The 144179-nt window shown below is 43.7% G+C and overlaps 1 non-coding gene and 1 pseudogene across 1 annotated transcript; one reads left to right on the top strand and one right to left on the bottom strand.

Moving 5' to 3' along the window:
• Positions 1 to 129653: 129653 nt before the first annotated feature.
• LOC114221260 (U6 spliceosomal RNA) lies at positions 129654 to 129750 on the top strand (annotated as a pseudogene).
• A 2258-nt stretch (positions 129751 to 132008) lies between these two features.
• Positions 132009 to 132111, bottom strand: LOC114221255 (U6 spliceosomal RNA). The gene has a single exon (XR_003611714.1). It is a non-coding gene; the product is annotated as a U6 spliceosomal RNA (small nuclear RNA).
• Between the last annotated feature and the right edge of the window lie 12068 nt (positions 132112 to 144179).

The following is a 144179-nucleotide window of genomic DNA, read 5'->3' as shown; positions in this document are numbered from 1 at the left end:
TGGGAGATTCTGATGGAATCAGCTCAAGGACCAGCATTTAGGAACTGCTCTATCAGTGATAATCACGCCTCCCCCCATCACACACTCTTGCTCCCCAGCAGATAATAAATCCCTCCATAGGATTAGAAGCTCAGGGCCTCCCTTTTCCAAAGGAGACAGCCCTCAAAAAGATTTTGAATGATAAGAAGCCAAGCCTGGTCAAATTCCCAGGGATGGAATTTAACAGTGACTGATTACTCATCATCTGCTAGTTGAGTATCATAATAAAGATGAATGGGAACTTGGGAAAGATCGCTCCATAACTCACCTCTAGCAGTCAGGGCACTGGGACCACAGGCCAGGCTGCTGGGCCCTGAGAAGGGCAGTTATTGGTTAATAGGTACACACTGAGCTTATAAAATGTTTTATTAAACGACAAAATCCTAAACATTATACAGAGTTCTATTTTGTGGTCCGTATGCTGACTAAATCCCCAGATGACTTTAATGAGCAAATGGCAGCCCATTAAAATTGCAGTAGTTTTGCAAAGAAAATAGCTCTCCGGAGGAGGAGAAGAAAACCACCAGGCTGCTACTGTGTTGATAGTTGTCCCGAGAGCTCCTTTCTCTTGCCCAAAGCTCGCTGCTGGAAGAAAGTTGGCCGCTCTGAAAAATGTTCCCTCCCTCCTGTCCTGTGCCTGGAAGACAGCGCTTTGCTCTAGCTCATCAGTTCCCAGCCTGGCTGACCTTGAAGCAATAGAGAAAACAACACCTTGTGTGCATTTTGTTTAATAAAGAAAACATGATTAACCACTGGGAAAGAAGGTATTTGTTTTTCCATCTTGGTATAGAAACTTCAGCTTTCTTACAATAATGTCTTCTACTCGGTTATCAAACTGGAACCTCTTGTTGATGTTAGAGGTCACTAGAGTTTTTGCGTTGTTTCATGCTCAGACACTGTTCCATGCAGAACAAAGGGACAGTTTCCGGCTTCCTCTCTTTTTTTTCTCCTGTATTTTTCTGAGTGCCCATGTAATGTCCAGGCAAGCTTGGGACACGGCTCTCACTGTCTTAGGGCTGGCTCTTCGGAGATGGCATCTTGGGTATTTCTTTTCTGTGTATATCGCCGTGCAAACGTCCTTCATACTGAGATGTGGAAAGAGTTGTTAATAATGCCTGAGATGATAAGCCTTCTGTCTCATCTCCCGTATGTGATATATGCTACATGCGACATTCTAGAACCCTTGTCATCACTGGTCCTTGTTGGTCCAACTGACCAACAGTTGCAACTCCTAGATAAACGACAAATTCTCCAAGGCAACAGGACAAAAAAGATATTCACTATATTAAATAATGTTATAGTATACTGGATGTACTGTAGTATGTGGTAGTGGTAGTGCCATCCAACAGAGATTTCTGTGATGATGGGAATGTTTCACATCTGTTCTATCTGATAGGTAGCCCCCCAGGGTTATTTAGCCCTTGGAATGTGGCTAGCGTGACTGAGAAACTGAATCTTTAATTAATTTTTTGAAGAATTTACTTCTTCTTAGAGCAGTTTTAGGTTCACAGCAAAATTGAGAGGGAGGCTCAGAGAGTTCTCATATCCCCTTGCCCTGACTCATGCACAGCCTCCTCCATTAGCAACGTCCTCCATCACAGTAGAACACTTCGTACAGCTGATGAACCTACGCTAACACATCATTATCAGCAAAAGTCCAAGGTTTATATTAGGGTTCACTCTTTTTTCTAAATAAGAAGTAGGCTCCACCCCAACGTGGGGCTTACTTGAACTCACGACCCTGAGATCAAGAGTGGCGTGCTTTACCGACTGAGCCAGCCAGGCTCCCCGGGGTTCACTCTTGGTGTTGCACATTCTATGAGTTTGGACAAATGTATAATGACAAATATATCCATCACTATAGTATCATCCAGAGTATTTTCACTGCCTTAAAAATCCTCTGTGCTCTGTCTATTCATCTCACCTCCTACCCCCACCCCTACCCCCAACTTCTGGAAGCCACTGACCTCTTTGCTGTCTCCACAGTTTTGCCTTTTCTAGAATGTCATATAGTTGGGAACATACAGTATGTAACATTTTAGATTGGCTTCGTTCATTTTGGAATATCCATTTAAGTTTCTTATATGTTTTTCCATGTCTTGGTAGTTCACTTCTTTGTAGCACTGAATAATATTCCACTGTCTGGATGTACCACGGTTTATTTATCCATGCATCTATTGAAGGACATTTTGGTTGCTTTCAAGTTTTAGCCATTATATGAGTAACTCTGCTATAAACATCCATGTGCAGGTTTTTGTGTAGACATACATTTTCTAATACTAAGGAGCAGGATTGCTGGATCATAGGGTAGCTTAATTTAATTTTAATGGATTAAAATTAAAATAACCAGATGTGGCTGGTGGCTACTGTATCAGGTGGCCAAGTATATAAATAAATATATATATGTTATTATATATATATATATAATCACTATATATATATATATATATATATATATATATATAAGCTTTTTCCAGAAAGAATTTGAAGCAAAGTAGGACATATAGTAAAACATTAAAAAGAGGAATAAAAAGGATGAAGAAAAGCAGGGGCAATGTGGAGCCAAAAATAAAGGTTCAAAATATATACCAGAGTAATCTACCTCTTTCATGGACTAGGACTGACCTGAACTCTACGTTTTCTAACAGAGAATATATAAAAAAATATATAAAAAATTTTATATATTTTTTATATAGAAAAAATATATAAAAAAATCAATTACCCAAATGAGGATGTCCAAGAGCCCAAAACAAACCAATCATTTAGGAGAATTACAGTGTAGTTCTAAGATTAAACAGGAATTCTTCCTAAACATTCTGGGCTATTTTTCTGCTTAAAACCCTCCAGTGGTTTCCTACTGTCCTTAGAATAAAATTCAAAGTTCTGACTATGTTGTGTCGGTCCGAGTTCTTGGTTGCAAGAAAAGGAATTGAACTGTGGATAATTCCAGCAGCAAAGAAAGTTATTGAAAGGATACGGGAGTGGGAAGCCTAGAACACCTAGGGAGGCTGCTGGAGAGGCTCAGAAAGCAGTCAGGAGCAAGGAAGGACAAGTGGAGTCAGGACCACAGCCCACATCTCCGCACCAGGCATTTAGTGAGACCACTGCTCCCGCCGCGGTTGAACATTCCAGGCCACTGTGTGATGGCCACTCCTCCTCCTATGAGATGCTGGGCTCTACTCTGAAACTGTGGCCTTGGTCGCCCCTGGAAACCTTCTTGGATATGATGCTGCATCACCTGAACTCCAGGTGGATTCTCTAGGATTCATGCTTCTTTGTATCACTAGCTTCCGGTTTAAAGACTGGGCCTTGTGCATCCGATTGGCTGAATGTAGATCATGCACCGGCACCCAGCAGCAAGGGAAGCTGGGAGAGCAAGTCTTTCCTGTTTTCAAGTTTATAGCAAGATGCAGTGTGCCTCCCATAAAGACTAGAAGCTGAGAAATTTCAAAAGTTCCTAAAACATAAGAAAGGGGTTCAGCCACTGGGTAGACAGCCAAGAAAGAAAGGAAAGAAGGGAGGGAGGAAGGAGGGAGGGAGGACCTACCAAACGTGCCACAGGGTCCTGCGTGATCTGGCCCCTACCTGACTCTACGCTCTCTCCTTTGGCCACTATTCTCCAGCCATACTGACTCTCTTTTTGTTTCCCTAACACACTTCTGCCTCTGCACTCATCATTCCTTCTGCAGCAAAGCTCTGACTCTAAATCTTGTCATGCCTGACTCTTCACCATGTAAGTCTCTTTTACAGTGTCTACCCCCGCCCCCCCCCGCCTCAGTGAAGCGTTCTCTGACCAACAGTTGCAACTCCTAGCTGTCCGCGCTTGTCACTCTCCGTCCTCTTCATCTCCTCATCTTTACTGTAGCATCCTGTCTTGTCTTCACTCTAACAGTTGCCACTAGGTGATACCACTGTATTCATTTATGGACTTGTTTCTCTTTGTCTCTCCCATCCCTGACCGTGGAATGGAGGCACCTTAAGAGCTGCGGGACCGCCTACAATCTTGTTCACCACTGCATCCCCAGCGCTTAGAACAGTACTTAGCTCAGGGTAAAAGAAGACGAGGTTTGTTGGGTGAGTAATCAAGAGAAATCCTTCACAACATCACATTTGATGTACAGTATGTTTCATTTAACCAGTTACAACAACTTGAGTACTATTACTATTCGAATCCGTTATATTGGAAGAATGTTTTATGGTTTTATAGTTCCTCTTCATTATTTTATTTATTCCTTACAAAAACCCAGTGATAGGGGCGCCTGGGTGGCTCAGTCGTTAAGTGTCTGCCTTCAGCTCAGGTCATGATCCCAGGGTCTTGGGATCGAGTCCCACATCGGGCTGCCTGCTTGGCGGGAAGCTTGCTTCTCCCTCTCCCACTCCCCCTGCTTGTGTTCCTCCTCTCGCTGTGTCTCTCTCTGTCAAATAAATAAATAAATAAATAAATAAAAATCTTAAAAAACAACAACAACAACCCAGTGATAGATATATCAGCATATGTGTAGCCCAGAGCATGGAGGCAAGCACACCTGTGGCCTGCTACCCATCAGCTGATCCTCAAGGCCATAGACCTGTGGTATCTTGTACTGTTAAATTATGCTGATTGTCATAACATTTTGATTGCTAAGATGTTAATGATCTTAATGCTAAGAATTTAAAAAATCCAATTCAGTAGGTCCCATATAAAAAAACACTTGGTAGGACTTAAAAAAGGAAGGGGTTTCCTACCCCTTGCTACCTGCTCTGATCTGCCTGCTCCAAAGTGGAGCTAACTTTTAAGTCCTTGAGCTTCTCAATCTCCATCCCAGTCTGCTAAGTGGAAGACTTCCCACAAGTTTCATTTTTGGCATTCTCCTGCCTTATAGTTGATATTCTACTTTTTGAGTGATGGAAATGGTCTCCCACTAAATTTCCTTCTTGAACATTTGGTGCCATATTTTTTTCAGGTTAAGGAACCTCTGCCAATAGCTTTGGAACATTATTTCTATTTGGGGACTTGTTGTCCTCTAATCGGGAGGTTGCATCATTGAGACTAACTATGATGAAAGATATTGGTCAAGTTAAGTATCAAACTGTGGGGCAGGGGAGGAAGTCACTTTTTCTTTAATCCCACATCACTGTCCGTTTTGAGATTCCCAGAAAGGAAGTTCTGTTGTCCGGGGTGCTGGCTAGTTGGAAGCAGAAACCTGCACTGGGGGCAGGTGGTTGTGGGGACCTTACCACTGAGCCCTGTTGAAGGATCTTGAGGATCAACAGGGAAACTAGATTAGGTGAGCCATCTGTGGGTTCTAAGTCTCACACTGCCTCTAATCTATAACACATGTATAGATACTGGAGTGAAGGGTGACGTTCCAGGACAGAAAGCCCACCCTGGGGGTTCCTTGGAGGCTATAGGAGATGCCTGGCCCTTGAAATCAGCCCTATAGCCTAGAGAGTTTAGGAAGATGGTGTATGTGACAGATGTGCAGAGTCACACTTGTTCTTGACCTTGCAGAGCTTAGCCATTGTCCCAGATGTAAACTCTGGCCAAATTAACTTTACTGTAGAATCCCAGAGATGGACAAGTTCTTGAACCCTTTCCTACCATAGTAGAAGCACATCTAGGAGAAGGCACATCAATTTCCCCGGTAGCTGTGATATCACAAGGTAATAGACCACATTTGGCATGCGGCCATGTGTGCACTTCATTCTACAAGCCACAAATGAAACCTGGTTTTGTTACTGTGTAGTTACACCATACCAAGAACATGATTGTTATTTCCTCTATATCTTGGAATTGGTTATGGTGTTTTAAAGGGAACACTTGTACATGGAGGTATAAGGTTTTGATCAGAAGAAGGCTGGGCAGGGACGAGAAAGCTGGGCCTTCCTTGATCCTTGGCCATTCTGGTCCTTTTTTTGGTTCATGTGCAATGTTGCTTCTGCCTGAGGAATGCCTTCAGGTTCTTGATGTCAATGTGTTCTTTGCTCCTAGGACCATTATCTTCACTCACCATCAATTTGGGTGACTGTAGATCTTGAGACAGACTGGGGAGAGTGACACCAGGAACTGAAAATCTGGTCTTCTCATTTTATGAGTGAAATCAACTTTTTAAAGAGTGAGTGGAGGAAAATGATTTTTTTTCCTCTGAGTCAATTTAACACAAAATGGAAGGGGGATATGAGAACCAGTATAAATTCAGTGTTAATATTGCTCCCAATTATTATTAGGTGCCATCATGGGCAGGACGCGGTAATGTGTTGGGGATACAACATGAATAAAGTAGGCATGCCAGGAGCTCATAGGCCAGTAGAGAATTATAAGTAATTAAAACAAAGGTCTCCATAAATTTCTTCTAGAATTTAGAGGAGGGGCATCTGGCTTAACCTAGAAAGTATGAGTGAACCTGAGAAATGATATCAGGCAAGGGGAGGTAGGACACTAGATTCAAATCTTTAAAAAGAATTAAGAGTAAGACACAGGTCAAAGGAGAAGGATTCTAGACAGGGAGAAGAGCACCTGAACGTGAATGAAATTGGAGCAGTTGCAAGGGACTGGCCCAGCAAACGCAGAGCTAGAGAGGGTGGAAAGGAAGGTGATGTCATCTGAACCACCAAACTTTCAGAGAAACAAACATGGCAGCATCGTGTGAGGTCTGGGTCTGGCTGGAGATCTGTAAAACAATTATGCTGACAATAAGCTCACTTACAAGGGTTGAAAACAAGATGCATGTCACGTACATCAAGCTCATTTAGACATGTGTTGGGGGAAACTGAGAGACTTAAGTCCAAGCAATATTGTTAATATTCTCCATCAAAGGTTGGGCCCAAGCCAGAGAGAGTTTTCTCTAATTTTTTTTTTTTTCTTTGGGCTTTAGCCTGTGTGATGTATAAAGCTTAGGGCTGTCTGTTGAGACACATTCTTTAAACTAGAAACAACTAACATTTCGGTCTTGTAGAAGCTGGGTATGTATGGCTCCAATCTGAAAAGGATGGAAATATTTTTATTCAGCAGAGCATCTTTGTTGGAGAGTTTATAAAGCCCACTACAAGCATTCATTCATTGAGCCTTCCTCTTTGCATGGAAAAATGTGCTCCGTTGGCCCATGTATGCATCAATTTTCTTGCCTGAAATGGCAAAGAGGCAGTGATGGGGAATTGAACTTAATCGGTCTGGAGACGCACACCAGTCATACACCAGGTGCTTTTCTAAAGACTGGCCTAGCAAGTGCCATCTTCTTAAACACACCACCAACCAGCCTGTAGCAGTCATTCAGGAATTCAGTAAGTATTTGGGGAGTGCCTCCATGTGCCAGGCTCAGCACCAGACTGTGGGTGGCCAACAGGACTGAAATAGGCCCTTACTCCCACAAAGCTTGAGTTCTGGTTGAGGGACTTAATCATAACAAAATCATAAACAGGAGAATACCAGGTAGTGTTTCAGCATGAGGACAATCTAATAGGATGCTGGGAGAGAGAATGAGTGGCTGGAAATGGTCAGGGAAGGCCTCCCTGAGGAAGTGATACTGGGCAGAGGTTTGAATGATAAGGAGGCAGCTATGCAAAGATCCAGGGGGAGGGAAGAGTAAAGTCCTAGAAGAAGGAATGGGTTGACAAATTCACAAGTGTTATGGGGTGGTTCAGGCTGAGGGTTCTGAGACCAGCCGGTCCCGGTTCGATCTCAGCTCTCTATACATAAAACTGTATACTTAACTTCTGCAAACTTTACTTTATTACTCTGTAAAATGGGAAATATTAGAGTAGCTACCACAGACACTTTTACGAGATAAAGCAAGGGGAATGTCTGACAAAGAGTGTGCGTAAGTCAGCGTCACTCTTCTTTCTCAATTATTAGTACAACACATTTTTATTGATCATCTACTATAGTCCAGGAATTATCCTGCAAATGCATTGCTGGGTGCCTTCTGCTGCTGTCTGATAGTCCTAAAGTTTGGGGAAACATTTCCCTCTTTAGGCCATGACCTTAAAATTGATAGAAGGCATATATGTAGGGGAGAAGCTATTTACTACAAATCACACATAGTACTTATGAGGTAACCAGGTTATTGTACCTCAAAACACTTATTTCCCCAATACTTACTGTGTGCTTGCTTTGTTAAGCAATATTTTAGGTACTGGAGACAAATAGTGAATAAGTTAAAGTATTTGAGCTCATGGATTTTATAGTTGAAAACTCTTAGAAAAGACTTTTCAATGACTAATTTGATGAGAGGTTTCAACAAATAATCCTAAAAAGGTATGAGATGCTCACACACACACACACACACACACACACACACACAAACACACGAGTAGTTCCCTTTCTGACCACCAGCAAAATAGCAGTTATGATTTGGGCTCATGGTTGATCATAATGATAGAAACTCTGTTGAGGCTAGATTTGAGGCATCATTTGGGGAACTATCATTTCAGGTGCCCATCACCTGCTGACCTGAGATACAGTTTTTGTTTTTTTTTTAAGATTAATTCATTTATTTGAGAGAGAGAGCACATGCGTGTGGGAGGGGGAGGGCAGAGGGAGCGGCAAAGAGAATCTTAAGCAGACTCCCCGCTGATCGTGGAGCCTGACAACGCGGGGCTGGATCTCATGACCCTGAGATCATGACCTGAGCCGAAATCAAGAGTCAAACACATCATCGACTGAGGCACCCAGGCGCCCCCTGAGATGCAGTTTTCTCATTAAAGAAAGGGAGAGTGATGGCTGCTGATGGCAGTCACATGGGCTGGTTGTGCAGAGGAAACAGAGGGTGCCACACAGTGGTGCAGAATATTAGGCTCATGGCATGAAGTTCCCAGACTAAATTGTCATCGTGGATGGTCTTGGGAAGGAACCACACTCGTGGGCTGAAAGCCCTCTTGTTCTAAGTTTGAGGCTGAGAACAGGCAGTGCAGACTTAACCTCATTTGCTCTTGGCCAATGGCAGCGTGCTGTCTCCTGAGATAGAAGTGATTAAAGTATTGCTTTGGACGTTGGACAAACATGTTGGATAAGTATGATGAACCAGAAACTCTTGGGGCGAGTTTTCCTGTAGGACACAAATGGGTAGAAAGTCAAAGAGGATGAGACTATTGAAGAAAAATTCACATTTTGTTTTTCTAAACAGAACAATGTTGAAAATTTGAGCAGTATGAGACTTGAAAAACATTCCAAGCATATAACAAGCTTTAGAGAGATACATATTCATCCAACAAATATTTATTAACACACACTATATTCAGGCCATATTTTCTGATTTTTCTATTCTAGGATCCTAGATCTCAAATTCATTGTGTATCTGGTGTACACATCCCAAGCTTATTCTGAAAGTATAGCTAAAACTCACCCAACTTCCAAACAAGTCAGCATATTAATAGGGAACATGTGAGTTTTCTTTTGACTAAACTTTGAAATTTAATTAGTAAGTCTCAGGAGAGTACAGATGACATTATTGTCAATACTATGCAGTAGCTGATCCAACAGGATCTTGGCCAAATTTGTTCTAACTGTAGAACAGGGAGAAGAAGTCTACAGACTTGTCAGAGTCAGCCATCCCCAAGTCTGTTCTGCTCCAGGAAAGGACAGAATTTGGTTTACACATCAATTTTGTATAGATAGAGACATAGATACAATTTCTCCACCATTGACTTCTCCAGCTTTATATCCTACACTTACTAGTACCCAAACCAGAGATATTAGAAGAAAAGGAAACCACAGACTAATATCTCTCATGAATGTAGATACAAAAATCGTCAGCAAAATATTAGCAAATTGCATGCAACAAAATATAGAAAGGGTAATACATCAGGGCCAAGTGAGGTTCATTACAGGAATGCAAGGCTGGTTGAACACTCAAAATCAATGATATATTTTACAATATTAACAGACTAAAGAAGAAAAGCTGTTTGATCATTTCGGTAGACAGAGAAGAAGCATTTGACAAATTCAGCAATCACCCAAGATAAAAACTCTCAGCCGATTAAGAATAAAAGGACATTCTCCAACCTGATAAAGGACATCTATGAAAAATCTATAGCTAGCAATAAAAATAATAATGATAACAATAACCTATAGCTATCATGCTTAGTGGTGAGAGACTCAAAGCTTTTCCCCAAAGATTGGGAACAAGGCAATGTTCTGCCTTTTTACCAATCTTATTTCATGTAATTGAGAAGCAAAAGAAAGAAAAGGTATACATTTTGGAAAAGAAGAAATAAATCTATCTCTGTTCTTAAACAACATGATTGTCTATGTAGAAAAGTTTAAACAATCTATAAGAATGCTCCTTGAATTATAAAGTGAGTTTAGCAAGGTTGTAGGACACGAGATCAATGTAGAAAGTCAAATATATTCCTATGTACCAGCAGTGAACAATAGATAAAGAGAGCTCGGTTTTCACTGTGGATGGAGTTACAGAGAAGCAAGGGGGTAATGGTAGAATGAACCCAGTGGTGCTGGATAGGAATCAGAATAATCAACATAAAGCCGCATTTGTTTTCTCATGTATACCATCGAATAGACACAGAATTAAATATATACAGGTATATACACCTGGGTCAGTATACATCCATGTGTGTCCTAGCTCTGTCCACCAAAAGCAGGGACACCCCTCAGCAACGAACACATCTGATAAAGTTAATTCCTCCAAATGTTAATCTCCAGATTAACTGTTAACACTATTAATTAATCTCTAAATTTCTTTGTTGTTCCATGAACGTTCTTCACTCTTCATTTTATCCCAGATCTCATCTACAATCTCACATTGCATTTGCTATTTCTTCTTCTCTTCTTACTCTCTTCTGATTTGTGATACTTCCTTAGTCTTTCATGATCTTTGAAGAGTACTGGCTGGTTATTTTGCAGACCATTCCTGAATTTGTGTTTTTCCAAATTTGGGTTTGTCCAGTGTTTTATACTTTTCTGATCACATCACTCTTGATTTAAATAAAAATATATAATTCAAAAAACATTTTTCTTTTTTTTTAAGATTTTATTCATTTATTTGAGAGAGAGAGAGAGAGAGAGAGTTGGGGGGAGAGAGAGAGCACTAGCGGGGAGGAGGGGCAGAGGGTAAGGGAGAAGCAGACCCCCCCACTGAGCAGGGAGCCTGATGTGGGGCTCGATCCCAGGACCCTGGGATCATGACCTGAGCCAAAGGCAGCCACTTAACCCACTGAGCCACCCAGGCACACCCACCCCCCAGTTTTTTTTTCTTTAATGGACATTACCTGGGCAATCTTTTCTGACGTCAAATATATCCCTCTGTCAGGAATTAATTTGTATATATAAAGCCTTTTCTAAGACTCTAAATGTGGACTTTGTTTTTTCTCTGGTTCCATCTTTGGTGGAGGTGAAGAACAATCCTAATTTCTAGCCCCCTCCTCAAGATTCAAGCTGACAGCAAAGGAATAGGTGTGCTTTTCCTCGGGTCTGGGAGGACACCAACCACAGAGGCAGGACCCCGTTTTGGCCCTTGCAGAGGTGTCTCAGGGTTTGTTGAAATGAGGGCAAGCCTCCTTAACCAAAGGTTCTGTCCCCCCGCCCGCCAAAACAGGCACTTCTCCCCTCTGTTGCTGAGCACTTAGTTGCCCACCTCTGCAGGTCTCTGCCCATCAAACACTTGCTTTTGGCTCAGTCTTAGCCTCTCACTCTCTTTAAACAAAGGGAGCGGAGCCCCCTCGGTGTCTCCAAATGCACTCTCTGCCTTTTGAAGCTTTGAGAGACTCTTTGCCCTGGCATAAATCAAAGGAGAGTGAACTTATTCATTTAGCTCATCAGAAAAATCCCACTGTCATCATGTTACATACAAGAGTTTATTCTTTTAATAGCTTTATTCCTTTCCCATTATGGAAGGAATTGTTCCAGGCCTTCATTCCATACTGTATATTAGCCATTTCATTTTTCACAGAGGGAAAAAAGTACCTTTCCACACATGATTAATACAATACCAGAAGAGCCAACCATGTGCTGGCTTTGGGCCATCCATCAGCAGTTTAACATCTGTAATCTAGCCAGTGAGTCACCGCTAACATCATGAACAAATCATGGCTGCTCCGTGGTCAGAGCAGTTTATGGACCTGGTGTGAGCCGAACGTGCATTCTACCCCTGGGATCTGAAAAGGAGGATGGTCTAAAGTAAGGAAAGCCACAGATGAGAAGAGGACCCACAGATTTTTGTCTTTAAAACATTCCTGTTATATTCTTTGCCAATGAGAGTTCAAAGCCCTGCTCTTTTCCCCTTCAAGGAGATCAGGAAGACGAGAGGAAGCCTCCTGTTTTAGAGACAAGGGGACAAGCCCGGTCTGAATGGGGCTGTTTGCAGAATCAGAAAAGAAGAAATAAATCTATCTGGATTTTTTTTTCTCCCTGGGTCTAAACGGTGAATTCACAGAATTCTCATCACACTTCTCAGTGTAAACACTCTCCATCAGGTGCTCAGACCTGATGGAACTAGCCTGATGTGTCTTAGAATGAGTGGACTGGGTTCGAGTCCCAGTTTACAACTTAGCATTTGTCTCTGCATGGGCTGCTTAACTTCTCCGACCTCCCCTTGTCTCTGGCAACAGTACCCAGTGCCCCGGCCCACGTGAGGCTCTGGGAGCCATGCTAACAGATGGGCCTGCGCCTGACACGTAGTAGGTATTCAAAGAACATATGTTTCTGCTCTCGCCTTTCTCTGTCCTCTCCAAAGAGAACAAGGTGTTTTGGCTAGGATTAACCTATCAAGACAACTTTTCTGGAAGTTAGTTGAAGGGCAGATCCTTTAGGGGAACATGAATAGCTTTATAAATTGCTTTCAAAAGTCGCATCAAATCCTTTAGTCAGTTTTAAAGGAACTGTTTACCACTGCATATGGCAGTCATTATTTGGAATAATAAACCCTCTGAGAATCTGAACATTCATGGGCCAACAGATGGGTCAACCTGCTTCGCAATTTAACAAAGTAATTTATTTCAATCACCGGGACAGGGCATGTGAAGATTACTAATTCAGTTCACAAGCAAAAGGAGCAAACACCAATACGTGGCTGAATTGTGCAGCCATTATGGAAATGCACACCTGTTCAGTTGGTGTTGAGACAGACTTCATTTCGATTAGTCTTTCCTTTTCTTCGAAGGTGTGTATTAAATTGCCATGGATTCTTCTGCTGAAACTCATGGGCTAATTGGTGTCAGGACAAGATAAAGATCTCAGGGAAAATTTATACCAGAGCGTAGGTTAAATTAAGGTCATCAAAGTCAGCTTTGGGAAGTAAAACATGTGTATCAGAAGTATATTCTTATAATAATTGGGCAATGTGTTGTTCTTTCTTCTTAAAGCAGTCTACCCTGGGTTTAATAGGGAAAGAAAAAGCCAGGATCTTTCATCCTTCATCTTCAAACCTGCTGAAATTTTCCACATCTTGATCTCATCTCTCTCTCTCTCTCTCTCCATCCATGCTCACTCAAGAGCCAACGGGAAAAAGGAATAGAAAAGGTGGTCAGAGAGTTATGTGCTCAGAAATGGAATTCAAGTTGTTAAAAAGAACTGGAGTGAAATTTCCCTGATCTTCCTATCTCTTCACCCCACACCCTCATCCCAAGTTGGACAGAACTTCCATGATACTGTTAGGAAGCTTCCTACAAAAATGGCGCCTGGCTCGCATTTAAGATCTGCTATATGTTAGATAAGATTACTAACGCTACAAGATGGTTTTGTTGCTCTTTTTGAAAGGAAGATACTTTTCTTTCTTCTATACAATCTTCCACTTTGAGGTCCATAGTTATTAATTCAAAATAAATGACTTCTCCCTTCCTCATCATCCCTCTCCAAATATTTGTTTATTGAGTTGCCTACTCTCTCCCAGAGGCCAAGCGGGCTACTGGGGTTCTAACCCCACACCATCCTTCAGGCCGTGGGGAGATGGGGAGGGACACAGCAATTATAGTTCAGGGGAGAGATTGCTATAGTTGGAGGTAAAGGCAGGTTGTAAGGGGATGCCTCACCACAGCTATTAAAAGACACTTCTATTTTTTTAAAGTCTCTGTGTGTATTAGGACAGTGAATAAACATCCCAGTAGGGTTGCAAAATTGTGGTGCAGTTTGCAAGTTTATACTTACCAAATTTCCAACACCCACACACATTCAGGGACTGTATATATAAACTCATTTAAAGGCAATGTCAAGTCTCAGTTGGAAAATTTCATGAATCCAAGGTGTGGGCCAAGTGGCCCCCCCTTCCCACCTGGCCCACCTGGCCCTCACTGTTCTGCATTGCCAGCTTCCCCTTAGCTCCGTTTTGGTGTCCTACCTGCCCAAATTCCTGCTCTGCCTCCCCCAAGCACTTCAAGCTCAAAATGTTTCAAACCTATTCTTCCACCTTCCCGTCAATCACTAAATCAGTATTTCCCCCTCGAGTTCCTCTTGAGGCAGCACCATACTGTCATCCCCCTTGCACTCCTGCCTTTTCATCGTTCCTTAGAACCTGGCCTCTATTCGAGAGCTGGGCTTTTCCTCTGCCTGTGCCTCAAACTCCGTCTGCCCCATCCCTCGTGTCGATTGCTTCAGCTGGTGCTGTTGACCTGTAGTTTACGGCAAGAGGCGTCTGCTTCTCCAGCCTCTCATCCACACACTCCATCCCTTGCCCACTTGGCGGATGGAATCCCCCCCAGTACCCAGAACTCCCCCTGCTCGCTCTTGCCCACACAATGAAACTTGCCAGCCTGAGAATCACAGTCTTTTCTAGAACAGTCACATTGCATTCCCATCTCTCATCCTTCCCTTCACACACTTTAAGTGCATGAGAAACAGGAATATGAGCTGTTCCTCCAACTTGTCTTTGCTTTTCCGCCTCTGAGCATTGACATATGCCATTCCTCTGTTTGCAGTGCCATTGCTGAAATATTGCTTGGTGAAACTCTACCCTGCCTTTAAAGTCCGCTTCAAACGGTCCCCCACTCCCTGCCCCCCTTCAGCCAGATGCATGGTTCTCTCTTTTGAACACCAGTAGCCCTTTGATTCTTTTACTGTCTTATGGAACCCATCTTTTTCTAACTTACATTCAACTCGATCCCATTTCATGCACGTTTAGCAAGCACCTATTAGGAGCCAGAGACCGTGGTATGTGCTGGGGATAAGCAAGATACAGAAGGTCCCTTTCTTTTTTTTTTTTTAATTTAATTTTATTATGTTATGTTAATCACCATATATTACATCATTAGTTTTTGATGTAGTGTTCCATGATTCATTGTTTGCATATAACACCCAGTGCTCCATGCAATACGTGCCCTCTTTAATACCCGTCACCGGGCTAACCATCCCCCCACCCCCCTCCCCTCTAGAACCCTCAGTTTGTTTCTCAGAGTCCATAGTCTCTCATGGTTCATCTCCCCCTCTAATTCCCCCCTTCATTTTTCCCTTCCTACTGTCTTCTTTTTTTTAACATATTAATGTATTAATTGTTTCAGAGGTACAGGTCTGTGATTCAACAGTCTTGCACAATTCACAGCGCTCACCATAGCACATACCCTCCCCAATGTCTATCACCCAGCACCCCCATCCCTCCCACCCCCCACCACTCCAGCAACCCTCAGTTTGTTTCCTGAGATTAAGAATTCCTCATATCAGTGAGGTCATACGATACATGTCTTTTCTCTGATTGACTTATTTCGCTCAGCATAATACCCTCCAGTTCCATCCACGTCGTTGCAAATGGCAACATCTCATTCCTTTTGATGGCTGCATCATATTCCATTGCATATATATATACCACATCTTCTTTATCCATTCATCTGTCGATGGACATCTTGGCTCTTTCCACAGTTTGGCTATTGTGGACATTGCTGCTATAAACATCGGGGTGCACGTACCCCTTCGGATCCCTACATTTATATCTTTGCAGTAAATACCCAGTAGTGCAGTTGCTGGGTCATAGGGTAGCTCTATTTTCAACTGTTTGAGGAACCTCCATACTGTTTTCCAGAGTGGCCGCACCAGCTTGCATTCCCACCAACAGTGTAGGAGGGTTGCCCTTTCTCCGCATCCCCGAGAAGGTCCCTTTCTTCATGGAGTTTATAGCGTAATGGCAGAGGCTGGCATATAAATATTCAATTACAATAAGATGATCAAGTATCCAATGGTAGCACAGAGAAGAGCTGCTCACATAGACTGCGGAGGAGAAGGAGGTACAGAGTGGACAAGGAAGAATCTAGAACAACTTTCAGTTATTTATATTTTATCTTTTCTAGGGGGACACGTTTATGAGGGAACCTGGCTCATATGACCACATCCTCTTTAGGTCTGAGTGTTGTGCCCGCGCATTGGCAAGTATAAACAATCGTGGAAACTTTTTTTTGTAAATAGCACTTAAGTCCTAAATTTGCAGGAAGTATCCTTGTGGAGAAATAAGAGTCTTGGGAAAAAAGTAAAATAGAAGAAAATGCAAAGAGGATTGTTGACACTAAAGCTTGTACTTATTTCCAGAGCTTGACTGGTCAATGTGCTGTCCTTTTCTCCATCATTAGTCCCAATTCACTGCTTTCACAAATAAAGGTAGAGGCTTTGTAGCTGAGATCAGGAAAAAGCATCTGGAGTCCAGTGGCTTTGCTGCCCCATTTGTCACCTCGGGAAACTGCCAGGACTGTTAGCAGAGTGAGTTACATGGAGCCCACGACAAGGGTTGGGTAAGCGGATACTGAGCACCAAACTTGTTAGAATTGGGGAGAAATTTTTTAAATTTTGTAACATGCTGACTGCGATCTAGAGACTCTAGCTTTGGCCAAACCCTTTTCTTTCCTTCCTGGCACTGGAAGCGCAGTTCCCACCTCACTTGTGGTTAGCTTGGTCCCACGACTGAGTTCTAGCCCGCGGAATGAGAGCAGGTCTAACAGGCACCACTCCCGTCTCCATGCTCTGTGTCTTTGCTGCAAGGCTCCCTCTGGAAGGCACAGAGTCAGCGATGGAAACAGTTAGGGTCTCTGCATTTCCATGTGAAAGCTGCCAGCCTGCCGGGAACACAAGGTTGGACCGTTGGGTGAGCAAGAACCCTTGCACCACGACAACCCCCTGAGATTGTGGTTTATTTGTTAGAGTAGCTGGTGTCGCCCGCCACCCTAACGAATACAATCCACTTTACACTGTGTTCGGGAAAGTGAGGACAAAGAAGCAAAACATCCTTACTGGGCTTGCTGGGAAACCAAATTTGCCTTGCGGTCGGTTTGTTGCTTTGTCTCTGACTGCCCTCGGTGGGCCTCTAGAAGCTCTTGCTTGTAGATTTGTTCAATAGTAAGCTTGAAGTTGTTCTGCATTAAATTAAAAAATCAGTAGGTTTGAATGTGGATGCAAATTCCTAATAGCTTTAGCAACTGAAGAAAAATTTCCAGATGTTTCACAAAGCACTAAAATACTGTATATTGTTTTCTTTTTCAATGGGAAATTATTCACAGGGCAATAAAAAGTTGTTTTTTCAGTAAACAGATTATGTTTCAGTCTGCGGTGTGAACACTTAAGTGGAACGATGCAATATGCCACTTTTTAAAAGAGGCTTTTAAACATGTCAGTACAAACCTTTCAGTCCTCTGTCCCATAAATTCAACTTTTTAAAATGAAATCAACCTGCGCCTTGTGAAAGCTCGCACCACTATATCAAAACCAGTGAAATCTGCCTGTTTATTGCTACTGATGGAATGTGGCAAGGAAACATTGTTTTCACATGGGACAATTTCTTCACCTTTACACCAAGTGAAATTTAATTGCTTTCGCTTCCTGGAGTCATTAGGCATTAGTCCTGCTGGAGGCGGAGCCAAATGGAGAAGGTGAAAAGTAAGTCTGTGTTTAATACGTTTCACCTTGGAATTTTATCCTCCTTCCCTCTCTTATTGGTTATGCAGCAGGTTCCAGCCTGGGAAGCCACTTTAGAAAAATTTAAGGAGGAGGGAAACTGTAAAGGCAAAGAAGCAACAGGTGCCCCATTGGGACGAGTACCCCTCACAGAGGCACCTTGGCGTTCAAAGCAATTACTCATGATGCCTCAATGGTTGCTCTCAGTCCAACAATTGGAATTTCTGATTCTTTCAAGTTCATTTTTGGTGTGGTTTTTGTCTTTACACACTTCACAAAAAAAGTGGTAAGTGCGGGAGCAGGTGAGCAAAGCGAAGTGCGGACAAGCCTTGCTAAGGCGTCTGGTTGGATTCCACGTGGGACGGTCAGGATTGGGCAAAACGAGGACCTTGCAAGGCTTGCATTCAGGTTGCAACAGGTCATTCCACTTTTCAGAGGGATCCACGGATCCTTAACTTATATTTAGTTATAAACCATCTATGAAAGTTCTTTATGGAGGATTTGAATGAATATCACGGTGACTACTTGACAGAAAGGAGGACAAAGGGGAAACTGAAAGGCTTATTAAGAGTCACTGTCCGAAAGGAAGGTGAACAATCTCTTCACAGACAATGGAAGACAGAGGGAAGTGGGAGCTATCGGGAACTTGGTGCTCTCAGATCACGTTGCTTTGTAAAACAAGGTCTCCCCGTGTTACATGCTGTAACTGTCCTTCTTCACTTTTTAGAACCCTCATCCCATGATAGTCTGCAAAACATGCATTGTAATCATAAGGTGGGACATAGGGGAAAGATAGGAAAGGGAAAAAACAATGAAGCGAGAAGAGCAATTTCTTTATAGAGAGGAATTTCCTTTGTACACATGTTGGTTTCACAGTTCAATAGAATTGGAACCAGAGCATCCTGGAAATCAGTTGTTTTGTCTTGTTTTGTTTTGTTTCAAAACAATGGGCACCATTCTTTCCTAATGGATAACTGTAAACTCTGTGTGTGTTGTGTGTATTTAGACAATAAAGAAAATAATTATTTCTTACTAAAGTGTTTTAAAATGTGGGTGATTTGGGTGCAGAAAACCCGACTTGATTAAAGTCTCTATATTGCACTATGTTTGAATACTCAGACTTCCAGTTTACTTTGAAGGTGTGTTTTTCAAGATAGGAGGATAGGAGGTATTTCGTTTGACTGTTCATTAGCCATGGATTTCAAGCTTATAAATATTTAGATGGGTGGTTCGGGGGCCTCCATCTGTCCTGCTGAACCAGGCCACACAACTGTTAGTGGAGGGACCAACCTAAAAATCCTCAGCCTCTTCCCATTCTCTCCCATACCTCCAGCAGATTGTAAAGACTTTCCCCTCAGAAGCCCCCTTGAATTCACATCACTGGTTTTCACCCCAAGGTAAAGTTTGGTTTAGGGGAAATTTCTTCTTACTAAGAACTTTGTCCCACAAGGAAGGAATGCTTTCTGAGGGCATATATGTATATTTTCTCTTGTGGGCTTTGGGGAGGTCATACTAGCCAAACAGACCCAGTCTCTGCATTTAGGAGGCTTAGTGGGGAGACAGACATGTAAAAACAGACCACCTCAACAGCTGCTTATCTACTGTGTGGTCAGTGTGAGGAGGACTGCAGAGGAAGGCTACAGAGCCTGTGGGTGTGCATGAGGCAGAACTTGGCAAAATTTCTTTACTGACTCTTTTGCCGAGACTATCTGATGGTTGATTAGGATTAGATTGGGAAAAACAGACACGAAGACAATTTGGGGGAGAGCCTTAGTTCAGGGAGGCTAGGGATGGGCAGTCGTTGGGAGAGGAGGCTGGGACAAGTGATGGGGTGGGCGATAAAGAGGCTAGTCGTGAAGGTAGGGAGAGCAGAGTGGTGGGAAGTCAGTACCCACTACTAGGGCAAGTAGTCTGGGATGGGCCTTGCCTAACTAGAGGTTGCCTGCAAAGACTTTAACCTGTTCATCCTCGTTGGAGGGTTCCCAAAACACTTTTTCATTTTCTACCTGGGCCGAATCTCCTTTGATGGGGCTGCAAGCAGAACATTGTGGGCCATGGTGGGACTTTATAGAGCGATCTGGGAGGAATGGGAAGCCACCGGAGGGTTTTAAATAGAAGAGAGTCTTAGATGTATCAAGGGCTACCAACTAAACAGTTGTCTCGACCCAACAGAGTTAGTAGCTCTCAAGGTTGAGATTTGAAGGTTTTGCAAAGAACATTATAATGTGTGTGTTTTCTGTGTGTTTATGACAAGTCATGACAATTAATTTTTAGAAATTGTTTAAAGGGGGATGAGGCTAGTTAAACATGAAGACACTTGAGCATAACTACAATAAAAGAGAATTAAACTCAGTATTAGCATCTGACTTATAAACTTATAACTGTTTGGGACCAACAGATTTTTGCAGTAATCTCACTCCTAAAAAAATTGTATTCTTAAAAGAAATTCATGGTGAGAGGAGCAGAAGCTAATGCTGACATATCAGTCTTTGATATGGAGGTACAGTAGGCAGACATGAATTTTCCCAGATTAAAAACAAATGTGTAATGGAAGTTGAAATATAAAGAATTTCTCCATTTATCTTCTTGACTAAAAGGAGAAAAAAAGCATCATACACATTGTAGATCATTTGAGTTTTAGGCTGATGATTTGAAACATTTTTATAATAATTCAGTGGCTCTTTTTGAATATCCAGATGTTAATAATGGTTCCCTGCTATGTGATTAGGAATGAATCTGCCAAGGAAAAATGAAGCCTATTCTCTTGGGGAAAGTTGAGTTACTTCTGTTATTTTCCCAGGCTTCCTGGGGAAGTCTATCAACATATGAATAAATGATGGGAATGGGAGTCTGGCTGGTCACCATGGAATTATCAGCCTTGTTTTTTGAGTTAGACCTTTATTATTTACACACTCAGCTTGAAATACGACAAATGTAGTAAGCTTCCAATGATTTTATTCCTTGAAATCTAGCAGTCCGTATAGGTTTTAAGGTTGAAAAATCTGTTTTAAGAAGTTTCTGTTGTCATTGCTTGTGAAAGCCATGACTGTTGTGCAAATTAAGAAATAATATGATTAACAATGGGGGGGAGGGGTTCCCTCCTTTAGGTTATTTTTTTTTTTTGGAAGAAAAATATCTTTTTTTTTTAAGAGAAAAGAAATATTTAGAAACCATAAACCTCTCTTAGAGATGTCTCTCAGAGTAACCAGCTTGGATAATTTTTGTTTTATTGCTCTATGCCTAATATAGCACCTGCTTGAATTTTCTCTTTAGTATTGAAGGTACCATGCTAGGGTGTATTAGTCCTAGAACCCCTTTCAGAAAAAAATCAATCATTAAAATACTTCTTTTGGTCTTTATTTATTTTTACAATCTTCATTTATTCTTAGGAGCTGGAGCATTTCTGGTATAATACCTAAAAATAAAGATTAAAAAAAAAAAGAACTCTAGTAGATCAGAGGCTTTCAAGGCATGGTCCATAGGCTGCTTCCTGGGAATCCATGAGATCAAAGGGTTTTCATACTAATAGTAAGATGTTACTTGCCTTTTTCACTGTGCTGGCGTTTACATGGAAGGTGCAAAAGCAATGGTCGGTAAGCCTTCTGGCTCCTTAGCATAAGTCAAGGCCAGGCATCAAATCGTACTAGTGGTGTGTTCTTCACCACCATGTACTTATTTCAGAGAGGAAAGAAAGCCAATTTTACTTAGGAACACCCTTGATGAAGAGGTAAAAATTATTCATTTTATTAACACTTGACCCTTAAGTATGTATCTTTTTAGTATTCTGTGTGACAAAATGGGACAGGAGCATAAAGCCCTTCTCTTACACACTGAAGTACAATTGTCCTGAGGAAAAGCTCTGGTGAGATACTTTGAGCTGGGAGCTGAACAGTCACTTCCTTCACGGAGTCCCATTTTTACCTGCAAGAATAACACACACCATGTGGATATTTAGACTCGGCAGAGTCAGTAGATCTTTTTATGAGACTAAACAAAATGCACTTATTATGGCAAGGAAGTCACTGATAGTATGTATGGCAAATAAATAACAAATTTAAGCTTTCAAGAGAAAATTGGAATTATGGAAAACTTGTATTCACCACCATGAGCTTGATAAATTCAGTACACTTAAAGACTTTTCTGATGGCATGCAATTTTTTAGATATTATAAAATCAAACACGATAACATTTGGAAGAGAGAACCAACGTTTCCCCAACAACCAGTAGTTGTTGTGAAGAAATCATGCATGGGTCAAGGAGTTATGTAAGGTGCAAGGTAGAAAATGGATTTTAATGTAACAAAGTATCAAAAGTTAATTTGTATAGTTTCAGATTCCACATTATAACTAACCTTTAAGAAACTACCACTTGTTGAATTCTGGTGTAGTATCAAAGGAGATCCATGATTACCTGATAAAATTATCATGGTAAAATACACATAACATGAAATTTACCATCATAACCATGTTTAAGTGTATAGTTCACTGGTGTTAAGTGCATTCCCACTGTTGTGCAATCAGTTGGTAACCAACTCTTCATCCTGCATAACTAACACTCTGTATCCATTAAACAACGCCTTCATTTGCCCCCTTTCTGTCTCTGTGAATGTGGCTATTCTACAGCCTTCATGTAAGGGGAATCACACAGTATTTGTTCTGGTGTGACCGGCTTATTTCACTTAGTACACTTTTTTGTTTGTTTTGGGAGATAATAAAAATGCTATTTATGTTAGTGTGCGCTTATCATTGTTATAAAAGCTTTAAAATTCTCAGCTTTAAATTCTAATACAATCAAGACTGATAGATACAAATCATCAGCTCTTTGGGCTGCTCAGTACTTTTTCAGAGCCTATAGGGTCCCTGAGACCAAAAACTTTGAGAACCACTGTTTTAGATCCGTTGTATCATTGACGGGTTATCACTCCGTATGGTTTAGACAGCCGGAGTAATTTCTGAACATTCTATACAGCTAACAAGCCCCTGAGCTCAGACACCGCCTCTTCCAGGAAGCTGCCCTAGCAGAGTTGAGTGCTTTCCCTGGCAGAATTGAGCGCTTTCCCTTGCAGAATTGAGCGCTTTCCCTTGCAGAATTGAGCGCTTTCCCTTGCAGAATTGAGCGCTTTCCCTTCGGCTTTCCTCTTGCCTTATCCCCATCTCTATTGTGCCAGCAGCAACCTTGTTGTAATTTTAATTCTGCTGTTTGTCTTCCCGCCCTATGATGACTATCATGGCCGGCACTGGGTGCTATTCGTTTTGTGTCTCGATTTATTTTGTATCTACATTAATGGAAAACTTCATAAGGGGATGAATGATGAAACCGGGATGGCAGCCAACAAACTTTGAAAGTGACAGATCAACTCTTTGTCCAAGCACATAATGTAGCATTTTATTGAATATTTTTAATGGTTACAATATAGCTCGATGTGTTTGAGAAGAAATAACTTACATATTGAACTTGTCATTTCACAGATTTCCTTGTTTAGCGTGAAGTTAAAGTTAAGTGTTAAGTAAATAATACTAGAGTGAGTGCAATGGAATGGCACAAAATCGTGAAGGTGGGACTCTAATGTGGAAATTTGGGAGGCTTTATGTTAGTCGCAAATTGTATTTCCTCTGATGAATACATCTTCTTGCTATCCTCCTTTTGTACATCTGCTGATCAGAAGAAATCTGTTGGTTGAGACTCCTTGGAATTTTTATAATATGTGCAAATATGAATTAATACAGCATATAAGAATTCCATAATATGGGATTTGAAAGCCAGTGCTAATATACGCTAATACCTCCTTTTTTTTTTCCATCTTTTCTTGACAATGACTTTATTTCTTAGTTGTTGAAAACATGCTTTAAAGTCTTTCTCTTGGTGGTTGTTCTGTTTCTCTAAAGACATGGAGCCCTTGAAGACATTTTTTGAACTTGATTCAAAATCGTCTGCGTTAAAGATTAAAAACTCATGGAATGACACATTAGACCCTCACACTCTTCGTATTTTATTAGTGATAAATACAGTTAATACCTATAGATGCTGCCATAATACGGAGATTTTCAATGCTGTAAACATTGTTTTCTGATTTACTATGATTTGCGTATTTATTGATCTAGGACTATTTCCAGCCTGAAATTACTAGGGTTTGGGTTCTAAACTAGGCAAGATATCAGAAGGCCTTACATTCCACAAGGAAGAGTGTCTGGGAAATGTGCGTTTTGTTGGTCTCCGTGGAGCAAAGCTTTTGATCTTCTGCATACTTGGTTTTGATTTACCTCCAAAGCCACGTAGACCACTTTGGTGTGCATGGCTAAGGCAGAGTCTTTTAACTAGAGCGACAGGACAGGCTTCGTTCCCGTTGCATTCAGACCAGATGCAGGTCTTATCTCCCTCTCCCCACTTGAAGAGTGTGGGGAGGATGCATTATGAATAATGTCTTCCTCCTGGGGGACCTGGTCCAGGGATTAGGAATTTTTGGAAGTGAGTTGGCCCGCTCTTTTATCTAACCCTGTTTAGTTCTAAAAATCACAGATTGTCGGAATTGAAAGCGAATCAAAGACAAAGCTATTCAACACGCTTCTTTCATGATGGAAGAAACTGGGAGCTAGAGAGACTAAGTAATTTGCCCAAGTCAGTCATGAATTGGTGACAGAGCTGGGGCTGAAACTCAGGTCTCTCAGTAGAAGCTCAGTTTTATTTCAGCTACCAGTTAATGGAGAATGTTCGTGGGCTTCTGGGAATGCAGTCCTGGACTGTATAGTGAAGTGGGGTCAGACCCACCCCAACTCTCTCTCTCTCTCTCTCTCTCTCTCTCTCTCTCTCTCTCACACACACACACACACACACACACACACACACACAGTATTCCAGTCTCAGCTCCAACACTCAGCATCTGTGTGACTTTGCTCGGGTCACTTAAGGAAATTAAGGCTCAGGGGGGGAATTGGTTCCACAGAGATGCTAATTCCTGAGCTGGCTGTGGCCTGGGTTGCCCGACTATGTGTGTGGAAGCCCTTGGTGAGCTGTAAAACACCCGGGAGTGTAACGGAGCACTACTAACAGAAGGACAAGCTCTGAACTGCTTTAGTTTGTGCAGTTTTGTGCACGGGTACAAGAAATCTCGTGAGCTGGTGAATCCCGCCGTCCGTTCTCCTTTGCATAATTCACACACCAAATAGCTAGGACTTTCCCTTTCTCTCCTCAACCCTGGCAGCCTCTTAAGCCGAATTTTCAATTTCAGACCTTGCAGGAGGTTCCCCTTGGACCTTCGGTTTGTTATTTCAAAGCTATGATAAAAAGAGTTTCAAGGCATGGACATGTTTAAGAAAAATATACTTATTGCTTTGGGCCTTTTCTTTCATTCTGTGATACTTGGCAAGCCTGGTATTCTTGCTGGAGCTGGGGGCTGGGGGGCCGGCTGGGTTTTGACCCCTGCTCTTCTCCGTGTCCCTCGGGTCTGTGTAGAAGGAGGCCAGCTCAGAGGACCACTTCGGGCCCTGTCTTCGCCAGCTCAGGCTGCCCTAACCACAAACCGTGGACTGTGTGGCTTAAACAACAGGAGTTCTGGAAGCTCCAGTCTGAGGCTGGGCGCCAGCACGGCCAGGTTCTGGTCAGAACTCTCTTTCTGGCTTGCAGAAGGCTGCCGTCTCTCTGTGTCCACACATAGCAGAGAGAGAGAGAGAGAGACAGCAGTTTGAAGAGAGAGTTTTGTTTCTGTTGTTGTTTGGTTTTGTAACTCTGTTTTTTATTTCCTCCACGAGTTAAGAGACAAATGTATACAAAATAAAGATAAATACTTATGTTATGGGGCACACAATATATAAAGAGGTAATTTGTGACATCAGTAACATAAAAGGCGAACAGAGCTTTATAGGAGTAGAGATTTTGTATGCTACCGAAGTTAAGTTGATATCAATTCAAACTAGATTGTTCACGGATTTAGGTTGCTAAATGTAACCCCTGATAACTACAAAGAAAGCATTTAACAAACACACGCAGAAAGAAATGAGAAGGGAATCAGGTTTACTACCAAATATCAACTTAACACACAAGACAAGCAGTAATGGAGAAAATGAGACAGAGAAGGTAGAAAACATAGAGAAAATAAATAACGAAATGGCAGAAGTTCGTCCTTATACTAATTACCTTAAATGCAAAAGGCTGAAATTCTCCAAACAAAAGACAAAACTTGGCCGGATGGATAACAAACAAGCAAACAAAAAACTGTCTCTTTTCTTGTAAGGGCGCTCATCCAGTCACGAGAACCCTGTTCTCACCATCTCATCTGAACATAATTATTTCCCCAAAGCCTCACCTCCAAAATACCATCACACTGGGGGGTAGGGCTTCAACATATGAATTTTTGTGGGGGGGGGGGCGGAGATGCAATTCAGTCTCTAACAGGCCTCTTCTAATCTAAATGCTGCAAGTCACTATTACATGTGAAATGTAATGCTAAATACTGAGAGATACCAGAAAATTCTTGGTACAGAAAATCCAAAAAACCGCTGACTCCTGAGGAGAACACAGCCCGTTTGGAAAGCAACTGCTGTACAAAGCCACATGAGAAAAATCCCACAAGGAACAGAGACAATAGGGCCTGCAGGAGTTCAGAAGAAAGAGAGAGCACTTAAGGCTGGGAGAATCCGGTCTTCCTGGAGGAGGGAGTCTGGAGGAGTTGGATTTTGAAAGATGGCAAGATGTCAATAAATGACGATGGGAGTGGGGTGGGTGCCAGGCAACCAGCACAAAGATGGAAACGAGTTTTTTTTTTTTTCTTGGAGAACAAATGAGTCAACCTGCTCCCCTTGAGTTTAGCTGGAGATAGTCCTGGAGATACTGCTTCCATTCAGACAATTCTACAAGCCAAGCTAAGAATTTTGGAGCCTATATGATGCCTGGAGAACCACTTTATTTTATTAACAATCAAAGTGGGCTCTTGGGAAAAGTAACCCTGTGGCCTGCCTGGGGCAGAGAAGAGATGAACAGAGAGACCAGTTTGGAGGCTGGAGAAGTGGTCTTGAGTCACTCCTCACTTCCCCGTAAACATCTAGGTTGTCTCGTTGCAAAAGAACAGCCTTGGACTTATTCACCACTGGAACCTGCAACCGCCCTTCTGGTTTTGGCTTCTGCTTTGGATAATCAGATGGATTTCCCCTTGTCAAGCATCATATTCTGTTGGCAGAGTAGCCAGGGGCTCTGGGTACATCCTGATTGGGATCTGCAGCCAAGACCAGAAAATGTTTTTAGGAGAACCTGACACAGGGCAAGGCTGGCATTTCACTGGTCCCCGCAAACCTCCTCTTTGGCCAGACTGGACTTGTGGGGAAGGAAAGCAGGAAGACCCACAGGCTCCGCGGGACACCTCGGGAGCCATCCGCTTGAAGGAGAAACGACTGCTGGTCTGGTTCTCAGTACCCCTGACTCCTACAAGTCGAGGCCGGCAATCTGTTTGCCTCTGTAACCCGAAATTCCGTAGGCTTCTTCCTCTGGTGAACCTGTGTTTTAGGCCGCGTGGCAGGGGCACCTGTGCCCTCCTGTCCAAGTGTCCTGATTTTATTTACGGGCATTTTCCCATGGGTTCACACATAGCTCTCGGGGCCTGTTTTGGTGTCTGTTTCCTGCAAAGGCACTTGAGAATGCTGGTTCCTGCGGAACCTAACCTCTACCCCTCAGACTGTTCTGGACACTGATTACTGGAGCTTCCACAGATCTTAGAAGCTAGCAGGACTCCTTGAGCTCTCGCCCTGCTGGAGCCACTTTGTGCTCAGGGAGACATGGGGAGACGTGGTGCATGGTCTCCCCTCGGGGTCTTCTTTGGAGCCTCCAGTTGGAGCCTAGAGCATGAAGCTTCTTCCTTGCAGGCTATCTTCCTCCTGCCAACAAAAACCCAACCTCACTGCTTCAGGAGATTTGCAGCTGCGGCCCGACTCGGAATCCCAGAGCCCGAGGACTCTCACGGCCCATACCAGCCCGCACCAGCCCGCACCGGGTTTGCTTCTACTGGGCCTTGTTTCTGTAAGCTTGAAGGTGGCTGGACAGTGCATCAGGTGCCGGGACACCGACGGCAGCCGCTCACGGGGCATGGGGGGCTCTCTGGTGGGCACAAGGGTGACAGAGAGCCACGTGTAGATCTGAAGTATCTGGACATTTCATTTTCACAAACACCGCCAGACGGACTGGCTTTTCATGGACTCAGGACCGAGCTGGGGTTCTTAGAGGATGAGCTTTGTGAACTAGCCCGGGGTCGCCGAGCGCGCTCGTTTCCTGGGCGGAGTCAGGGGAGGACGAGGGACAGCGCTGTGGGTCGGCTGTCCTGATACCCCTGCTCCAGACGCCTGCTCGCTCTCCCCACGCCTCGTCCGGCCCACCTAGACTATGTCTGCCTCCCATTCCATCTGAGCTCATGCGGCACTTCCTCAGTCATATGGCTTTTTATTATTCCCTTATGGATATACACTTGACACCTCCCCTGGCGGCATTTAGGTTGCTTTTAATCTTGCGCTGTTTTAACCGTGGCGCTGTACGCGTATCTAACCTACCTCATTTCACATACGAGCGAAGCACTTGTAAAGGGCGCTACCTTTCTGGAAGTGGACTTGCTGGATCAACCTGTATATCCATTTTTTAAAAAAGATTTTATTTATTTAAGAGAGAGAATGAGATAGAGAGAGAGAGCAGGAGGGGGGGGTCAGAGGGAGAAGCAGACTCCCTGCTGAGCAGGGAGCCCAGTGCGAGACTCGATCCCGGGACTCCAGGATCGTGACCTGAGCGGAAGGCAGTCGCTTAACCAACTGAGCCACCCAGGCGCCCCAACCTGTATATCCATTTAAACATAAGGTATATATTACCAAGTTGTTTTCTCCAAAGGCCACCCCTCTCTCTACTGGCACCAGAGACCTATGAGAGTTTCCACTACCTCACACTCTCATTGCTGCCTTCTATTTTTAAACTTCTCAGTCTTGCCAAACTGATTGGTGCAAAAATGTTTTCCTGGAATAGTTACAATTTGTTTCCTATTATCTTGGAAGAGGTTGTACACCTTAAGAGAGCGCCTTTAAAAGTCATGTACCTCCAGGCCTTTGTTGAGTGGGCAGAGGACAGAAGGGAACAATAATTCGGAAACGAAGGTCTCCGGCAGCCGAGAGATCATTGTAATACTTTCCTTGAGGACAAGCACGTGCCTCTTTCCGTTTCATCTTTGCTGGCTTGCACAGCTCACCATAAATGCGTGTCAGGTTGAATTTGTGTCACTGTGGGGTGAGAGGGGGGAGTCTTTTTCATATCTGCCCTTCAAACTTTGATGTTTCCCTTTCAAGAGTTTCGAAGTGCTTTCCTGAAAACTTCAGTTCAAAGAGTTCAAGCTTCATTTCTGGTTAGCGTATTACCTCCTGAAGGGCCCCTTAAACAATAATACCATTATTTCCATGACTTTGTTGTTGTCTTTCCAAAATCCTGGTGTATCTGGGAGGAAGGTGTCGGAACCACACTGATCTCAGAGTGTGGGGGAGAAAACACCGCAAACCGCCTGGCTTCCAAAGCTTGAAGAAAAGTTTCTCAACAGCCTGCACCTGCCACCAAAGTCTTCATCCTGCAGAAATGTCAGCGACTTACAGCTCTTTGGTGCATTCACCTGAACTCTAGGACGTTTACCAAGGGAGTTCTGATGGCTGGATCCCAAGGGAAACATTAGTATTATAACCTATATTACAGCCAGTATTGAAAACTTTGTGAGAGTGCAGCATGATCTATCAAGATCTCTAAAAAAAATTGAACCGTTTTTGCAATTTGTCTTTGCAACCATTAAAACTTTCTATTAAACATAGATCTATGCATCCAATAAAGAGCATACAACATGAAACTTTTGCACACTCAAATATTTCAAAATTTAGGGTAACACTGCTCGTGTCAATAAAGTTGATATCAGTGTTCCTTGTTCTGCTCCCCTGAGGAGTGGAGAACTATCTGGTTTTAGCCACTAAGTTCCATCCTAGGAACCATGTAAAGAAAGATTACGGATTTGATCTTCTTCCCTCTCTTCCTCCCTCCCTTCCTGCTTGCCTTCTTCCCCTTCCTCATCTGTGAAGCGGCTGCCACAGGCCGGTCACTGGGATAGAGCCCAAAGCGTATGTCATTGTGCTTACCCATTGTTCGCAGTCTTTGTACAAGCAAATTATTTTTCATTGAATTACTTTTCATTGGCAACAAACTCTAAGAAAGTAGTTGATTCCACAGCCCAGAATTAGCGGTGAAACATCACTTCCTTGTGCCAAAATCTGCCCTTCACATAAGTGTCAGAGTGCCTGAAATTCTGCCATTAGGGTTTTTCCCATTTGGTTTGAAGTATCACCTACGAAGTCCCTGTTTAAACACAAACATCTCACTTGGAATGAATAATAAACTGATACGTACTGATATGATAGTGGGGATTTTATTTTTTTATGTTTTATTATTTATTTGTTTATTTATTTTTGATATCGGGGATTTTAAAAAATTAGAGAGTGAACCATCATCTAGCACAGAATGGACTCCCGAGGAAGCAGAGACACCAGGTGGGAGATGTTTGATGAGGGAGAGGATGGGCGATGTGTGGAGTAGTGCTGGTGACGCAGAGGATGAAGAAGACAAGGGCCCTTATGATCTGGGTGGGTGAACACAACTGCTCCATCGTCCCCAGAGGCTAGGAAACCTGGTTGCTGCTGGTGTCAAAGGCCCTTCTCTGAGTATCTTGGCTCCTCTCTTTTGGGTGGTGATACATTTGTCGAGGGAGCTCCTAGCTGTTTGCGGCCTAAGGACTAAACTTCCTGGCTGGCCCGTGTTCCATTTCCAACTCCAACTCCCACCCTGGGCTTTGTTCCTCCACCATCCCTCAGCCAGGGAGAACTGTTGGTTGTCTTCCCCGCAAACCAGCCTGACGCACTTCTCCCCATCACCTCTGTTCCCACGGCTGCTTGTGCTGAGCGGGGGTCTGCCTGACAAATACTGACTTGCTTTTCAAGACCCGGTTTAGAAAGCCCTTCTTCCTGGAAGCCTTCTGTGGCTTTGCTCTCTTTACATCCTGACCACCCAGGTAGGGCTGAGGCCTCGCTTCCTCAGACACTCACTACATTCTCTAGCACTTCTAGTGTAGGATCTATAACCGTGTAGCACTTACCTATTTGCCTGTCTGTTCCCCTACTAGATTCTAAGCCCCTCGAGGGGAGGGGCTGTGTCAAACATATCTCAGCATCCCTGACTTCTCTTCCGCTGCCTGGTAGGTAGGGTAAGCTTAATACTTTTTGGCAGAATAAATAACAAACCTCTGAATATTTTAGAGAGGGGACCTGGTGATGTACAGAGAAATTTCTAGGTGAGGAACATGGGGTTTTGCTTCTCAAAAACTCCATTTGATCAGATATTTCTTGAGCACTTAATGCCCGTGCCCCTGAGATTTAATTACAGGTCGCGTTTGCTGACAGCTTCGTGTACTATCTAATTTAAACCTCGCCACAAACTATGAGGTATGTATTATTATCCCTATTTCTTTTTGAATGGGGAAATTGAGCTTTGGCAAGGTTAAATAATTTGTTCAGAGTTCATAGTAATTCAAGATTCAAAATCAAGGCTGACTCCAAAGCACTTGTTCTTTCTTAACTGCTGCCCTAAGCTAGGTACTGGGGTGGGAAGAAAAGGTGCCAAGAGCATCTGCAGTGTAATGGTAGACGAGAAGCCTATACCTCAAACTCCATGTAATTCCAGGCACTGGTAACTGCAACACTTGTATGTATGCAGAGCTTTACCTTTATGAAATATAAATAATGTATTTCTATTGTTCAGGTATCTTATAAACAGAGATGGAGAAAGATTCATCGCGATGTTAAGTCTACACACGGGTTGCATGTACATTTTATTCGTTGGTTTACTCCCGGTGAACCAGATTCTAGCCAACGATCACCGACCTAGGGCTCACTCAGCTCAGCGAGTATCTGTGGGTGACACAGCCCAAGTTTTGCCTTTTTTGAATTACAAGCCTTGGCACTATGCATTTAAACGTGGAGTAGACTGGCAGGGTCAGAGTAGCGGATTGCAGTATCTCTGTTAATTTCGAAGTTGTGTGATGTTGAATCTGAACCCCGTCACACTGCAGCCCATCAGAATAGATGGTGCATGTATACTAATGAACAAATTGGATGGTTCGTGTGGGGAAGACACTCATAGCAAATGGGAATAGAGTCAAATGAAGACATAACACCAAAAGTTTGGCAACTCAGGGAATGGTTATCTGGGGCAAAGAGAGAGAAAGCATATGGGCTCTCAGACTAGACCACCCAGGCTGGCACGGCTGATATGCTCATCACGGTGGTGTGGATGCTTGTCTAGGCAGATCCCACCTCCTGCTCTCCTTGGGTGAGGGAGGGTCCAGATAGAGGAGGCAGATGGTCATCAGGGGAGACACTCCAGTGGGGTCACTCTGATGATTACTTCTTCCCAGTCCAGATGACTTTCTGAGAGGCTGTTCTAGGAAATAATTTGGGTTTTCAGTTTACCTTGGAGAGATCTGAGGGCTTAGCTGAAGAGAGGAACCAAACGAGTTAAGATCAGATTCTGTTGAGGTGGCAGAAACCTTAAAGTAACAGTGGCTTAATAAAGAAATTCTGTTATTATTCCTATAAAGGAAACGCAGATGTGTCAATTTGGAGCTGATGTCTCATTCTACCATGTCAGGGACCCAGTCTCCTTCCCCTCTTGTTGAGTGTGTGGCTTCTACCATGTGACCCAAGATGGCTGCTCAAGCTCCCGCCATCATATCCTTCCAGAAACAGAGAACGGAAAAAGGGAAAGAAGAGCATGCCCCCTCCCTTGAAGGACAGTTCTTAGGTGCTACACCCATCACTTCCTGCAGTTGCCCACCTATCGGCAAGGGAGGCTGAGGACTGTCATTTCACTCAGAATCCCTCCATGCCCAGCTAAAAATTAGAAGTTCTTTTATCAAAGAACAAGGGGAGAAAGAACGTTGTGGGACAACCATCAGTCTTTGCCACTTGAAGGCAGACAAGAGGGACCTCTTGAAGTTCTTTGAGTAGTTAGGGTTGGGATCCCAGGGCCCGTTACCCCAGATCCTGCATCTTGGGCACTACCAGCCACTGCTGTACGCTTGCGTGTTGAAGACAAGGCAGAGAGCTTGGAGAGGGAGCTTGTTTCCCAAGGCATGGAACATACAAGAATTTGGATCCCAGGTGGACCCACAATGTGGGTCGCACCATGTGAACCAGCGACATCTCCTGGCGCATGCTCCTCAGAACAACATTTCTGCAAAATAGAAGGCATGACTCAAAAGAGGGGTTCTAAAAGAAGTTCATACTTATAGACATGAAGCAGGCCTCTTTATGGTGAGAAGTCTCAGGAGCTTTAGTGTGGATGATAGCATATTGTGAACCCTAAGCGTAGAATAGGACACGTGGCATTTCCTCCACCCACAGTGCGTCTCCAGGTCCTGGGGTGCTGGCCTGTGGACACAGAGGCAGGCAAGACAAGAGACTCTGCGGGTCAATCATCTGGTGCCATCTCTGGCGATGGGAGTGACAACAGACTGGGGCTACAGGGGGGAGATGGGGGGACAGCAAAGAGAGCAGAAGATGCTGAGGTTCAGGTTGAAAAGGAGGAAGTTATTTGCAATCTGGGTTAGATAGCAAGGGCATGAAGATTGGAGTGGAAACTCTCAAATAGGACAAGCGTGGGAAGAACACTGATCGGTCCTCGTTCCAGGACTGCAGCAAGAGAGAGGACCCGAGTGTTACGACCGAAACAAACATCAGTGGCGTGTTCAAACCTGTAGGAGTGAGAGCACTCCTAGAGGAACGTAGAGGCCGACCATGAGAGAATGACAGCTTGAGAAAGCCAGAGTAACATCAGATGCCTCCTTCTGCAAGCCTTAGCTATTCCAGATAGGGGGCTCATCACAAACACTGCTTGCAAGCCAAGATTTAGTCCTCCGGAGATATGGAGACTTCTCTTTCCCCCAGATTTAAAACTTTTCTTTTAGGGAAAACTTTCTCCTTTCCCTAAAAGGTGTGGGGAAAAGAAACTTCCATAGTAGTGACTGATAGTGGTGGTGATGTTTGTATGTGATGGGCAAGTGGGGCGGGCCTCTCCTTATTTCCCCTTTTCTCTACGTGGGCTTTTCCACATCACCTGCTCTATGGAAACAAGTCTATTTCTTTGCCAACCCCACCTTCAACAGGTGGAGAGACAGAGAAGAAGGGACAAGAGGAGCAGAGCAAGAAAATACCATTTTTCTCTTGCAGCATACGTTCCTACCACCTCACCGTAGAGGTTCTCTTACTTTTGACTCTTTCCATCATTACTGAAATTTGCTCCTTTGATACGATCTTCTGGATGCCCCTTCTCCCTCTCCCTTTGGGGTTCCTGTTGTGTCTTTTGACTTTACCAGAGAAATCAGAGGTTGGCCACTGGCTTTTCTAGATGTTGAGAGCACACAGCCATGGCTTTGTGATAATGGACGCCCCAGTGGAGCCTCGGCCATGGTCCAGGCTGGGGCTGGGGTGCACGTGCCGGGCTGTGATTGACGGGCAGGTGGCAGGCCTGCCAGCAGGTATAGGCGGAGGCCTGAGCCCGTGCACACACACCCTCCCAGTTACCTTACACCTCCTTCAAGCTGCCTTTAAGGATTATTTTAACCTGATTTTACTGGAGTAAATATGCTCAAGATCCAGTTAGGGGTCCCGGCAAAGTAACGCTAATTCTCCCGTCCCTCTGCCCATCAAACTAACTAGCCACTTTGTGCAGAGTGGAACCGAAAATTCCTTAGCATTGTTTGTTTCCATGTCCATCGGAATTTAAAATACTGAGTGACTGTCAGTTCTAAGAGAGCCTCTACTTCCCCTATTTGAAGATGAGTATACCACAGTGTGTATTTTCAGCTGACTTGGTGTGACCTGAGAAATGCTACCAGCACTCCCCTCGGGGCCCTATTGTTCTATGCACAAGCACATCTCACGCTGCGTGCTAATCTGCCCCAATCCTGTGGAAAACTAAGAGGGAAAGATGAGAGACTCCGCCATTGTATAATTGAAGTCTAGGCGGATATTTATTGGATTCATAAGCCCGAGTTATTGATAAAGAGACGGGGGCGATAGCAGAATTGTCAGTGGCATTAATAATCTGTGCCAAGGGGTAGAGGCACCTACAAGCTGGAGGAGGGCGATTAAAAAAAAAAAAAAAAGCACACCCATCAGGAGGATGAAGACGTTCAGTAACCTCTGGCCAGTGCAGCTTGAATTAAATCTCTCCTGGACCCCAAATTTGAGACTCTCACATCGAGACTTGATAAATGTGCCACCTCATCTCTCTGAGTTGTGTATCCCATATGTGGCTAAACCCTTCAACACTTCAGCCCACATCCTTGCAGATTTTAGGACTTTTCCAACCAGAGTGGGTTTCAAAACCTGGAATCTTGGATGCAAGAAGAAAACTTTTGTGGACGGACCAAGCAAAATGTTCGGCTGGCCGTGGCTGCAGAGAAGGAAGACAATATAGGCATTTATAGGCTGGGCCTTCTGGAATCCTCATTGAGAAGTGTTGGATGGGAGTTCCAGAGAGATCTGCCCACCTCCCCATCCTTACGTACCCTGTGCTGCTCCCTCTTTCAAATATCACACCGTAACATCAAGAGAAGCAGAGAACTGCTTTCTTTCCCTCAATGGGAAAAGTAGTCTCAGGTGTGTGATTTGTCCGGCGCAGGGTTTTGTTTTTGTTTTTTGTTTTTTTTTGTAATTTCTTAATTTTTACTTTTTGCCGTCATTAAGTATTTTGGAATCAACTGTCATTCGGTACCCCACCCCTACCTGTGCCTTTCTTGGCAGCAGTTAATTTTTAGGTCTGGAATACTTTCAAAACCCATGAAGAACTAACTTCCATGAGCCACTTGGTTTTCAATCATAAATGTCACATACATAAACAATGTACGTAGCACTGTCCCACATAACACAATTAAAAGATGTAAATACAGGACCTTTCAGTCAAATCAACTGTGCAAATAAATATCCTGTGAAATGTTTTACGTATGTGCATCTTTGAAATTATAAACACACACATCTGTTTAAATCTTGTATGTCTGAAGTTTACACACAAGTAAAAATTGGTGATACTATTTTTTCTTCCCAAATTGTTAAAATGAAAGTACATTTGCATGCAGAAAAAAAAATTGGGTGCAATCTAAAAATGATGTGTATTTCCAACATTTGTTTTTATATAAAATGAAATTAGCCATCTTACTTGGCATTTACATTTCACTTCTTCATGAGCAATATTCTGACAGGATTGTGTGTATACCGGACCTGCTGAAACCTGCTCAGTGTCATTGTGACTTTTGAGGGCCTGAGGTAATAGCAGACCAGGGATGTCTTCCCTTCCCTTCCTCTGAGGCAGCTCTATGAAGCAGGCAGGGAAGAAACTGTAAAATGAGGTGAATGGAGATTCATTGACATGGAGGCCTGCTCTACCTGTAAATATTAGCACATCTGTCCGGCCAGTCACCCTGTCATTTACATGGCAGCGGGGGATGGGGGTGGGTGGGCAGGTTGAGGCCAACTTTCTGTCAGGCAGCTCAGCACATAAGCTCAGAAACAGGGTGTAGAAGGAAGACATTTTAATTCTCACATCTACTCCTTTAAACACATTTTGTGGATGCCAATTTCTTTCACGCTGCGAAATACTTCGTGCTGAAAAACATGCTGTGACAGTGTTTGAAGAGGTTGAGAATGAGTAACTATTCTAAACAATCAACAGCCACAACCGCAAGCACGTTGGTACTTGGGGCCCTCACATGCAAATGACCTCATGCACAAGACAGAAGTGATGTCATGGATCTTGATCCCCTGCTGCAAATGTCCAAACCCACGCAGGGCTGACATTTATGGCCCTGAGGCCCAAGCACATTGGGTCTCTCTTCCACCCTTCAACACAGGGAGAATGTTGGGCCAGTGTACGTTCTCATTCTAAGAAGGTCCTGCTCTGCCTTTCCGTGCCCCACATGTCTCCAGATTCTGAAGTTGTGTCTGTTGTGGGATGTTCAGCAGCATCACTGATTTCCATCCGTTGGACGCTAGAGGCATCCCTCCTCTAAGTCCTAACAACAAAAAACATCTTCGGATATTGCCAAATGTCTGCTGAGGGCAAAACTGATCCTAGTCGAGAAATGCTGAGCTAGTGAAACAGCCTCAGAATGACTGGAAAGTCAGTGACCCCTTAGCAATCAACTAACTGGGCAAGAGAAGCGTGTGCACGTGCATGTGTGCACGTGCATGCACATGTGCGTGTTCGTCCCCTGACAGGGCAGTCTTCCTGGATTTCCATGCAGGAAGGAGAAGTGAATAGTTTGCCTTCTTAAAGACCAAAGTTTCATCACAAATAATGCTCCCCCTAAAGGGGGCACTCCCTCAGGGAAGATGACCCCCTAGTCCAATCATTAGCAATCAAGTCAGGCTCCATAGCAAGTAAATAGGACTCCTGGCTTTTAATAAGACCCTTATTTCATGAGGACCCTTTGAATGGCAATGAAAACGTCTTTTTAGTGGAGAAAAATACTTCCTCCTTTTTATCGAAAAGAAGCCTCGGCGGGAATGGAATCATTTCACTCCTTGACCAGGAGGATGAAAAAGAAGATAAAAGAAAGTAGGGGAGGAAAAAGGAGGCTCTTTCTTAGGAGGTGGTGGGGGAGTGCTTAAATTCAAAGGAAACTTTGACCTGATTTAACCTGGGTTTCCAGTTTAAAAATGTTGACTAGAAATCAGAGAAAGACATGTATCATATGACCTCACTGATATGAGGAATTCTTAATCTCAGGAAACAAACTGAGGGTTGCTGGAGTGGTGGGGGGTGGGAGGGATGGGGTGGCTGGGTGATAGACATTGGGGAGGGTATGTGCTATGGTGAGCGCTGTGAATTGTGCAAGACTGTTGAATCACAGACCTGTACCTCTGAAACAAATAATGCAACATATGTTAAGAAAAAAGAAAAAGAAGAAGATAGCAGGAGGGGAAGAATGAAGGGGGGTAAATCGGAGGGGGAGACGAACCATGAGAGACGATGGACTCTGAAAAACCAACTGAGGGTTCTAGAGGGGAGGGGGTGGGGGGATGGGTTAGCCTGGTGATGGGTATTAAAGAGGGCACGTTCTGCGTGGAGCACTGGGTGTTATGCACAAACAATGAATCATGGAACACTACATCACAAACTAATGATGTAATGTATGGTGATTAACATAACAATAAAAAATTTAAAGGAAAGTGAAAAAAAATGTTGACTAGAAACTGCTGTGGTGTAGATATTGGACACTGTTCAGGGTCTGGTCCTTTGTGTATTATCAAGAGCTATTCATGATCTTATATTAAGAACCTGCCATGTGAACATACAAGCACACGGTCTAAAAAAGCACAACTGAATGAAACAATTGGCACGGCTATTTACTTAAGGAACATCATTCTACCCTGGTTCTTCGCCATTTCTGGTGAAACTGACATAGAGATATATAAGTACTAGTTTTGCCATTGAAACAGGTATCTACTTTATTGGCATTGCCGTTCGTTTTGACTATGGTTAGGAACACAAGTCAAGGTTAAGCTATTTGCCAAGAGCCTCCACATCTCCCCTCTCACAGCCTGCCCCAAACCCCAAACTCAAAACCAAACCCCAATAACCTCGAGCCCTTCAGTCCAGCGGAGGAAGTTAATTGGAATCACCCAAGTGGGTTATTGCTCCTCCTTTACTCGTTGGCCACAAATCAGTTTGTTTTTATTTGGCTCAAAACCCCCATTAAGCAGAATTTTTCTTGTAGCATACAAATCATTTCCCATGACCAAAATGCAGATCTGCCTCCTTTCCCTAGGAAAGAATCTGAGCTATGTTTCTTCTCAACAAATCCCTATTCCCCAACCTGTATGATGCGTCTCACCATGTTTTGTCTACTTGCCTTCGGATTCCAGCTGTGTCATCCTAGTTATCGTGCCTCTGTGTCTCAGGACAAATATCATAGGGTCGGAGCAAGGTAAGGATGCCGGGCGTACACTATTACCCCGAACTTGGTTCTTACGAGCCAGCACCCTTAACCAATGACCTACACCCCCTCACTGTTGGCAGGAGCATTTTTTTTTTCCTAATGCAAATTTTAGTCTTGATTGACCATCAGCCATATGGCATGATTGTCCTGTGGGTAAGTTTATTATTAACAGCTCTCAGCTGGAGTTAGGATAACTACACACGGCTGTGACATTGCACTAATTGACCAAGACACGTCTGAGAACAAGATGCAGGTAGTGGCCATTGCAAATTACTTCAAGCACAAATGGAGAGCTGAGTGGGAAACACCGATTTCAGATTAGAGGTTCTATACGTTAAGACCAAATCAGTCAGGGGACAGGGCCTGGCTAGAGGGGGGAGAGAGGAGGTTGAGTCAAGCAAAGATACTCTTCTGAGCTTCCATTAGGTCTTTATTCGAGTGAATTATTTTAAACAGATTCCTGTTAATGAGAAAGGAGCAGCCACACTTAAAGTGGCATTAATCCTGAATTTTTAAGGGCTCAGACAATTAAATCACTAAATCCACTGGGCGCCTTCTGTCCATATTTCCCTGTCTAATCCCGCTGTCACAGGCAAGGCCGGGCAAGATTTGAGAACAGCATGTACTGGGTTAGCTCCCTCACTTAGCATTAGAGTCAAAGAAGCCGAGTTTGGAGGGGACCCGGGTATTGTCTAGGACCAGTGAGTGGGGTGACGGGGTGCAGGGACACGGGCCAGGGGTTATGCTTGCGTTAACAGGCTCCCCTGGGCCCTCCAGGGAAGGCTCCCGAAAATTATGAAATGTGAATAGGCTGTTTGTGCATCTCTCAGTAAATTTCTTTCTCAGATGTTTCCAGCCAGTGCAACTCGATTGAAAAATGGCTGGGGGAGAACAGAGGATAAAGCCAATGAGCTCAGTGTCTTATAAATCAGCCACACCGAGCTGAACTGAAGCTGTCAAACTGTGGAAAAACCTGCTGCCATACGAGCTTGTGAGTCTTTTCAAAAACAAAACCTCACCCTTGTCTTGCTGTCTAGATGGGAGAGGGCTTAATTAAAGTTCATGGAGGAATGAGGAGTGGAAAAAGAAATACGGTTTGCTAAGAAAATAAAAAAAGAACTAACTCAAGGTAGTGCATATGTAACATGTCCCATTTCTGATCTTGGCTCAGGCACAGAATTACAAGTGGGGTCATGAAAAATAGCTAAGTGCTGTCATTAGTAAATCCTGCCAAGAGGTCCAATAATACTCTCTGCTCCAAAGCCAAATGAACTGAATAACCCTATAGTGTACCAACACCACCATCCCCATTTCATGGATGAGGAGGTTGAGGCACAGAAGAGGTAACCTTGCCTCAGCTCCCATAGCCACTTAGACAGTAGACTGGTCAGCCGTGTTGGTGTCAGAATCCCTGCTCCCAGGCACGGTGGCACTGGTCTCTCTTTAGGGACGTCCGAGAGAGCAGGCAGGAGGCAGGGCTGATCCTGACCATTCTCATTCTAAGAAGGTCCTGCTCTGCCTTTCCGTGCCCCACATGTCTCCAGATTCTGAAGTTGTGTCCGTCTTGCTGAATCACCCCACACTTAAATGCGTCTGTGATTATGTTAGTGCTTTTTTTTTTTTTTTTTGAAGCCTTTATAACCAATTGCTGGAAAACAGCTTTAAATCTGGAAGCGCCGGCTTTAGGAGGACCCCGTCCGGTTTCCAACAGCGAGTGTAAGGCTGCCAGATCGCATTGTCTCCGCGTGTGAAGGGGTCAGGGTCAACCCCGTGTGCACCAGACAACAAGGCCTGTGCACCCGGCCGGAAGTTGTGTTCTTGTTGCCGGGGCAACCGTCATTGAATTTCCTGAATCCCACACAGTGCGATAGAACGTTGAATAACCACATTTATTTGCCTTCTAGGCCCTGTGGCATCTGCGGCTTAGCTCACAAAGCTCCTATTGACTGAAAGAGGGGTTTGTTGATCCAGAAGGCTGGGATGGGCACGTGAGGTGGCGAGAGCTCGAGGACTCCTGGGTCGGGCCGAGATCTCTCCCTCAGTTCTGCAGTCGCCACACAAACGGCCTGGCACCGGCCGCCGCCCCTACGGCGGGGCCCTCGTGAGAAATCGAGCCTCCTCTCCACTGATGCTCTGACGGGAAGAGAGGGGCCGTGTGGGGAGTGGGGGAGTAAGGAAAAGGGGATGGAGCAGGAAGGAGGCGGCGGGGATGGGAAGTTAGGGGCAGGCGGTGGAAGAGGTTGCAAGGCCACGGGTGAGCTCGTCTGTTCCGTGGTCACGATGCACAGGAGGGGAGGTTGGGGGACGGGGCGGGACTCGCGGACGCCGGAGGCGCAGGTGAAGGACACACATTCCCGCCATCGAGAGGCTGACCACCTAGTCAGGGCTCTAGATACTTAAACAGATCCTGTAAGGTCTACAAGCAAAAAACTGGGAGGGGGCGGGGTGTTAGAGGAAGGGTCCCTTAGCGTTGATGAGCAGCCTGGGCAAAGATCTGTGAGTTTGGCGGCATCTAAAATGGTCCTTAAAAGTTGAGTAGGATTTCGGTGGGTGGTGGGCTTCTGGAACTTTGTCAACAATGTAAGTGAAAACACAGGCGGGGGTGGGGGTGGGGGTGCGGTAAACGCCTCAAATGGATCCTGGGTAGCCCCTGAACTGGTCAGCCCCAGCCACCAGCTTCCCCCCAACCTCGTGGCTACCACTGAGTTAGCCAACAAATGGTGACGCGTCTGGGGCAGAGGAGGGAGGAAGGGAAGAGAAGCGGACTTCAGACATGGGCCACTGAGGCCCAGAGCCCTCCGTTCAGCCACCCTGTTGAGTCAGACTGCCGTGAGCCACAGGCTTTTGCTGTCAGAACTGACGTCTGGGAGTGTCTTGGATTAGAAATAGTTTCTGAGCAAAGCTTTCTGACCTGTCATGGTGTGGGTGTGGAATGATTTCTTCCCTGTGGCTGGCTTTGCTTTGGTGTTTCCTTAAGGAGGGAACAGCAGGGTCACCCCCACGGCCCCAGGCATGTCCTTTCCGATGCTCCAAATTATCCGTTTCATCTGCCCTGCTGAAGAAGGCATTTTAGAAATCTTGTCTTCCAAAATAACAAGGTGAAAAAGAAATGACTTATTTTTTTTTTTCTATTTTTAAGCTTTTTAAAAGGAACGTTTCAAGCATTTATAGAAAGCAGAGAGCAGGGCCCATGAACCCTCGGGTTCCCATCCTCCAGCTCCAACCACTGTTGGGGCTGATCATCTCATTCCTCCCCAGGCCTGCTGGCCAGCACCTCCAAGGCCCGGCGCCCCATCCCCTGGATTATTCTGAAGCTAACACCAGACACCGTATCAGTACATCAATAGATACTTCCATACTATCTCGATAAATAGCAGCTTCTTAAAATGTGTCATTCCAACGTTGTTATCAAGCCTGAAAGTAACAATTTCTTATAGGATCACATTTCTGGTCCGTGTTAAAATGCCCCCAGTTGACTCATAAGTCTTTGTTTACTAATATGAGGGACAAAGCCTTCACATTGCATTTGGGGGTTGTGCCCCTTTTAATCTGTCGCTTCCCTTTGCCTCTTCTCTTTGCAATTTGTTTGTTGAAGAAACTAGGCGCTTGGTGTTGTAGAGCTTGCTGCATTCTAGATTGTTCTATTCTGAATGAAATAATAAATCTAGGCAATGATAATTGCAAAACCATTAGATGATAGGTCAACAGGAACTTCAAAATGGACATGACGATTGACGATACTTGACTCCACAGACCAATCCTAACATGTCAGAATAACCTGAGGTTCACATCACCTCCTGTGAGGAATGCTTACCACAAGATTCAACTGGAATCCCATCGAGCTGCCAGCTCTAACTACCAGTTTATAGCAAATACAAAGGGACGGAAGAATATGGAAAACCACCTGACAGGCTTTTTTAAATTTCTATTTTGATGTAGCAAACACTTATTTTAAATTTACTTGATTACTCTGTTATTATCAGGCATTAGAGTGTGATACTTTCCCAAGGATTACTGAGGAGGAGGGTGTATTTATGCCTCACTACATAAACTCAGATTGCTATAATGTTTGTTCTTTTGCTGGCCTCTTGTACACTTGAATCTACTTGCTAGGGCCGCTGACTGCCTCTGGAGCTTCCTGCCCTCCTCCACCTGAGCCCCTCCCCACAAGGTTCTTTCCATTTCACTGTGCATGGAGAAACCAAACGCCAACTTTTTCAGAACTTCTAAAATAAAGGTTCTAAGTGAAAGCTAAATAAGGGCTCCTCTTAGTAAATGCACAAATAGTCGTGGCGAGATTTTAGTAATAACAATCATAAAGTTTTTCAGGGTTTTTTTTCTCCCTAATTCTTGATCGCAGTCTGGATAGCAGAAGCCTCTGGATAAATGAGAGGTAACCAGTGTTGTATACTAATCCCATTGGATAGGAAGTTTGGTCACAACACCCAACAAGAAACCACAGTGTGCCTAGGAAAAATGGCAAAATTCCAAGTGGGAAAAACCCAGCACTGCACACATTCATGAAAGTTTGATGGGAATGTCACCTGGATTAGGTCATTAAAGACGAGGAAATGTAACAGCCTTGCTGTTGATAATTCCCTTCTTCTCAAAACACCCTCTTCTTTTGGGTTCCATGACCTAACACTCTCCTAATTTTCTCCTACCTCTGGGGATTCTCCTCCGTCCTTTTCCTGGCTCATCTTCCATTTTACTGACTCTTAAGTATTGGAAAATTTCAAGGCTTGATCCACTGCCCTGTTCTTCCCATCCTACACCCTCTGTCTGTGAGCTCATCCATACTTATGGTTTTAATTATTATCTATATGCTGATGACTCTTAAATCTACATCTCCAGCCTAGGCTTTTCCCAGAGCTCCCAGCCATAAATCCATTTGCCTATTCAACATCTTGACTTGGCCATCTCACAGCACTTCAAACTCCACATGGCTGAAAACTGAACTCAGACCTTCTCCCTGAAACCTGTACCTCCCCCAACATTCCTGCTCTCATTAAACAGCACCGCCATCCAAAGATGAGCAAGCAGACACTTGGTAGCCATCCTTGACACCCCCCTTCTCCCTCATTGCCATATCCTCAGCATCAGTAAGGGTTGTGGACCCTCATTTCCAAATCTGTTCATGCCTCTCTATCTTCACGCTGCCACCGTGGTCCAATTTCTCACACTTCCACACCTAGATTACCTCCAGACTCTTCTATTCTCACCATGTCTGCTCTGTGTCCAATCCATTCCGTAGCCACTGTTCTTGGAAATTGTACAAAATGTGCTGTTTACAAGTATCTCATCTTCCCACTGCCTTTAGGAGAGAGACTAAAATCCTTATCATAACTAAGAAGGCCCTATGTCACCTGGCACCTACCTCCTTCACCTTCATTTCCTCATTTTGCGACCCGCTTCCCTGTTTTCTGGAATCTGGTCATCCTGGTTCGTAGGAGTTGGGGCCTCAGGACCTTTGCACATGTAGTTGCCTCTGGTACGACTGCTTTCTTCTCTTTTCCTTCTTTACCTAGTTAACCCCTATGTGTCTTTCTGAATTCAGTTCTTTTAGAAAGTCTCTACTGCCTGCTGGTTTGTCTCCCTAATGCCATGTTCACAGTCCTTGTTCTTTATGATGGAAACAACTTCACAACTAAAGGAATTGAGGCCCAGAAACGTTATGCAACTTGCTTAGGGATCATATATCCAGGCAGTGGCTGTGCTAAAACACACACTGGAATAATCTCACTTTAATAGCAGCTGGATCTGTTGTCAAGTATTAGAGTTCTGTGTCAAGTTTCAGCCTCTACATGATGTGTAGAAGCTGGAATGAGTTGACAGAAAAGGAATCAGCTAATTAAAGGGGAGGCAAGTAGGACCTCTGAAGAGAAATTAAAGGAGAGAGGGACTGTTTAGTCTAGCATAATGTAGAGACAGGGGAAGAAAAGGAGATTTAAAATTTCTCAAGTTTGGGAAGATAGAGATGGCAACAAAAATATTTGAATGACCAGGGAACAAGAGATTATATGAGGTTGCACACCTCTGTAGGGACAGGAAGATTTAGCCAGAAAGGGCTTGGTTTGACAAAAGAAAAGGTGATCAAAGATTTGAACAAGACACAGAGTTAGCTCCTGAATGTCTTTTGGTGGAAATGGTGAAAAGCAGGATCAATAAACGTCTAACTTACCTGGTGGTTTCAGTGTTGACCTACCTCGGGCAGGAAGCTGGGCCGGCTGACCTCTTGAGGTTGTTTGGAATGAATGAAGGAAAGGATGAATGTGAAAGTGAGCCCTGCCATCGGTCACGGGCTAGATCATGCTCCCACCCTGCCTTGTGTGGAAAAAGAAATACGGAGTGGCATGCGTCCCCAAGGGCTCCTCAGCTGATCACACTCAGTTGGCCTTATCTGGCTCCCAGGTGTTTCCATTTATGTCTGATAAACTGTCAGCCGAGAGCCAGCTTTGTGTTGGGGGGTGGGGGGAATGAGCGGAGGGGAGGCTAATACCCCAGATGTTTTCCGAGAAGATGGGAGAACGTTATTCTTCAGTACTAATGCATTTCGTCATCCCCTCCGCGTGCAGATGTTAAATTTGGGAACACTTCCAGGTTCCTTTTTCTCTCTTAAAATAAAATTAGTTGTGTATTGAAAACACTCAGGACCCAGTCATCCCCAGGGATGTCTCTCTTTTGCATATGGATAAAGCTTTGGGACTATAAGAGGATTCTAAGTTTTACTGGCTGTTTTTCTTCCAGTCTAACGAAAACCTGTGGCCTACCTCCTTTGGAAAACAGGGAAAATGGTAATAATCAGAGGTTCCACTTACTGAATGCCTACTGTGTGCCAGATAAAACCAAATCCCATGGCAATAGTGCCAGGGTGTATTAAAATCCATTTTACAGATGATTAAGTTGCTCCCAAATTGTGTTGTTTCTCCACGTTCACAAAACTACCTAAGTAGCAGAACCTGTTTAAAACCAGGACTGTGTTACTTCGAATAATAATGGCAACCTTTTTAGAGCTTTCTTATGGGCCACTCATTAAATCCCATGGAGTAGGTGTTATTAGGTCCATTTTGCAGGTGAGGAAATGAAGGCAGAGAGAAGTGCAGTGGTGGGCTCAAGCTCATGCACCTAGCAAGTGGCAGAACAGAGCACCAAAGGCAAACAACTTGGTTTTGGAACTTGTGTTCTTTTTTTTTTTTTTTTGGATTTGATTTATTTATGAGAGGGTGGCGGTGGGGGGTGGTGGAGCAGAAAGAGAGGGACAAGCAGACTCCCTGCTGAGCATGGAGAGCCCAACATGGGGCTTGATCTCACGACCCTGAGATCATGACCTGAGCCGAAACCAAGAATCAGTGGCTCAACTGACTGAGCCACCCAGGCGCCCCTGGAACTTGTGTTCTTAACCATGACCCTGTACTGATTTTCATCCTCTTTCTACACTCCATAGAGAGGCTTGGCTGGATGCAATTTTTGCACAAACTAGCTGATCTGAGCTTGTGATAGCTGGAGGTAGAAGCTTCTCTCCCTGGTGTTGTCTTATCTTTTCATTGATTTTCTGCTGTTTGAGCAGTCTCCCCATCCTGGGAGAGCCTTCGCACACTAAGCCATTGGCTACAGGTGGCAAGGTGGTGGCTCCAGTTCAAGTCTCTTCCCCCGGAGTTGGATGTTCCAGAAAGGACACCGTGTTCCACGGAGCTGTCTCTCTGGCGCAGGCTTTGATCCGGGAAAGGGTGAGCCTCACTGCAGAGCTGAAACTGTCTCCCTGCTTTGTTTATGTGAGCGTCCTTCCAGGACTCTGTCTGCTTTTGGGGTGGAAGTGCCCTGCCAAAACCTCCGGCTCTCCACGCCGGCTGCGTAGCCAACATACCTCCCGCCTTTTTGATGAGTCCTCTGCCCTGGATAGACAGCGGTGTCTCAGAGCAGTTTGGAGACTACAAAAGTTTCCCTGGCAGGATGAATGATCTACTGCAACATGCTCTTGCCTTTTGGAGTTGCCCTCCAAGTCTTCCAGGCCCGATCCTGTAAATCATTTCATCTTGTACAAATACTGGGCTGTGAGCACAGATGATCTCAAAGGGGAGGATTATTTCAAACTCCATTTCAGAATCCATCCTCCTTTCGACAGATTAATGCAGCTTGAATATGTGAATAAAAATTTTCTCCCGTGCATGCTAATGTGCAGATAGCTCCAGGGCCTCTGAGAGGAAGTAGAATATGCTTCTCCTCCGGGAGGCTTCGGAAAAAGTGACTTGTCGGTGTATTGACAACTAATTTATCATTGGGAGCATCTGAGGTTCGACTCTGTGCAAAGTGCTCACAGGGTGGCTGGAGGTGATGGGCGGGATGATGTGGGGAAAACTGAAATGTTTTGAAAGAGATGTGTAAGACCGAAAAGGTCGTTTAGAATATCCTCTTGCTTTCTGTCATCCCAAGAAGATGGAAATCTATTGTGGTTTTCAAGGTAGATTCAAGTTCAATAACTCACAGAATTGGGAGAGTGTTTTGCATAACTCTCTGAAGTCTTCTGCATTGTAGTTTATCCTTACTTGCCCTCACTCCAACAACGAAAGAATTGGTGGAAGGCAGGCTGGGCCAGAGAAGGTCCAACAACCACAAGTTGGTGAACGTTCCATCAGGGAGGAGGCTTCTTTAGCATCTCTGCTCTCTTTCACCTCATGACAAAACTGTTGCCCCACCCGCACCCCCATGCAGGGACCGTATGCATTCCTGAACATTCCTGAATCTTGAATGTTAGAAATTATCTTGCTGGTTTTTGGAGTGAAGGCAGAACTGCCTCCTCTCAACTCACTTGGAATGGAAGACCCAACTTGTTTTTCTGAGGTGGAGCACATGCAATTCAGCATGAGGCCATGAGTTTAACAAAAATGTAACAAAACATTTCCGTTGAAACTCTTTTCCTTAGGATAGGAAACTCTTTCCATCAAGCTATGCCCCGGGAATGGAATTTTGGAGGTTGTTTAGCGGACTTAGAGATGAAAGCCTCTCGCAAGCTGATGTAAGCTGATGAGGGTGGGAGGGAGACGGCAAAAGCTGACAGCCTCTGTGAAGCATCACCAAATGTTGTTTCATGTAAGTTGCGCAAAGTTTTCTCCTTTTCACAGATGAGGAAACAGAGACTTAGAGATGTGAGGAAACATTTCCAAGGTACAATTCATCTGTGCTTGAGCTTGTAAAGGAATCGTGGTTTTGAAACTCTGAATCCAGTGCCCCTTCAATTCCCCAGGCCGCCTCGCTTACTGCCTGGGAAATCGTGGCATATATATACACCAAAGAAGATGCAGACAATCCTAGAGAGCATTATAAAATGGCTGACCATACTTGTTTCTCAGGAAAAATGGAAATTCAAAATTAAGGAGCGAGACTAGAGCAAAAGGTGAGAGTAGTAGGGAATTTCAGGGAAGGCCAGTTCTCTATAGTAACCAGGAACCCAAAAGCCATTCAAGGCAAGGAACCAGACTAATGCAACATAGCTTTGTTATAGATAATTCCATCAGTGCCATTACCACCAGGGTATTTTTTTAAAGGTGAGTTAAAAAACTCAATTTTGTTAAATATTAGGAGTTGGGTAGCCTCCCAAATGAGCTTTGAAATACTGCCCTAAGCAAGAAAAAAATGTTAGCCATCCTGAGAGAGTATTCTTAAAAAAAAAAAAATAATCTATATGTTTCTTATTTTTTTTTACTATGAACATTTTGAATTTTCCATTATGTGAAGGGTCTGAAGACTTTTGCCAAGAGCAATGAGATTTGTGGGAAGGAAAAAAAAAAAGCTCACAAAACACCCCTTTGTATATCAATTCCATTAATTCCTACGCAATCAGAACACCTATTCTTTTGCTCTGCGCCCCCAGAAAGCATGCGGACTGAGGATGCCCATCCTGGATATGTCAAAATAGGACGCTTTCAAACAACTCCGACAATTTAAAAGTTTCTCCTTAAAACAGAAGCTTATTTTTGTTTTCTCTGAGATTTTCCTTAAAGAGGTTGAGCTTCTAACTCTACTCCCTCCACAACCACAACCCTGCATCTCAGGGGCATTTTCTTCACCATTTCACCCCAGTGGTGATATCATCCCTCTCTGTCTCAGGGAGAGGGAGGGGTTAATGGAAATAAAGGTCAGCCCTTCCCTATCTCCTTTGGGGCCATGTCATCTTAGTTTTGATCATTCCCCCCAAATTAAGATTTCTGCATAAACCCCCCATGTCTGAGTTTGGCTGGCAGTTTTATGGCTGACCAGATTTTGCACTGGCCAGGGTTCTGGTTGGCTGAATGTTTACACAGGCTGTTCATCAGATGCGGAGGGGGGAATGGATGTGGGGACTGTCTGTGAGCTGGAGTGGTCCTGTTTGCTGTCTTGTGCGAGGGCCTGCACTTTGTTACTACAAATTACATAATGACATGTTACATTTCAAAGTGTATTTTTACTTCAGGGAAAATTAAACCAATAAACAAACAACTCTGGTGGAAAAAAACAGAGAAAAAAATAAGATCCCTGGTTTCCAGATCTTCCTCTTCGAAAAGGCTCTTAATTAAATTGTAGCTATAAACAAATCTTTGTTTTATTGAAAAGAGAGCGGTTGCATATAAAAGCTATTTTTAAAAATTAGGATTCGAATGGCTGCTGGACTAGGGTCTGGCCCATGTTATGCATTTTATGATCTGTCCAAAATGAAAAGGCAAGTTTGTGTAGTGATGGTAGATTTTCAATTTTTGATTGTTAATCCCTCTCAAATGTTGCTCCTGCCTTGCTTGAAAGGAGTATGTAAACACAGGAATTAGCCTAGTTTTTCCAGGTACTGATTCAAGCAAAACTGCTTAGGGTAAGGATGAACTTGCCAACTCTGGATTTTTGGTCATGCAGAAAATCAGGTCTCTTCAGCATACTATCCATAGTTTAGCAACTTCGAAGCAGTTAAAAAACAAAATCAACCCCTCTAAATCAACTTCCAAACCTTTTGCTGCACACCTACAAATTTAATATTAATTTTTTTTCTGTAAACTGTTGAAAATAAGTATAGGCTCAGGATCCAAGGTTATGATGATAACCATGGGCATATATGGTTCCATTACGCATGCACAGGTTTCCCACTACCTGAAAGTATGGCTTTCCTATGAAACCTTTCAGAAGCCGAAATGGTGAAAAGTCAAGAAGCAATTACCAGTAATTTAGATGGAAAATTTTTTGAGCATTCCCAGACCCAAAATATAACCTCTCTTAGGCTTTTCTGATACCATAGGACACATCTTGCTAATGGATACACAAAATAAATCGAGATAAAGCAGAGATGCTCACAGACAGTTCAAAGCTCTGGCAGCTGGATGCTGAGAGGCTGAGCGGAGTCCTGGGAAAGGAGCTTGGCGGGGCCACTCTCGCTGCTTGGGGGGTGCACGCTGCCTCTGTTAACGGCTCTCTGCAAACCAACACTGGGTGCTGTTTTCCTTTTCACATTTTGTTATATAAAAATGAAAATCCTCTTTGGATTTCTTTTGGTTAGCGAAAATAGGTACTAAGAGAGGTCTTTGGTAAAAGCGAAGTGGTGTGATGCAAACTGTCCAAAAGCAGGGGAGACCTTCATGTGCTGGCTCCAACTTTTTTTTCAGCATAAACTATGTTATCACAAGAGAGTGTGTTCTGACTCTCTTTCCCCCGGTTCTATGGAGTACTGAGAACAAGGACACTTCTTAAACTGCACTTTAAATGAGTGATTTCCCCAAATCAGTCTCTCCCATGTCTGCTGCTATAGGAACCGTCTGACCTGGGGCTCACTGGGCCTGTTGGGGTGCTCCGTGGCTCCCAGGAATTGCAGCAACCTGGTGACTGGCTATGCAAAGATTGTCCCTTTCGTATTTTCAACAGGTCCCATGACGCTTACATTTCTTAGGCAAAATTATGACATGATTTAGGATAACTTATCAGTGCAATCCACAACATGAGAAATCACAGGAGCAACTGAGAGAGACTGTCCACCTCTTCCTCTTCAGTGTCTTTATTTGTAAATTCAGGATGTTTAAAAAGAGACCTTTTCTCTTCAGATCTTAGAAACAAACAAATGGGGTTTTGGAACTCACCGTTATTTTTTTCAGATTTCTCAATGACTGAAAAACTTAGCAAGAAGAAAGGAGAGCAAAAGAAAGGACAGATACATAGCGTAGGTGTTTTTTGGACCAAAGAAAACCATTTTAGACAATGCTGTTTGCTAAGGATAGCCTTGCAAATGCATGGCACCCTATTTTCTTTTGTGGCAAGAAATATGCTTTCCTCTATCTCATCTTGGATCCTTGACAGTTCCATTTGAAAAATTTAATTAGATCCTTGCTTCTGAAGGTTCTCAGGTCCTGAACCAAACTAACCATCCACTGTTCAAGTGGTTTGTTTTTAACTTCAGGCATCTTAGTGCGAGGACTGCCATCTGAGGCATTCTGCTGGGGCTTGGCCTTGACTTTAGAAGGAGCAAAAATACCACCAGATTTTTCACCATTAACTGTCACCAAATGACAGCAGTTCAGAGTAAAGAGTCAGATATTAAACCAGGGCTTTCGTTCTATGAATGACTAATCCAGTAAGAAAGATTTTGAACCAAGTAGTAGTAGTCTTTCGATGGACCAATAAGCCACAGTAGGCCTGAGAACAGGTGGACGTCTTCATCTTGGTTTTTTGCTTAGCCAGCATTTGAAGTGATAGATGGGGGCAGGGGAGGGGGTCACATACATCATAACCTGTTGAATGAATGAATGAAAATGGGTAATGTAACAATAATAATAATGAGGCCTTCCCTCTCATTCTTTTTGATTGGATGTTCTCCGTTTACCCAGGGTGACCACTTCTCTCTCTTGCCTTATTTGGCCTTCCATGTCCTGGTTTGGGTCAAGGCTCCAGGGGAAACCCAGCATCAGCACCGCAACTCCCCTGCACAAAGCCAGACGGGGGAAAGAGAGAGCCTTAAGGTAGAAGGAAGGATAAAAGGTCAATTCTCAGATGGCAGTTCAGATGTAGAAAACAGAATGAGAACGTGGTGGCAGCCATGCCCTTCTTTCTACCTCCAACTTTGAATTTAAGTCCCGAAGTGTGTCTGCTTCTGCGTCTATCAATGTATCCGTCTCTCGATCACCTATCACCCAATCCATCCATCATCTACCTATCTATTGATCTGTATAATCTATCATCTATCTATCCATCAGCTATTACCTATTTTTCTATCTATTCCTTCCTTTCTCTCCCTTCCTTCCTCCTTTTTTTCCTTCCTTCCTTTTCAAAAATAAGACCAGTACTAATGTAGAAGTCTGAAATTAGACCTCATAAGCTCTACTCTTGTTTTAGAGGGGTGGAGCTTTTTTCCCCTTGTCTGGCTTTAACTCTCTTATTCTCTTTGATACTTGTCCTTATTGTGACATAAAAGAGAACCTCTTTGAAAATGTTTCTGTTTAATGGGGTTCAGGGAAATAAAAGTCTACCTTAAAAAAGATAAAATAAAGCTCTCTGATATGGACTTGGTAATTAATTTCCATGGAGGTCTATTTTCATATGCAGGCAAATCTGTTTAAATGCTGTTTTAAATTTTCAAATCATGTGCACATATATAAAACTCATTTCTGTGTTTTTAAATGCTGTTTGCAATTTTATAGTGCACACACACACAGAGCTTAACATGCATTATGATAGCATGCAACCTGAAAAGTAAAAGTTTACTTGAAAGCTGAACTGGCTTTGCAATGCAGCAACAGACTAATCAAGTAACATTTTGTATAATGTATATGCCTCTGAGTACGGCATGCAAATGTGCTATTTAGAATATTTTCCTGATTGAATGAACAAGCCCACAGGTTCACCGTTTTATGTTTGTTCTCTTAAAAACATGAAACTCATTTTGAAAATGCTGGCTTAAATGGGCATTATTAAGTCTTTATCAGTTCTGAGCATTTCAGCCCTTTTGCATCCAGAAATTTCTCAATCTGACAGAATAAGAAATGCATTTACATGGCCTAAGCTCTTAAATTGTCCCTTTCAATTAATGCCCCATCATGGAGCAATCTGGAAACCATTACTCAGTAACTCTTCATTATAATTGCTTGCAGCTGAGTATCCAGCCCTTGGTAATATAAGAATAAAAGAAAACTCAGTTAGTAACAAGTGCAATTGATTCCATTCAGAATTCCCCTGGTGCTTTGCCATGTTTGGCCTGCTTGAGAGGAAACACGAGGGTTTTGGGGTTTTTTTTTTCCCCTTTTGGGGCCAGGAAATGAATTGGCAGACATAGGATGGTTTGTGTGGTGCTTGCCTTCATTTTTCAGCTGGTCCTAGTTAAAAATGAGACGATGGGGCTCCTGCTTTCTCCCCCACTGGCTATGTTTTTTGTTTTGTTTTGTTTTTTGGGTTGTTGTTGTTGTTGTTGTTGTTGTTGTTTTAGAGGGCTTTTCTGGTAATAGATAAGTCTACAAAACTTCAATTTGCTGCAAAGTAACAGCATCCAGAAACTGTCACCCTCCATGGCCACAGCTGATCCTGGGACTTACTTCTGCAAAGGAGGGGGTTTTAGAATTTGATTCACTCCCACCTTGATCCTGTCTTTATGAGAGCAAAGTCCCTGGTGAATTTTGTACAGGTGGAGAGTGTTTATGTGTTTGGAGGCTATCAATCACCAACTCCAGAGATGTAAAGATCTAAAATTATGATAGATGAAAATGTGAAAATGTGACGTGGTACCCTCCTCCCCCCCCCAAACTCCCATCCCCTGTGTAAGTCAGGAACTTGGCTTCTAAAAATGATGAAAGGGAATATTCTTATACGCTCATTCCCTTCAGAGACCATGCAGCTCAGCGCTGACTCCACACTCTGGCGTCCGGCTCTGCATCCGCCTGGCCTTGGAGCACCAGGGACCATGGAGACAGTCAGTTCGTCATATCCTGCCCGCCTTCTCCTCTACAGATGATGGGGCCAGGTGACGAACAAGCTCTACTTCATGAATTTAAAATATGCAAATTATAAAATACATTTTATTATAAAAAATTGATGCTCAGCATAGAAAAGTAGAACCGAATAAAACTCAAACTGCTCTTAATTAATTTCCATTATTTTCATAATAATAGGGGGAAAAAAGCTCTCTATGAAGTTAAATAGCATTTCATTTTGATTGGCTATAGAAAGAAGACTAAAACCTTCTGTGACTAAGGAAAATTGCTATAAATATTTTAGTGTATTTCTCGTATTTTTTTCTATGCATTTATTTTTTTAAGGGGAGGTTGGTTTTTTACATTGGCGTAATTATTCTGTACTTTCTACTCCATTGTAAACTTAAAAAAAATTGTTATTGTTATTACTAATTATGTATTTGGAAAGCCCATACGGGGTTTTTACACTAGAGAGAAGCACTTACATAATGATCTCAAGCAAGAACAATAGAAGGAGTGGAATCCTCCTTGACCTTTAGAGAATCCAGGATCTCAAAGGCACAGAACCAGGAATGTGAAATTTCCCAGACTCACAAGCTCTATAGTGATTACAAGAGACTACAAACAAGCCTTAAGGGAGAACATTTTTTCCATTGAGAATTAAATAAAAATGAATACTCAAAGGCAGGTTTCATGAGGGCAGGGAGAATTGGATTGTTTTGTGTGTACCTGATTTCATATTTCCCTGAGATATAAAACAATCAACTATCTTGAATTTATGATGCTTAAAAATCATCAATTTCTCTGGTAGTATTTAACATTTTTTTTCCAGTTCCCTTTTCTTTAGGAAGAAATGTGGCCTATTAAAAACTGGATTCATTAAAATCTTTAATTAAGTAGTTAAAAAATATGTGATAATGCAGTCAGCTGCTGTCCAATGAACTTGTCCATTACTATGAATTCAGGCCAATTACTTATATTCATGGTTCCTGACCTAGGATGGTAGTGGTAGGGTGGAAGTAAAGTCCATTTCCAATGAGGAAGATGTAAGCAGTAGCTTAGGCTTCCATGTTTGAAATAATCCATCCCCAAAGTCCAACCTTTATATGCTGGGTCTGGCCCAGAGCTTCAGCCAGATTGGTGTAAGGTGACTCGCTTGTCTACCGCTTTTTCCCGTTGAAAGACTTATCCCTCTTTCATGGGAACTGGTCACGGATAGGTGCTGTTCCTTCATAAACCAGACAGGCTGTCTGCTCAATTCTCTAGGCTGTTTACAGGACTTTGGCTTTGTTTCAGGTTTTCATCACCTTTATTCAGATCCTCCTTCTCGTCCCTGCTAAGGTAGTATTTAAGCAATTCTCCCTTTTCCAATCAATCAACAGATCTTTCTTGAGTCTAATCGAGTGGAATACTCCACTCCTGCCCAAGGCTGCTGATTAGCAATGTTTGTGGCCTGGCTTCCCAAGACCAAAATCTTGGATGTCATCCACTCCCTCCAGCCCCTCTCCACCTTTTCTTAAATTGTGGTAAAATGCACATATTGTAAAATTGCCATTGTAATCATTTTTAAGTGTGCAGTTTAGTGACATTTAAGTACATTCACATTGCTTCATGGCAATGAAGATCTCTTTTCAGTGAAAATTGTATCTAGTAATAGTGAGTGATTTAAGATGCTGAGAAGAGATCATATTTTGTTTTTAGAGGAGGTGAAACACACAAAAGCCTGTACTCGCACTTCTCACTGTGAGCAGATTGAGTTGATTTTGTTTGTCTGTATTTCTTGTGATAAGTTCTATGGTCAAAGACTCTACCCTCTCTAATGGTAAGTTCTGATTGTGGATTGTTTTATTTTGCATGTGGACATCCCATGACCTGGAATTGTACCAATGGACAAAAGGAGCATGTCAATAACAGCTGGCTCTCCATTGTTTATGGAAGGGCAAACTTGTAGAGGTTGCCCACCAGAGGCACCATGGGCATCCACCATCAGATGTGTTTGGTTGAGCCAGCTAAGCATTTTCAGAAGTATCAGCTGGTTTTCATCATTGCAGAATTAGGATAATCCATATAGAAATATTTATTCCCACTTTTTCTCGCAACTTGGTAGATCTGGCAACACGGGCTCACACTGGACCTGGCTGCCTTCAACAGGAGCTGCGGAGGGGCGGCTCCTTCTGAAGAGGCAGGTGCTCTTCACTTTGCTCCAGGTCCACCCAGTTAGCTTCATTCTTTATTACTTTGTCGAAACCCCACCCTCCTACCTTTGAGTGTGCAACCTCTACCATATTGTAGAGCTTCTCGAAATTCCCTAATTGCCCTCTTACTCATCATGGATGACAAAATTCTCCTTAATGTTCCTTTATAGGCATTTGGGTGTTCACTATAAGCTAAGACCTTCGTGATCAACTTGGAATAAAATGTCTGTTAGGGGAAAAAAAATTAAGGAAGGTGTGGAGGAGGCCCCTCTTTAGTCACTGAAAGAAAGAGACAGCTTCTTTTATTTTTTATATCTGCCCATTGACTGTGAAGATAATAATTCCTGAAAGGAACATGAGATGGGAGGCCAGGATGCAAAAGAAAGGAGCAAATCAAGACTCACAAAGCTGCAAATGGATCTGGAGCAGCTGAATTGCACAGAGTGCTGTAAGAATGTCATAGAGAATCTTTCCAGGAGTTTGAATGGCACTAGGCATTCTAATCCAAAGAACCACATAAAATGTCACAAATACTTTGTCCCCGTGGGGACTGTAGGCCTCTAGTGAGGTCTCTCACCTAAGCAATGAAACATTTCTGAGGTGGGTGAAGGCCATGGACCCTCAGATCGGAGAAGAGAGGAACTTCTTCAGATCTCCAGTCTCTTCTGGGATCCAGTTGATTCTATGTCTAGGGATAAGGAGTGAACTCACATAAGGTGGTCTTTTTCAGGGGTCTCTTAAGAATGGAAACTGGGTCTAAGGGTGGGGGAAAACACAGCCCTTTCCTTGACCCATCTCCATTCCCTTGGCCTTTGCTAGATAATTTGGGAGAAGAGGTGATTGCATTTGTGCATTCTCCCAGCTTCCAGGTTTCTTCCCTCCATGGGGTTCCCCAATCTGGTTTGTATTGGCAAATCTGGCTGAATGATGACCAAATCAAATCTGAAAAATCTTTCTCAGTGTTGAAGGTCTCTATCCTTTAGTGTCCATAAAAGCAAACAAGATAAAGTTATACTAAAAATAGGAACAGTAGAGAAAGAGCTCTTCTAGGGCTTACCATAAAGATCAAATGACTCCCAGGACCTCGGTGACTATTAACTCTCTAGGATCCCTGCATTACACAGAGCCGTTACTACTAAAGAGGTTCTCTTACAGTTCTTCAGAAGTTTTGTTGTTTGCACTCCTTGTGCATCTGGGCAGGTGCCACCTGGGCCCACCCTACGCATGGTGCTGACCTCTCACAGTAGCTAACAAATGAGATGACACAAAAAATTGCTTTGTCTAGAGCAGCAAAATCAAGCTCCTAAGATAAGCCTCCCTTTGACATTGGAGACCAGGGAAAGAAAGACTAATGAGCAGGTGACTTAGCAGGTTCAGAGCAAAAGGCCAGATCCCCAGCTGTGTACTAAGGAGGGGTAAAACATGGTAGGCTACCAGTTCTCTGAGCTTCTCACAGTGAACACCTAACTTCCTGTCATGTCTGCTTAATTGTTTCAAATTTAGGCACACATGTCAATGGTATCAAAGGATCTGTGATTTCTTGGTAGTTATTTTGTCATATTTTTATCTTTCCTTTCTTCTCTTAGAAGACTCTCCCCATGGGTAGGCCCAGGATTCCCCTTACCAAAAAGTCTGAAAACCAGGAAGGAGAGAGGCTGCAGACAGCAGGTGAGCCATGGTTCTTCCCTATCTCCATCTTGCATCAGTGAGAGAATAGCCAAAGGCTGTAGAAGCCATGGTGGCCGAGGCTGCTGGGAAATCACCCAGACCTGCTTCCTCTTCCTCCTGGACTTACACAGATAAGTGCTTTCTAGCCTCCATGGCTGTTGGGGAGCTGCGTGCCCGGGCTCAGGCCAGAGCAATGTGAGCAGTGGTGATTTGTGCCAACTCCAGGCTGAGCCTATCAAACCTCCCATGGGCAGTTACCCACGCTCATTGCCCCGTTCAGTTGGTTAGGGTGGAAGTGACCTGTAGGACAATGTTGGCAGTTGCCTAATGAAGATGCTGAGCCCCAAGATGGAAAGAGTCTGGTCCCTGAATCGTCTTATGGAGGGACACTTCCATGAGGAACAGTCTCATGTGCCATGGGCTGTGACATGAGTGAGAAACCAATTCGTTAAACCATTGAGATTTCTGGGTTCTTCTAATATAGCAGTTAACATTACTTTGAAACAAACAAACAAACAAACAAACCACAGACATTAGTTGGGGCTTTCTGAAGAAGCCGATAAGGAAATAAAGCCTAGGAGTAGCCTGTAGGAGGTGGAGAATGGTGCTTACAATGGACAGAGAAGGAAAAAGAAACACTTCAAGTCCTCCACCAGGCTTAGTGTAGGTCAATGTCTAGAGAAGCAGAATAATATCTAGTGTGGATCAGTCAGAGCCCACCTCATATTCCCCAAACATTAAATCCTTGCTGCTTGGAGATACTGACATCCTCCAGGCAATCAGGAGCCAACCATGCTTGGGGATGGTCATGGGAAATGTCAGAACTTAAGACCATGCAATTCTTGGAAAAGCTTGTAACTGGCATAGAACGCTACATGAAGTAAATAATTAAGTCTGTCCCAGAATTACAACCTTTACCCACGCAAAGCTGGAAACAATAGAAAGTATTTATATGCTGGACATTTTAATTACAGAGTAGGAGGAAGAAAAATATACAGAGAAAAGGGATGTTGCAGTATATTGGCTACAATATTCTTAGACAAGTAGGAAGAAAGTTCTGCTTTCACAAAAACTCTCACCAGTTTCCTGAATTTGAAGGGAGGAGATTATGAGTATGGGAGAAGTGACAACTTGAATTACCCCAATGTTACTAGTGTACAACATTCCTCAAGTCTTTCCTGAATAATTGGATCCTCTAATAGGCATGTCACTTTGAAATCCGAAGATGGGCTTGAATTTGCAAGAATGCTTTTCCAGAGGTTTGTGTCCTCCTGGGAGACAGTATCTGTAGTAGTCACTATGTATTGGTGGCATCTGTTTGGGATGGCATGAAGCCCTCACTACTCCCAGCGTCAGATCTGGAACATTCGAAAGACAGACACACACACACGGATTTCCTCTTTCTTTCTTCTTTCTTTCTTTCTTTCTTTCTTTCTTTCTTTCTTTCTTTCTTTCTTTCTTTCTTTCTTTCTTTCTTTCTTTCTTTTTCTTCCTTCCTTTCTTTCTTCCTTCCTTCCTTTCTTTCTTTCTTTCTTTCTTTCTTTCTTTCTTTCTTTCTTTCTTTCTTTCTTTCTTAAGATTTTATTTATTTATTTGAGAGAGAGAAAGTAAGTGAGAGACAGAGCATGAGCTGGGGGTGGGGGCGGTGCAGAGGGAGAAGCAGACTACTTGTGGAGCAGGGAGCCTGACACGGGGCTTGATCCCAAGACCCTGAGATCATGACCTGAGCTGAGGCAGATGCTTAACTGACTGAGCCATCCAAATGCCCCATAAAATTTCCACTTTCAAATATCAAGAAAACAATCCTTTGTTTAAAAAACACTATAACTTTTGGTTAAATTTGATAAGGTTAGAGATATATAAGAAGTGAATACATACATGCTATTAAAAAAAATTCAGACAGCTAAGCACAAAACTATTCTCAACCAAAATTTCTTAAATGATTCTGGGCAAAAGACGAAAATCGACTCTGAATTTTTTCCTGGTTTGAGAGTTCCGGACTCTGGGAAGGAGGATCTTCTGGTGCCAATGAGGCCACAGGTTAGGTAAGCTTGTTTGGTTTTTTTTCTTTCCACTGTGTAAATTGGCTCACATCGCCTGGGACAGAACTTTATCTACGTCACCTTCTGAGGCCAGGGAACTAGAGGGAGGTGGACAGCTGCCTCTCTTCTTCTTTCTATAAACTCTGTGATCTCTATTTTCCTTATAGTAAACCACAGTAAAAACACATTCCATGGAACCCATTAGACACAATTCATGTGATTTCAACTGTGCACTTTTAGAGTGAATTAAAGTCTAATCTGTGAAGGACTGACGTGTTTTAACACTATTTGTCCCTGAAATGTTATATGTGTGTGTGTGTGTGTGTGTGTGTGTGTTCTTGATTCATTTGCATGCCTCCTGCACATCCAGAATCTTGCCATGAGCCGGTGAATTGTTAGCGCGCCATATTAAAAAGGCTCTATCTAGAGTACATTCTGCTATCTGTGTCATTTACTCTGCTATGGCTTCTTTTTCTGGGAGTTCGTTTTAACTGATAATGGCCAACAAAATGTGTGCATGTGAGAATACCTGACTCAACTCAGAGAGACAAAGGAAGACTATTGCCCTACATATAACAATATTGAGTGTTCTGGCAAATATAGGCACTGTTGGTGAACTGATGAAGAAACCTGCAGGCTAGCGTCAGCAAGGAATTAAAGACTGAGGTCTTTCGACACTATGAAGGGCATCCTACATTCGTCATCAGCCTGTGAAAATAGACCAATAATAGGATGAAGTGAAGCTGGGAGAAATGGTGGCCAGAGACAGTTGACTGCTTGGGAACGGGAGGAGAACAGACGTGTAGTTGCAAATGTACCAGGAATGCATCGTGGCTGCCCAGGGAAGTGGTTGGGACAGAAGGTTCTCCCCAACCAGCTGATAAAACTAGGTCTGCCCTAAAGCGATGGTCCTCAAAGTGTGTTTGGTGGACCACCAGCTGCATCGCTAGGAATGCCAGCTTTCAGGCCCACCTCAGACCTACTGCATCAGAAACTCTGGAAGCAAGTCCATCAGGCATTTGGTCCTGTAGCCAGCCTCTGGCCATGCCCGTGCCCATGACAGCGGAAGTTCGAGAACCGAGAACCGCCGTGCTACAATGCATGTGGAGTGGGAGGTGTCACTTTGCTGTCCTTGCAGGTGACATTGTCTTCCTGTCTCCTCTGGGCATCAGCCTCTTTTTATACTCTGTCATTCTAGTGTTTATGGACACGCATTTTTCATGCCACCTAATCCCAAAGACAAGCTCAAGAGAAGACACGGTCATCTATTTAAATGCTAGAGAAAATCTAGCTGGGGCAACTTTACTGAGAGGCGGGTATGTCCATCTCCAGTGGGTACCATGCTGAGTGATTAGTTGATTATGGCCAATTTTCCCTTTGTTGTGACACTGAAGCCCAGATAGGTCCTATTCCACTAGGCGCCACTCTCCATCTCACTGTTTTGGTTTCTAATCAAGCAAGTCTCTGGCTTGGTTGCCCAGCACACACTTAGCCCCTTCCTGGAGAGTCATTTAATGTTCCACAAACCTGCCATATTCAGTGAGGTGACCTGCAACACAGCAGATTTTTAAAGGGGATAAATACTCTTTTTAAATTATTCTGGGTGCTTTAAACACAGCAGAGTCTCCCCCAGGAGTTGCTCTCCTATACTCAGATGAGCATCCTGCATCAGAGTTGGCCTTATTATTATTTTTTAAAAGATTTTATTTATTTATTTCAGATAGAGAGAGAATGTGAGTGAGAAATCACAAGGGGGAAAGGGGCAGAGGGAGAGGGAGAAGCAGGCTCCCCACTGAGCAGGGAGCCTGATGTGGGGCTCAATCCCAGGACCCTGGTTGGGATCATGACCTGAGCCGAAGGTAGACGCCCAACTGACTGAGCCACACAGGTGCCCCAAGAGAGTTTGTATTATTAAAAGGCTTCCAGTCTGATTATGAGCCCAGAGATCCCAGGATAGAGGTGGATCTAAGATTCCTATTCAAGTCCAAAGGTAACACGGAAAACACCTTTCCTCTGGAGTTATTTCCTGTAGAAATAAGTGCTCAGGTTGTTGCTCGGAAAGAATGCAAGAGAATCCAGTTATTTTGCTGCCGTGGAGAAGAAGGAGGACTTGACTAAACATTGCTTTTTGTTTTTAAGATTTATTTTTTTATTTGAGAGCGAGAGAGAGAGCAGGGGGAGGGGCGGAGGGAGAGAGAGAATCTCCAGCAGACTTCCTGCTGAGCATGGAGCCCAACGAGGGGCTCAAACTCACGACCCTGAGATCATGACCTAAGCCGAAACCAAGAGTCGGATGCCCCACCAAATGCACCACCCAGGCGCCCCTAAACATTGCTTTCTTTGTAGGGGCTGAGCTGCCTGCCACGATCCCCAGAACTTGTGGGGTACAGGCTGCTTTACTGGGTTTAATTAGGTTCCACCAACGAGAGGACTGGAAACGGATGAAGAGAGCAGGCAGAGAGCTCCAGCAAAGGGAGCGTTGAGCCTGACAGCCCATCCGGCGCCCGAGGCCGCACACAGATATTACACTTTGTAAGTGCCATCGGATGTCGGAGTTCTCACAGATGATAGCTCCACAGGGATCTCGAGAAGGCCACCTACACAAAGATCTCTGTCTGACTCCTTCTTTATGTCTGCTACCCAACAAGAAACCAATAGCAGGAAAAGATTTACAGTTCAGTGGGCAAAAGATAAACGATTTCAGTCTCTGGATGCTTTAAGAGCAAATTTTTGTACATCATATGGTTAAAATTGATCACTCCATTGACTTTCAGATGGGCTGGGCCCAAACTAATGATGTTAGATAATCAATGAGAAAAGGCTGTGCATGAAGAATTAAAAAGCGCCATAATGGATTGCTGTTGCAAAAGGCCCCTCACAGCAAGCGAGAAGTAAGGGCTGGTCACGTTCAAAGGAGGCCGGACCAAGATCCACCTCCCCCAGCTCTGGCGCTCTGAGCAGACTCTATTATAGACGAATCTAAGAGGCATGGCTCCTGAAGTCAGCCCTCTGACAGTTATATTTCTTTTCAGGCAGATTCTGATTTCTCTGTGCTGGCATTTCCTGGCCCTGTCACTTGCCTTTTGCTCCTAAGAAATAGATCCTAGGGTGCTGCTCTTTGTTGTAATTAGCTCTGGCTGTTAGCTCTTCCTGTTTAAGCGAGTGTGAGGGGACAAGACCTCGGTTGTCACCCACTCAGAGGGACAGAGCGTTGTTGATCACTCTTTTCTTGACTCCTAACATATGCTTGGGCCACAGCTTCCCTGTGTAACTGCTGTACATCCAGGGCATCTGGACTTATGAGAACTAGCCCCCACCCCTGACTTCCCAGCAAACATGTGGAGAATAATACAAGGGCATTAAATTAGACCTCATTACCTAGCCAGTTGGGCCATCCGGCTCTCCCGCACATAATAATGAGGTCTGATTTATTGTGATCATTATTCAGGCATTACAGGTCACTAAATAACATGTTCTGCCCACACGTGTCTTCTGGGCTAATAAATATCCTGAGAGGAAACATTCTTGAGGACGTGAGCCTCAGGTTTGGATCGGTGACTCCGGGCTCATTAATTGTGTGAAGGCACTTTGCCTATTGCTCACAAAATCTTGGGACCAGAGAGAGGAAAAATCTCATTAACAACCTGGAGGGATGTGAATGAGAAACGAAGGGGAAACTGTCCACTGCATTCTTTGACCTGTGGGACACAGGCCAAGGAGGGTACACTGGTGGAGGGGACAGAGCCGAGGCTGATCCCAAACAGCTCTACCATGACACCAGCCTCAGAGCACAGCATCCAAGATGTGAGGCCTTTAGGAGCTGGCTCCGTGTTCTCTCTCCTCCTTGCACCATGAATTCCTGACACACCACTGGGAAGTTCCGTCATGTTGCTCTCTCTCACGTCTGGGCCTCTTTGCACGTGCTTTGCCTCTCTGTCCAGAATGCCCTACCCCACTTCTGCCCCCCCTTCCATGGTATTATCATGTTTGGAGACTCAACTGAGATGTCCTCTTCCCCAGATGGTCCTCCGTGAGTATTTACTCTTACACAGTGTATCTTGCAGAACATTTCCATTTTCCCTGACTCCCCACCAGACTGTAAGCCCCTCGAGAGCCCAGTCTGGACCTCACTGATGGCTGTATTCCCAATACCCAGAACAGCACCTGGTGTCTAGCAGGGGTTAACTAGCTGCTTGGTGAATGAAAAAATAAATGCCTCTGTTCAGCAGAAGAAGGCCACTGAAAGAAGCGCCTTTGTGTGGTGGTGGGAGTAGAGGGTTGAATATCCCTCTCCTCTCAGGGAGAAGAGGCCCTCAGCACCCCCAGACATCACTTTCCTGAGCCTCTCCTATCCAAACATACATCAAATTGGAAACTTCTTCAAAAAGGAAATAGGATCTTGGCTAATCATTATCCCTCAAAGCCTAGCCTGGGTCTTGGCACATAGCAGGTGTTCATTAAATGCTGGATTAAGCTGCTGGCACTAGAAGCTGGGCTTTCCTGCCCACCAGACACTGCGGCCACGGGACCGCTTTCCTGGAGCGTGTGGGGAGAAGGTGGTGTGTGGCTGGGGAGATTAGACTTCTTTTTTGTCCTACCTCCAGGTAGAGCTTTGCCAATGGGCAGGGAAGAATGAGGCTCTGGCCGGGTCAAGTGTTCTCTGCAAGGCCGGCTGCCACAGGGCCGGCGACACTGTGACGCCTGGCTATGTGCTTCTCCTTGCTGCCATAATTTCAAATCACAGAGTATTGAGGTTTCGGCTTTAGACATAATAGAATTACGAGAAAATGACAAGCATCAGTGGATTGTCACAAGTCCTATATTGATAATGTCCATATTTGTCTTTTAAAATTGCAATATGTTTTTTTTTTTTTTAAAGGCCCATTTGCCTTGAGGAAGACACTGGGGATTGGGAAAATGGATTAAAAATAATCTTTTTTTTCTAACTCATAATGTAAAGTGTGTAACTGGTAAATACTAAGCAAATTTGACCTTAGATCTACATTATTTATGGGAATAATTTAGGATTATTTGCTTTATAGAAAATTTGTTGGAATGCTTTAAAAATTACTGAAATTAAATGAAATCAGGCTCCTTGAATTATCCATGAATGCAGCTTCACATAATCAATACTTTAGCCATTCTGGGATGACATTACATCTCAAGACTATTTTCTAACTTAATAAGATTAGAAATAATAAACTGATATTATTTCTTTGTGAATTGGGGCCTCTGACCTGGTAATTTAATGCCTTCATTATTGCACTCGAAGAACACCGAGAGACCCACTGAGACCCACGTCCTAGCAACTGCATTCTGTCCCCGTGATAGCCCGATTCCTCTCTCTTTCTCTGCATGGTGGGTTATGTGTGATTGACAAATATTCCTAACTTATTTTTAAAACACCCTGAGCATTATTTTCAGGAAAGTGATGTATATATTTAAAATGGAAAACTTTTATTGATTCAATAGCCAAGACCAGTAGAAAATGCGATGACTTATTCCTGAACTATATTATTACAGATATTTTATGCTGTAATAGAGGGGTGAGCTCTATAGCGTGAGGCCATGAGAGAGGTGTTTTGTTTGTTTCTTTGGTGCAGCCCAGGCTCGGCACACTGCTGTGGTTCATGCTGCTCTCTGGGAGAAAATGCAGGGAAGAGTGTGACTGTGTGAATGCGTGGTGGGGCCTGAGGCTTGAACTCATCTTCTGTTCTCACAAGCTCTGCTCCTGCCCCCCTTGAGTAAAGCGATCCCCCGAGTGTGCCCGTACTCAAGCACTTGCTCATGAACCTCGGCCATCGCCTGTGAAGCTCAGCAGGAACTCCTCCCCACTTAAAGTGTGTTGAGCCCACATCTCAGCCCAGGAGATGTGTCGGAGCCCCTCTGTGCAGCCTGTTCCCAGAGAGTCACCTCCGGTGAGAAACCGATGGGGGATATGATTCCCAAGGCCGTGAGTCGGCCTCTAAGTTGGAAAATGCGAAGAAATGGATGGGAATGTTCTAGGAAGAGATGGCCCTGGCTGGGAGGGGCACGGCTAAAAGAAGATGGAATGTGTTCTATTTACAGAGCCTGGTTTGAAATGCTGAACACTACTGGCAGAAGGCAGTTATGAATTCTTTAACCGAGCAGGACAATAGGAATTTGAAGTCCCTCTGGGAGAATGGGAATTATTTGCGCATTGGATCTGTTGATTGTGGGTGACTTGCGAAACCAGATCTGTCATCGGGAAGCTCTGTTGAAAGTTATGTGGCAGAGATGACTCGTGCCCAATTAGTTCTGGACTAGGTGGCAGTAATGACCGTGGCAGCCCACTGTGCTCCAGATGCTGTTGTAAATACTTTGCATTCATCATCTCATTTATTCCTTAAGTCAACCGCAATTGCGTGAGGTGGGCATTACTACTCCATCCTTAAACACTTGGTGACACTGTGACTTGCCCAGGGTCACCCAGTTGGAGAGATGGAGCTGGGACTTATATCTAGTTTATGTCTAGCTTATCTATCTTCAAAGTCATGTGCTCAAACTACTAATTCTTGGCCATTTGGCCAAAGCATGAAAGATGCAAGAAAGGGTCACGAATACACAACAGAACCTTAAAATCAATTTCTTTCCAGGGGAAATCTTTTTTTGTTGTTCAGTCTCTCTCTCTTTTCCTCTCATAACTGGACCTAGCTTCACAGTGGAGTGTTTTGGAAATATTGCAAATAGGGAGCTAGATATCATTAAAAAGTTGTGCACAGTCTGGCCACTTCTAATAAGGCTCTAAGTGCTCTGGGAAATGCTTGTGCTGGGTAAAGCCTCAGCTTGAGCACAGAGTGTTAACATCAGATCTGAGCTGGATACATTTTCCCAAGGCCCCAGGGATACCTTTGTCCATGGGAACTGGAACGTGATGGGGGTGGGCACCTGCCTAGTACTCATCCATTGCAATGTCTCCTCCACGGTAACAAACTCTGCTGAACGGCACTAAGAAACAACCTCTGAATCAATCATGAAAAACTCATGATACCACGTGGTTGTAAGAACAGTGGAAGATGCATAATTAATCCCAGAACGAGTACGAAATTAGAAATTCGAACAGTAAAGATGACTGTGACCATCACTAACTGAGCGCTCACTGAGTCAGACGCGATTCTACGCCCTCCACGTGCGATGCCAGCTCACCGCACTCTTAGAGCAACTCTGTGAAGTGGATGTTATCGTGCAATTTACTTCTGCTTCTATCTTACGGAGTGGAATGAGTCACATGGCACAAACAGCTGCAAGGGAGGCCCAAGCTGAGTGGCCAGTGCCAGATGAAATTCTGGGCATTATTAAAAGAAAAAGAAAGAATGAGTCAGGGGGACAGTGAACAGTCTGTGCTCCACCACCCCTCGAGCTAAGGAACTTATCCTTGTGGTGACCCAAGAAAAGAAGCCTTTCTTATCTTTTCCTTCAGCTAGATTTCTAGAAAATGATTTCTAGAAGATTCCACTGAAGTGCTGGGCATTCTAAATAGGCAAAAGATGGGAAAGGGTGAGTGAGGGAGAGGAACAGCTTGAGCATTTCTTCTTCTGTAAACCTTCTTCCTTTGGGAGAACCGATGTATTTGTCCATGAAGCTCTCACAGCTCTTTCCCTGATTCTAGAAGCTAGAGAAGTTGTTCACTGATTTATTCGACAAGAGTTTATTGAATGCCTGTGATGCACCAGGCCCTGGGCCTACAAAGACACAGAAGACAGACAAGGTGCTTGCTGCTGTGGAGTTTATAGTCTGTTTTGAAGGAGACAGTGGTAACAAATAAACAAGTAAGGCACATCATTTCAGAAGCTGATAGATACTAGGAAAAAAATATAAATGAAACCACACAAATCTCAGTAATTTATAATAACAAGCACTCATTTTGGGGGTAACAGCTACATAATTTGGGGTCCTGGCACAAAATAAAAATGTGGAGCCCTTTTGAAACAAATTAATAATTTCAAAATAGTAACAGGAGAGCAATTAGACCAAGCATGGGGCCCTTTTAAGCAAGGGACCCTGTATGACTGAACAAGCTATTGTAACAATTTATTAATAGATTTGAAATCAGCCAAGTTTTGTAATATTCAAGTTCATCACTGCGCTTTGTTATTAAGTAAATCAGTATGCAAGCAGCTTTCCGACTCCACGTCTCTAAGGCAAAGTTGTAAGAGTACTTTAAATTTCATTTGTAAATCCATGGATTTCCTTGGGAAGCCCCAAATCTTCAAAGAGAAAAATGTGTAATTTCAGGGTTATCCTGATACAGAAATCAAACTTGGGAGAAATGTTTTTACAGTAGGGAAAGGATTCAGGATTAAGGTGAAAACATGGAAATTGCCAATTGGCTACAGTAGTAATGTAGCCCCCGTGCAACCAGCTCTGTTTGCAGGTGTGCAGGTAGGTGGCTTCAAGTTGGGCTCATATCTGCTCTGCATGTCTCTACACACGTCTTCCTTGGACTAGGAGTTCCCAAGGCACGGTATCTCCTGTGGGCCGCAGGAAGACATGGGCATGTCAAACTGCGCAAACGTGTTTCTAGCCTCTGCTTGCAAAGCGTCTGCTAACAGCCCATCGGCCAAAGGAGTTACATGACCAATTTCAAGGTCAAGGGGCGGGGGAAAATACATGCTTCCCACCAAGATGCCATGGCAAGGATATGGATGCAAAATTCTACTAAGGGAAAGAGTGAGTATTGGGAGCAATGATCCTGGTAGTCACAGTGTGACGGGGAGCAACTGGTTTTAGGAATATGAGTGATGTGTTTTCATTTAATAAGGAGAATGGATTGTAAAGGGCAAGAGTGGAAGGAGGGAGACCAGTGAGTCAAAGAGAAAGATATTGGCTTGGATTATACCAATAGCAATGAAGATGAAGATGAAGATGAAGGATATAATGATTTAGAGGTAAACTCAATGGGACTTTGTTGGGTTGGATGAGGTGGGCGAGTGAAGAGATAAATGAAGAAAGAATTCTATGTTTTTTATTTGAGCAAGAAGGTGAAGGGTGTATTTATTTATTGAGGGTGGGGGGCAGGAGGGGATTAATTAGTGGATCTGTGTCCTCAGCCAGACTACAAGGTGTGCAAGGAAAAAACTAAGTCTTATTTATCTCTAAATTCCTGGAGACTTGTATAGTGATCAGCACATAGTAGTTGCTTGATAAATGAACCAAGGAAGAAAGAAAGCAGATATTTAGTATAGTGAGGATATCCACATGGATTCATTCATTCAATTAATTCATCAATCATATTTTGATCATAGTCCCAACAGTTATTTATCCCATTAACATTTACTAGTTAGGTCGCAATAGTCAACATGATGCTATTGGACATTCTGGGATGCATAATTCTTTGTAGTCGGGCTGCTGAATTGTACATTATAAGATGCTGAGCAGCATCCCTGGACTTTCCCCACTAGATACCAGTAGCAAACCCCCAACTATGACAACCGAAAATGACTCCAGATATTGCCGATAGCCCCAGGAGGACATATATCCGAGAATAATTCTTTTCCTTCCTTGGCCTCTCTCAGCTATAGTAATAATAATATTAATAATTATAGCTAAACCTGTATTGAATATTTTTCCATGTACTCTCTTGAGAATGTTATAATGTTATTTGAAATATTTTAATTCCCCTCCCCCCGAAGCTCTATGTGGTGGTTTCTATTTGTTTCTCATTTTACAGTAGAAGAAAGCAAAGCATACAACTGTCTCTCTCCAAAGCTGAGGCTATCAAGAAGTTTTGTTTGTCTGTTTCTGCCACTATCCTCTAGGGGAATTTCAACCCCACCATCTAAAAAGCTGAGAGCATCTGCCCAGTATTTACCCATATATTCTATAGGAAAATTGACATTGGATCCTTGAATATTTATTTTATTTTACTAACACCTATTGTATGCCAGGTGCTGACACGAGCACTCTCCAGATGTTAACTCATTTGATTCTTATAACAACCTCATGGCGCATGCTCTATAATCACCCTCATAATACGGATGCGGAAATGGAAGCACAGAGAGGTCGAGTAAATTGCCTGAGGCCACACAGCTAATAGGCAGCAGAGGCAGGGTTCCAACCCCCACTGGCTGGCTCCAGAGTCCAGCTCTTACCTAGTACACTATGCCCAGTGCCTGGTAGCAGTGGAGGTCAGTCGTGCTGCTGGGTTTGGGGGAATACCCAAGAGCCATGGGTAAACTGGGAAGGCGGTTGGTAGCTGTGTCTTTGGAACAAATCATTATGTATAGAGTGTGGACAGGAGACTCCACACATTAGAATTCATCTCAAGGCACTTGAATCCCTGTCCGGTGGCTCTCCTCACTCCAGACCCTTACGGTTCCCTTGGAGAGTTGAACCACGTTTATGGGGAGCTCCTGTAGTCGGAGCGGGCTGTTGTTCTAATTCCACCCTTCTGGTCCAGATGAAGGTTGCCCCATGTTATAGTCATGCCACCTAGCTCTTCCACACTTTCTCCATTATTACCCCTATTGAGGGAGGTGGGGAAAGAAAGCCCCAAAAAGCCCTGCTAGACGTTGTTCTCAGAGCCACAAAAACAGCTACGGCTGCTGTGGGCGCAGAGACAAGCCGAGAGTCGGGAAGGTGGGCACAAGGGGCTGGTGTGGGCCAGCTGGACTGAAAGACAGATGTGGCGGGCAGCGGGCCACAACGGGCCAGGGACCGTAGGGCTTAACTGACATCAGAAGAAGCAAAACATCACAGCACAGCCTCCAAAAGGGCAGGACAGGGTGATGACAAGGAGACCAGCGCTGGTTGTATCAAAGCAGACCCGAAGGGCTGCCTTCCCAGCTTGGGGTGACCCAGGACAGGGAGCTTCAACGTTGAGCCGAACTTCGATCCAAACAGAAGCCAAACTTTCAGCGGGATGAAAAGAAGGCATTTCCAGATCATCATGGCCCTTCTTTCCAGACTTCTACACCTTGCCCTGTCCTTGTAGTCATCCTCAGAGGGGCCATCTGCGAGCCTGCTGGAGCCGCCCCGCAGAAAGCAGGCATAGCAAACAATCCACGAGGTCACTTCCCTCTGGAGAGTCTCACTGTGCTTTCTAGACTGGAAAAGTCTGAAGAGGCAAAACTCTGGGCATTGTGAACTTGCTCGGTGTCCCCCAGAGCCTTCCAGGGCTGAGGTCAGGGGAGGGTTACACACACAACACTGAGCCTGGCTCACAAGCAATGTCCTATAAATATATATCAAGAAAGGCTCCATTTAAGTCAGGAAGCAGGGGGTGGAGGAAGGCTGGTAGCTAAGGAAAGAAGAACGACGAAGCTGTTGCCCTATCCCGAGGGGTCTGAGAGGCTGAACACCAACCCCTGACTTGAGTACAGGTTCTCCGTTGTCAGGTATGCATAGCAGGCATCCCTAGGATGCATAATTCTTTGTTGTCGGGCTGCTGAATTGTACATTATAAGATGTTGAGCAGCATCCCTAGACCTTCCCCACTAGATACCAGTAGCAAACCCCCAACTATGACAACCGAAAATGACTCCAGATATTGCCAATAGCCCCTGGAGGACACGTATCCGAGAATAATTCTTTTCCTTCCTTGGCCTCTCTCAGCTATAGTAATAATAATATTAATAATTATAGCTAAACTTGTATTGAATATTTTTCAATATTCAATATGTGAATGTGACTTCTCTGAAATTAGCACCATTCACTCCCGTAATTGCTTCCGGATTTGAACCCAGGTCTGGCTGACCCTAATAAGTCTTTGTCATAGCCCTGAAATCTGTGTGCAAGGCGTGTGTGATTTGCTACGTGTAGGCAGTGGGTGAGCCAGCACCCTCCGCCCCTCAGCCGGCTCCAGAGTCCTTCTCTGCTGAGTTCCTCAGAGTGGGTGGCTTCCAGCGTTTCTCATCCCACCCACCTGCTCCTCGGACCCACTCTGCCCAGACGGGACAGCTTCCTCTCTGTGCACACTAACGAGCTCTGGAAGCCCAGGCAGACGTGGGGGGGTGCGGGATTAGGGCCGCAGCGGGAGGCTGCCGGGAACAGAGACGGCCCCTGCTTGTTTTGGGAAAGCACCAATTCTGGACCACCCAAACGGTTCCTCAGCCCGGGCTCCACTTGGGAACTCTGACATGGAGTTGGCAGCCTTCCTGCTCCTTCTCTACCTCCTGATAACTCCCCTGGGCCAAATGCTCAAGTACCATAAGCTTCTCAAAGCCCCAAGATGAGTGCACTGCTGGGGCTCAAGACATAGCCCTGGCCAGAGATGCACAGTTGCCCCCCCCGCCCCACCTAGGCCCCCTCAGTGCAGAGACAGCTGCCCACCCTTGGGCAGGCAGCCTGACTCCACACCGTGGTGACTGCTCCTTCCCTCCCGCCCACCTGCCCGGCCCCAGCCTGGGTGGGTTTTCGCCAGGCCTGCCCACCTCCACTGTGAGGCCAGCAGCGGGCTTCCAGCCCGGAGCACCGCGCTCACGGTCACCGTTGGGGCTACGGTCATGTGCAGATGCGCTGGAGAGGTGAGACTCATGGTGTGGCTTTAGGGTCAGAAATTCTGGCTCTGAATCTCACCTAAGCCACTTAGGGGCTGTGGGACCTTAGGAAAAGGCACATATCTTATCCCGTTGGTGTCTCTTTGCCTATATGATGGGGCTAATACCACCTACCTCTCGGGCTTGTTATAGACATTAAGGATAATGGTGCGTGCAATGTGTCTAGAGCGGGGCTTGACACACAGCAGGCCCTCCATAGACGGAGTCCCTGCCTCCTCTCGTGCACAGTCTCATCCTGCTTCTTGCAGCGGCTTCTTGCCTCTCCCCCACATGGAGACCTGCAGCCCATTCCGCAGCCCCGATCATGCCACCTCCCCATGCGGGTGGATGGAAGGCCACATTTGTAACCACGGCTCCCGGTGGCTTGGGAGACACAGGACAACAGTGCAACTTCTTGACACAGAAAGTACGGGTACCAACCCCTCTGCTTAGCACCGGACGCCCCTACCGGGCCCCAGCCACATTTTTGGGCTCATCATGGATTTCTCCCCTTCATGCTTCCCACTAAATGCTGCAAGCTGGCCCAGGCCCCCATGTGGACATTCTGTTCTCTCTATTCTCTTTATCTAGAGCCCTTTCCTTCCAATCTTTGTCTAAAACCCAGTCCCGGGTGCCTGGGTGGCTCAGTGAGTTAAGTGTCTGCCTTCAGCTCAGGTCATCCCAGGGGCCTGGGATCAAGTCTCACATCGGGCTCTCTATTCAGCGAGGAGTCTGTTTCTTCCTCTACCTCTGCCTGCTCCCTGCTCGTGCTCTCTCTCTCTCAAATAAATAAATAAAATCTAAATAAATAAATAAATAAATAAATAAATAAATAAAGTGCCCTTTTAAAAAAAATAAATAAATAAAACCCAGTCCTTTTGAAATGGCTTCTCAGTGAAAGCCTGTCTTAGCACCTTTTTGTGGAGGTTAGTGTTGCAAATAAGTAATAACAAAAAGCATCTCCTTTGAAGCCCCAACTAGGAGTCCAACCTCCTTCCATCCCGCCTAGAGAGCACCAACGATGACAAGTGCCAGAAGCCAGGGACGGGGTGCCTTGTAGGATAGCGAATTGTCTTCTTGTCCCGTTCTCCTTGGAAGATGGGAAACTCTATAAAAGCAGAGACTGTATTTTATGTATTTATCAACTGCATATTAACAGGACATAATCGAGGCCAGGTTTTCTCAGTCTTGGCATGATTGACATTTGGGGCTGGGTAATTCTTTATTGTGGAGGCTATTACCGTCCTGTGCATTGCAGGATATGTAGCAGCAACCTTGGCCTCCACCCATTAGATGCCAGTACCACTCTACCTCCCAGCTGTGGCCACCAAAAATGCCTCCAGGCTTTACCAAGTGAGTCCAGGGACGAGTTGGGGGGCAAAATCACCCTTAATTGGGAACCCCTGCTCCAGACTCCTAACCAGTACATTTAAAAATATTTTATTATAAAAAATCGCAAGCATATATACAAGCGGAAAGAAAGAAGGGGTAATGAACCATGCATATCCACCACCCTTCTTCAATAACTATTCATATTTTTCTGGAGTATTTTAAAGCAAATCTCAGGCAACATGTCATTTCATACTTAAGGATGTATCTCTAAAAAATAAGTACTTAGAAAAAACATCACAATACCATTACATCTAACAAGATTAGTGATTAGTTTTAATCTTATGTAGTACTCAGCCAATGTTTAGATTCCATGATTGCCTCAAATCATGGACTTTTTTTTTTTTTACAATTGGTTTATTCAGGATTAAATAAGGCCATGAGATGCATTTAAATTTCTTTTCATCTATCTTTTTCATGCCATTTATTTTTATAGTTAATATATATTTTTACCTACATTTTTTATTAAGTTTTAAATTTAATTCCAGTATAGCTAACATACAGTAATACACATATTTAATTTCTGAAAGTAAGAGGTGCTGAAGCAGATGTTGAGGCAAAGGGACAAGATTATTGAAAATTGGTACAAAATTTTCTTTCCTGAAGACCTAACACTCTTGTGGACTTCGGCATTGGTTTGGTTCTGCTGAGAGACACCACTGACAAGCTCATTGCCCGAAGTACCACTTACTTCAGGCATTTATAAATAAATATCTTCATCTTAATTCTAAGTGTATTTGTAATGCTCAAAATTTAAATTCAACGCACTCCCTTAGTGAAGATGATGCTATGTATAGCTCGGAGAAGAAACACGGTCTTCCAATCCAAAGTCAAGTGGAAATGGAAAAGCATCTCCTGTTGATTTGCTTCCATCTTTAATGATCAGGAGAAGCAGATATTTAAAGTAATTGCTTGGCCAATAGTTCCTTTGACCAGTGGTGTACTCATGTTTAAGCATGTTTCTCAGATTTTACAGAATGACTTTCTCTTAGTGTTTACATGATTATTTCTACAGCAAAATAAGAGAACGATTTATTTTTCTCTGCAAAAGTAACTTCAGGGTAGTAGGAAAAATTATATATCTATGATGGTGCATTGTTGTTTGCTTGTAGAAGCTGCAATTTGTTTTCCTCTCTTGCAATGTTTGCTTTCTCTATGACATAGAGAATATCTGGAGATATATTATGTATGCATTTGTTCTCTGCGTATATTCTTGCCCTTGGGTAGAAATCTAGTGTCCATGGAAGAGTATGGCATTTGATTGAAAGCCAGCGAGCCTGGTAGTTTTCCAACGGTTACAGTTCACAGTTCTGTTGGAGGCGAATACCTCCAACTGTGGATAATGGACCTTCCTTGAGAACCTGAGACAAGTTGCTGGTTAATGTCTCTGAAACAGCCTGTTAAGACTGTTACTACAAATTAGAGTCTGGATCATTCCGAAACCCAAATAGACTTCTTTCATCTTCCAGATGGCCGTCTGATCAGGAGCTGGGCAGGATCACGTTTCAGGTTGTGACTTAATGATTCGGGACAATATTTATGGTTATTACTTGACAGAGGGCAGTGAGGAAAATTAAAGCACAGCCCCATGCTTCATTTATGACAAAAAACAAATTCATGGCAGGGTTGTAGATTAGAGATGGCATCTCCCAGCTCTAGGCAAAGCTCAGGCACAGCTCTGGTGATGAGCCACTTGACCAGGTACAACTTGGTAAGGCTGGTGAGTCCTGACCCCAAAACTTCAGTCAGTGCATTCTCTCTAGAAATAACCAAGTGAACCTCGAAATGGAAATCTTGGGAAAGGTATAGCGATGAGTGAGAGATTTGAGAGGAGACAAATAATGCAGTTATGTTCTTCGCTGGTATGACAATTACATGCAGCTGAAATATTATGTTTTGAGGCACATTTTTAACTTTATTATTACAGTTTGTAATACCAACAGGAGAAAATAATCGTGCCTGCCAGTGGTGGGCATTCTGTTTATGTAGTGTGTAATTTCTGCATTAACTTTTCCTTCTAAAACATGCTGTACATGATGTAATATTTATCTCTTACATTACCCAGAATTTTAGGAATTCCATAAGTGGGTGCTATGGGGAAGAGAGAGACAAGATGGGGAAGACAAGACATAGAAAGGGGATAGATAAAACCAGAGTCAGTTAATGAAAGTATAGATTGGAAGAAAAGCCAGGAGAAAGTTTATCTTGCTCCATTAATCCTCTACTCTGTGAAATGAGAACCACATATTGTTCTGGGGGGAAAAAAAGAAAGAAAACTAAACCATATGCCATTAATACATTTGACCAACTGTGACATTTTTTTAAAATAAGGTTTTAACTGGTTTTATTACACCAACTGTGTAATTTCAAAATGACTCTGTCATCTATTACATCTATTATAAACAAGTACTTTGTTTAACCAAGCCAATAACCTTCACAGATAGAAAAGGTTGGGATTTGAGAGAAGCAAATCCTCTGATTGTAGATAAAGGGAAAGAAATTATTTGGCTAGATACAAAAAAGAACTCTATCTTGAAAAAAATTTTTCAACTTATCACACTAATCCCAATAATTTGATACGCTCTTCTGTGATGTGTGGAGCTGGCTTTTTAGTGCCTGAAGCCCACCTCCAAGTGTGCACCATCTTGGTTCCACACTTACAGTCTAGTTGCCAAAAGTGTGGCAAAGTCAGGCCGTGTGAATACAACTGGGGGTGCCCTACCAGGGGGGTAGTTTGCCAGAGAATGTGTGACTTACAGAGGAGTCTCTACCCCCAAAAGGCTTTGGGCTGGTTAGCCCAAACTGCGAGTGACTGTTGATGCCAGATCGACTGAAGGGCAGAACAGGGAGAGATCTCCTTGCCTCTTTATATCCAGGCAAGGTGCCCCCAACACCCTCCTGGATTCAAAGAAAAAGCTTCAGATCCCTGAATATTTTTCAGCTGCTGGCCTGCCTTTCTTTTAATACAGTCTTTCAACTCATTGTTATGTGCATCGTTTTTATTCCTTTCCAAGCATTTGGCTTTGTTTCCACCTCCTTGAGAAGCTTGGGCTCTCTCATTGTGCAAGGAGGGTAGACCAGATGCTCCCTCAGTGAACTGTGTGTGCCTGTTGCTTTCTTTGGTGGGTGGTGTTCAGTGTGAGTGAGGCCATAGTTGTCTCCTTTACTGCAGCACACACTGGTGTAATGTTGAGCTGACTCAGTGGGGAGCACTGAGGCCCGACACCGTGGCTCAGGTGAACAGTGTGGGCCTTAAGATGGATAAACCCAGGTTCACATCCTGCTTCTATCCTCCATGTGGCCAGAGGAAATTAACCCTCTGAGCCTCTAACTTCATCTGTGAAATGGGAACAATAATGCCCGTTTCACGGGGCTGTGGTAAGGACGACATGAAATCACATGCCTGAGATGTAGAAAAACACTCCCTAGTTGAAGGGTTGACTTCTGATCTCCAAACTACCAGGAATATGCACCATCTGTGCCTCATACCACAAGGTTACCACAGGAACTATCAGCCCAAGGCTGTAGGACCAGTGTTCCCAGGTGGCCCAAGCTCTGCACTGTGACCCCCTTCCCAGCACCAGCACCCCGTGCTATCACCTTCCTCTGAATAGACCTCACATGTGCAACTTCCTCACATTCAATCTTATGATACTCTTACGTTGTTGTCTTATACTGTTGGAGTCACACATTTGTCAACCTGAAATTGACCTAATTTACCTTCTGGGTCCATGCTTTATGGGGTAAGTCCTTGAGGCCCAGGAGGTTGTGTGACTTACTAAAGACACCAGAGTTAGCTCGTGGCAAAGCTGGGTCTCCACATGCACAGGCCAGCAGGGTGTTCGCCCCCGAGTGTTATGTTGTTATTTAACCTCTACGTTTTCATGTCTGATTCCTACCATGTCTCCGCCCCTAATACACCCACAGCCATCCCTCAGATTTAATGTTCCTCACCGGCCTATCTGCCCGCAGGTGGTCCTGCATTCGAAGGGGGTCAATCGGTGGATGCTGGCTGAACTGAGCCAGTCGAGGGACAGAGGAATTCCTGGACATGTGAGCGAACACACATTTTATCAGTAGCCTCCCCTTCACTTTTACAGACATATTGATCTGAAAAGCAATACCAATAAAATTTTCATGTAGGAAGAGGAGCCTTATCCCGACCCAACAGTTACTGCATTCCTTCCCCCGGGAGCTCCGTTGTCCTTGTCACGGTGGGAGCTGGGATATCTGAGTTGCTGCACAGGGTGAACGTTTCCTTTGCACAGAAAGACGGGGCGTATTCAGTGTCATTTCTGTACCTTGTGATGAATAGGACCTCTTTAGGACAGACAAGCTGTCCTCAAACTCAGGCAAGCAGCAGCTCTGAACCTGGTGAACTTTAAAACACACCGTCGGAGGGCAAAGATACAGAACCAAATGGAAGGCATTGCACGAAGTCAGTGAGGGAGGTGGATGCCGGCAGAGGGGCGGCCAGTTGGCCAATTAGGGGAGAAGGGAAACATACGGCACCTGACACTGGGGGGAGAAGGCAGGAGGGTTTCAAATACGTATTGGATTCCATTTTCACCATGAGGTCAGCTTTAATCAAGTCCCCAATGTAAATATTACCAATATAAACCAAATCACGGAGGTTAAACTGCCGCTCTTGAGGTCAGTGACTCTTGGTCAGGCTGGAAGATTTCACATCAAATGGACCCGCTGGAATTTACCTGCAGGGCCTCGGCGCCCGCGTGAAACTTGAGCCCGCCGGCTCCCCCGGCTGGGGCTGGGAGCACGGCAGCCGAGTCTCGGCTTTCAGCTCAGGGCTGCAAACCCAGATGCACGGGCAACACAGGCAGTGCCATTTCCCCCCGGCTGAGAATCAAAGTGAATGTCCCATGCCCGAGCTGATGCATCCTGTCTCCTGACCTCACTAGGGAAAGATCCCTGGTGGCCCCGGGAGGGCACCCTTCGCCCCTTTGTTCTGAAGCTGTGGTCCCTGATGAACCCTCAGGCGATCCTTTACAAGACGGGCTGCAAGACAGGTTATAACATCTCGCCACAGAGAAAGGGTCAGTATAACAAACTAGAAGCAAGCCTGGCCTGTAAATCAAGTCAGCATGATCCTGCTCATCCTGGCATTTTTGCGGATGTTCTACCCTCCCACGGCCCTTTTTGCTTTTGTCTGGCCATGTGGAGTCACATGTAGGCAGCATCATTTTTTTTAAAGATTTTATTTATTTATTTATTTGACAGAGAGAGAGCACAAGCAGGGGAAGTGGGAGGGGGAGAAGCAGAGTCCCCGCTGAGCAGGGAGCCCGATGCGGGGCTCCATCCCAGGACCCCGGGATCACGACCTTGAGCCGAAGGCAGACGCTTAACCTACTGAGCCACCCAGGCGCGCCCATAGGCAGCATCATTTGTTTCTGCCTCCTGTTGTACCTGCTGCCCAGTTCCCCAAACCATTATCATCCCTCTCCCACCACCTACAAGCTTCCATGCCTCCATGTAGTTTCCGGCTTCTGAAAAGAATAGGACAAGAAGAGAAATCGCTATCCTACAAGGCTCTCCGTCCCTGGCTTCTGGCACGTGTCATCGTTGGTGCTCTCTAGGAGGGACGGAAGGAGGATGGACTCCTTCTGGTTGGGGCGTTCAAAGGAGAATGCTTTTTATTATTACTTATTTGCAACACTAACCTCCACAAAAAGTTGCTAAGAAAGGCCTTCACTCAGAAGCCATTTCAAGGGACTGGGTTTTAGACAAAGATTGGAAGGAAAGGTGTTCCAGATAAAGAGAATAGAGAGAACAGAATGTCCACGTGGGGACCTGGGCCAGCTTGCGGCACTTAGTGGGAAGCATGAAGGGGAGAAATCCACGATGAGCCCGAAAATGTGGCTGGGGCCCGGTAGGGGTGTCCGGTGCTAAGCAGAGGGGTTGGTACCCGTACTTTCTGTGTCGAGAAGTTGCACTGTTGTCCTGTGTCTCCCAAGCCACCGGGAGCTGTGGTTACAAATGTGGCCTTCCATCCACCCGCATGGGGAGGTGGCATGATCGGGGCTGCGGAATGGATTGCAGGTCTCCATGCGGGGGAGAGGCCACACAGTCTGAGCTTCTCTGATGCCTGAGCTTTGGGTTCCGTTTTTTAAAGCAAAACATATCAGTCGCCTTTTATTCCCTGCACCGTATGAAAAAATTGTTGCCTCGGTTTCTTTTGTTCTTCCAATGTGACAATCACTAGGCCAAGGGACTTAACATGCCTCACTGCATTTAACGTTCATAGCACTACAGAAAGCAGAGCTTCTGAGCCTCCCCAACTGACAGATGGGGAAACTGAGGCAGAGAGCGGTTAAGTAACTCACTCAAGGTCATACAGTGGTGTAGACGGGGTTTGAATTCAAATCTATCTGACATCCGTCTGTGCTCTTAAGCACGACTCAGGTTGCCTCCTTAAATGAAATCATTACACTGAATCTTCTTGGCATTTCTAGCCTTGAGTCCTTACTCAGTCCTAACCAGGCTCTGAGCAAACACAAGCTGCCGTCTGCGTGTCCTACTTCTTTCTCCCAAAAACGGGCTTTTAATCAGAGCGATGAGAAGTTCCCTGGGTAGTGCACCCTTGGAGGGGAATCTAAGTGTGAAACACGGCGTGGAGAGGCGGCGTGTCAGGCTTACGAACCTGGAAGGGTGCGGAGGGGTAGTCGCCGGAAATGCCCCGAGCGGATGCAGAGTGGAATCCAGCAGCTGTATGATCGTCCAGGTGGGTGCCTTCCTCCTCGCTGAACCTACCTCCAGGAGCGAAACGTGTGACCCCTCTCACTGGGTTAGCTTTGTGCTCCCCCTTGTTGGACGCAGAATGGCAGCGGAAGTCTGCTGCCCGGGAAATGCACCTCTTGTCATCTTTATGGGCACGCCAGACCATAAAACCTGGAGAGATATGACTGGAATAACCACATTATCTCTTTCAAGGCAAAAAAAAAAAAGAGGGGAGCGAACATGGAGATTGATGTACAAAAGCTCGGGTCTAAATAAACAATCTACATAAATTTGCATTTGCATGGGAGCATGGTTATAAAATGTGCTCTTCATTAAAGAGAGAGGCTGGTGAGGCACCTTAGCAGGGCCTGACACGTGTGATTTCTGATCATCTGGCTCCCTTGTCTCTTTAGAGTCAAATCCTGCATATGGAATATTTGCCTCGTCTCAATAACCTAACAAAATACCTAAAATGAAAGCTGCTGACGTCTATAAAATGTAAATATTATACATATGGTGTAATTAACAGGGATTAAAGATGTATGTTCACATGCACAATTTCCGGGGCGCTTAGAAACAAAGGTGTCCCGGCGATATGTTTTGGAAAAATATGACTGAAAGCAGGTATCCTGGTAAAAAACTAATGGTAACTCACTGATCCCAAAGGGAAAAGGAACAAAGAATAATCAGGAGTGCCCTAAAAGAACTTCTTAATAGAAAGAAGCGTGGGAGCAGTTGTGCTCTTTCTCTCCCAACCCATGACTAAATAAACAGAATGGGAAAATGACCTTGAACAACAGTACGGGGAATGTCGGTTCAAAGAGTGACAAGACGATTGTTCTGTCCAGGTTGTGATCTGTTCCGTGGAAAATGGAGGAAAAGAGAGTAGGGTGGCTTGGGATTCTTTCAGTAGAAGAGATAAGGAAGAAAAATCGTGTCCCGTCTTGCTAAAGACGTTCAGAAACAAGACTGTCTTGTGGGACGGGCACTGAAGTTAAAATGAGAGGGCTGACATTTCAGACTCAGGTTCCCATCGTTAGCTGTGTGACCTTGGTTAAGTTACATCACTGCTCTGGACTTCATCTTCCTCATCTGCAAAAGTGCAGTGTGGAACCAGAAAGTATGAAAGGTTCTTTCCAGTTCTAATAATTTTTGGCTTGAGGCTCCTATGGCAAAGGGCCCGTGCCTGGGACGGTCCTAACGTAGGCCTACTGTCCTGGCGTCATTATTAAGAGAGCACAGTTTCACTCTCCAAATGTCCTGGTTTGGACCATAAATTATACAGTCACCCACCTAAAGCAGTTAATAACAATTTTCAGTCGATAGCAGCTTAGGCTGTGTCTCATAACACTGATATGAACCAAAAACGAGACAAATATTTGTCCAAACAATACAAACAGTAATAATAATAGTTCTCATTTATTGAGTTGACCGCATGACTGACCTTCTTGCCTAGGGCTTACCAAGCATTAGCTAAGGTAGTTCTCATTACGACTCTAGCAGTTAGGTACTGCTCATTTTCCTTTTACATTTGGGAACACTCAGGCATCAGAGGTTGAGAAAACTTGCCCAAGCCAGGATTTGAATTTAGGGCTCTCTGACTCCCTCCCGGGAACCAGTACATAAGCTCTCAGCTATGCTGCTTGCAATATAATGCATTTTACTAATATCCACAGTACCCAGCTCTACAAGCGCCTTGACTAGTTTTAGCAGCCAATCTTCTTGGCTGTAAAAGGAGAGTCTTTGCAAGTTCTAAGCCATCCCATATGACATTTAGACTTACAGATGAACATCTTCCAAAGTCACAATGATTTCATATGAACAACAAGTTTTTGCTTTCCACCAAAGACACTCAGACGCCCTGGGTCATTGTGAAAGAGCCTTTGGAGCGCTACACTTTTTGGTATTGACCAAATAAGGCCTGCCCAGAGATTTTTGGGAAATTGTGATGTTGATTAAACCATGATGTTCCTGTTACCCAGCAAGGGGAACGGTTGAGTGATAAAACAGCCCGGTGTTCTAAAATCATTTTCAAAGCAAGAGGATTTGAACAAAATAAATTATTTGAATGCAAGACATAAACAACCAAACAGCCTTGTAAACGAGACCAGTAATGAGGCATCTGGGACACCAGTTCTGCTCCTGATGACTTTCGGGCGAGCCCTGATGCCTTTCAGATTTTCAAAAAAAAATAAACTGGTGACAAAAGAACAGCAGCTGTGGGCACAATAAGGAAATTAGTTGGAGCAGCTTTGTAATTAAGCACTGAAAATGGATCAGGATGATCCCTCCCTGCATACAAGTACCCTTTGCTTTTTGCCTCTTTTCAAATCCCATTTTTTAAAATAAACACACACTTAAGCTCCAGTCATGCATGTCCCAACCTGGGATGTTAGCTAAAGATATTACTTTTTCTGGAAAAAACAAGAAATTAGCTCATAAGAAGCACAGAACCCCATGAAGTAAAATAACATTGACTTTGGGTCCCCGATTTGTTTTTCTTTTTGTCATTTTTTAACTGCAGAAAGAAGAGTTGTCTCTGCTCAAAAGATTGTATATTTATGTGTAATAAAGGAAGGGTGAAGGGTCTGGGACATTGTGAGGACAATTAATTTTCATTTCCCAATACAGGATGAAGATGAAAATTTTACGATCTTGATTGTCTTTACATCATTTAACAATGGCATCACAGACAAAGTTTAGGCTCTACAGATATCGTTATCCACTGAAGGTCTTAAAAAAATACAGCAGTGTTTTCACATGGGACGAACTTGGGTGTTAAATATATTGATTGTGCTCTCTAGGCTAGAGATGTGGCCTCCGCCCCCACAACCCACTGTGAGATTTACCCTTGTGGGTGTCATGGCTGACATTCCCCAGCAGCTAGTAAAGGGGGACAGACCTAGACCCTTCTTGAACTGGAAATTAGTGTGTTTCTCAGAGGAGCCAATACCTACTTCCTGGTCCACCCTGGAGAGTCCGCCCTTCCTCCTGCCTCCTGGATCCCATCCACTCTGCCTGTAAATCACTCTGAGCCCAGAGAAACATAGGAGCAGGGGGGTCAGACCCAGGTGTCCTGAATCATTAAGCACACTGGCTCCTCCAGGGGCTGGCCAGCCTCTCTGAGCTTTGACAGCAGTGAAATGTGACAAGAAAGTAAATATCCTAGTGCCCCACTTATCCAGAGGTCAGGCGTCCCTCAACCTCTGCCTTCTGGAACTCAGTTGAGAAGCAGGAAGGAAGCAAAGCAGGCTTGCAGCCCCGGAAACACCAGTCACAAAGCAATGCACTTAACTATGTCTAATTGACTCTTAATTAACACACACTATAACAAGCCCATTTATGTAGACTCCCAGCCCACAACAAATTAAAAGCAGAAAGGTACAGGGGGGACGAGGAAGGAGGGAAGAGAGATTAGCAGTGATCACACTAAAGGCAGTAAGAAATGATGGCAAACAGCCTGACATCAAAGGAAGAGATAAAAACAAGCCCCTGAGAAATAGTCCCAGAATTAGCAAAATCAGCAACGCACAGCCATTTATTTCGGGTCAAACCTCACTGCACATCTGTTCCTGAACACCATAGTTCCTGCTCTAAAAGCCGTGACAACCTGCCTGGAGGAGAGAGCCTGGTGCTGGGAGCTCGGGAACCTTGGCCAGGTCTCCACCTTCCACTCCTGCTGAGCCTGGAGCCTGGGGGCCCTGGCCCTGGAGATGCAGACCCAAAATGTCCAGATCCTCAGGTCAGCATCTTGCATTTCCATGAGGCCTCTCCCACTGTGATGGTGACTCAGAATCACACTTTTTTTTTTTAAGATTTTATTTATTTATTTGAGAGAGAGAGAATGAGAGATAGAGAGCACGAGAGGGAAGAGGGTCAGAGGGAGAAGCAGACTCCCCGCTGAGCAAGGAGCCCGATGTGGGACTCGCTCCCGGGACTCCAGGATCATGACCTGAGCCGAAGGCAGTTGCTCAACCAACTGAGCCACCCAGGCGCCCTCAGAATCATACTTTTAGAAAACATTGCTAAGTCCTTCACCAAATTGGGATAGGGCTTAGGCAAGTCAGTTACTGCTCTGGGTCTTGCTGCTTCCACAAAAGAAAAGATCTAGTCTATCATCTCTTAATTCCCTTACAGACCAACCAGCTAAGAGCATATACTAATTTTATGATGAACTCCTAGGCAACTGCTGAACAGCCAAGGAAGTGTTCATGATGACCACAGACTGACTCCTTTTTTAAAAAAGAAGGCCTAGCAAGGCATGTTCAAGCCTTGTCCCTAACCTTTCTGAATTGCAACACCCTGTCAGTAAAAATTTACGGGTGTACTCACTTTCAGTGGTTGTATATTTTAATTTATAATTTATGCATGTGCTGCTAAACTGATATATTATTTATACTAGAAAACATACACAAGGTAACAAATCAGAAGTTCTAATATTTTCTTCACATGTGTCACTTTAAAGCCCATTGAGATCAATTTTAGAACAAATTCTATTCAACATCCAGGAGAAGTGAGCTCTTTTGAGGGCACATTTTGCTTTCTTTATTTGTCATTGCTCTTAGGGCCCAGCACAATTCCTGGCTCATTGTTGAGGAATGGTTATGAATGAATGAATGAATGAATGAATGAATGAAAGGGAGGAAGGAAGGAAGGTAGACAGACAGACTTGGAATTCGAAGTGGCTCAGCTTCAGTTATCAGGAGTCTCCGTCTACATGGCATGTCTTTTCCCTCCATGGCGGTCAACATTGTGACTGAATATGGAGAATAAAGAGTGAAGTTGAGAAGTATCATTCATATTTGAGGAAACTGCCTGTTAGAATTTAGGGTGTATGATCAATATTTATGAAGCTCCAAAAGCCCTCTCTAGGGCAGAATGACTCACAGTTCATGAAAAGGTAAAATCATTGTTGCTCTGTAACAGGTATGGATTAAATACCATATGTGTCCATGACAGGTTTCCTGTGTGTGTGTGTGTGTGTGTAAGACATTCTTTAGGGAGTAGTAGAGATTTCCTTTTCCAGGGATATACTCTGTTGGATGCAATTTATCTAACTTGTTAATTAATTAATTAGTTAATTTATGGTTTGGGGAAACCCAGTTATATTCTTTAAGTGAACTTTAAAAATTAATATATACAGGACAGTTCTTTCTTCAAAGACATTTTCAATCCCCTTGCTTACATAAAACATAGTTTGTGGCTTGTGCCACGTGAAGAGTCACTCTGCAGAGCCCTCCACCTTCAGTATTCTGCTTGCCAAAGTGACCAAGGCCGAATTATCCTCATCTGCTCATTGGTCATTGACATGGCAGTCTCCTTAGTGGGTTATAAGGATCACTGGGAACTGCTGGCTCTGTGAGAAAAATTATCTCAGGAAGGAGAGAGTAGACCCGTCTTTGGAGAAATGGAAAAGGTGGTAGATACCTAACTTCACTTAGTCCAGCCTTGCTCAAATGTTCTGGACTTAGGACCCCAAATTATTGATGACCTAAGAGAGCTGACATTTATAAATATTAGAAAGTACTAGAAATTAAAATGGAGACATCTTTGAAATAAAAGAATACCCATTCCATTCATCAGCTGTCAGAGCAATGAAATCTTCATGTCCTATAGCTTCTAGAAAGAGACAGTGTAAACTCATGAGAGAATGAAAGTGAAAAAGGCAAATAACATTCCAGTATTATATGAAAATAGTTTTAACAGGATGAACCCCGGGAAGGATCTCAAGAAGCCCCAGAGGTCGCTGGACTACCCTTTCTGAACCACTCACTTAGTCAATTCCACAGGCAAAAGCCCGATCCATGTCCACTCCTGCAAAAAGCTGTCAATCAAGATGTGAGAGTGACATTTGGCTGGTGAAGATGGAGAAATTTCATTTGGACAGAGGCTCTGTCGGTGACAGCTGGTGGCCCACCAAACTGTGACAAAGCACGTACCTTGGTGTGCTGAATGTGAAGGATACGGTATTTATAAAAATGACCTTTTCACCTCTGAAATATTTGGAACTGGTGACCTTCTCTTCTTGACATGATCCTTGACACAGTGACCCATGTTCCTATGAATTCTTTGCAGTGGCCACTTCTGGAAATCATTAGCTCCTGGGTGTGGGTGAAGAATGCCAAGGGGTGGTTCACTTAGGGCTCAGTCCCTGAGCTTCTTAGCAATATTCTTCTGAACTGAGATCTTTCCATTGTGGCAGGAAGTTTCTGCTGTGTCAAAAACAGGGTGGGAGAAGTACTTATTCTCTTGGGCGAATACTTAACATCTCATTATTTTAAGTATATAAACACACAAATATTTGTTGAATGAATGAAATATGAAGCATGAAAGCAACTGGATGTATGAACCATGGTCTTGAGAGGACAGAACTCTTCCTGGGGCAAAATGGAGGCAGAATCTTCTCTTTCTTCCAGTGAGAGAAGGGAGTTGGGTGAACTCACTCTGGATAGAGATAGGTGGGTCATTTGGACATGGGTCAGAGGACTGGAGGCAAGGTTGGTCATTCCAAGAGCAAGAAAGAAAGGGCACTTATGGTGAGCGCTGTGAATTGTGCAAGACTGTTGAATCACAGATCTGTACTTCTGAAACAAATAATGCAACATATGTTAAGAAAAAAGAAAAAGAAGAAGATAGCAGGAGGGGAAGAATGAAGGGGAGTAAGTCGGAGGGGGAGACGAACCATGAGAGACGATGGACTCTGAAAAACAAACTGAGGGTTCTAGAGGGAAGGGGGGTGGGGGGATGGGTTAGCCTGGTGATGGGTATTAAAGAGGGCACGTTCTGCGTGGAGCACTGGGTGTTATGCACAAACAATGAATCATGGAACATTACATCAAAAACTAATGATGTAAGGTATGGTGATTAACATAACAATAAAAAAATTAAAAAAAAAAGAAATGAACAGTTGGCCTTAAAAATAAAATCCATTTATATATGAAAAAAAAAAGAAAGAAAGGGCACTAAAGGTACTACAATAGAAAAAAGTTTCTTTTCTTCACAGTCTCTTTCTTAACTTGTCATGGTCTTTTTTATTTGCTGTCTGATGTCATTTTAAGTAAACAAAAAATTTAAAATTTAAATTATTAGCATGAATTATACCATTCATCTTTATATCATGGAATGCCAATTTTAAATGGGAATAGAAGAGCACTTAACTTGTCTGCAAAATCACTGAAATTATGCAATTTGTTTTTCATACTGCGTACATGCATACGAATTTAATTCTTACCAGAACAGTGGAAACACTTCACAAAACTAACTCAATTGTTTTTATTTCACTTCTTGAAATGTGCACATTCTACCACACTCTGGAAGCAGATGGCTTCCATAACATGCTTACCTTGTACTCTGTTTGAGTCTCGTTAAACACCAACACATGCTGGGCCTGCCAGAATGCTGTGCCCGTGAGGCATTGCCAAAGCCATGTGTGAATAGGAGAGCAAGGAACGGGGGACACCCATACTGTGCATGCCTCCTCTGCTCATATGCACACTCCCTTGCCCCATGGGACGGCACAAGTTCAAGGATAAAAATTTTAAGAATTTCAAGATGGTGACATCTGTGATTTAACCAAGCCAGGGACCCTTCTGAGCAGGCGCCCTGCTTGACGACACAGACACTCACCCACAGAGCTGACCTGACTTGGGTTGATGCTCCTGTGCTGAGAATGGGGGCTCACTCTGGCTGGTGGACCTGCTTTTGGCCTTTTGGAACTGCTTGTGTGTTTTTGGATGCACAAAACATATCAGCAGAACATTGGATGTGCATGATGTCTAAATCTACACATCTGTATTGGTGTTTGTGCTCAAAAATTGTTTCCTGAGAGGAATACCTGAAAAACCAGGCAAAGGGCACCGTCCCAGAAGACAGCATAAGGAATGAGTCAAGGAGGAGAGTCTAGGGGCTGAGGAGATCCCATTGTTTATTTAGCAATGGCTTCCTGACGGGGGTCAGTCCATACCCCCACCCCACCTTCCCCTGATCAGGCCCAGGTGAACTCTAGCCAGGTAGGTGGGATCTGAGTTGGTGTGAGCCCCTTGACCAATAAGGGGAGAATCTAAGTTGTGTCCATGGAGGGGAGCTGAGGATGAAGCCAGGGGCATCACTCGCTCCTGTCAGACGTCCACAAACAAGAGAGAGACTGAAAACGTGAGTCAAAACGAGAGAAGCCAAATCAAAACAAGAGTTATATGCCATTGAATTTACTATGAGGTGGGTCTTCTTCTTCCCATTTTACAGATGAGGAAATGGACAGCCAGAGAGTGAAGTGACCTGCTGAGGGTCACAGAGCCAGCTATGGCCAGGTATGTCTATCACCCTGCTCACCTGTAGGTTGCAGCAGGTTGAGCAGAAATACCCCCATGAGGCAGGAACTAATACTGTTATCACCCGCATTTTACAGATGAGGAACCCAAGGTTCAGAAGAAGGTGGTGGTGATGAGACCTTCTTCTGGACAGACGGCTGGTCATGTGTCCCACGGTTGGGGTGGCTGGGGTCAGAGTCTGGAAGCCAGTGGCCACGGCTGCCATGAGAGCCAGCATTCTGTTCTGAGTGAGCGCAATTGTCTAAAGTGTTGGAGGATTCTAAGGGATCAAACAGTAATCCCTGGTTTTAGAAATGGGTGGACATACTCTTCAGCCGCTGGACTAGAAATTATAAATTCAATTTACTTTATCTTTCAAAGCAAGTTCAAGGGCATTAAGAATCACTTTACAATGATCTCTTTGGTATTTTCGACATCCCTAAAAGGTAACAAAGCTGCTTCATCTCGTATTTCTATCTATGCAGAGCTGAGGAGCAGGGACAAGTCCATCCCACCAGGATTGAGGGCGATGCTGTCCGATTCCAAATCCCCACACCGGCTCTGACACGAGGCTGCATATAAGGCAGCTTCTCACTGTCCTTCCATTTCTTGTTTTACCTCATTTGGTTAAACCACATGAGCTCAGTGCTCCGAACTTCCGTTGTCTTATCTTGAACATCATGTACTGTTCCAGCCCAGCCAGCCACCCAGGAAGGAAGCATTCTGTTCCCATCAGACAGAGGGCCTGGCCGGCAACATGGCCACGCTGTTGAAAAGCTCTGTAAGTAACATTATCTCTATGGCCTTGCAAAGATCTATCAGGACTGGAGAGTGCACAGCGGTAGAGTTTAATAGTTATCTCGGTGTGCTTATCTCACAATCAAATATGAAAAGGAAAACCAGAGGCAAGAGAGGGAGGGTGAGGGCGAGGGAGAGAGGACTCGAGCTTGAGCCTCTTTTCTAATCCATTCTGAGTTTTCCTGAACCCAGTCCTAACTGAACAAATCAGTCTGTCAGGCCTCGATCTTTGTCATACTTATTGGGAACCTAAACTGTGCTAATGCTTTATTGTAGCCAACTCGTGGTTCAAATTGCTATTATATGCTTGTCATTCTTAGTATTACTTGAAATATGTTTTTATTATTCTCTCTCTTTTCTTTTTTAACTTTGATAACTGGATTAAGTATTTCATTAAATATGTAGATGTTGCAGTAAGTGCCTTCCTTTGGGCTGGGGAAAAAAAGGAAATTTGCCTGGCAGGTTCTCAATCTTGTGTTTTTATTTTCCCAAGGCTTCTGGTTTCTCAGAACCTATGCTTTAAACAAGCTGTTTCCTTTTGATTTATACTGCAGAGAATTTTGAGAAGTTCTAAATTAAATGGGTAAAAAAAAAATTTCAAGTGGTGCAAAAATATTAAAAAATGTGCCATGGAAAAATGCCTGAATCTATTTTACTGAAAAAGTTATGCCAGGAACTAAACTGTGAATTGGGTAGAAAAGACTCCATGCCCATTTCTTTCTGCCATAGTAAATTTTAAAGCACCCATTGGATTCTAGACGGTGAGGGTCACGGAAAGCTCATGGATGATCTAGAACAGCGCGTGTGCCTACTCCTCCCTGGCAGGTGCTTTTCACAGGTATAAAGTAGCACGTTTCAAGTAATAGTTTTACTCAGAACGCTTTATTCTGGGCAACTGGAAAGCTGAATCCTTTCCCCAAACTAGAGATGGGTTTATTTCTTCTGTTGACATTCAGCATGTGCTTGCTTGGAATTCCTCTGTCCTCCTCTCCCTTGCTCTAGTGTCGGACCTTCCTAGTCTCCCGTGGACAGTCTCTGAGAGTGGGAACTAATGTTCCAGCAATAACAGTAGCTGGTGCTTCCTGAAGGTTTGTCCTGAGCTTTTCTATTTACCTTGATCTAAGCTCTTTAGATGTACTATAGCATTTCACCTCCACCATGCCCGTGTGAGGTAGTTCTGTGAATCCCCTCGTTTTAAAGTTGAGAAAACTGAGACAGAGAAGTTAAGTGACTTGTAAAAGTTATGGCAGGATTGCAGCCCAGGACGGCGACTTCCACAGCATGTGCTCATAACCAAATATGATACCCCCACCCTGGGCCCCTGGCACAAACAGGGAAGAGGAGTATAATTGTCGAAGGGGGTGAGTCATGAAGGAGGGCACGAGGGAGGCTTGTGGGTTGGAAGTGATCTGTTTCTTGATCCAGATGCTGAATTTGTAGAGCTGAATATTTATGCACTTTCATGGGTGTGTATTACACTTTCCTTATATTAAAATAGAAAAGAGGAAATGGGCAAAAATGAAGAATTAAGGTACATATATATCACCACTGGCACATTGAATGCGGGTCTTGCCACTAGGTAGCTTTGGGGTAATGACTTGATCTCTGTCCAAGTCTCAATTTACTCATCTGCAACAGTGGGGAGAAATTATTCCAACTTCACGGGATCGGAATAAATGGTCTACTTTCCATATAGATTCAGAAGTGAAGATAATCTCTTCTTCGATGCCATGATAATAGGGCATCCCAACTGGTTCAGGGAAGGGAGAATTCGGCTTCATAGCTGGTAACCAGGATCCTTCTTCCTAAATAAATAAAGTGTAGGTATTCAAAAGCCATTTTGTTGGCCAGATCAAGGTGGGTTCCTCTTCCAGGTAAAGAGCTCTTCCTTCCACAACAAATTGTATGACCAGATCCAAGGTTAGCCAACCTGACACTAATAAATCCACTGGCTTCCCCTTGAGGAGGTGCAGACATTGGAGAGAGTACATTTTCCCGTCTCTGGTGTAAATCTTTGTGTTCCAGAAGTAAAAAGCTGAAACGAAAATGAAGGGATCTATGTTATTTCCTCTCATTTATGACAAAGGCAGAATTCCAAGGAGAAGCAGGCGAAGAAAGAAGAAAGTTAAATTTCTTGGACAATATGACTGTTCCTGTGTCTGCCCGTTGGCTTGATGTGTTTGCAAACCTGTAAGGCCGGAAGTCTCCCTTCCCAGCTTTCGTACCCCGTCACACGGAGCTAGCCCATAGGCATATATGCATGATGCCCACCACGGGGACCCTCCGCCGTGCCCTTCCACGCCTTCTGGCCCGTCCGTCTTCACAAAGGCCCGCTCTGATTTCACCAATGGTCCGCTCTGTTGGTCACAGTTCTGTCAGAGCAGACAAATTAAACATGTCAGGTGACATATGGAAGAAAAGGCTTTCTGATTTACTGTGGAACTGTTTATGGAGAAGAGTTCTTTCTCTTTTGGCCTGGTACCTGTTCTCAAGGCTTGATCACATTTTAAGGCGTTACTGCCATTTACTCCAAAAGTCGGGGATAGTTGCGGCCACGTGGCCGTCTGTGTGCGTAGCCATCCGAATCTGGTCAGAAAGGCGCAGCGAGGCTGTTGATGGCACAGGGCAAATGAAGGGAAACTTAAATCTCCCTCCAGCCCTCCCTCGCTTCCTTACCTCGTGATTGGAAGCATCAGGATGGCTGAGTCCGTGGAGGAAAGGACCAAGGGTCACGTCTCAATGAAAAAGAAAAAAAAAAGACATCTTTAGTTTAGCGTGGACGCGTCTGAAAACGTCGTACTGTTTGTTGGGACATGTGTATAGAAAGCTCTATTTCCTCCCCCTATTTCTGCTTGCATATAGGACGCTGCCGTGTCTATTTCTGGGGGTGCAGTCCTTTGTAAGAAAGAAAACCCTACCGGTATGGGAAGGTCAGATCGGGGGTGATCGGTTTCCCCCTAGCTTTTCAGATGTCACAGCCAGATGAAGGATAATTTAAGCAGCCCAGCGCCGGGTGATGGGTCTTGCAGAGCTGCCTGTCTGGTGGACCCGGAGGAAAGCTTAGCCTCGGCCAGGTAATTTACGATGGAAGACAAGCGCTGCTCCCTGCAGGCAGCACAACCGAGGTCCTCCGAAGAAGCCCTGCTTTATTGGAGAGAGCTGTTAAGTCTGAAGACAGGATAACTTATGGCCTTCCAGTGGCTGTCCCCCTTTCTCCTCTTCCTTATTGTGATTGTTATTTATTATTTGTGGGCAGGGATGAGAGGGTTCACTTTGCCAACTTTTGAACCCTCTCTAAATTCATGGCTCTGAGTTTTGAACCGTCCCTGAACCTTCCTGCGTTTGAGTTTCTATTCTTCTAGAATTCTGCAGCTTCCCGTGGTGGACGGAGAAAAGACTCTAGAAGGTTTCTTTTAAAAGGTGGAAATAATTCCTGAAACATCAAATAGCTCTTTTTAAAAAGGCAGCCTGGTTTGATGAGTCAAGTGTAAATGAATTGAAAACATATGCTCCAGATGGCCCCTAGTTTCTGCAGCAAGTTCAGGGCTGACTTACTAATAGGGCTTCGCTGGATTCAGAGCTGAGATGAAATAATGCGCAGGGGATGGGCCAGACACATTAGTTCTCTTGGTTCCTACTGCTTTGTTCCTTATTTAATATAAAATGGGCTTTGGTTGAGCTCTGAAAGCTGGAGAGAAGAGGAGGAGACATTTATAAGCAGTCTTTTGCCAAGTAAGAAATCTGTATTAGGAAATAGAGCATTCTGGCGAAGGATTTAAATTCTTGGTTTAATGGCTGTAACATTAGGAGGCAGAGAGAACTTTGAAATCCGGGCTGTCTAATTCTCCACTTGGTTGAAGCCCTTCCCACCACCTTCACACCCACGGCTAATCTGGCACTTCCTTGCCACCCTTCAAGTCCTATCCTTAGAACCCTGAGAGGTTATTTGGGTCTAGTACCTTCTACGGCCAACTGCCTTAGATACGTCTGTTTGAGAATGTGCCCTGCAGATGCAGGCAGCCTGGGATCACGGAGAGGACAGCCGAGGAGATTCTGGGCTTCCCGTGGTCCCCGGGCCCCGGGACCAGAGGGGCAGCAGAGCAGATGGCTGGGGATTGGGGCGCGGGTGCCTAGCTCAGCAGCGGGGCAACAACGCCCATCTGAGGCCTACGGATGGCACCCTGGGACGTGTGTTTTGGACAGAGTGGCCCTGAGGCCCCAAACCTGACAGAGCCGCGCAAGGAACGTTCACTTCTGCTGCTCACATCCTCCACACATGTCTGGGAACCCCCTTGCTGGGTTCCGTGGGTCTGCCGCCTTTCCCCACCTGACAAAGAGGGGCTTGCCTTTTGCCACCCACCTTGCGGCGCGGCTGTGGGGTGAATGAGAAGTCCCACCGAGAGCTTACGGATCCCTGGTTGCAAGTCAAGCGCCCCTCTGACATCCCAGGCACTGGTGAAACGTGTTTTTAGCGTTAGAGCTCAGGGAACAAGTAGGTACGTTTTGCCTGCAGTGAGCAAGTGGCTCAAAACATGCTTTCTACCTCTTTTGCGGGGAGGACAACGCAGTTGTTACAAGTTACTTTGTGATGACAGAATGTGCTGAAAAGGAACTGCCAAGAAAACCCGTTGGCCCAGCCTGGGGCCTGGGGTCCCGTGGCCAGCTGGGATTATCTAAAGTGGGCGTCCTTAGAGAAAGCAGGAATTCTCTTCCACCACAGACTGTTGAAATCTCCCCATTCAACTGTTTTAAAAGCTGCAGAGAATTAAAAATAGAAGCTTTTTGGAGGGAGGACAGGGTCCTTTGGGGGCACTTTGTTTGCTTTGGTTTCTATCTCCCTCCCTGGAATGCAGTGAAAACCTGGAGAAGCCAGCACTCAAAGAAGGCCTTGCAGAGAAACGACCCCCTCACGCCAGAATGAAGGGTGAGGAGTTCTGGGTTCTGGTTTTATAATCAATTCTGTTTATAGTAGGAAAGCAATAGCCCCCTTCTTGAATTCAGCACATGTCGTCTCTTCTGAATGCTGCCCCTCCTTATTCAAACATTGTAGAGCCTAGAGCTTCAATAGGTTACTATTAAGCAGCTAATGTTAAATACAGACGAACACTGCCAGTTGAATGGGATGACTGTCAGCCTGGTGGTAAAAGTGCCATTCACGCGAGGGAGGTGACACTTGCAAATGGCAGCCACCAGAGACAAAATGGTTGATTGGACGGGTGGGGGGCAGAAGACTTTCAGGCTCTTCTGAAAGTTCAAGAGAGGGTAGGGGCCGGGGTGGGGGTGGGGATTGAAAGGCAATCTGTAGGCCACTGGACACTGATTTTAGTCCCTCGGGTCCTAAGAAAATGGAGAAGGGGGAAATGTCTTGGGTCTCAGGGCAGGCTTTGGCTTTTCTCTCTCTCATTGTCGCTCCCTCCCTCTGTCTCTGGCTGTCTCTCTCTCTCTCTCTCTCTCTCTCTCTCTCCCTCCCTCTCTCTCTCTCTCTCTCTCTCTCTCTCTCTCCCTCCCTCCCTCTCTCTCTCTCTCTCTCTCTCTCTCACACACACACACACACACACACACAGCCCCATGGCTTATTCTCCTGGCTCAGATTATATGAAACACCAGACTATACTAGTAAAGGAAGAATTCCAAGTGTTACTTCAGAACTATCTGAAATAAAGTTTTTTATGAGGGATCCCAGTGGGTTGTCTGACCCTGGGACTTTCATTCTTTTCTCAGAAATCCCTGTGGGGAGAAGTCCCAATAAAAAGCAGTAAATAAATATAGAGATTTTGAACACGTCGGTTTAAAGAGGGACGTTCCCCACACCATCCCTGCTGTGGCTCCACAGAGAGGCAGGGCCCCCCCCCATTTCCTTCTTGCTCCTACCCAACCTGGCACGGATGCCGTTCTGCAGCAGCCTCCAGGAGGCTGTGGAGAGGGGCCTTTCCCGCTTCGGGAGGCAGAACTCTGAATGGGATCGATTTGTGCCCAGCGGAGGTCTATACAACGGACAAGATGCTGAGGTGGATACACCTCAGTTACGCCCTTGCAAAGAAGCCAAGTGTCTCTTGTCTTTCTTCAGTGAAGGAGGGATTGTGAGAAACATCTGTCCTCTCTACCTCACAAGGGTGATATGAAAATAAAAAAGTTAATTTTTTTGTCGGGCGCTCTCACACTCAGGTGACAGGCAAAGCAATATTATGTTTATTATTATGGTTCCCGCTGTGTCCCTGTGTGCTCATCGCTCTCTCTCACATCACAGGGGTGAGTACCGTCTCCCCGGGAAAAGACAACAGTATAAGCTGCTAATGAGAATATTCACGGGGCCACACTAGACAACCACTTCAAATTATCATTTCCCCTAGCATTGACCATACTTCATTCCAAAATGAGGAAATCAGAGAACCCGGCTACCTTAAAAATAATGGTGTGGGGCTAGAAAGGGCTGAGATAGACCTAAACGTTTTAATTAATATTTTGAGAAATGCAAAACTTCGCTCATGAATGTTTGATTTATACAGACCTGTGCTGTCTGGTTGCCACTGGCCACATGTGGCTAGTAAAGCATCTGAAATGTGACTACTTTGAATTAAGATGTGCTGTGAGTGTAAAATACACCCAGGCTTTTGAAAGTTTGTAACTGTAAGGAAAAGAAAAAAGGAAGATAAATTACCTTATTAATTCTTTCACATGTTACATGTTGAAATGATATGATTGCATACATTTATTAAACGTTTTACTAAAATTAATTGTACCTGGTTCTTTTTCTTTTTTAAATATGGCATAGGGTGGCCCTCCCCTGTAGTGGCTACCAGCAAGTGTGAAATGACATATGCGGCTTCGTTTGTGGTTTGCGTTGTGGTTCTGTCGGGCAGCCCTGGTATGGACTTTATCAACAGACAGGGGGGGGATTGCTGTCTGGAATTCAGCGTTTCTTACCCAACTCACAGTACCAGGGCTATGACTGACCTGGACAAACTCTGATGTTACACATAGTGTAAGGAAAAATCGTGAAACACTTTGTGGCAGAAGGAAGAGAAGTTACTGAGTGTCCTTTCTGATGCATCTGTGCATTTATCTCCACTTTTCATTGTTTTCCAGCTTTTTTTTTTTTTAAATAATTCTGCGAGTTGTAGAAAACTGGTGATAATGAAAAGGCCTCTTCTCTATAGAAATGCAAATCACTCGTGTCTGGTAGAATGTAGTTGCTCATTGCTCTCTGTATGGATAGACCCTTTTGCCGTTCTCTGTACATTTATCTCGGCATAACTTATTGCCCATATATGTGTGATTCCTTGAATTTTGACCCGATGGCAACATCTTACTTGTTCCCTCATTAACTAATGAGTTAAAAAAAAAAATCTTTGACACAAGTTCTTTTTATATTTGTAGGAGAGTCATGATTTCATCTTCTTACAATCCTAGAGAGTTTAGGAGTTCACAGTCATCAAAATTAACCATTGTGTCTCTCCCTCCTCCCTTTCCCCCCAGCCACTCCTAGGCCCACATGGTAGAAGTACTGAAAGCCTGAGATGGTTTGGAGAATGAGTTTTTCTAAGGAATTGTTTCACCTGACAACCGCGTGAACACTACTCGTACATAGAGCAAGCTAAATTGTGGGTTACTCTGAATTTTGTGAGCCAGCCAGGGAATCCTACCACCCAGTGGAATATTCGATTCTAAGAGATAACGTGCTGAGTTCCAAATAATGAAAGAGAAACTTAGCATACAACGCACAGGGAAGGTGTCCATGGTGGATATTGATCAAGTACCCAGTGCATAAAATCCCCGAATTTAGTGGCAAACATATATAAAAGAAAGTGGGTTGTTAGGGGCTTTGTCCTCCCCACCTCTTTTTGTTTGTTTGTTTTGCTTTAAAAAACCAGCCTCATTCTTATTTTACCTTATTGTCATTTTTTCAATAAGAACTGGTTTCCTTCAAAGCAAGGCATGACAAGATGACCCAGGCACATCTGTATTTATTTCACACGCCCGTTTATTTCTGTGAATAGAATTGACCTTAAAAAACATGAGCAAACTAAAAATATAAAGTAGGTGATTTCACACACTCCATTCTACGAAATTTGGAAATACTACACTTAGAATGTGTATGTTTTGTTTCTTTTCCTAACTTTTTTTAAGAAGTTGGCTTTTATTAGCAGAAAGATCATTAAATTTTGTGAGTATTGGCCTCCAGCATTTAAGTTTTTACAGAACACATCAGCGTTTACTGGTCTTTCACCGGCGGAGACGCATGATTTTTATGTATCTGTAATTCTGAAAAGGAAACATTCCCTCCACAAATGCAGAACAGCCCACTTATAAAATTTAAGTTTGTGGGTTCTTTTCTTATATAAAGCAGCCACCTTGGAGACTCCATTTAAAGTACAATTAAACAATATTCTCGCCTATATAATCTGCCCAAATGTAATTATTTTCTTTTTTGGGTCTTCGGTAAATAACACAGGAGGCTTTGTGGCATGAGGAAATCCCTTGACCTGGGTATTTTCACTACCATAATTTACTTGGTGAAAATGAAAACCAACATATGCCTTTTTATAATTTTTGGTTGTCTGAAATTAATTCATGACATTTAAATTGGCTGTGAGATGCTTTTGATTTTTTACACTAAGAAATACTTTTTTTAAATTGTTAACAAAGAGGAATATGGATTTATGCAACTATTCACTCCAGAATAAGATAACATCTTTCAAAAAGTTGATTTATTTAAGTGAAAACCTTTGATCAAATTTAAAAGATCTTTCTGGGCTTTTGACGTATGTTATAAAAGAGTTTTGCTATATCTTAATTCTCAATAAAATGGGGAAGAAATGCTGGCATATTACATCTCCTTTCATTATTCAAAAATAATAGAACACTATACTTTAAAAATAAAACCCAGGTTTCATTTGCATGGAAAATTTGTTTCTTATGGAAGAGATTTAGTCCAGAATCATTTGCTACAGAAAGGAATTACTTTATGCTTTAGTTCCGTTCTTTATCTGGGATTTCTCTAACTGGGATTGCTCTCCCAAGCTGATTTTACCTGTTTCTTCTCTCTGAAAGAGTTTGTTACAGTGGTGACCGACAGTGAAATAAACGGGTGGATACAAAGACATAGATCCTTTCTGGAAAACAAAGAATTGGGGAATCATTTCCAGAAAATAGATTTCTTTTGTATTAAACTGTAATATTTAAAAGGTAACACGAAGGTGATGTCTTTGTTGTCTGCTGTGTATTTGGGGCTAAAAAAGCTTTGGAAACAAAAAGTTACTATTAACCACACACGACCATACTAATTATCAATACTATCGCTTGCATAAAGAATATCACAGACTCTTTATGACATATGGCTTTTTTTGTCAGGAGATTCTCCATTGTTAACATGTCCATAATTCATGTGAAAAGTAGCTAGGAAGGGAGTAAATTCAGGAGATAGAGAAGTACTTCGGGTGTTTGTCATAGGAAATCCAGGCAATCCATGAATTGCCTGTAGTTGTTGGGCAAAGTTTTGTATTTGTTTTTATCTTAGACAAGGGATCTTTCTCAACATTTCAAAAGTATCCCTGACTATCCCCCTTCGGAAAAGCTTCAGAATGCTTTGCTAGCAGGATTGCAAAAGCCACTGCTTGTCTCTATAACATCCAGATGAAAATGAAATTTTAAGAGCGTCTCGTTACTTTATCCATATGATGCCCAGCTCAATCCAAAGACTGTACTTTTCATATGGATTTTTGGCAGTGTGTAACCTTAAAAAGATATAGTTCTTTAAATAATGTGCCACCTCAGACTCCTTTTGTCCAAACTCAGGGCTCCTTTCTGTTGAGCATCATACTGCTTGTCTCCTGTCCCGTCTTTCCGAGCTTCTCCCTGTGAATTAACCAAAGTAAACCTCAGGGTACTGCCGACCGACAGAGGCGTGGGTAATTCGGACCCCATGGGTAGAAATGCAGTACTGTGATCCATTTAAGCATGTGATCAATAAATGTTCATACAATGGGTCTGTGTCAGGAATAAGTTATTAAACAAAGAGTGTGCTGTCGATAAGGGGTTTCATTAATTTAGAAACTCGGGACTCCAGTATTTTTTACAATAACATGAGTGAGAAAGTGATGAATCATTTGCAATCAACTGCAATGAAGACGATATTGTAGTCTATTTTTGCTGGTACTATTCCAGAACTTTATCCACAATTGACTCCAATTTTTCATTCTTCGAAGTTTTCCCTATATCCTGAAAGAAAGGCATAGTTTAACCTGCAGGAGAGCAGGAGTTGAAGGAAATTGCAAAGCAACATCTGAATAATGAACATCTTGCCAGGAAAATGTGTCTGATCTCCAAGGAAAGGGTGTTGGAAGAGATGCGAGATGGCAGGGGGATTTTCTCTGACATGATCTGGAATTTTTTGACAGCACTATCTCCCCGTTTACAAAGCACAGAGAAGTATGCTGGAGAAGCGAGGATGTCCTGGAGACATGATCGGAAGGAGAACTGCAGACAAGGATGTTGTTCAAACCAGCTCACTGTTCATCTCGGTATTTTCAGAGTTTTTCTCTGCATCTCATGCTAATGACAAGCCCGTACCAAAGACAGACCTTTTCCAGATGCATCAGTGAATTTACTGGGTTTTTTATCCTCCTACAGATAGTAATAAATAACTACAATTTAAAAAGCATTTCATTTTCATAATAATCATTTAAAGCTGCCACCACCATCATAATAATTATTGTTATTATGCTGATTTTTATAAATAAGAATGCTGAAGTTCAGACTTTTTTTAATCATCCAAGTAATAGGTGGAGAGGCAGGGATTCTTAAATACAAATCATCAAACCTCACGTCCCCTGCTTTTCTCCCACCTTTTGGAATGACACTGGGGTAGAAAAAGATATTAATCTCTTAATAATTGCGTTTGCTTTTTTGAGTAAGAACTGGAAGAAATGTAATATGCCATTTAAAATACTTTTACATTTATAGACTTATACAATATTCATACTGTTTTGCAATATTTAAGAGAGGAGGAAGTATAATTCTTCACCATAAAAATAAACTAATACCATCGGGCTAGGAGTTGCCAGCAACCAAAGCGTCCTGATTGCTTCCATACACTGTTGGGCGCATGGATGGAAGTTTGGCGATTGGAAGGAGTGAGATCAGCACACTGTAGGCCTCTCTGTGAATCCCCACCATCCCTCCAGGGTGCACTGGGGCCCTTCCTCCTCCTCTCGATTTGTTCCCCTCCCGTGAGGATTTGCTATTCCATCCAGAGCAAATCCAAAGAGAAAGTCGGGGTCTCCGTGCCATGCTGTGCACTTGGCTTCAGACAGCCTCACCAGATTACCTTTCAGCTGAATTCAAAGATGAAAATCAGAAAACCAAACCAAAACAAACCTTTACAGCAGTCTTTATCTCAAGGACTGGGCTCCCTTTCCAACACAGAATGGCTTCTCCCTGCTACGGGGTTGTTCTTCAACAACAGATGGGTCTATAAGTGAAAAGAGACCTCCTCATTTGTCTGGTGGCATGTGAACTTCTTCAAATGCACATGTGGTTCTGAGGGCCTTGGAGGGACCACGCGACATTAATGCAATTTCCTCTTTGATGGGCCCCCTCTCTACCAGCCCTGATGTTCAGGCATCCACATTCAAGACGCAGGCCTCCATCAGATCAGCATGAGTGCCACGGAGCTTTGTGGAGCTTCGCCAAAGTAACAGGCCAGCATTTGGGAGAAGCTAGTGATGATGTGATTTCAATTTCATACCATCTGTCCCCAGATTTCTTTCACTACGGGGCTGGTCACTGGCTTTGAAGAACAGTCAGAATGCCAGGGCCCTGGAATGCTCTGTATGGAGCAGTTGAAAGGACAGGAGACATTGTAAGCCCCATGGCAGGTCCTCGCCGTAGGGAAGTGGACAGAGACTGCTGCTCCCATTAAGAGATGTACTTGAAAGTCTTAATGAAAACAGTGTCAACCTTCAACAGCTGGCTGTGTGTCTGAGAGGCTGGGCAGGAGATGTCATGTTGCTTCCTGGGTGAGAGACAGACCACAGGCCACCAAGGAAGAAAGGGTAAAAGATTGGCTGGCATTCTTCTCAGCAGGGAACATTCTTCCTTCTTGGGAGAATAGAGTCTTACCCACCTATTGTTGAAAAGTAACTCCCTCCAACCCCTTTCTCCAGCAAGATCTCACCATTCCAATAAGAACCTAAACCGGAAAACAAAAACACAAGGGGGAAAAATGGCTTTTTTTGGCCAGTGAGTCAGAGGGTTTTTTGTTTTTGTTTTGTTTTGTTTTGTTTTTAGGTGGATTATTTTACACAGCCCCTTGAATGATTATTTTCTTTGCTCCCAGGCAATCCGGATTAATTGATACAATAAAGGTCTGGAAGCCCTAAAATGTTGGTTTAATTCCCAACTCTGACACAAAAGAAGCTAAACGACTTGCAGGAGAATATGTTGAAAAATCAACAACAATTTTCCTATCTGCATACAGTGTTGGAGTGCCACTGGGACTTTGTGTGGCAGTCAAAAAAATTGTGTTCCAAATGCTAATTATTCACCAGTTGGCGTTCCAGATCGTGTCTCTTGACATCAGTAAGTTGATTGCTAACAGGATGATAATACTGGTTTAACTTTTTAAATGTGGGTTTCAAAAGTATAAGTTTTCAAAGTCGCCAGAGAAACAGAATATTGAATGAAGAAAAAAAAAAACGTAGGCAAGAATCAGGATGTCAACTCGTTCATTTTGCAACGAGAAAACCAGGGCCCAGCAAGGTTAGCGACCTGGTCAAGGCCACAGAGAAGGTTAGTGACATGCCAGGACAAGAATGCTGGGCTTGACTTTGATCAGTACCACATTCTAGAAACCATTTGGCTTTTTATATGCCTGCTTTCTATGATGATTCCTGGAAAGGGATTTCTCCTGACATGGGTCTTTCACGGCTCTACGTGGGTGATTGGGGGGCAACTCGCAAGGGCACTTTTTGATAGAGCAGCTTCCCCGTCGTGTGCAATGCTCATTCTTCGATGACAGAATTGCCAGTGTCTCCTATCAGTCGCTGAAGCCTTAGAAGGCATGAAAATAAACAAAGCCTGACAACTCCGTTCCCGTGTTATGACCTGTTCACCTCCCTGCCACTTCCAACTTCACTTCTCCCTGAGTAGCCTCCACGTTATTTAAGTCAGCAGGACTTTTAGAAATCAGGCAGTGTGCGCCAAGGCTGCCAGAAGGAAGGGCTGTGTGACCGGCATGTGTGGCTCTGAGTTCTTTAAACTCCAGGTTATGCCTGGCACGGAAGGAGTTGAGGCCACTCTGAGGGTGGCTTTTAGTCTCGAAATTTCCAGATTTTTTTCCTTTTCTCTTAACCACTTCACGCCCTGGAATTACTAAGGTTCTCACTCTGATAAAAATTTCTTAAAGTACTCGGGAGCCTACTTTGTTCTGGAATGTTCCAAAAGGCGGCCTGAACAAAAGCATGGGTAACCCCTTAAATAAATGAAAAGTAAATCAACTTACAGTTTACTGTGGATGACACTAACAATCATTCAAATTCATTTTACTTTATGTTTTCCAAATTCATTTTAAAATGCCTGTTTGTACATGGACATTCACAGCGGCATTTTTCATAGTGGCCTAAACGTAGAAGCAACCCAAATAAATGTCTGCCGATTTATGACAGACATGTCATGAGGACTGGGTGAACAAAGATGCAGTGTATCTATATGATGGAATATTTTTCAGCAATAAAAACAAAGTACTGATATATACTACAATATGGGTGAGCCTCAAAAAGTTATGCCAAGTGAGAGAAGCCAGACGGAAAAAAAAACCCCCATATTATATGGTTCCATTCATACGAAACGTCCAGAAAAGGTGAATCTGTAGAAACAGAAAGTAGCTTAGTGATTGCTGAAGGCTGGAGGTGAGAATGAAGAATGACTGCAAATGGACACAAGGTTACTTTTGAAGGATGACGGAAATGTTCTAAAATTAGGTTGTGGCGATGGGTACGCAGCTCTGTAAATTTGCTCATCATTGAGCTGTATACTCTGAATGAGGGAGTTCTATGGTGTGGAAATTATACCTCACTAAAGCAGTGAAAACCAACAACCACACAGCAGACGCCCCAGCTCTTAGTATGGAGGACGTCTCTGGGGGCAGGCGGCGTTGGGAGAGACTGATTCAGCAGTGGGGTTTCCCTCAGCCCCACGGCTCCTTATGGAGAGCCAGCGACCTTCAAGTCCTTCAGGAGCCCTTGACATGATGCAACAATTTATAAAATCAACTGTCTGCCCTTGTGAAGTGAAGTCTGACAAAAGTCTCAGTTCAGGGACACATGCATTCAAAGGGAAAAAGCCCATGGCTGCGGCAATTAGGTCTGCAATTAAGACACTTCAAGTGTTGGGGGCTGACAGGGAGTTAAAGTAAATGTTGATTCAGTTATAAAGTTTTCAAAGATGTATCCTTGCAAAAGGGTCTTGCACAACTGCAGGGTTTTGTTTATTTATGCATTGTTATTGTCTTTAAAATATTCTTTCCCCCCCCCGAGACAATTTCCAGTCAGCACTGGGACCCTTAGCAGGGGAGACTGGAAGCGGGTCTGAATAATGCATTCAAGATAATTTCAAAAAATCACCCTTTAACGAGTACCATATTCCCTCCAATTTTCCCTTATATATGATTCACCATTTTGCAAATACTGATGTATAAAGAATGCATTGAATGTGGCAAAAGTTGAAGATAGCCCCTGTGGATAAGACCTAATGGACGCCATCCTGAAATAATACACACAGCTCAGCCTCCAGACATGTGTCTTCAATTTAAAATAATTCAGCAATCATGTTCAACCAGAACCTGATTACACAAAATGGGACTTTTTAACTCCCAGACTTGGATCAAATTTTGAGGCCACAAAAAAGGGGGGTGGTGGAGATAATATGTGCCATGTTTATATATTCCAGATACTGTGATTAAACGATCCACACTCAGATTTAACTGTTTCTCTGAGCTAATCAAGGTACCTATAACCATTTCCCACCTATAGATATTTGCCAAGGCTTTATGAGAACTTGTGTCAAAGTCCTGGGCCAAGATGCAAAGGGAAGAAAGCTGAAAATCAGTTGAGGTCTTCTGTCTGAATATTATGGTCTCCAAAGCTCTGTCACGTTCTCCACTTTCCTTGGAGACTCAGGAGGGAGGAGCCAGAACTGGACAGAATCGGCTTTTCCTGGCATGACACTCTGGGTAGCCTGGCACATCGTGTCTGCTGTGGTCCCTGGAAGATGCTCTGCCCCTCTTTTGATCTGTTACCTCCTTGCCCACTGTCTCCCTTCTCCCTTATCACTATGGCTGGTCTTCTTTCTCACAGGCAAGTTGGACCTGTGCCCATATGGGATTTCTGAGATGCTAGGAAGTCTCCACATCCTTCTCCTTCCATAGACTGCCCAATGATTGAGCTGCTACCATTATTGGTACTTATTACTTCCAAACCCTTTGCTCAGAAGAAATGGTGGATATAAAAGTGTTTGGTGAATCCCAAGCAATGGTCTCTGGTGATAAGATTGCCAGATAAAATACAAATGCTCAGGTCCATTCAAATTTCAGATAAACAACAAATAATTTTTGTTGTTTATGTCCCAAATTTGCATAAGGCATATACATATTAAAAATTTATTTGTTGTTTAACTGATATTTGAATTTAGCCGGGAACTGTGTACTTTTACTTGCTGAATCTGGGAACCCTATCTATCTAGTGAGCACCACGGTGTGGTATATGGGTGAGGAAGCCCGTGGCTGAGAAGGATGGGAAAATGAGACTGTAACGTGAGCATCTCCACATCACTGGTGAAGGGCTATGAGCCAGTTCATTTCCCCAGAATTATTAAAGGATCTGATGGTTTCCAAATCAAGTAGCCTAAACCTGAGCATACTGGAAATAAAGGGTTTTGCGTCTTATTTTTCAATGAGATGAACATATTTAGAATGGGTGATCTTCTCTTTAAACTGGTGATGTCAGTAAACCTGTCAACCTTTTGTTGACAGGTTTATCGATATTTTAGGAGTTAAAAGAAGAAAGCTGGATTTTTGGATACTGGGTGAGGGAAGAACTCCTGCTGCTTTGGGTTCTGTCCTCTGTGTCTGACCTGGGGTTGGGGGGAGGCAGGCAAGACCTGGTGGGAAGTGTGCTGGGGAGGGGGCTGATGATGGTGCCGAGGTGTCTACAAACCAGCTCGTCTCAAGAAATCCATTACTAACAATAAAACAGCAAAATTTGCAAGTGACCGGCCTTTCTCCCCATAAGTGAGAGTGGATTTAATATTATCCTTTTCCATCACTTCACTTTTAATCACTTGCACACCAAGAGAGAAAAGTGACTTAAAAGTCAACACTCGGGGGATTCCAGGTGAGTTGACTAGGTCCCAAACCATCGGTCATTCATGTGAAAAATCAACTGTCACATGAGCTGGGGGCACAAGTTTTGGTTGAGATCCACTGCTCCCGGATATTTCCAGGAGGGAAGCCCAGAGGGGGCCTTTCTCTGCTGTCCAAGCTACCATGTCCTGCTTGTGGCCAGTCCCCAATTCCCCTCAGGTTAGTAAAGTCACAGAGTCAAGAAGAGGGGTTGTCTTCTCTTCTTTCTCTTCCTGTCTTTCCTCCTTGATAGAGCAACATTTCTTTTTAGGGTCTACTCGGTGTCACACAGGCTCAGTGCCTGCCGGGAAGAGCTTGGAGTTCAAAAGAAGGGAAGGTGGCATTATATGAGGAGATTGAAAGGATTCTGCAAGGGATCGAGAGCATTGGGAGGGTCAAGGAGAAGCTGAGCAGGGAAGAAAGGGGCAAGGTTCTGGGGATGAGAGGCAGGGCATAAATTCATTACTGGTAAGACCTATCATTGGGTAGAAAGTCATGACAGCAGTTCTAGGAGGCACAAAGAATTGGGCTGATGATGAAGTTTCCAAAATGAATAGTCCTCACCACCCCTCCCTTATGGAAGGGAGCTGCCTCTGTATCAACCATGGAAGGGCTGCTTTGGGACACTGTTCTCAGCTCCCCTTGGGGTCTTTGTCTCTGAGGTAGCCATGTTTCAGAGGAAATGGAACTACCTTCATTTTGTTTCTATTTAAAAGTCAGTGTACCGCTGTGGAATGATACAGATCTCACGTAGGCATCCCTGGGTCTTGATCACCTGACCCATTTTATTCTCCCTTATGTGACCATTCATAGTTTACAGATTTTCCTTTTCTAAGTCTTTTTTTTTTTAAAGATTTTATTTATTTATTTGACAGAGATAGAGAGAGAGCACAAGTAGGCAAGAGAGGCAGGCAGAGGGAGAGGGAGAAGCAGGCTCTCCACCGAGCAGGGAGCCCGATGCGGGACTCGATCCTGGGACTCCAGGATCACGACCTGAGCCGAAGGCAGTCGCTTAACCAACTGAGCCACCCAGGCACCCTCCTTTTCTAAGTCTTGTGAAGGCAAAAGTAGTATCCCATTTGTTTCTGTCTCCTAACAGTGCTTTGTGGTGCCCCAGACCCATCACAGGGACTCGAAAAACGTTTGAATGAATAGTAGTAACAGAAAAACCTTTCTTTTGCTCTGTTAAAAATAATGCTAACTAGTTTCTACTGACACACTATCGATGTATCCTAAGAAACTGTCTCCTCAAATCATGGCTTCAACAATGGATCAAAAATCAATTTCCAAGTAAGTTTCTTGGTAGAAAGCACTACACCCACACAGACACACACACACTCACTCCACAGCCATAAAAAAGTCATTTGTGAATTTAAGAACCACAGAATCACAATAGATAATCCATACTCAGTTATGATCTATTTCTAAGGCCACAGAGAGCGTGAGTAAATGAAACACACATCATCTTCAAATCACACAAGCATCTAAGACTTCCTCTTCTTCTTCTTTTTTTTTTTTTTTTGCTGCAAGAGCTGATAAGTGGAAAGTCTGCCAATTTGGGAGTTTTACCTTCTCCTGTTTTGCATATTTCTCCTTTTGGTGAAAGCAGAGAAGTCGTGGACAATGTAGTTTCCCGTCAAATCTAAGAGGCCATTGGTCAGAGGACATGGAATCGTTTGGGTGCCACTGAGCAAAAAGGCATTGCCATGGAAACAGCCCAAATTCAGAGACAATAAGATGTTGAAAAATACATGGCTCAGGATCTATGGAATACACATAATTCTGCCTCCCACTTAGCCCAGGGCTTTGCATATTATAGGTGGTCAATAAATATTTGTTGAAAGGGTGAGTAAATAAAGGGGACAAGCAGAAATCCCTTGGGTTCTATGATGCCTAGAGTCAGCTTCTGAGAACAGTGGATCAGATCTCTTTTTGATGCTTTAAGTAATCACTGTGCAAGGACAGGGGCCGGCTCTCTGATTGCTAAAAACCAAACAAAACACAAAGAGGCAAAAAACTAGATTGCAGACTGCATCCCACCCATCTACGCCCAGAGGAGGCAGGCCTCATGTGTTGTTCAGGAAGGAATAGTGAGTTTTCATCCCCAGGGGTTTTTTTCTTTGAACAATCAAAGAAGGGATAGCTGTGTGCAAGAATCACACTGAAGTGCACAAGAGTGTACAAATGAGTGTGTGTGTGTAGGATAAGGAAGGTAGGTGCATATAAATACATAACCGAGAGTAAAAAAAAAAAGCTTGCTGGGTTTCACACACCCACCGGAAAACAGCGCACACACATGACTGAAGCCCTCACGTCTCAGAAATGCAGCTTGCAACTCTGTGTCTGCTCTCTGTGATAATATGGGCAATATTAATGTCATCTTCTAAGCCCCCAAAAATACAGCCGACTCTGTTCAACAGAGCTGGTCAGCCTGCGGCAGGTAAATCATCTCCAGATCAGAACTCCATGTACACATAATCTTTGGAGCATTTACAAAGTCTGGAGGCACGGAGTGACAGATCTGGAATACTGATATGACTCATCGCCTATCTCACCTGAGTGTGTGTGCATGTGTTCTTTTCCACCAGTAATAAGGAGGTATTTTCTGACATGGACCTCCTCATGAATTGGCTTTTAGTTCATCTTTTCAGGGGTCCTGCCAGAGAACCAAGAGGTCATTTTAATTAAGAGTAGAATTCAATTTTTGGAACACTGACACGCCTTCCGAAATACTCTTTTTTTTCCCGTGTACGTCCAATGCTCGTGCAAGGCCATCCTAAGATCGTTTCTGTTTTCAAGAAGACACTGCATGCGTTTGTCTCACTATTTTCATCCAGCAGAGTCAGGCTGGAGCGGAACAATTTGGTCGGTGTTAGCCTCAGTCACAGAAGGACTTAAATAAAGAATTTAACACTGAATGTGATTCCAGAGGTTATTTCCCGAGGGCCCAGCACAGGCTTTTGAACGGAGTACCTGCCCGAGTAACATTCATTAAGTGAAGGGATGAATGACGGACCTTGAGAAGCAGACCATCTGCCACCGCAGGGCCACAGGCAGAGGCCGTGGAGGGTACTGCAGGGGGGCTTCCTGCAACGCGGTCTGAACACTGCGGAGAAGTGCTGTGTGTGAGAAGGAGTTCCTGTTCAAACAGGGTGAGGGGTGGTGGATTTCACGGGGGCTTTTCAAACTCTTGTGCTTGTGTCTCCCCTGAAAGAATTTTGAAACTTGTGTACCCTTGTCACACTGTTAGGCAGGCATCTAAATGGTTTCACCCCAAATTATCGCAGTTACAGAGGGCATAATGTCTGGCATGTTTTAAATACTGACATTAAATACAAAACTGTTACATTATCCTTTTTTTTTATGCTTTTACTTATTTATTTATTGAGAAAGAGAGAGAGTACACACACACACACACACACACACACACACACACACACACACACACACACACGTGTGGGTGGGGGAGGGGCAGAGGGAGCGAGAGAGTCCCAAGCGGACTCTCTGCTGAGCCCAGAGCCAGACATGGGGCTCGATCCCAGGACCCTGAGATCATGATCTGAGTCAAAATCAAGAGTCGGATGCTTAACCAACTGTGCCACATAGGTGCCCCTACATTATCCTTTTAAAAGTATCTACAGAATCTAAGAACCAGAGCAGGTGATACCCAGCTCACTACTTTTTTTTTTAATATAGAAAGAAACTCTTGAAATTTTATATTTCTTTATTTTCCTAAGTTTTCATAATTCATTTATTTTCTACTCACCTTTCATAATTTCATCCTAATAGAAAGTATTTTTATGCTTAAATGTCATATCATTGAACAATCTATTTTACTGTTTTGTAACAAAAATACATTGTGATTTGAAGTGGATATTTTTCTTCATTTTGCCTATAATGCTATATTTTTAAAAATTCTACCATTGATATTTAACAGATAACAATCTATTCTTAGAAACTTTCCTTTAAATTATTAAACACAAAAAGTAAGTTACTGAATATTCACCTTCTAATGAGATGGAAGAAGTTTTTGGTTTAATCAGAATTCAAATAAGGTCTATACGTGGCAATAGTTTGATGTGTCTCTTAAGTCTCTTTCAGTCTTTAAATCTCAACTTCTCTCTCTCTCTCTCCAATTTATTAACAATATCAGGCCCCTTTTCCCTGAATTTCCTGTAAATTATTAGTTAAATCTAGAAGTTTGACCAGATTCAAGTTCAACTTTTTGGCAACAATGTTTTATTTTAGCTAATGATAGGTACTTGTGTACCTTTCCTAAGGTTTTAAATTTCAGTGTGTATCTGCCTTTCTGTGCAAGCTACATAGGCAGGTAAGCACACATCCTCGTTATCAAAAAGATGGAAGATAATGATATCATATAGAATTCAGATAGATGATCCCTGGCAAAGGGAAATTGAGGCAACCCATTAAGGGCAAGGACATGAAGTACACAGATCATGTGATGGAAGGTTTAGTCATCCCACAGACGAAGAACCTATCCGGCTGAACTGAGGGCAGAGAGTAGGGGGACCATGGACAGGGTCATGGAAGAAGCAGCTGTGATCACCAAGCAGAGCTTCCTGACCAACTACAGAAGAGTAGAAAAGTGGAGGGTCATCTGGGCTACAGGCCTCTTGTTTCGAGGCGACGTCAGGACAGGCCCATCATGAGCTGTGTGAGAGCATGCGAACCTGCGTGGAGGCAGGGCTCTGAGGAGGAGGCTGCGGGAGAGACAGAGGACCGAGCCCCACCAGCTTTGAGCAGATACTCTGGACTGGAGAGCTTAGGGCATGGATCATCTTCTCGGTGAGGTGACACAGAGGTTGCTTAGCTTTCGAATGAGTTAATTAAATAAAGTAAATAAACCAAGAATCTAATAGAATATCAAAAAAATGAAGAAATTGAAATATACTATCTTGAGACTTTCCCAATAGGACGAACACTGTTATTTCACAGAAGAAAGAAATGTCTTGCCCTTTCCTCTTGCCTTTGATAATTTTAAAAGAACAAGAGCCTACCATCTTTGAATAAGTGACATTGCTTCCCAAGAAAGGACATTCACAAATTTAGAAGCACACACACACATTATATCCTGCCCTTATTTTTGTGGGTCTGTGAAAGCTTTGTTATGAACTGACATTTGAAAACAACTGGCTTAGAGAACACAGTTATCAATTATATTTTCTGAATACATCCCATAACACGATGTAGAAGTGTGTCAGAATATGTATGAAATATATGTCTATAGCACTTAAGGACTATCTCCTAGGACTTTCCTTAGTAAAATTGCCATTGCTCCTTACTGCAGTAATACTGCAATGTGTGTTATTATAAGTCATAAAAAGTGGTTTATTATTCAATAATAAACTCATAATATTCATGATATTTGGCTCATAATATTCAGCTGGAGCCCTTGCTCCAATATCGTAGGAAAGTCAGGTTAAGGTGAAGCTGAGGAAGGTACCCTTAGCCTGAGTACTACCTGACCCCGGGGGTAGGGGCTGGCCCTTTCTTTGTGTCCTTTCCCCCTGCCCTGGTCCACAGAGGAGGTAGATTCATACCCGGGCCACTGGGGAGTTGGTTGCTCTGTCGTCCATCACCTGCGCCCTAAGGGGTGATTCCAACATCAGAAAATGGGCTAGGACGGTGCTCAGTTGGGGAGGTAAGAAAGTCCAAGTTGGTGTAATGAGCGTTCTGTTGAAAGCGTGTGGAAGATCCAGCCCCTTGCCATGGCCCACCATGGCCTGTGGAGCCACCCAGCAGCCCCCACGGGCAGTGTGACTGCACTCCCCATTTCGTGCTGCAACAAAATGACTCTCTCTCTTCCCCTGGGGCCTGAACTACAGAGTTCTGGGGTGTGCCTGAGGGCCATTGACATGTGCGCTTAGCGGTACAAGGGAGTACACAATGCTCTGAAGCAAGGAGAGCTAGTCACAGAGGCTATGTGGGCCCCCCATGTCTTGTTAAGGAAATGTTCCAGGCCCAAGGCCCATTCTTCTGCGGCTGAGCAGGGGTTGAAAGACAACATGCACAAGACTGCCTTTCCCAACTCTGGGCTACATTCTGAGGAGTAGCAGAAATGAAGCTCAGAAAGTCAGAAGGGGCAGCATCATAGCAGGCCTTATGTTGCAAAGTGAGAGCTTTGGGCATCCTTCTGTAATCAACGTGGCAGCTCAGAGAAGCCTTAGGACAGAGGAATACTGTGGTTAGATCAGGGACTCGTGAGCCAGGCTCCCTGGGTTTGAGTCCTAGCTCTGCTCTTAGTACTATATGACCCTGGACAAATTATTTAACCTCTCTGTGCCTCAGTTTCCTCCTCTATGAAATGAGAAGAATAGCAAGTCCCAGTGTCTGAGTCTTTCATGGGAATTAAATGAGACAGTAAGTAAAGTGCCTGGAAGGGTGCCTGCCCCCTTGTAACAATGTGTTATTGGAAGGAATTTAAGGACTGAGTCACCTGATATACCACGGCTTGCTGCTTGGCGAGCCACCTTCTGCTTCTCAGCCTCAGTGGCTTCCTCTACAAAAGGAAGAGATTAAATGAGATGCTCTCCGGCCTCGTGGCTCTGATACTCTCTGGCTGTAGTTGCAACACAGGGACAGGCTTGCATTTGAACTTCAAAATAGGCCTCAGTCCCTCACCGGCCCCATGTGAAGGTGGAAGACTGACAGTCCAAATGGAACCAAGGCTCTTTAAGCAAAAGAGCTCATCCGACTGTCAAGTGTAATACAAAGAACTCTCATGAGGAGCCATCTTCTGTGTCTCAGGGAAAAGAAAGCAAAGCCGTCTGATAGCTTGTGAATTTACACAAACCAGGTCGCCTCCCGCCCTGCTTTTTGAACATCTCGAACCAAATGAATTCCCCATGTCAGCAGAATTTTACATATGTTATGCACAAACACATCACTGGAATGCGAGGAAAGACATAAATAATGCAAATGGAGCATCCATCTTAGCCCTGGCCAGATGAGGCGGGGGTGGGGGCCATAATTACCTTGCGGAGCCCCGACAATGGCCTCAGTGGCAGTCTATTTTTGAGGCAGAGATACAGAGCCTGCTAAACAGGAGAGACCGGGAAGCCCTGGGCCGGCCCTGATACAAGGTAGGGAGCGAGAAGCAGAGACTCGGAGAGCGGGACAGAGAGAAGGTGTGCACAGGGAGGGGCCCTCGCTGGCACGGAGTGAGGACAAAAGATGGGAGCGTCACCTTCTGAATCCTCGCCATGGCATTTTGAGCAAGCTGTTGATTCGGCTTGAGCTGAAATTACAAAGGACTGTGAATTATACATGGCAAATTGTCTGGGCTGGTCCCTTAGCAGATGGGAAAACCGTGGTGGCAAATGAAATTAGCAGGCTGCCTCATGGAATGAGCCCCTGCACCTTTGCTCCTTGGTGCTTGCAGAGTCTGCATGGCCTATAAACATCAGGACCATCACTGGGAGGTTTTTTTTTTTTCCCTCCATTGTGAACAAAACCACCATAAGAAACAACAACAACAAAAAAAACCCCTAAAACATGAAACGATAAACTTTTCTCTTTTGCAGATTTAAGAGAGAAATTCCCTTTTCCAAGAAATTGCCAACCGGTTTTAACTCTTGGAGGCTTGCGTTGGAGTAAGTGTGAGACGAGGCTGCCAGATTTCTTCTTCCCTCACTCACAGCCCACACTGGGCACCATGAACTCTATTATCCCCTCTAGAGAGTTCTGCACTGGGCACAGATGGAACAGCAGAAAGGAGAAAAAATCAGCTGTCCCAGGAGAGAAGACTGCTCCCTTCCTCCAAAAACTAGTGGTTTCTGTTGAAATAGCAGCTAACCACCGTCCCTTGGAGGGTTCCCACTGAGCTACAGAGCTCAGGGAGCTCCAAGGAGCCAGCACAGCAAAAATCCAGAGACAATGGCACTCACCAAACAGCAGGAGGAAGGCAGATGGGGAGCTCTCAGAAATCACCCTCCCTTGATTAGCAGGCTTCTGGGGAGTCAGCTAGGATTTCCATAAAGTCTGGGCTTTTTGGAAATCAGTTCACTAGGCTTCTATCCTTGGGGGAGACATAACCCAGCAGACAGATACTCAAAATCATAATAATCATTAAAACAACCATAATAATAATGATAATAAGACTAGTTGCAATCCTAAATACAAGTGTAATAAAAGCTAGTACTTATTTAATGCTTACTATGTGCCCACCACTGGGTTAAGCACTTTGCACACATTTTCTCACTTAATCCTTAAATAAGAGTTTGAGGTCGATACTATTATTAGTGTCATTTTAGAGGTGATGAACGGTGGTGTAGAGAAAAGAAATGTCTTGCAAAGGTCACGGTGGTGGATTGATTGCCAAAGTGATCACCATTCTTCACGCTTCCCAGGATCCACACTCCGCACACACTCTGCAATGTGATTTTGCAGCTTTTGACTGCTTCCATGGCTTGCTTTTGGCCATTAGAATGAGGTTCTGCTGATAGTGTCCCGATGCTGAGCCTGGACCTCCAACACTTCCTTCTTCTCTTTCTCTTGGAACTCAGGTGAGCCGTCCAGTGAGCCAACCCAGAAAAGCCTGCTGGAGGATGAGGGGCTATGTGGAACAGAGATAAGCCATCTCACCTGAGACCAAACCACCCCAGCCAGCCTCCTGAAGATACTTGGAAAAGTCCAGATGAGCTCAGATGAGCCTGGCCCAGATTAGTAGAACCACCAAGCTGATCTGTGGACCAGTGAGCAATAATAAATGGTTGTTGTTTTAAGCCACCAAGTTTGGGGGTGGTTGTTACATAGTAATTAACAACTGAAACAATGGCCTAAGTAATACTAGCATTCCAAACCAGGTTTCTTTACTCCACAAAATCCTTTGCCTTTTAATTTCTGATTTCTAGTGACATACCCCCATGTTCCCTACCTTACTCACCAACCTCATCTTCTCCAATTCTACCTTTCTCTTTCCAGTAGGTTCTAGTAGCAAACATTCCTGATTGCTGGTGAAGGAGTTGGGAATCTTGATTGAAAAAGCCAGCAATGGTGACTGCAATCCTTTCATTGGCCATTGAACAGGAGGGAACGTGTGATCCATTTCTGATGATGAGACAGAAGGATGAACCAACTGAAGGGCTGTGGGGACAGATTTCCTTTTTTCTGAGGATAAAAACACCAGAACATACAATCTTTTTCTGATTTTGCTTGCTGCCCATCATCTTGCAACAATGAGAGGGGTCCACCTGAGGCTGAAGCCAACTGAATATGGCAGAACATGGACACTGAGGTCACTGTGATCACTCAGACAATGAGACAGAACCATGCTTGGGATCCATAGTGTTTTTCCTTTGAATTTTCCCTTTTGTTTCAGCCAGTTTGATTTTTTTTTTTTACTAGTAGCTGAAAGCATCCTAATGGATAGAGTTCCAATCACCAGATAAAAGGATCCAGCCATCTGGTTGTTGAGTCCTGTGTTCCTACAAAAACCAAAGTTCAGGGGACACTAAAGCTGATTCCCAGGAGGCAGACCTCAATTCGTGGGAGCCCTGTATTTCTGACCCATATCTACTCCTTTGGGCTGACATTAGCAGTAAGTGTCTGTCTTGGGACTCAGAGGAGGATGACTGCAGAATGGGGGTAAAGGGACAAGACTTGGGGGAAGTTCTGGGGAGCATGGCTGAAGTGTGGCCAGACATCAAAGTCCGCAACAGATGTTCCATGCATGCTCAGATGCCGACCAATCAAAACATAGGGCCACTGCGGTGCTGGAGCAGGGGAAGTTTGGGGATCATGGGGAAGTTGGGGGCCACTGCATGGGAAGGATCCTTGAGGAGGGGTCAGGGCAGAAAAGGTAGAAAATGGATACTATGGGGCAGGTGGATCAGCAGTCAGGACAGCATGTGTTCATCCGTTTGGACTTATTTGCCGAAATTTTAACAACTTGTTCAGTCATACTGAGGCATGCCAGACAATTCTATTCTAATACGCTCTACATTCTACGTGCTTCTGTCTACTCTGTCAGCTTGTGGACCCCAGAGGCCAGAGGCGCTGTGATACTCATTTGCATATCCCTAGCACAGAGGCCATCTCAACACAGCTGGGGGAATTGAACAGAATCAACACTATAAACCCCCAAGACCCATTCTCTCCATCTAGTCCAGATTCTGAATAAAGGAGAATCTGACTGGTCACAGCCATTTTCCTCCGAAACAATTATTTCTTTGGAGCAGAGTTATGGAGAGTTAAGGTGACCTCTGACGGTCCGACCTCCTTCGCCCTGAGATAGCTCAAGATTAAACTGTCTCACTGAGGACAGCAGATGGCAGAGGGAGCTGGGGGGGAGAGGGCAGCCCCCTGTGTCTTGCAAGCTGTGGAGCACGCTGTGCCTCCATCATCATTAGTGATTCAACAGTTCTCATTTGACTGAGAAAGAGCGCAAAACTCTGCTCCAGACAACCTGGCCCTGGGAACTCGTCGAATGAGCCAGGAATCCCCAGGACGTGGACACTGTCTGGTTCTTGGCGGCACTGCTGGGTCCTATTCATCTTTCTTTTCACCAACACCAATCATGGCAGGGGCCCCGGGGCCAGCTGCTGGGAGCCCGAGTGGGGGAATGAATGAATGAGGGCACCGTCCTTTGCAAGTAGTTTTGAAATACAGACATGAAATGAACTTTGGAATCATAGTAATTTGGGTTCACATCCAGGTTTTGTCACATAACGGCTACTGACTTCAGGCAAACACCTTAGCTTGGGTAAAGTTTCGTTGCTCATGTACAAATAGATATAATAAAGCCAAGGTCAAGGGCTCACGACTCACGTCGGGTGCCTAGGACAACACTCAGCAGTGCTCGATGAACTGCAGCTACTCCACTTCTGTCTTCGTTTTCTTTTTTTTCTTCATTTCATCTTTGTTTTAATATTATTACTGCCATTATTACTATTATGCTTAAACTCACTAAGCAATACCCTCTGCATGTATTAGAACTGCCTGGTTTGAGGTTTTTTTCCACCTAAATAATGTCCGGATAAATCAGCATAAATGTTTTCTCTAAACAGTCTTTGTTGTCCTTTTATAGCCATTTCACTCGCATCCACTAAGCAGGAAGAGCTGTTGGAAACCAGCCCAAGAAAGCATTAACGTGCACCTACTTGCGTTGATCTTCTCCCTCATAATTTTCACTGGGTACTTAATGGTGTGCTGGGCACAGTGCAAAACTCCTTATTACTCTTCTCTCTTTCCTAATCTCTACCACAACAAGGAGGTGGGTATCAAGGTAATCTTCAGTTTACAGATGAGGAAGCAGAGGCTCAGAGGGGTTAAATGAAGAGATGAGGGGGATGAGAGTAGCGGAGCCAGGATCACCACGTGGAGGTTGCCCACTTCCGGCCATTCCTTCCTCCCCTGAGGTCTGGCACACTTTCGGTTTTGAGCCATCAGCTCCACCCCTAACTCCAATGAGTGACTCTAATTGGTTTAAACCAACCACGGAAGTCCTATCCTTTCTGCACAGCGATCGGCTCAAGTAAACCAGACCCTAGCCAATCAGTTCAGGGCATATCCCCTAGCCAATCTTATTGAAGTGACTGACTTTTCCTGCCCTGGCTGTGAGAACCAGTTCTCCCTTTTCTTTTTCTGAGGGCCTCTCATGAGGAAGCCCGATGGCAACCTGCATCCAGTCTCGCAGCCTTGAGGGGAATTAGGGAATCAGTTTAAGGATGAAACTCAAACAGTAGGGTAGAGAGAAGAGGCACTGATGTCCTCGAGCCCCTAGAACAATCGACTCAGAAGCCTGCTCTGCCTCTTGGACCAATATGAGCCACTAAATTTCCTTCGCTCCTATCTCAGTTTGACTTGGTTTTTCTGTTACTTGCAATCAAAAGCATTCTAAATGATACGGCAGCCATCAAGCCCAGATCTGACCCCTGACCAGTGTATACCCCCCCCCCACATTACAGTCCTTTCTGCTTCTCTGGGTCATCATCTTGAAACTCACATCTTTATCAGCAGCCTGGTAGTCTCTCTGTGTCTCAGCCAGTCTGCAGCATTTCTGGGGCAGTTAGTTTTCCGGCCCCAAGGACAAGGCCCTGGCAGGTAGCTGGTGATGTAAGGTCATTCTTTCAAATGAGTGACTGGAGGCCATTAGAACAAAGCTGATGGCTACTTCTGGATACAGGGTAATGAAAGCCTCTTCTTGGGGTGACTCCAGCCAAGGAGGACTTTAGAGAAGGGCAGACTTCAGTGGGGACTAGAAAAGCAAATAGCCAGCTGCAGTGCATGCTTATCAGGCCCTGACATATTGAACATGGAAAAATGCTAACCTCCTCTAACTATAATCTAATTTGTACAGGTGCTTAGAAAGAACACTGAATTTATCAGAGCTTGAAGTGCAAAATATTAAAAAATAAATCACTGCTAGTAAAATCATAAAGCTATCAGGAGATCTATTTGAAAAGACAGTTAGCAAAGTCAATTTGAGACACATTCATCAAGTTTGAAATCATGGAGGCCCCATCACCTGGGTTTCCGTCTAGCCAGCCCAAGAGGATCCTAGAATTTAAGGCCAAGAACAGCTGAATCCCGACAGAAATCAGATCATTGGAAATTTTAATAAAAATGTTTGAAGAGGTAAAAGAAAATGCCAGCCCAAGTAGCTGAGATAAAAGGATGATTTTTTTAGCTTTCCCTTTTCCCTAGGGTGCACCCATGATGGGGATTGCTCTGGGTCTCCACCCATAGACATAGTCATACCCAAGCTGCTAAGGCCAGGTATGAAGTCAGTTTCTCAGACCTGGGATCAGGTGACTCTGTGACCATAAAGAATTACCAGTGCTGGGTCTTGAGTCTTCTTGGCTGTCTGCAATTGAGGGACCCATAGTGATCTCACCTGGAAGCATCCAACCTTCCTGCTTACCTGGTTTCACCCTTGTAGAGGGTTGGAAATCCTAAAATCTGACTGGTCAGTTTCTTTTTCCAGGCCTCCAGCCTCAAAAAAGCCTGATCTCCTTGGCCCCTGGGCTGACCCACTCCACTGGTGTGTGGTGTCACATCCAAAACAGCCTTGTCTGTTTCCTCTGGGCCTCCCTCAGCAGAGGGCACCAGGCTGAGACATGGCCTCCTCCTCCTCCCACCTGCCCCAAACTGTGTGAGAAGGAATGCCCTGACTCATTTGTGTATTAACCACTTTTCTTAAAAATGAGGCAGTATGGTGTGATGGTTTAGAGAGTGGTGCTTCTCAAACTACATATGGTGAACAGCCTGGGTTTCTCTTTTCAGTCAATTGCAGAATGAAATATGGGCTCCCTGTGCATGTCTAGCATGTAGCTTGTACACATGTGACTCACAATGTAAAGCTGACAGCACGGAGCTCATCTCTACCCTATTCAGTGAGATAGGCCCACTGATCATGCACTTGGATGTCACAGCAGTGTCAAATTATAAAAGATTCCCACTGCTTCCTTTCAGTTCCTGTACTCATCTTGTTGCAGACTAGCAATGAAGAGTTCACATCTGCAGTTGGCATTTTGAGTAACATTTATTTATAATAATGTTTCTCAAAAATCTCATCCCTGAACCAGCAGCATCAGCATCACCTGGGAACTTGCTACAAATGCAAATTCTCAAGCTCCCTTCCAGACCTCAGGAACCAGAAACCCTGGGGATGGAGCCCACAAATCTGGACTTTTACCAGCCTTCTGGGTGGTTGTGAGGATGCCACACAGTCGGACAGGAGAAAAAGCGAACAACAGCAGCTAGGTTAGGAGATTTACTTGATTAGAGCCTCAAGTATCATTCCAAGAAAATGGTTAGGTCTGTCTCAGTGACCACTGAGCTCAGTTCTTTTTTTAAGCTTTGAAATGTATTTGCCCTGAAGTCAATGAATAGTGCATTCCATAGAAATATATTCTCATCTTAACCAAATGCACAGTTTGGATTTCCAACGTTAATCTTTAATAGATTTAAGAGTGAATGAGATTTTCCATTTTACAGCTTCTCCTCACTGCACTCCTATCTCTTGCACGAGTTTCCAGCATCCTTCAATAGCACACACAGAAATGCTCAGAAGGAAGGAAGATTAGGAGAGGGATGACAAGACGCCCTGAGAGCAAGGATCGTGGAGCCCTTGTTCATGTGTCCACAGTGCCTGGCTCATTATAGATGCTCAGTGGATCTTAAGGGAATGGATGAGTAGATGAATGGACAAATGGGAAAGTGAAATTTGATGAGCTAGAACTTCGTAAAAGGATGTTCTGATTAATTGGCAAATCTTTCACTTTCCTGAAAAAGTGCATTTTGTTTTTCACCTAGTTTGAGTGAATTTTTATTCATTGCAACCCAAAGGTCACCTGAATAAAAGACAGCTGTGTTCAAGTGCAATGCATTCAAATTACATCTCTTCTAAAGGACGTGTTGCCCAAGTGTCTCAGGTCACATAAAAGAGTATAAAATAGGGAATTTCATTTGGGAGACTTTATTACTGAGAATGAATTTTATTGCAAACTACATTCAGAGAAAAGCAGATAAAAGGATTATAATCCATGAAACATGGCAAACATACGCTATTATTTTGGGTGAAATGTCATTATTTTCACTACCAACACGTAAATTAAGTACACCCACGTTTGGCGTTGCCATGAGCATAATTGGTAAAATGGTTCTAATGAGAAGCTCAGAGTTATTCAGACAGGATTTATCAGACAGAAATAGGAAAATTAAGCAAGGAAAATCATATAATGTAAAAAACAAATGAGAGAAAAGTGAAAAACATCCAGCAATCAGTTTAGGTACACAGGGCCAAGCAGTTGGAATGATGGGTTCACAGAAATTGACTGATTTTTTGCCTGAAACTTTGTTGGCACAATGCAAAGACAACCCATCAGTTTGAATTGTTCAGTCCTAAATTGACTGAATTGACCAGTCATTTGGAATGCCTTGAGAATCTGTCTATAACATGTCTGTTTTGAATACAGTGCCTCTCCTGCTTTAGGAATATCCTCAGACACGTACCACCCCGACTTAATGGAGAATAAATGCTCTGTGGCCACATAAATTCAAGGAGACCTACCAGCACCAACAAGAAAGCTCCAGCATCTGCAACATTTCTGTGATCCAGGTCATCTCATACTGGAGAAACTGATGACTTTTTCTAAAACAAAACCTTAAAGAGTGACCTACGTTCAAAACTTAACTCTCCCTCTTTAGCCTTAGGGTTGCCCTCCATGAAAGGGGAATAACAAGTTCTTTATAGATTTTGGATACCAGCCCTTTATCTGATATGTCATTTGCAAATATCTTCTCCCATTCTGTCGGTTGTCTTTTGGTTTTGTGGACTGTTTCTTTTGCTGTGCAAAAGCTTTTTATCTTGATGAAGTCCCAATAGTTCATTTTTGCCCTTGCTTCCCTTGCCTTTGGCGATGTTTCTAGGAAGAAGTTGCTGCAGCTGAGGTCAAAGAGGTTGCTGCCTGTGTTCTCCTTTAGGATTTTGATGGACTCCTGTCCCACATTTAGGTCTTTCAACCATTTTGAGTCTATTTTTGTGTGTGGTGTAAGGAAATGGTCCAGTTTCATTCTTCTGCATGTGGCTGTCCAATTTCCCCAACACCGTTTGTTGAAGAGACTGTCTTTTCTCCATTGGACATTCTATCCTGCTTTGTCAAAGATTAGTTGACCATAGAGTTGAGGGTCCATTTCTGGCCTCTCTATTCTGTTCCATTGATCTATGTGTCTGTTTTTGTGCCAGTACCATACTGTCTTGATGATACCCAAAGAACAAATGATCCAATCAAGAAATGGGCAGAAGACATGAACAGACATTTTTCCAAAGAAGACATCCAAATGGCCAACAGACACATGAGAAAGTGCTCAACATTGCTCGGCATCAGGGAAATCCAAATCAAAACCTCAATGAGATATCACCTCACACCCAACAGAATGGCTAAAATTAACAAGTCAGGAAACAACAGATGTTGGCAGGGATGCAGAGAAAGGGGAACACTCCTACATTGTTGGTGGGAATGCAAGCTGGTGCAGCCACTCTGGAAAACAGTATGGAGGTTCCTCAAAAAGTTGAAAATAGAGCTACCATATGATCCAGCAATTGCACTCCTGGGTATTCACCCCAAAGATACAAATGTAGGGATCCGAAGGGGTACGTGCACCCCGATGTTTATAGCAGCAATGTCCACAATAGCCCAACTGTGGAAAGAGCCAAGATGTCCATTGACAGATGAATGGATAAAGAAGATGTGGTATATATAGACAATGGAATATTATGCAGCCATCAAAAGGAAGGAGATCTTGCCATTTGCAACGACATGGATGGAACTGGAGGGTGTTATGCTGAGCGAAATAAGTCAATCAGAGAAAGACACGTATCATATAATCTCACTGATGTGAGGAATTCTTAATCTCAGGAAACAAACTGAGGGTTGCTGGAGTGGTGGGGGGTGGGAGGGATGGGGGGGCTGGGTGATAGACATTGGGGAGGGTATGTGCTATGGTGAGTGCTGTGAACTGTGCAAGACTGTTGAATCACACATTTGTACCTCTGAAACAAATAATACATTATATGTTAAAAAAAGAAGAAGATAGCAGGAGGGGAAGAATGAAGGAGGGGAAATCAGAGGGGGAGAAGAACCATGAGAGACGATGGACTCTGGAAAGCAAACTGAGGGTTCTAGAGGGGAGGGGGCGGTGGGAGGATGGGTTAGCCTGGTGATGGGTATTAAAGAGGGCACGTTCTGCATGGAGCACTGGGTGGTTATACACAAACAATGAATCATGGAACACTACATCAAAAGTGATGTAATGTATGGTGATTAACATAACAATAAAAAATTAAAAAAAAAGAAATGGGAATAACAGCACAATCTGCCTCAGAGGCTTTTTATTTCTTTATTTTTATGGTTTGCAGATTACATAAGCTAGCACGCATGAAGCACTTACTGACACGCCTGGCATTTAATTAACGTTTGCTATTATTGTTAGTTACTCCTCATCAAGCAGAGTAACTTGATGTAGAGATGTACATCAAGTACATCTCTATACTAATGGCAAACTCTTCACTCCAGTGCTGACTTTACATCACACTTAATGAGCTGGTTGTGAAGGAAATGATGCTTTTCCCACCCAAAAATATATCATCTCTGGAAATACTCCAGTTGATGGTCATGAAGCCATAGAGCAATGGTAATAAAAGTAGTACTGGGCTCTGAAAAGAGTGACAAACTAAAGAGAATTCCAAACTCATGCCTGCCAAATTTTCCCTTATTTGGAAGTAGCCCATATGAAATTCTAGAACTCTCTACAGGTCACTCACAGTCTGTCCATTAGCTTTCCTGTTTGCTGTCTTCTTGTCTACTTACATCAACTCTTCTTAATATTTAAGAACTTTTCAGGAAATTCAGTTTTAGAAAGACAGCAAAGGGGCTTTGAATTGGCAAAAGCTTCACATTTCAGAGGTGATACTAATCTAAAGAAACACACTATTATCTTAGTAATTTCCAATTGTTCCTGGAAGCATTTTACTGCAGAGACCACTGCCAGCTATTAAGTAGAGGAGACTCGTTTTGGTTGCCAGAATTAGCTGAAATTAAGATCCTTTGACATCTTCTTACAGAAAAAAGTCAGTTTCAGTACAAACAATTTGGAATTTAATAGATTGTGACAGGTTATAAAATTCTATGCATTTGAAAGAAAAGCTTTGCTGGTGGAATAATGTGTTTCTAATTTACACATAATAGGCCCATGAAGCTATGACTAGAAGGACATTAAAGTAATGAGGAAATTCCAGTTATAGACACTTTCTGTAGAGATCTTAAAGATTATGATTAGGGCAGTCATTTTCCCAAGTATCAGCCAAAATGAAGGTGTCCTGGACAAAGAAAGGAGACGAGAAGGGCAATGAGCCTCTTTTGAGGGTAGAGAGAGCATCTGGGAGATAGCTGCTCAAGCCAGAGGGGGAGGATTTTGCTAAACTTAATAAACACTGTATCTACCAAGGGCCTAGTGCTGGGTGCTTGTCCATGAATGAGGAGGAATCACCCACGGCACGAGCCATAAGAAAGGCCAAGTGATTTTTGTGGGTAAAACTCTTTACAATAAGAAAGAATTATACTCTCCCTCGACTCTTTGTCCCCACAGTTGTCCAAAGGAGCCTTGCCTAGCCATCCTCTTGATGATCAACACAATGCAATATGGACCCCTGAAACACTTTCCTTATTTAAAAAGTCTCAATGCTCCTATATTATTTAAAGTGTATACTAAATGGCAAAGAAAATTTGGAGTGTGTCATTTGATAGGAGCTTGGGGAGCTGTTCTCATACCATAAATAGATTTAGAGATAGGGCAAGTCACTTATGCAAAACAGCAGAGAGCATGCTCGTAATGAAAGGCACATGCTTTACTTTAATGTCAAAGAGTATTTTTCTGCCCTTTTTTGAGATCCATTTCTCAGGTGTAAGTTGATGTAAGCTAGAAACTTGCTTTCTGACTAGAAAATGTTTGGAATCTTATTCTGTTCTTGCTTCTACTCTTGTTTCTCTTTTGGGTGCTGCATCTGGCATATTATAGGTGGTCGATGAATACTGACCACCCAGGTGTTAGGAGATCTGGCAATTTTTTCTCCAGGAAGAGTTTCATGGCTCTTTTTTCTTACCTCTCTACCTTTCAAAAATATATTTGTGAGCATCCTCTATATGCCAGGCATAGTCTAGGTGCCAGAGAATGAGATCCCTAGGTTGATAGAACTTCTACTCTGGGAGGAGAGGTAGGGAGGTGGAAGATAGTCAACGCAGGAAATAAGGTAATTCTTCTTTGTGCCTCATTTTACTCATGCGTCACCCTTCAGCTCTTGTTCTTTGGCCTGATGGGGTCTTGTCCTTCCGAGGAACCTTTCTTAGCCTCGGTCTTGCCTGAGTATGAGAGAGAGAGAGATTGCAAAGGAAGTTGGTGGATGTCTCACCTAGAGCCCTGCCATCGGGCCATCTGAGAAGATGATGGGTTTATCATTCAAATAACACCATTTAACCACAGAAGAACAGAAAAGGTCAAAATAAGACAAAGAATTGCTTGTGCCAGCAGCTTTGCTCCGCCCAAACCCATCTCTTTCTGACCGATTCAAAAGACATAATGTTTAGTTACAAGATGCTCTTTCTTTCCTCATCCTCCACAATGAGGTGTGCCTTTGTGACACTAAATAGCTGAGCAGTCAGGCTAATTCAGCTCCAGAAAACAAGCCCAGCAATGTTGTTTAGCATCACATAGAAAGAATATTTTTAACTGTGCAGCTGGTTTGTTATCATAGGGTGTTCTCAAATCCATTTGTCTATAACTCAAATTTCCTTCAAGAAAGAATAAGATAGGATTTTATCCTTGTTCCTCTGTGGTTGTTGTGTCTCAACCATTAATAAAATTTCCAGAAATAAGATCAAGGGCCATGGTGGACCCATTTATTTAGAATGTGCTACGTTTTTTCATTCACCTCAGTGAAAGTGTTTACTACAATAGCATGAGAATTATCTCATTACGGGAAGACTAGAACTTCGGTTTTTGCTGTTCTCAGCATCCTGAGGACTTGAAAACTTCAACTCCACTCAGATTGAAACCATATTCTTCTGAAAGAATTTTGCACATAAACTTGCATTGTTGGGTAATGAGGGGTTGGAGTTATTTCAGTGATTTTTAACATGAAGAAACAGCATTGGTTTGTGGCTGAAAGAAAGATAGGCTATTGTCACTGCTTGGGCTTCTAGAAAACTAAACTTCCAATAGACTAAAATTTGGCCTCCAGACTGGAGGCCAATGCACTAGATAATTAAATTCATTTCTTTGCAGAACCTTTTGTGGAATTTTAGATTCGGAAAGAATCTTAAAAATTATTTACTCTTAACTTCACCCTTCCCAAATCTAATATTTATGTCTCTTAAAGGACTAAATGTAGTTACAAATAAATCACCATTTGTGATACATGAAAAAATGCATAGCACAGGTATATGCAATGAGATTCATATGGAGAATCCATGGAGGAACAAAAAGATGCAAAAAAAAAAATTGCAAGTGGCCAACTGCATATCAGCAACCCACGGTGTGGGAGGTGTATGCCAAAACTGGCTGACTCTCTTCATGGCTTCACCATGACAATTAGAAATGAACACAGCTTCTTTTTAAAAGAAGTTCTCAGCCAAGCACATTGATGTTACTTGCTGCCATTTTTCTATAACCTGTATTTCTTAAAGGCATCTCTACAATTCATGCAGTTTCTGAAATCTATACTTTGGAGTCATTATTTGGAAAGTATTTCCTTTTGCATATGTACTTTGGGCATATGCACATTTGTTTAGTATTTAACACATACCTATTATCTACAAGATACTTAGAAGCAATTGAAGTGAATATGTATCAAATGGCTTCTGTTCTGCTAAGGAATACAAGAAATATGAAGGGAATTTTACCAATAGTTTCCAAAAGTTGTAAAAATGTACATATCCTTTGACACAGCAATTCAACTTCTAGGAATTTATCCTAATGCTGCAGATTATAGTGACAAAAATGAAAAGTAATCCAAATGGCCATACTTGTTGTTAAAGGAATTAACACTAGCTTGCTCTAACAAATAATACCAAATCTCAGGGGCTTAACACAATCAAGTTTATTTTTCACTCATGATACAGTTGGAGGTGGTTGTTTGGTGGCTTTCCATATAGTGAGTTAGGGATCCTGACTCCTTCTACCTTGTAGTTCTACTATCTTTCAGAACTTCAAAGCCCTCATCTAGACCCCTGCATTCATCCAACAGATGAATGAAGAGAGAGAGAGAGAGAGAGAGAGAGAGAGCAAAGAGGAACGCCTGGATCTGTTATGGCCTGGATATGGCTTACATCATTCTGACCACATTTTATTGGCCAGAACCTGGTCATGTGGCCACAACTAACTGCAAGGGATGCTGGGAAACATAATCTCCCACTGTGCCCAAGAAGAGGAAACAGGATTGGTGAGCATCTGCCGATCTCTGGCACATTCACAGATTGGCTTAATGAAGTATGGTAGATCCATGAGCAGGATACTTGTGCAGCCATTAAAAATGAAGCTGTAGGAGAAGATTTAATGAACTAGAAAAGACGTACACTATGGCAAATGGAAATGGTAGGCAACAAAACATTTAGGTTATAATCTTGGCTTTGTCAAAAAATATGTTTTACCAAAAAATATATATTTATAAATAAAAATCCTAGACCATATACATTAGTGTTTCTTCCTGAGTAGTGAGACACACCACCTTTTCTACCCTGTGCTTTTCTATATTTTCTCAACTTTATACCATGACTATGAACTACATTTTCTAATCAGAACAGTTAAAAATAACCGTACCCTAGGAAAGTGCTCTCTGATAGCAAGATAATGGAAATCATGCATGTAATTTTAATTAGAAATAAAAAGAATCAGGTGAGATTAATTTGAATAATATATTTTATTTAACCTAATATGTTCAATATTATCATTTCAACATGTAATCAATAAAAATTAAAATATTAAAAATTAATAAAATACTGATGAAACTTTTTAATACTTCTTTTTATTTATACAGAGTCTTTGGATATGGATATACCTTACACCTATAGCAGATCTCAGTTTGGGCCAGCCTCATGTCAAGCCTCATCTCAATAGCCACATGTGGCTGGCAAGTACTGAATTGGTCAGCATCTCCTGAGAGAGTGTGCTAAGCAATAGGTAGGGCAACAATCAGGTAGCTCAGAAGAGGATAGCATCTCACATGAGGATTGGAAAATGTTTCATGAAAGAGGTGGCTTTGGCATTGGGCTTTGAAGAATATTAATAATACCATCAATTACCACAATACTGATAGGTATTTATTACATGCTTGCCATATGCCCATCACCGTGCTAGCCACTAGGGGTCAGTAGAGAGGAGGAAACAGACCTGAAGAGGGAGACCACCAGCAGTGGCAAAAGCAGAGATCTTGGGGGGAAGGTCAATACACTTGTAAGCATGGGGGGTGAGGGTGGTGTTGGGAGGGGTTGGAACAATTCAGCATTGGACTCTTAGGAAAGTAGTAGGAGAAAAAAACAGAAGGTTAAAATCCCCTTGAATGTTAAGGGAGGAACTTCATACCTAGTTCAATGAAAAAATGTGGTAATCGTAACACAAAACACTCACTAAGCGCCCATTTCACTGATGAGGAAACTGGGGCAGAGGGAGGTGAGGAAATTTCCAAAGGTCACACAATGTGTAACCATGTTTGGCAGAGCCTGGATTCCAATCCAAGCATTTCTGGCTCCTAAGTCTACAGCTCAGCCTCTCACAATGACCAGAAATTTTCAAACCAGAGACCTGCATTTGCATTCCAGACTCTTCATTCTTTCACTGGGAGTTGAATCAGTTCCCTGAACAACTAGGAGCTTCAGCTTCCTCCCCCATGAAAATGGGGTATGCCCTGCCTAACTAAAGTGTCATTGCATGAATGTAATGACACTGGGCACGGAAAGCACCGGTTATACTGTCTGGCACAGAGTAGATGCCAATAAAGGCTGGTTGTCCTGCAAAACGCCATGGGGAGCCATTTCAGGCTTTTAGGCAGGGGAATGGGATGATTGGACTTACACTTTAGGAAGATTGATGCTGGAAATACCTGTCTTCCTTGATTACTTGCCTGGATGGATTGGAGCTGGGAGAGACGTGTTAGGAAGATATTGCTATAGTCCAGATAAGAGGTAACGAGGGCCTGTGCTGGGACAGTGGCAGGGAGATTGCAATCGTATTATCTAACTGTAGGATATTAGAGCCAAAACAGGCCCTATGGAGAACAGAGTCTGGACTCAAATGACTTATCCAAGGATAAATCATGGGATTGGTAAAGTTCATCTAGTTCTCTCATTCACCGTTCTTTCCTTCACTCAGGCAGTGCTGATGTTAGAGATCAACACCAAAATTTTCAACTCTTAATAAAAATAAAATGTCTCAGTTTTGTCTAAATCGTATACTTTCTACTCTTCGACAGCATCCATGGACAATCTCATGTAATCCTATCAATGGCAACTCTCCCCACTCCTACAGGAAGGTAGGTAGACTGGAGTCAGAATATTTTCCACATTACAGATAGGTAAACCGAGGCACAGAGGAAGATGAATCTTATTTCTGGCTCATATTCTCTCACATTTACTTCTAAATTAGTTTTTTTTCATTAAAGTTTGTTTTGGCTTTGAAGTGTTACTAAAATGTTGATACAGGAATGACGTTCATAAAATTTCATGTGAACAGAATGTCATGGTAACCGAAGGGCTTACGTCTTTTAAGATTATTCAAATTTTAAAGGTTAATGAGTACAGTTCACTTGAAATCATGTGTAAAGGAAGACTATTGTGTGATCAACGGGAAATTGGATCTCCATAGTTTTGTCTTAAATATAGTGAATGAAGATATACCTTGCTAAGAAAATGTGTTGAGATGCTATCTCTTTCCATCTCCCATCTGGAGCGGAGAAAAGAAACCAATGTTTATGAAATTCGTTTTCCTGACTACGAAGAATGGTAAATTCTACCACAGGAGGGCGCAGGGAAGGGCAGATGCTTTTTCAGATTATCGACACTAGGTGGCGCCGCTCTGCTAGTTTTCTTTATGCCTGTTTTTAATTTATTTTTTATTCCTTTGTTTAGTAGCATCGTTAATGGAGTAGCTTAAGTCCTGTAAAGAAGCATTTTTATTTTTCTATTATTTTCTTAATATGTCTGGGTCTGTCATATATAAGTATATGCTTATATAATATACTTATATACTTATATAAGTATGCTAGGGGAAGGAAAACAATGTTCTGTACAGTGTACAGATTAGTTATATTTTGCTCTGTATTTCTGGCTCCTAAGTCTAAACCTCAATCGCTCATAATGACCACAAATTTTCAAACCAGAGATTAGCATGGTCCCCTGTGCAAGGATGACATACAAATTCATGAAGCGTTCCATATTTTTATATAAATAAAATAAAGTAGGTCCTAAACTTATTTTCTGTACAGTGTACAGATTAGTTACATTTTGCTCTTGCATTAATTTTTCAGGACATTCAAATATGGGTCCAAATTGAGTTTTCCTTTGTGGTCTGTCATTGTCTCAGATTCTTTAGAGATTTTTTTGGAGATTTCACTTTAGTTTGATTTCAAAAGGGACATAATTCTGAACCACATCAGAGCTACTAAAATGTAACATAACTTAAATACTGGAAAGAAAAAAGGTATCAATAAAGGAATGGAAAATGAATTCTCCCATTTGAGTTTATGTAAAAAGGAATTCTCCAGCATTACTTAGTCAATTAGTTGTGTTGTGCCAGTCTTTGGAGTTCAAATTCCTAACTACAAAAATAAGAACATTGCTCTAAATGTCCTCCATGATCTCTTTCCAGTTGAACCACCTATGACCCTATGAGTTTGTCAGTATAGCTGTGCCACCTGCCTACCCCAAACACCATTCTTGAAGCTGTATGCATAAGCTATATTGCTAAAAAACAAACAAACAAACAAACAAACAAACTGGATAATTTTCCATGGCACAACAATGTATGCAGTTATGATCCCCAGCTAGCTTTTCAACCTACGTTACTAGAGTGGAATTTCTGTAAGAATGGAGTCGGCCCATGGAGGAGTAAGCTGACTGCTCTGTAGAATCACACCTCGGGATGAACTGGTTCAGTGTGATGAATCTGCCTACCGAGAGACTTTGAATCCCACACTGGCTCTATCCCTTACTGGCTGGGAGAGGCTAAACCAGCAATGAGTAAGGAGGCATTGAACTCAGTGCTAGTCACCATTGTGGACAGGTGGAGAAGTAAAAGGCCAGGCACGGTGTGGCTCACAATCCAGGGGTGAGGCACAAGTTGTCTGTTGTTGGGGAGTTAGTAATTGTGGGGAATAAGTACCAAATAAGATCAGGTCTGTGCTCTGAACCCTGCCTTGGGCCTAAACCCTGCCCAAAATTTGCCCCTGGTCGTCATCCTGAGAAGTGATATTAAGTCACCACTGGGGACTGGCTGGGTGTAGGGAAATCAGCCAAGTTGTGGTGGGGAAGAGCAAGGAAGGGCTAGAGAGAGATAGCAATGAAGTTGCTTAACATTCTCTGCCACCTGGTAGCAAATGTTAGATGTCATGATCAAAGGGATAATATTTTCTATGAAATAAAAGAAAGTGACATAGACATAAACATATGAGGACCCCACAGACCTTCAGCAGCCTGGAAGCTAGTGACATATGGAAGTCTGCAAGGCAGTAGGCAGAAAGGGAGTAAAACTCCTTGGGCCACACCAACCTTGATGATGTCCACTGTGGTTGGTAAAACCTCCAGTGTGAGCTCATCAAACCAAGTGTTGCATATGGAACCCCTTCAAATGCCATTGTTGGCAATATGGGGCTCTTTTCTAAGCCCTTATAAATATAGACAGAGACACTTGTGCATTTTTAGGCGTGCTATGCCAACCACTCATCAAGACAGAGTGGTTAAATGAGTTGCTAAAGGCCATGAAACATATTTATGTTACAAAAAAATAGGGCAAATTTGGAATCATTTTATACTTGATGTCATATAGGCTTTGGAGCACACCATATGAACAAATTTTCTCACTCGTGTAGAGCTACTTACTTGAGGAAATGGCTGAATCTAGTAAAAATAGAGTAGGCATGGGCCTCCCTGAACCCCTCTGCACCTGTGAGTGATGAGCTTGGCAAGTTTTCTTGAGGCAGAGTTGATGGGGTGGTGGGGAGGCTGGAAATTGGAAGTGAATGGGATGGAGTGAGTCTGGAGGCTGAGACAGTGAAATAGGGAAAGGAAGAAAGATGAAGCCACAGACATTCAGGTCAAAAAGTTCATGAACCAAACCTTTGTAAATCAGGAACGGCTCATTTAGGTTCAAGATGGCGGCCATACTGGCAGTCAACAAAGGTGTGGGACTTCCTAGTGATGAGCTGGGCTTCCTTCTTCCAGTACTGTCCTAAAGCAGTGATTCCCAAATGGTATTCTTCCATACACTAGCACTCAGAGATGTAAATGGGTGGGGAGAACAAACGATTCTGCATCACTTTAGTTAGGAAAACGCTGGATTAAACAAAGTAAGCAAATTTCTTTCATGCTTGGAACCTTTAATATGCCAACATATACTGTAACTCCTTAACAGAAGGACTTATCATTTAGTGTTTCCCAGACTTTTTGGGTTTAGGACCTATTTTATTTTATTTTATTTATATAAAAATATAGAATGCCTCGTGAATTTGTATGTCGTCCTTGCACAGGGGACCATGCTAATCTCTGTATCATTCCAATTTTAGTATATGTGTGCCAAACAAGCACTGGACCTTTTTTAAATTTTTATTTAAATTTTTATTTTAAAGATTTTTATTTATTTATTTGAGAGAGAATGATATAGAGAGAGGATGAGTGGGGGCAGGGGCAGAGAGAGAAGGAGAAGCAGACCTCCCCCTGAGCAGGGAGCCAGACGTGGGGCTTGATCCTAGGGCCTTGGGATCACAACCTGACCTGAAGGCAGACGCTTGACCCACTGAGCCACCCAGGCGCCCCTGGACCTTATTTTTTTTTTAAATTCAGAGAGTATCTCAAGACAAATGTTTTGAGAAACCCCTCTTGGGAAACAATATCCTAATGTACACTAATTTATTTCAGATTAAATTCTCTAGCAATTTTCAATGTGAAATTTTCAGGATAAAAGAATTGCCAGAGAAGTGAAAGATTCACTGAACCAACTTTTTTGGTGACATGCAAGGCAAACCAAGTGTTCTTTTGATTCATTTATTTAAATTATTTTTGTGGGTAGACCCACTCTTAAAAGGCACAGTGACCCCCATCTTTAGATGATTTTTCTCGTGGGCAATGACACGGAATTAGCTCCGCACCCCTACAATTAGGCTTTGCCCAAATGGTGCCACCACCTTGGAGCCTGGTGTCATTGTGGCTGTCAGTCTCAGCATATCTGTGCTATGAGAATAAGAAGAATAAATACAGTTCCTAATTTCCAAGTCAAAGACAGTGTGAATTGATATTACACAGTAAAATGCAATGAGATTAAATCAATAACATCTGCAATAAGGCATAATGAAGGTAAAATTATATCTCTGGCTTCCTGAACAGCTGTGAATCTATTTTTAATGATCCTCATTTTTGGCAGTCAGCTAACAACTTCTAAAATGTCCTAGAAATTGGATTGTTAAGCAGATGAGCACTGCAGTGGCTCGGAATGTCATTAATTTCAGCTGCCTTACCCATCTGCATGGGCGAGATGGAAGCATCATGAATTCACCCCCCACCCACCCCACTGAGCTCCCCACTAACTGGGCCTTGGGTGGCCCCGGCAAATGCTGGATACAGCAAGGCAGGAGAGCTGGGGGGAGAGGGGCTCCTGGGAGGATCATGGGCTGTTGAATGATGGAGAAAAAGGGAAAAAGTCCTTGTTTTTGTAATGCAAATTGCAGCACATAACTGGTCTACCTCGTGCTATTGGAAGCTCATAATGCTGCAGAGAACAAGACATTCTAATGGTTCCCTGTTTACCAGTGGGGCACTTTGGTTCCACAAGATTGCTCTGCCCAGGCCTTGGTCAAGGTCACACCCCCAGCAAGTGCAGAGGCTAGTACGCATCCCTGGTCTTCTCATTCCAAAGCCAGGGCCCTTTCCATGGCCCAGCAGTTCCTCTGCTTATTGGAACAACGGCCGTGGGAAAGACACCATGAAAACTTTGAAATTGAGGAAATGTGAACATTTGGGATTATCCATGTTTTCCTTCACTGCCTGGCACCTTTCGTACTTTGCTGTAGCTTTAACCAGAAGCATGTCCGGGAAACAGACAGTTGATCCCTTTGGCTAATTGTTTTGAGCTCACTTTACTTCTCTGGGCTGGATGGACGGGGGGGGGGGGGGGGGGTGCGGGGAGGGTGGCACCCCACACTTTGCACACCATTGTACTTCCTGCACCCCACCGACAGATTCTCAGATTCCCAAGTCAGGCTTACTAGCTAGGAGGCTCAGAAGGCCCCAGCCTAAACTGTGTTCCAGAAGATAGAATGGGAATCTGAATTCCCATTCAGATTCCCTCCTTGCCTGGGTGAAAGCTGACAGGCGGAGGATGAGTTTCTTAATCTCTTCCCCACCCTGAGAAGCCTACAACGTTGAGAGAGAAGATTTTTGTGTAGAAGACAAGGCTGCAGCTAAGTGAGGCCGTTAGTTTACGGGACTGGCCCCACTGCCTGACTTGCTCTCAGCAGCAGGGGCTGATCCTTTGCTGCCTGAAATATCAGACAATCAAGAGGTTAACCGTGCAAGGGTGGAGACTGTGCTGAGGCATGGTTTTGGACTGGAGAGAAGAGCTTGGCTCCAGGAGAGTCATCTATGACAGAGGGTTATTGGGTACAAAAGTATGAATGAGTACCTCTGTTCAGCAAGGGGATTATCTCTACTAAGCAAGGGGACACCTTCCAACGGCCAACCTAGTGATCAGGGAGGCTGTAAAGAGAGAAGCAAAGTGGAGGGAAGGGGGATTTTGTGATAATGAAACATCATACACCACTGATGATTAACACAATGCCTGGTGTGCTAGAAAACTGTGCTTGCTCCCAAAGATAACAGGGAGATGTGAGGGAGTTTGGTTCTTGCAAAGGTGGGCAAATGATGCTCAGAGGAGAAGGCCGGGGAGGTCTAGGGAAAATGGAAGAGCTAGCGCTCCTAGGCCGATGGGGCTGGGGTGGGCAAACCCCAGGGGCCAGGAGGCAGGGCACTGAGCGAGAGGGACACAGGGGCTGTCCCGTGCCAGGACTGGCTTGACATGCCTGAGGAACGGAGCACCTCCCAGTGCACAGGGGAGTGACACATCTCACTCCCCAGCAATCCTCTCCGTTAGGCTCTCCCACAGAGATTAATGGACAAGGTGGATATTTTGTGGTGGTTTAAGAGAAGCCCTTAAACAGGAGCATCTAACTTGCTTGTTTAAGAAGCACACACATTGACCTTCAAGCGTTAGCTGGGGGACACAGCCTTCCACTGCACCATGAGCTAGTGATCAGTTATGCAAACCTCATGCCTTCACTGTTCATTGACGTGGGTTCATTCAATGTCAGGTTGGCAAGCAGGTTTCCCCTTACACATTGACTTCCACTGTTGGCTTCCAACATGTTCAGAAGGACTCTGAGGCCAGCCCCAGGTTTGCAGGAAAGAGTGTTGCGTTCAGTGAGTGCAGTCTGCCCTGGATGAGTGAGAAAGGGGGGAAGGCCCTGGATCTCCTCTCTCCTGCTGCCTCCCAGGAGGTGCTCTCACTTTACGTGAAGCTGGTCCAAGTGTCAAAAATCAAAGGAGCCTCAAACTCACAAGTGAGGGGGATGAAATGGATGGAGGAGAGCTTCCTGTCAATCTCAAAACACACTACCATTTCAAGCTTCGGAAGCATCAGGAGTCAAATTCACTGCCAACGAGGTTATTTGGAGGAATAGAGTCTCTGAAGAATGGTTGAGTAGAAGCCAGAAGGCCAAATTAAGTTGTCCAGTCAAACTGACTTAAAGTTAAGGGTCAGGGAATTGAGATGACTACCCACCCACTCACCGGATGCTCTTTTCCTTCTCATCCTGAACAGTGGGGGGAAAGCAATTCCAAAGGGAGAAGGACAATGGAGATATGTGCGCGTGTGCGCGCACGCGCGCACACACACACACGATATATATATATATTACATACAGATCAAACACATCACATTTGCATATGCATACACATCACATTTGCCTCATCTGTGTGGGGTACCAAGGAGAACAACATACAGAATCAAGCTCCAGAAGCTGCCTTCCCTTGCAGGTCTGGGTGGGGTAGCTGTTACCTTCACTAACTAAAGCAATAGGACCAAAGGACCAACACCCAAGATTAGAGGGCAGCCACCTGTTGGTCAGATACCCAGAAGCCCGCTTCATGGTAAGTTGTGACCCCCGGGCACATCGGAGGGAAAGTCACAGCCGTGGGGAATCACTTGGCTTCCTGGCTCTGTAGGTCAGAACCTTGGCTCTTGGTGGTACCTGGAAGCTTCACTGTGAGTTTCGATTCGTTCTCAGAGGACCTGCAGGGCTTGAGTAAATTAAAAAGCAGAGCTTAACAGTATTTTAAACAAGAAGTATCATGTTTTCTGAAGTACTTCCTCGTGTTGATATCATTCTCCAAATGATAGCTTCTTAATAAGCGTCATTTCATTGTAGTATATTGTCATGCTAATAAACAATGGCATTTGTTGTTAAAAAGAAAAGCCACAACGAATGTCTGCATGGCTAATTTACCTTAGGTGTTAACATCACACATTTGGTGTAGAATTGCTAAGGACTGAATTGCTAAACCCAGGCTCCTGGTGGCACCAATTGCATTAAGAGATAGGCTGCAGGTCTAGGAAGAAGTGCTCAGCATTTAGGGTTGGGAGTTAATAGGATCAGGGGGTCACCACTCCTCTTTCTGGGCTCAGAAGCAGACATCAATAATCACATGAATCCATCACAGAATTTACCAACACCCCCAGCAGGAAACAGAACCTCAGAATTGTTCTGCAGACAGCACCCTAGCATTCCCTACAACCTGAGAGTTGACACAAACCCAATGAAACCTATTTGCATTTAGGGGACTTACCTGCCTACTAAATCGGGTAGTTTATTATGCGCTCTTCAAAGAATGACAAGAAGTCTCCTTAGATGTTACTTTTGCTGTTCGCCAGTGGCTGAGATTAGAAACCATCCGCCCTAGGTAATTAAACGAGAAGGGCTTATTAAATATTTTGAGTTCTTTGCACTTTTTCCTGGATACCATCCAAAGTGGTGCCATGGAGGGATACTTAACGGGGTCTATGAACCCCCAAGTGACCCATATGTATAATTTGAGGGTCTATGATTCCGGACGTGAAAAAACACATGTATTTTTATTTTCACTATGTTCTAACTGAAACTTGGCATTTCCTTAATGATGAGTGTCAGCAAGAAACCAGCATTAGTATCTGTGATTTTTGTCATTAATAGAAATCACAGATTTCATACCCCATTGCAGTTGTTGCGGACATTGTGCAGAATCACATATGTTCATCACAACTTGGAAATGACAATAGGGCGCAGACCAGCTGCTAGTTACTCTTCTTTAATGTGCCGTTCTAGAAAAGCATGCCGTACTAGATCACACATTTGGGTGTTTTTTTTTTTTTAAGAATATTTTGCATTTTGATATAATTGGTCTTCTTTGTTATTATATGTTAATTTTATATACTAAAAACATGATTCCAGAAGAGGGTCTATGAATGGAAAGGACGCTCCTTTCAGATGAGGAGGCTGGGCTCCAGTCCTTGCTAAACGTTTTTGTCAAGCCCTCTCTTCTTTTTTTCTTTTTGTCTTTTTTTCTCAATTGAAAAAAAAGTTGAGATTAAATTCATAGAACATAAAATTCGCCATATTAAGGTGTACAGTTCAGTGGATTTTTAACATATAGACAAGGTTATGCAACCACTACCACCCTACAATGTCAGAACCTTTTCATGACCCCACAAAGAAGCCCCATCCTGTTTGCAGTCACCCCCCACATTCCCTCCCTCTGGCTGCTGCAATCACCAATCTGCTCTCTGTCCCCATGGATTTGTCGAGTCTGGACATGGCCTACAAATGGAGCCATAAGATATGTGACCTTTGATGTCTGGCTTCTTTTGTTCTGCATAATATTTTGGGGGTTCGTCCATGGCGTAGCACGTGTCAGGGCTTTGTTCTTTGGATGACTAATAATATTCCATCGTATGGGTGTCCCACGCATTGTTTATCCATTTGGCTGCGTTCTTTATCAGTCTTCATTTCTACACTTTCCAAATGAAGAGATTAGGGCAGATCACAGCTAAGAATTCTTCCAGCTTTCAAACCCTGATTTTGTTCCCCTTTGGAGCCTCTGCTGTGCTGTTTTGCACAAAGCTCTGCTTAGATTGGCTCCAGGTCTCCTGTCCTCAAAGACTGGCCTATCAAATTCCTGGGAACACATTTTTAAATTTCATCTGTTCGTATCTACCTAAAAAAAAATTTTTTTTTAATTGATCTGGAGACCTTAGTTAATTTAAGCCTTGTGGGTAAACAATCTACAGTGGACAGCCACTTTTTCTTCTCCAATTATGTTTACAACATCACAGCAACCATCAAACTGTGATGGGCTGGCCCATGAGTAGGGGACTAAATTTTCTGAAGCACAATCAATAGAAACTCCTTTTTAAGAAATCCATGGCATGCTGTACGCCCTAGGGAACAATTCAAGGTCTTATTCTAAGGTTCTCACTCTGCCACTCTCAATGCTTAATTCTGGAAAAAAGAATTTTCACCTGTCACTTTAAAATTTCAGCAGATGTCTACAGCTTACTTCCACAAGCCTGTAAAGGATCAGAAAGATAAAGGAGGAAAGGGCTCACGGAGATAAGGGACTGGCAATAAATCCTCAAACTGTGTAAGTAAAGGGTACTGTTAACAGAGTTTCTTTGAGGATCTGAGACTCCTTCCTAACTCATTGACTTTCACTCTTGTCTTTATTAGATTATAAAACAGTGTATACTAACTACAGTCAGATATAACACAAAGGCTTCTCATGCAGCACAACAAATACATATTTAATGTGAGAAAAGATTGTAAATTACATATTATATTATTCAGGTTTGTGCTATCACCCATCCCCCACATGCATAATAAAAAAGGAACATGCTATGTTTCATCCCCCCACCTCTCTTGCCATCAGCTGAGCCCTGTTCTGCTTTCAGCCTGTTCCTTTGTTACATAGCCACACTCTCAATCCATTCTTTCATTCCCTTCTAAGTACCTTCCATCATGCCCGCCGTGTCTGAACCTCATTACACCCACCGGCGCCCGATGCTGAAGCATTTACTGCTCTCAGCCCAGCACATTCTTTGCTTGCAAATGCTTCAGATTCTTTTCCTTGGGAGATGAACGCAGAAATCTGCAAATTCATACCGAATCTGTCATAGCCCTGTCACCTGGTTGCAACTCTCTCCAAACAAAATCCTTTTGGTGAGAAGACAATACCCCGGTTTCATAAATAATTTTTCCCACCAACCTTAATCTGCTGTCTATGAATATTAATGAGTCTCATCGATTCACGTCTCCATTTTACGTCCAATATTAGACACCTTCCCAGAAAGCTAGCTGTCAAAGTTGCAAAGGAGCCTATCTCACTTTCACATTAAATTAGCAAAATAAAGAAGGGCAACTTCTTTGGCCTGTAGATTTCAAGAGGCACCGCCTTGAGCCCTGCACGGGCCTTTTACGTTGTTCCCTAATTATAGGTCAGTCCTGGCAGGAAAGGGAGCTAGGTTGGTCGCCTTAGTTCTTTTTCGTCTCTTCCAGGCAGGGGTTGACCTGGTGAAAACATTTCAGAGATTCATTAAATGTGTTTCTTCTACCGATCTCAATTCCTTTGCTTGCCTGCCTTCCTTGTTGGGTCTAGGTCTAAATTTTTGTGACATTCTGCTTCCTTTGGCTATTCTTACTTTTACATTTTCTGCATACAGACCACAGGTTAACTGGGATTGGTTCCAGGGTTGCTGCTGGCCTGTAGGAAATCTTGGTGAAAATTAGGAGAGTGTTCTTCTGATAGACCAATCAGAAAGCACCATTCCCTCCAGATGGACATAGGCGAAAAAGGAGCTCCCTTTGGGCAGACATATGTGTGGAGTAGGACCCAGGGTCTGGTGAGGGGGAGGGTGCACCGCACGTCAGCACCTACTCCCTTTCCCCCTGGCTCCTTGGCTGCTTTCTCTGTTAAATCTTTCACTTATTTCCCTTAGCTGGTTTCTTGGATCCAAAGTGTTTGGGGAATGCCAGAGATTTGCCTTTTATGCTTAGATCCTTCTTAACTGCAATCCACCCTTTTCTTCTTTACTCATTTTCACAGTGTTAATGTTAAACTCCTTGTTTATCTGCCAGGTTTTCCTGAAGCACCCTTAATTCATCTTTCCATCTTTGAGCAATTTGAGTAGGAATTCAAATGATATCCTTGGGTTTTTCATTTATTTGGTTGGTTGATTTTTTAAATACATGCTTTCATATGTTCAAAGACTTGCTTGATGATAGCATTATTTGTTGCTTAAATAACAAACATATGGCCAGCTGCCAGAGGAGCTATGTTATTTGAGGAGGTCCAGGAAGCCTGGTCTAGGTCTAACTATACCCTTCTTTGCTTGCCATTCATCCCTAAAATTCTACCTTAAAGCCGTATTCTTTTGGGTTAAGGAAATGCAGCCCTGTTGTAATATACTACACTTGGAAAGAACTAAGTAGATGGCATCAGTCATTGACACTTTAGTGAGAATTAGTTTATCAAATCCTATTCCAAGGGCAGCTATATGAGAGAAGAAAGATGGTTTAGGGCATGTAATGTACTAACCCCCTAGTGGGCAGGCCTGATTAAGCTGGCAGAATACACTCTGAGCAAATTGGTCACTTTTAGGGATTCTGAAGAGCATGAGAGAAAAACTTCCATTTGCCATGTTTTTGTCTAGAGTAATACCAGGGTAGCTCTAAGAGATCTAACCAACTACTCAACAGTATTGATGTTTCCCAATGTGACTAAGAATAAGACTCTTTTGTTAACTTGTTGGAGCAGCTGAGAATTCAGATTCTTTCCTTGGGCCTACACCAACCACTCCCTGTTTTGACCTTGACCTTTAGTATACACACTGAACTTCCTTGAAGGCCCAGGGTTGGTGATGTTAGCAGGGAAGGATACACACATCTAAGGAATTCATTTCTCACATGAATATGGCCATCTGTGGAAAGATCTATGGAAGACAGATCATAGGTACCAAGAATATTGAAGAAATAAGGGTCCTTAAAGGCCATCCTCAGTCTAGTCCTGGGTCTCTGAAAGTGGGCTACTACACATCTGAGGGTGCAAAGCCATGAGTTATACACAAATTAAATATGGTGCATCTTCCTGGAGTGTCCTTTTACTAGATAATAAATTTAAAATGTTAGCTTTAAATTTTTTAAAAGATTTTATTTACTTATTTATTTGGCAGAGAGAAAGAGAGAGAGCAGGCCGAGTGGCAGGCAGAGGGAGAGGGAGAAGCAGGCTCCCCGCAGAGGAGGGACCCTGACGCGGGGCTCGATTCCAGGACCCTGGGACCACAACTTGAGCCGAAGGCAGACATCTAACTTACTGAGCCACCCAGGTGCCCCAAAATGTTAGTTTTAAATTAAAACAAGCATGATTATACTATGGAATACAGCAGTAATGGGAATTTGAACAGGTACCAAGGAAAATGAATACATGATCACAGAAAACAGAGCTTAGATTGTCTAGGCTTGTATTTTCAGAAATAATTTTGCATCAGAATCACCTGCAGAACTTCAAATGAAACTTCAAAACAATTCTGGTGCCAGTCCCCTTTCCAAATGGATTCTAGTACATTGATATTTCTCCAAAGCTCCTCTGGTGATTTGAAGGTACAGCCAGAGTTGAGAATCACCAAATGTGAGCCCAGCTAAGGCTCAGAGAAGTGAAGGGATGGACCCAAGATCACACAACTTATTTGTATTTGGTGTTTTCAGCCATTGTTCTATCTACGATATACTTCTCAATAAGATCAGCTGCATAATTTATGGGGCCTAGTGCTAAACAGAAATGCAGGTCTCTTGTTATAAGTTGTTGAGAATTTTGGGACAGCAACAGCCGAGTATTACGAAGCACAGAGTCCTTCCAGGTGTGGGGTCCAGTGCGCATGCCCATGACGTCAGCCCCGCGCTTCGAAAAGCCTGAAGAGTCTGTTCAGCCCTGCCGCCACCTCAGATCTACAGGATAGGGAGGAACAGTGCCTTTCTCTACATTTCCTAGTTTATGGGGCCAGTTAACGCCTGTGCGCATGCGCGCACGCGCACACACGCGCACACACACACACACACGCGCACACACACACACGGGCTTCTGACAGACGTGGTTAGCAGGGATTAAATGAGATTTTTTTCTAGTGTGAAAGCATGTTTGCTTCTTCATCCAAATTGAGAATGAAACTGTCAGCTTTTGACTCTGATCTATGTTGGATGGATTATAGAGTCTAGTTTACACTTTCTCCCCAAACCACAACCCCCCTCCCTGTCCCTGCACAAGTTCTCATACTCCTCAATCTTTGTCTGGAATTGTAGACTCAGACTACAGAAAAGCATTTTATCACATTTTGACCACAACCGAGTGAGGTCCCTCTCTGAAATAAATGAGTATGTTTGTTGTTTTGGGGTGGGGTGGGGGTTGAGAACTAGGGGCTGAACCCCCCCCCCCAATATCAGAGAAGAGAAGGCCAGCAGAGCCTGATCAGATGGCAGAACCTAGGCTTAAGCCTCACACTAAGGAGGCTGTCCTCTCCTGGAGAGGGGCAATGCACACTCTGTGCTGGATGAAGACCTCTGTGAGAGGCAGCTGCAGCTGTGTGTGTGAATGAAGTCCTGGGGGAAATACAGGGAAGAGGGGACCAGCCAGGCAAACTGCTGGAGGAACCGAGAGTGCATTTGTTCCCTTGAGATTCAGCAGCCGGGCAAGGTATGGAGAGTTAATGAACCAAGGGGAGGATGGGGGACACCAGGGAATTCAAAGTAAGTGAATGAAATTCTCATTACGTTGCCACTGGAATTAATATGCAAGCTTTCCTCTCTCCCAGGGCTTCTTTCTGGCACTGCTGCTATGAAGTATTTGGGCCAAAGATGGAGGAAAACCCTAGAGAAAAGCAGGTGATTCATGTTCCTGGGAATTTGCATCCAACCCCGTAGATGTGGCAGATGGGGGCTAGAGCCTGCGAGACTGGGGAAGCTTTCTGAAAACCCCTGAAATCAGTAGCCATCCAGTCCTGAGAGTGAGGGCGCTGTGGTCAGATGGGAGCGGGGAGGACCCCCCCCCCCCCACTTGCTTACCTGGACGGCCTCCTTGATGCCAGACCCCCGTCCGTACCTGATTTACTCAGGCTTATCCCTTAACAATGTCTGGAGACATGTACAAGAACGACAAAGGATTCATCGAGACTTAGAAAAGCCATATGATGGAATACACCAGAACCAGCGTGTTAAGTGTAGGACTGCAGGCCACGCACACGTGTAGGGAGGCGATTACACAAACCAAGCGCCAATCCTGCAGGAAGGGTCTTGGCACGGCGGCCAGAGTGGCCTCTTGGCGCAGGCAAACTTGAGTGTTGCTCCCACCTCTGTAATCAGAGGCTAAGAACCTAACCTCTCCTAGTTCCTGTTTTCACCAACTAAAAAAAAGTTGCGTTGAACACCTATTTCATAAACTTGTCTTGAGGATTAAATAAGGTGGTGTAGCTGTGAAGGTTTTTGCATGGAGCAGAGCCGGTATTTGGCATTCGCACATGTGTGGTATGCAGTAGGTGCATAGTCAGGATTCAGTAATAAGTCTTTTTAGCCATCAATCCTCTCTTTCTCTCTGCCCTCACACTGGGAATTAATGAAGACCTTAGCCAAGAGTGACTTAAAAAGGAGATGCTTTTGGCCAGGTTCTGTTCCACCCTTTTAACACATTCTTTTCCTAATCCCGTGTCCTCAGCCAGCCTTCTATGCACAACAAGCCCTTGACCACAAAAAAGCCTAGCAGAATGGGCATCCTTCCACAGCAAGGCTGATATATTAGCTGAGAAGACAGACTTCTCAGCCTCTGTCTTCTGCTGTTCACAAACATCATATTGTGAGTTGACACTGGGTCCTGATTTGCTTCCTGATCAATTTGGACAATGTTGAAAAATAAGGCCATACCTTTCCTTTCTCTCAGCGTGTGTCCAGTGAAATGACCCCAGAATCATCTCTCTGAGCTATCTTCTAGCAGCATGAGAGAGGGCTCATGCAGATCAAAACTTCTCCCGGGCCCCATGCCCTCCAAAGACACATCTTTGAGCCTTCTGTTGCAAAATGAGAAAAGTAAGAACAACAAAGAAAGTTTTCTTCAGTAAAGCTTTCCATTGAAAGGACTGTCCTCTATGCTGAGATTATGGTTTACTTATGTTTTTGGTATCAAGATGTGCTTTGTGCGTGTGTGAAACAATAGAGGAGCTGAAAGTGGTTATATTTTATGCCTTGACTTGGCAAAAGAATAAATAGGCAAACCCACATTTCCCCCCATTACCACCCAATGTAAAAAAAAAAAAATAATTTTACTGGCTCATGAAATAAGAAAGCTGTAAACCCACTGATATGGACCACCCTGGCCGTTTAGGGAAAGAAAATAACTTCCAGATTAGCAGCTACCTGGAATACTTTCCCCCAGACTGTAGACCCCTGGGCTTTTGGTACATGAATTATGTCATGTCTCCTATATATGGCAAATATGGTAAATGAGGGTAAAAGGGGCTCTGTGAGAGTTCATGCGTC

Source organism: Eumetopias jubatus, unplaced genomic scaffold (genome assembly GCF_037043125.1).
Source record: "Eumetopias jubatus isolate StellerSeaLion01/CBP00866 unplaced genomic scaffold, mEumJub1_p1.0 scaffold_14, whole genome shotgun sequence".
Lineage (NCBI taxonomy): Eukaryota > Metazoa > Chordata > Mammalia > Carnivora > Otariidae > Eumetopias > Eumetopias jubatus.
The sequence above is the reverse complement of the archived record's forward strand: the minus strand, read 5'-3'. Positions and strand labels throughout refer to the sequence as shown.